General features: G+C 48.5%; 1 long non-coding RNA gene and 1 pseudogene across 1 annotated transcript; both read right to left on the bottom strand.

Moving 5' to 3' along the window:
• Positions 1 to 25,545: 25,545 nt before the first annotated feature.
• Positions 25,546 to 131,880, bottom strand: LOC146201306 (uncharacterized). The gene is made up of 3 exons (XR_014704874.1): positions 131,499 to 131,880; positions 30,012 to 30,056; positions 25,546 to 25,636 (listed from the first exon to the last, which is right to left on the bottom strand). It is a non-coding gene; the product is annotated as an uncharacterized LOC146201306 (long non-coding RNA).
• Positions 121,957 to 131,240, bottom strand: LOC146201307 (THAP domain-containing protein 1-like; annotated as a pseudogene).
• Positions 131,881 to 144,179: the final 12,299 nt, after the last annotated feature.

Genomic DNA, 144,179 nt, shown 5'->3' with positions numbered 1-144,179 from the left:
CAGCCTCGGGAAGGAACAGCAGTTTACATTAGGTAGCGAAATACTGGAAGTAGTAGGCGAATATGTCTACTTAGGACAGGTAGTAACCGCAGATCCGGACCATGAAAAGGAAATAACAAGAAGAATAAGATTGGGATGGAGCGCATTTGGCAAGCACTCGCAGATTATGACTAGCAGCTTACCGGTATCGCTCAAGAGGAAAGTATACAACAGTTGCATCTTGCCTGTACTCACCTATGGGGCTGAAACGTGGAGGCTAATCAAGAGAGTTCTACTTAAGTTGAGGACAACCCAGAGGGCTATGGAACGAAAAATGGTAGGGGTAACATTAAGAGATAGAAAGCGTGCAGAGTGGGTCAGAGAAATAACTCAAGTTACCGACATTCTAGTGGGAATTAAGAAGAAGAAATGGACATGGGCAGGACATGTAGTGCGAAGAGATGATAACCGATGGTCGCTGAGGGTAACAAACTGGATTCAAAGGGAAGGAAAGCGTAGCAGGGGGCGGCAGAAAATTAGGTGGGCGGATGAGATTAAGAAGTTCGCAGGGGTCAAGTGGATGCAGCTAGCACAGAACCGGGTTAAGGGGAGAAATATGGGAGAGGCCTTCGCCCTTCAGTGGGTATAATCAGGCTGATGATGATGATGATGATGCATGCTTCTACGAAAGCATAGAAGATGCCAGTACTGTACCCAATTATTGCTCCCCAAGTTCCTTCGCTTGGCTACGGAAGACAGACGTCATATGTGGACAGAGTCACTCGTGAGGGTGGTGAACACCTTCTCGCTTAGGCCGGAACATGCGGGGAGTATGCATGCTTCTGCGAAAGCATACACAGTACATAGGACATAGGAAGAGTACATAGGACAGACAGGCAGGTGCATGAACGAAAGACCTCTACAGCATAAAACAAATTTCGAGCAAGCGTCCAGGAAGCTGAAGATTCAATGCAGGGACTGTCCCTCAGAGACTTTTGAACCTCAGCTCAGCAAATGCAAAGTAATTTCAGGCACAAAGAACCGCTGGCCCGAGTGATTATCAAGGAAGCTTCGATAGCGAGGATCAGTGATTGTTGTGTTAGCACCGCGTTCGTTGCATTAATGGAAAAAAGAATTGAACTTGTTAAGAATATGGTTGGCTTCTTCGATTGCAGGACTGTGCTTGTCATTTTAGATAGCCTCTATAATATGGTTCTGACGCGTGTGATTAGATGTGTGGTGCGATGGTATAAGTCGTGTTTCTTCAAAATAAAGACAGTTGTATGCCAGCGTTTGTGTCTCGTCGCTTTGCTACGCGCTATTTTGTCACAAATGATTAAGATTGTTTGCCATTGCAGGGGGTGAAGGACCTGATATGTCAATAATTTTTGTATAGATAATAAGAATCCTATGGCATAGACGCCGATTTTCTGGAGTGATTTTTCTTTGCTGGCCTAGTATGATGTACTCAGTAATTTATCCAACTTCGCCTAGCTTCAAGCTATGTATAAAGAAACGGAGCTATAGCATGTGCATAGTCGTCCGCATTTTGTTTGACACATGAGCGCGTGGTATATGCTTTTCGAATTGTCATTGCCTGAATAGCAACCGCGCACTGTAAAGAAGAGGCAGACAGTGTGAAGCAGCAGCTACTGGTCCGTCTAAGCACAAGCCACTTTGCCTCGAAGGCGGCTGCGCACCGTAGCAGCGAAGACAATATTGCCGCAAAACCTTCAAAACAGTATTTGTTGTTTTTTAACAGCCGCCGGCATACAGGCTTATCACTCTGATTCTGGACCGCGTATCAGTTCCGTAATCTTTGTTTCTTAATGCTCGATGTCGCGAGTCACACCTTTATCAGTTTATTGTAGCGCAAGATGCACCGAGATCTGTCTCGAAGGTTTCGGCCACTCGGGTGTCTTTCCACAATGTTCCAGCGCGTGCTGGTAGCTGTTTGCGACGTTATCTAGATTCTTCTGTGCAGCCTTTAAATTGAGCGTTGACGAGTGTGACGAGCCTTCTTTGTTCGACGATCGACGAGCACGTTTGTTTCTATCGCCGCCGCCGAGTTGCTTAGTTCTTTTGCGGGCGCAAGTCAGCCCAACTAAAGAGTTTCTTTAGTGCAATCATCGACCCTTCATTTGTGTCGTCGACCTCGTCACCACTACGTGACATCTGGTGGAGGTGCTGCCTTTGAACTTTCAAGCGAAGACCCAAGCCGTGTTCCTGTCGCCCTGGAAGACCAGCCTACAGGTCACCGAGCCAGCCGCCGACTTCAAGGCCTACAACCCGAACACGGTCTGCTACCTGACCCCATTCGATCTCGGAAGGCATCGACGCTGACAATGGCCTAGCCTACAGCACCGGTTGTTTTCGTTCAACCCCGTGAGCCCCCCTGCTTCCATGGACGACCGGATGAAGATGCAGAAGACTGGGTGGACCTTTTCGACCGTGTGGCAGAATTCAATGGCTGGAACGACGCCGCGAAACTCAGGCAAGTCTACTTCGTTCTTCAAGGACATGCCCGAGTTTGGTTCGAAAATCATGAGGCAGCTATGAAGGATTGGGAAATTTTCAAGGAAGCGTTTTTGACTGCTTTTTCAAGCGTCGTCCGAAAAGAAAGAGCCCAGGACCTCCTTCGGTCAAGACTCCAACTTCCTAACGAGCCTGTCCTGGCGTACGTTGAAGAGATGAAGCGCCTCTTTCGCCGCGCTGACCCTAACATGACTGAAGGTGAGAGAGTCAAATTTTTAATGCGAGGCGTCAAAGAATCGCTTTTTGCATATCTTGTCCGAAATCCGCCAAAAACCGTGGCGGAATTTGAAACGGAAGCGTCTGCCATCGAGAAGACGTTATACACCCGGATGCGCCACTTCGAGCGACCATTTCAGCCGGACTACTCAAGCCACTACCCCAGCGCATCTGCAAGTGGAGAGAACCTTCGTGACCTCATCCGGGAGATCGTGCGAGAGGAGCTCCGCCGAATGCAGCCATCATCGCAACAACTCCAGGTGGCGACGCTTGCGGACGTCGTCCGTGAAGAAGTCCAGCAGGCGCTGGGCGTTCCTGAAGCGACGGCTGCGACTGTTCCAGCACAAGAGGCAACAGCGATGAACTACGCTGGTGCATTACGTTGCCCTCCGCCCCGACGTGATGACTTTCCGAGCCCTCGCCGCTACCGGCCTGTTCCTGAAAACCGCCCCTTGGCTCCCGCCCGCCAAGCCTACCAACGACCAACAAGCCCCAGGAAGTGCGACGCATGGAGGACAGCGAACAACCGGCCATTATGCTTCCACTGCGGTGAGGCCGGCCACATTCTGCGGCACTGCCCGTACCGACGAATCGGTCTCCGCGGATTCGCAGTCGACGCTCCACGACCACGCCCAGGTGAACGACCGCAAGAAATTGACAACTATCTGCGTAGCGGTGAAATTGCGCCACCAAGCCGTCGGTTCAGATCTCCATCGCCGTACAGGGCCCGCTTTGCGTCGCCAGGCCGTACCTATGATGAGAGTATGCGCGGAAGGTCCCCAAGCCCGCGCAGGGGAAACTGAACAGAGCAACCATTGGAGGTGAGGTTGCTCAACGGCGAAAAGACGAACATCCTCCGCCGCCGACGACCACTAACGACGACGCAGCCATTCCACCGCCGCTCCACACGACGTCATCGACGACATCACGACCATACTGCAAGCAGACCACGCCGCCCAGCGCAGTAACTACGGTATGCCCCGGCCATGACCTGAAGAAACGACGGAGCCGAGATCGGACACTAAGGCCCACGTGCAATGCGAGGACGCGAACAAGTGATCTTGAAGTTGATATCGACGGTCGCAGAGTCACTGCCCTAGTAGACACCGGAGCTGACTATTCAGTCATCAGCGGACCGTTAGCCTCTCAGCTCAGAAAAGTTACCACCGCTTGGGATGGCCCGCTGATTACACCATCGGGACGATGCACTGCAAGAATAACCGTAAATGGGCGTACTTACCCCACCAGCTTTGTGGTCTTGCAGCAGTGCTCCCGCGACGTGATTTTAGGCATGGACTTCCTAAATGAAAATAGGGCTATCATCGACCTCCGATCCAAGCTCATCAAGCTCTCTGCAGACAAAGCCATACCTGCTACGACGACTTCGACGCAACACGTCGCTCTAAACGTCCTCGACGGAGAATTGACCGTGCCGCCCCGATCAAGCGTCGCCGTCAGCGTAGGTAGCACAGACATTGAAACCGCTGAAGGCATCGTCGAAGGAAATATCCAATTGCTCTTGGAACGAGGTATCGGCATCGCAAGAGGCATCGCGAAATTCCGGCAAGGACAAGCTCAGGTGCTGGTAACAAACTTCACTGAAGAATACCGGCATCTAAACAAGGGCACGACCATCGCTTTTCTCGACGAATTAGCGGACCTCAAAGACGTATTCGCCCTCCACGACCAACCACTGGAAGACGCACCGGACCAATTCCGTCAGCCCACATTTGACATCAATCCAGTATTGACCCACAGCAGGAAAAACCAGATTCGCAGTCTTCTTCGAAACTACAGGGAGTGCTTCTCGTCATCATCGAAGGTACGACAAACACCACTGGCCAAGCACCGCATTATAACGGACGAACACGACCGACCTCTGCGCCAAAGCCCTTATCGTGTATCGCCGCGAGAACGGCAGGCCATTCGCGATCAAGTTGAGGAAATGCTGCGTGATGACGTAATCCAGCCATCGAACAGCCCCTGGGCGGCGCCAGTCGTTTTGGTCAAGAAGAAAGACAGCACACTTCGCTTCTGCGTTGATTACCGCCGCTTGAATAGCATAACGAAGAAGGATGTCTACCCGCTTCCTCGCATCGACGACACTCTCGACCGACTCTGCAATGCAAGGTACTTCTCATCGATGGACCTAAAGAGCGGATATTGGCAAATTGAGGTCGACGAAAGAGATCGCGAGAAGACCGCATTCATCACACCGGATGGCCTTTATGAGTTCAAGGTGATGCCATTTGGCCTCTGCTCCGCACCAGCCACGTTTCAACGAGTAATGGACACAGTCCTGGCAGGGTTGAAGTGGCAAATTTGTTTGGTATATTTGGACGACGTTGTTGTCTTCTCGTCCAACTTTGAAGACCACCTAAAACGACTACAGACAGTGTTGGAAGCCATCAAGTCATCGGGACTAACGCTAAAAGCAGAGAAGTGTCACTTCGCCTACGAAGAACTCCGGTTCCTAGGTCACATCGTTAGAAAGGACGGTATTCGCCCAGACCCGGAGAAAACTGCTGCAAGCGCACAATTCCCACCGCCTGCCGACAAGAAAGCTGTGCGCCGATTCCTTGGGCTGTGCGCTTATTATCGACGATTTGTCAGAAACTTTTCGCGGATCGCCGAACCGTTGACGCAGCTTACAAAGGCTGACGTACCTTTTAAATGGGAAGCGCCGCAAGGAGAAGCCTTCGACGAACTCAAGCGCCGCCTGCAATGCCCTCCCGTACTTGGTCACTGATGAAAACGCCGAGACCGAAATTCACACCGACGCGAGCAGTGTGGGCCTAGGAGCCGTTCTCGTCCAGAAGAGTGCCGGACAGGAGAAAGTAATCGCCTACGCTAGCAGGTCACTCACAAAAGCCGAAGTCAATTACTCGACGACCGAGAAGGAGTGCCTTGCAATCATCTGGGCCACTTCTAAGTTTCGTCCATACCTATACGGCCGACCATTCAAGGTGGTAAGCGACCATCACGCGCTCTGCTGGCTGGCTAATTTGAAAGATCCTTCCGGCCGCCTTGCCAGATGGAGCCTACGACTTCAAGAATTTGACATGACTGTAGTCTATAAGTCGGGCCGAAAGCATTCCGACGCAGACTGCTTATCCCGCGCTCCCGTCGATGCTCCCCCGAAGGACGATGACGACGACGCCTTTTTGGGACCGGTAAGCGCCAGCAGTTTCGCAGAACAACAGCGATCAGACCCTGAGCTGAAAGCGCTAGCCGATTACTTGGAAGGAAAGACCGCTTCCCCTCCTGGTGTGTTCAGGCGACATTTATCGTCCTTCACGTTAAGCAATGGCCTCCTCGTGAAGAAGAACTTCGCACCCAACAAGACCGCGCAGCTTCTCGTAGTGCCTAAAACCCTTCGGCAAGAAATTCTGCAGGCGTTGCACGATGAGCCCACAGCAGGCCACCTCGGATTTGCGCGCACGTTGCGTCGAATCCAAGAGAAGTATTACTGGCCGCGACTGCCTGCCGAAGTTGCCCACTACGTGAAGACGTGTCGTGAGTGCCAACGACGCAAGACGCCACCGACCAGACCAGCAGGACTACTAAACCCGATTCCGCCCCCAATCCTGCCCTTTCAGCAAATTGGGATGGATCTCCTCGGCCCCTTTCCATCTTCGTCTATGGGTAACAAGTGGATCATCGTGGCCACTGACTACCTTACCCGTTACGCCGAAGCAAGAGCACTACCAAATGGTACCGCGGCAGAAGTCGCCAAATTTTTTGTCGAACAAATTCTCTTGCGACACGGCGCCCCAGAAGTGCTCATCACGGACAGGGGAACGGCGTTTACGGCAGAGTTGACGCAAGCCATCCTGGAATACAGTCACACAAGCCATCGACGAACAACTGCGTACCATCCCCAGACCAATGGCCTCACGGAGCGCCTGAACAAAACGATCGCGGACATGATCGCTATGTACGTCGACGCTGAACACAAGACCTGGGACACCATCTTGCCGTACGTGATCTTCGCGTATAACACGGCAGTACAGGAGACGACCAGAGCGACCCCGTTTAAGCTTGTGTACGGCCGGGAGCCCACGACGACGCTCGACGCAATGCTGCCGCACGTAACCAGCGAAGACAACCTTGACGTCGCCGCCTACCTGCAGCGTGCAGAGGAAGCTCGACGACTCGCACGGCTGCGTATTAAAGACCAACAGCGCACCGACAGCCGACGATACAATTTACGACGACGCCACACAGAGTACAATCCAGGAGACCAAGTGTGGGTTTGGACACCAATTCGCCGTCGCGGATTAAGTGAAAAGTTGCTGCGTCGATACTTTGGGCCATACAAAATCCTTCGCCGCGTCGGACCACTGGACTATGAAGTCATTCCCGACGGAACGTCAGCATCACAACGGCGCCGCGCACGCCCTGAAATTGTACATGTTGTACGACTGAAGCCATATTACGCGCGTTAAAGAATCTGTGGTGTTTAAATTTTACAGTGTTTATGTTTAAGTTTCTTTGTTTTGGAACATCGAGGCGATGTCTTTTTAAGGGGGGAGTAATGCCGCAAAACCTTCAAAACAGTATTTGTTGTTTTTTAACAGCCGCCGGCATACAGGCTTATCACTCTGATTCTGGACCGCGTATCAGTTCCGTAATCTTTGTTTCTTAATGCTCGATGTCGCGAGTCACACCTTTATCAGTTTGTTGTAGCGCAAGATGCACCGAGATCTGTCTCGAAGGTTTCGGCCACTCGGGTGTCTTTCCACAATGTTCCAGCGCGTGCTGGTAGCTGTTTGCGACGTTATCTAGATTCTTCTGTGCAGCCTTTAAATTGAGCGTTGACGAGTGTGACGAGCCTTCTTTGTTCGACGATCGACGAGCACGTTTGTTTCTATCGCCGCCGCCGAGTTGCTTAGTTCTTTTGCGGGCGCGTCAGCCCAACTAAAGAGTTTCTTTAGTGCAATCATCGACCCTTCATTTGTGTCGTCGACCTCGTCACCACTACGTGACAATATGATAGCTTCAGGTTCCTCTATGTCCAAGCCAGCTTGCCTCAATGCGTGGCTCCGACAGATGCAATGGCATTTCGCAAATCGCATGCTACGTTCTCGCGCGTCCAAACCAAGAGTGGTCGGCTCTGTACACCACAAATACCAGCTATTCACTTCAAGGGTCAATAGCAAAAAGTAACATGAATTTGCTCTATAAGATTTCTTAAGTAGTACTACGTGTAAGGAAGCTAGAAAATCAAGGGAAGGCATGCGTGCCTGAATTTTTGTGGCACTCAAACAACAAACACAGCCATATTTTATTTAATATTTATATGAACTATAAAAATGATACACTACTAAATTTTAGTCATTCCAAAGAGATAAGAATGAAAATACGCGTTTTTTCTTTACCATGGGTGATTGTTAGCCAACATAACGTTTGCTCACATGCTCACAGTGCGGTTTCATGTTGTCCTATGAAACTGATTACTCTAAATGGCACTTAAAACAATTAAACGAAAAATGAGAAAAGCATTGCGATAAAGAAAACCAGAACAAAACACCTTCACAACACTCTATATGGCCCAACTGCACAGCTGCTGGTAGTATGATTGGGTTTAGGGTTTTTGCTGAAACCTGTATGATGTGGTCAGTTGCAATCACAAGCATTTCATGTCTGCATCAGAAGTATTATTGAATTGAGCATCAGAATTGAGTATTATTGTATGGACAAGCAAGAATTTAAACTACTTATTAGCATAATTAAGACCTTGATAACAGCTTGCAGTGTGAGACTTAAACTCAGCATCTTCTACTATAACGGACTGCATGACACTGTTGTACCTTTGGTATTGTCCCAACTATAGTGCCATTAGTGCAGAGGGGCACATTCCAAAGTGACGCAAGTTATGTAAGGCTTCTTAATGAAGTGTTCCAGAAACGTTGGACCATCTGGTGTTCCATAATATGCACTTATAACTCACACCAAGCCGGCGCCTTGATTTTCGCCTCTCCAGAAAGCGGCCACCGCGGCCGGAATTCGATCCCGTATGCAATCGGTATACTGTATCACCGTGGCAGGACTGCAGTGAAAAGCGAAGGCGGAACCTCTAAAATATCTTGGAGGAGCCTCTTTAGAGGAGGAGGAGGAGGAGGAGGAAGTTTGGAGAAGCCTCTAAAATATATAAAGACACATAAATAACAGTTTTCTTTTCCTCTCTTGTTTAGTTCACGTGTTTTAGATCCCATGTCTTGCTTCCTTTGACAGTACACGTGTTCCTAACAGCACATTGCCGTGCAGTCGCCAAAGCTCACAGGCCAAATGTTTCAAAGCGGTAGTACGTGCGTTTTGGGACAGAATAGCGTAGAACAATGGGTCAAGAAAGATACAAGCAGTGTTTTGGAATTTTTCATGTTTTTGGCGCTAATCTCATTTTTGTCGGGCTTCGGTCACAAATTCATAATCAAGATGCCCAAGCTTCTGACCTGAAGGACAACACTAGACCTTCTGTAATTTAGCAGTTACTGCATAGTGCATACAGCTGTTTTTTTTTGTAAACTGTAGTGGCAGTAAAGCTGAGAAGAAAAATCAGATTGGACATTACACATTCCGAGAGCTCTGTTGAATCTACACTGCAAAATTGCGAAAGGATGAGCGTCGCTGCTGCACAGAGTGAATCACATTTGTTCTTCCTATTATCAACTAAATGCACCGTCATTATCATCGCTACTGTCATCATTGTCATTATCACTAATATCGGCGTCATTGTCATCGCTACTAGAATCCTCACTGTAGACAAGTATATGTATGATATCCTTTTTCCGACCACGGCCGAGGCGTAGTTGGTTAAAGCGTTCGGCTGGGGACCCGAGGGATGAAGGTTTGATTACCGGTGGAGACATAGTTTATATTTCATTAGCTGCGCTGTACCCGATGACCGGTTGTGCCACTTCAGCTCGGTCTACAGGTCATACAACTGCCGTCCCTGCCAACACCCCCTCGTCGTCCCTCCTCCCTCCTGATCCCCTGATCCTGATCCGCCCTGATCGCCCCTGATCCGCTTAACAGCATGACTGCAGCTGATCTGAAACCTGAATTCGCCGCTGAGTTACACAAGCTTTTGTTTACCTACAGTGACCTTTTTGACTTCGGTACCTGCCCATTGGGTCACACGAGAGTTGTCACCCACCGCATTGACACGGGGGCCGCCAGTCCTATTCACAGGCGGCCCTATCGTGTTTCGCTTGCCGAGCGACGCGTCATTCAAAGGGAGCTCGAAACGATGTTAGCGAACGACATAATCGAGCCTTCCAGTAGCCCCTGGGCATCCCCTGTCGTGTTGGTCAAAAAGAAGGATAACAGTTGCAGATTCTGCGTTGACTACCGTCATTTGAATAAGATAACCAAAAAAAGATGTATATCCTCTTCCGCGCATCGACGACGCGCTTGATAGTTTGCACGGAGCCAGCTACTTTTCGTCCGTCGACCTTCGTTCCGGCTACTGGCAGATTTCCGTCCACGAGAGAGACCGTAAAAAAACAGCGTTATCACCCCTGACGGCCTCTATCAATTTAAAATCATGACTTTGGCCTTTGCAATGCCCCAGCTACCTTCGAACGCATGATGGTCTTTTTGCTCTGAGGCTTCAAGTAGACCACTTGTTTGTGTTATCTTGACGATGTATTTGCTTCCTCCTCTACATTTGACAGCCATCTCCTTGGCCTTTCTACAATCCTTTCGCTTTTTTGCCGTGCCGGACTTCAACTAAACTCCAAGAAGTGCAGCTTCGGTCACCGCGAAATCAGAGTTGTTGGTCACGTGGTTAATGCTTTCGGCGTTCAGCCTGACCCTGACAAGATTCGTGCCATCAAAGATTTTCCCACTCCGCGTTCATCCAGCGATATTCGAAGTTTTATTGGCCTATGTTCAAATTTCCGACGATTTGTCCCGAACTTCGCCGCCCTTGCTCGTCCTGTCACCCACCTCCTCAAGAAAGAAGGGGGCTTGAAAAAGTTGCAGCTTTCTCGAAGATTATTGCTGCCCTCACTACCACCCGTCTTAGCCCATTTCGACGCATCCGCCAATACTAAACTCCGCACCGACGCAAGCGGCCATGGCATAGGAGCTATACTCGCTCAGCGACAACACGGCCGTACAAGGGTGATTGCGTATGCCAGCCGCCTTCTCTCAACACCCGAACAAAATTATTCTATCACTGAGCGAGAGTGCCTGGCGCTTGTCTGGGCTATTACGAAATTCCGCTCTTATTTGTTTGGCCGCCCTTTTACGGTGATAACAGACCATCATGTCTTGTGCTGGCTTTCCTCTCTCAAAGGTTCTGCTGGCCGTTTGGGGCGCTCGGCGCTTCGATTACAAGAATACACCTTTTCCGTAGTCTACAAGTCCGGCCAACTTCACCAAGATGCAGACTGTTTGTCACGTCATCCCGTCGACTCCCCTAGTCCTACAGACTCTGACGATGATGCATATGTCTTGTCTGTCTCGGCCTTTTATAACATTGCAAACGAACAGCACTTAGATTCTTCTCTGCATTCCATTATCCTCCGTCTTACCTCTGACCGCCCTGACCCATCTCTCGCCTTATTTGTGCTTCACCGACGTAACATGCGACCAGATGGCCCAGACCTTTTGCTCGTAGCTCCCCAACAACTGCGTTCCACCATCCTTGAACAGTTCCGTGATGCTCCCACGGCTCGCCACCTGGGTGTGCCTCACACATACGACAACCTGCGCCGACGTTTATACTGGCAGGGGCTGTACCGCTCTGTTCAGCAGTACATTGCAGGATGTGAACTGTGTCAGCGTCGGAAGAAGCCCACAATTTTGCCTTCACGTCATATGTAGCCGATACCCATACCGACTGACCCGTTTTCCCGTATAGGCGTTGACCTCCTTGGCCCCTTTCCAGATTCCGCCTCGGGAAACAAATGGATCGCCGTCGCCACCGATTACGCTATTCGGTACGCTATTACCCGAGTCATCTCGACCAGCTGCGTCACCGACGTCACTGACTTCCTTCTAGAAAACGTGATTATTCATCATTGTGCTCCTCGTGAACTACTAACTTACCCTGGCCGCTATTTTCTGTCGCGAGTGGTTGACGAAATTCTCCGTCCGTGCTCCGTCTGCCACAAATTCACCACAGCCTATCACCCCCAGACCAACGGCCTCACGGAACGTCTAAACCGTACCCTCACAGACATTCTGGCCATGCATGTGCCTGACGACCATCGAGTTTGGGACGTTCATCTCCCCTTTGTGACATTCGCCTATAATTCATCTGTCCATTCTACCACTGGATTCTCCCCATTTTATTTATTATTTGGCCGACACCCGTTACTACTCTTCGACACCTCCCTACCCACGGGAGACGCCACCAGTACTTAAGCCAGTGATGCCGTAGCCCGCGCTCGTGATGCTCGCCGAATAGCTCATGCCAGGCTCTCTGCATCCCAAGACTCCCAAAAGTTCCGGTACGACAGTCGCCACCGGGATGTGCACTACACTCCTGGATCTCTTGTCTTGCTGTGGCTCCCGTGCCGTCGAGTGGGCTTGTGGGAAAAACTTTTGCCCCGTTACACTGGCCCTTACCGTGTTTGCGCCCCGTGACCGATGTCACCTACGAAGTTGAATTTGTGTCTCCGAAGTCCCCGCCCACAGCTCCAACCTCCGAAAATAGTGCATGTGTCGCGTCTAAAGCCCTATTATCAACATACTATTTCGCTAACATAGACCGCACCGGGACTGTGCTTTTCCCGCGGGGGGATGAAGCAGTGCAACAGATTCCGAGTAGACGACGACGCTGAGTGTTGTGAAATCGGGGGCCTCATTAACGTTAGTTGTGCGGACAGCTTTCGGACTGTAAATCTTCCACGAAACAAAAAAATATTTTTCTGATGACGTCATCACGACGTCATTTCATTGACACCTATAGTGTGACCGGCATCATCATCATCATCAGCCTGACTATACCCACTGCATGGCGACGGCCTCTCCCATATTTCTCCAGTTAACCCGGTTCTGAGCTAGCTGCATCCACGTGACCCCTGCGAACTTAACCTCATCCGCCCACCTAACTTTCTGCCGCTCCCTGCTACGCTTTCCTTCCCTTGGAATCCAGTTTGTTACCATAAGCGACCATCGGTTATCCTCTCTTCGCAATACATGTCCTGCCCATGCCCATTTCTTCTTGATTTCCACAAGAATTTAGGAGCCATTTAAAGGCTTTCGCTTTAAAAAACCTCGCGAAGTTTACACAAGTTAGGTACGTACGTCGCACGATGGACCCGAGTACAAAAGCTTTGCCCTGTAGTTTTAAAGCTCAGCACTCTTCACATGCTTTACAAGTTAACTGTGGACATAAAACTCAGGCACGCACTCCTCTCTCAGAGCCAGAGAAGTTACGCGACTAGTAGCGGCCGCACTACCAGCAGTCTGACTGGCTTACTGGAACGGCGTTCAGCAATGCCGAAAACGGTGGCCCTCAGGCATGGCGCTCTACTTTCGTTGGCCGAAGAGATTCATCTTTTCATTCTCGCCTAAAACGAACATTAGTTTACTCGAACGTTCAGAAGCTGCACAAAACTGTTCTTTATCGCCCGAAAGTGCAACAAGTTTAAGCAGCGCCATCCCGCAATGTGTCAGTGTCTCGAAACGTTCCGCTAAAGAGAAAAAACTTCAGAAAAAAACTTACTCTGGTATTGGCTGCGGCTGCACAAAGTGTGCTACACGCGCCCAACCGCAACAAAAATGATTCTGATGGTACATAAAAGCAGTAGTTTTCTGAAAATGCACAGAAAATGTAGTACACTCTTTACAGCTTGAACGCATTTTCAGTGAAAATTTCTTTTTCCGGAATCAATGTCTTTATTGTGAAGAGATTTAAGACTCGCCCTTCAGACAAGCCCTCCTTTATCTGAGGAGGTACTACTCAATGAACAAGCAGTATACTGCCAGGGTGCGCTCGCAGTGAAAGACGTTGACGTGAATCGGCTCCTCACTCGCAGGATGTACCTAGAACTCGGACCGTAGAATTTCACCTGTACCGGCTCTGTTAAGCTAACCCCAGTCACCAACATCGTGATAACTTTTATGGAGATGAGGCCTGATGTCCCGTACAATTCCGCTAAGCAAGAGTGCTAGTCATATATTCAATGAAAAGGAAACGCCTGTTCACCGCACCAGCCGCAGGCAACGAGGCCTACCACCTGAGGTTTACCCATCAGGCATGACTACCGGCAGCCACGACGTCGTCGCAATGCCTGGCGCGATCCCCACCTACGTGACGTTTCAGAACCCCCGCGTCCCAAAGACCCTTTAGGGGGACACCTATGAAGACGTCGACGACCGGTTGCAGCAATACGAAAGTGTGGCTGCCTTCAACCTCTGGGATGACGCCGCCCTGCTTCGCAACGTCTCCTTCAGCCTACAGGATGGTGCTCGGACGTGGTTCGAGAACCATGAAGCAGCTGTCTTCTTGGAGTGAGTTCAAGCATTATCTCGCGGCAACTTACGGCAGCTCAGATAGCCGCGAACGGGCCGAACGCGCTCTCCAATCTCGGGTCCAAATGCCTAACGAAACCGTCGCGGCGTATACGGAGGACATTTGTGGTATGCTGCCTTGTTATGAAAAGCTGCTCGCGTGACTTGATTCTGGGCGTCGATTTTCTTTGTGAATATGGCGCAATTATTGACCTCCGGGATTTTAAGGTCTCATTTTTTACTTAAAAAGCAGTGGCCCTCAGCAGTACAAAGCGACCACTCAATTTGATTCAAGTTTATGCGGACAGTGTCACGCTGCCACCCCAAACCAGTGCCTTCGTTAATGTCAAATGCAATGCACTTCACAATGGTGATGCAATAGCCGAAACTAACGTCTCGTTACTGTTGACGCAAGAAGTTTGCGTGGACCGCAGTTTGATCCATCTTTACCGTGGTCAGTCAAAGGTACTTGTTACCAATTTTTCGCACCAGTAATGGCACCTTTTTCGTGACACTTCCGTACCTTTTGCCGAACGCATTTCTGATGTCTCCGAGTGCTTGTCAACAGAAACCGTGGCACCGCCCACATCCCTCCACAATCTCAATGTTAGCTCAGACCTATCGGTCAGCCAGCGTGAACAGCTGTTTTCATGATTACTTTAATTCAGAGAGTTTTGCATCGTTGTCAAACGTGCATCAAACTCCCATCGCCAAGCACCAGAGCGTGACGTTCGATGATGTGCGCCCAATCCGCCAGCAACCCTACCGCGTCTCTTCGACCGTGCGCGAAGTTATTAGGTCACAAGTTAAGGAAATGCTCGAAGATGATGTTATCCAGCCTTCAAATCACCCCTGGTCCTCCTCGGTCATCCTAGTTTAAAAGGAAGACGGCACGTTACGTTTTTGCGTCGATTACCGCAAGTTAAATGCCGTAACCAAGAAGGATGTTTACCTCTTGCTGCGGATTGACGACTGTCTCGACCGCCTTCGGCGTGCGAAGCATTTTTCGTCTATCGATCTAAAACGTGGCTACTGGAAGATTGAGGTAAATGAGCGAGATCGTGAGAAGACGGCCTTTGTCCCACCCAACGGCCTTTACGAATTTAAAGATCTATTTTTCGGAGTTTGATCCGCGCCGGCAACATTTCAGCGGATGATAGACACTGTCCTCGCCGGCCTTAAATGGCAGTGTTGCCTAGTCTACCTAGATGATGTGGTGGTCTTCGCAGGATCGTTTGCACAAAATCTTAAGCGCCTGAGGTCAGTACTCGAAGCCCTTCGATCCGCTAACTTGACACCTAAGCCGCAGAAATGCCACTTTGGCTACCGAGAGCTTGAACTCCTCGGCCATGTCGTAAGTGCCGCCGGCGTGAAGCCCGACTCTGACAAGCTTGCTGCTATTGCGGAATTTCCAATTCCACGTGACGAGAAAGCTGTTCGCCGATTTTTCAGCTTGTGCAGTTACTACCGGCGTTTTATCGACAACTTCGCTAACCCGGCTAGACACCCCTTTTCTTTGGACTCACCAGCAAGAAGCTGCGTTTGCCGAGCTGCATCTCCGTCTCCAATCGCCGCCGGCTCTAGCCCATTTCGACGAGCAGGGTGAGACGGAAATGCGCACCAACGCCAGTAACATTGGCCTTGGGGCTGTTCTCGTGTAACGACAAGATGGTGTTGAACGAGCCATCTCCTATGCCAGCCGTACTTTATCCAACATCGAGATGAACTCGCCATTATTTGGCCTGCTGCGAAATTTCGCCCCTACCTAAAGTGGTCACTGATCACCATTCCGTGTGTTGGCCAACCTGCGTGACCCATGCGGCCGCCTGGCGCGATGGAGCCTTCGCCTACAAGAGTTCGACCTCACTATAGTCTGTAAGTCCGGACATAAACATAAAGATGCTGACGCACTCTCTCGTGCGCCTGTCGAGCTTGCTTCAGCAGACACGGGTGACACTGGGAGTATTCTCGGAGCTGTTGATGCCTCAGATATGTCTCATCAGCATGCAGGGTGCCGATCCAGAGTTACGAGCCCTGATCAAGTATTTAGAAGGTCAGCCAGCTACCATACCTAACTGCTTTTCTCGGAGCCTCTCAAGTTTCTGCCTGAGAAGTGGTGTGCTCTAAAAGCACAACTCTAGATCCGATTCTGGAACCTACCTACTCGTGGTACCCACAGCTCTGCGAGAGAAAATCCTTTCCGCGTGCCACAATGAACGAACTTCTGGCCACTTGGGCTATTCTCGCACACTTGCTAGAATACGACAGACATTTTACTGGCCCAACCTTGCCACTGTTGTTAAGCGCTATGTCAAGAGCTGTCGGCAATGTCAGCGTCGGAAGGTTTCGCAATCAAAGCCTGCAGGCCTCCTCATGTCCTTAATACCACCACGCGCACCGTTTGATCAAGTCGGCATGGACCTTCTCGATCTTTTCCCTCGGCCCTCCGGTGGCAACCTTTGGGTAATCATCGCCACAGAGTATCTAACTCGCTATGCCGAGACCAAAGCATTAACTGGAGGTACAGCATCTGAGGTTGCCCATTCCTTTGTACACCAGATCATAATGCGGCACGGCGCTCCGATCTGTATTATTACTGACAGAGAGACTGCTTTTCGCAAATGATGGCCGAAGTTTTTCGTCTCAGCTCTACGGCGCATCAAACACAACTGCTTACCATCACCAGACCAACGGGCTGATGGAAAGGCTTAAATAGACCATCGTGGACATGCTGGCGTTGTATGTTGACGCCCAGCACAATACTTGGGATGCGATCCTACCATATGTGATTAGGCGCGTGCAATACGGCAGTCCAAGAGACGACACGTTTCACACTGTTTCGCCTCGTTTATGGCAGGGGGTTCTGACAATGCTGGACGCAATGCTCCCTTGCAAAACAGATAGCGAGCTTTGTTCCGACGCCGAGCAGTTTGCCCAGGATGCTGAGCAAGCACGCCAGCTAGCACGCGTCCCCATCGCCCAGCAACAGGACACGGATTCACGCCGGTACAACCTCCGCCATAGACAAGCTTCCTACAACACCGGGGACCAGGTGTGGGTGTGGGCTCCTGTTCGACGCTGCGGCCTATCAGAAAAGCTAATTTGTCGCTACTTCGGACCATATGAAATCTTGCGGCGCCTCAGCAACATCAACTACGAGGTGCTCCCGGTTGGACCAGAGCACAGAGGCCGTCGGCTACCTCGTCCAGAGATAGATCATGTCTTGCGAATGAAGCCGTATTTTACACGGTAACTGAAAAATGCAACCTGCAAACCTTTTTTTGTTTACTTTTGTGTGCTTGTGTGCACGTGTGACTGTGTGCGTTACGTTTAAGGAGGGATGAATGTCAGGGGATGCTCGCAGCGAAAGACGTTGAAGGGAATCAGCTCCGCACTCGCAGGGTGTATCTAGAACTCGGACCGTGGAATTTCACCTGTACCGGCTCATTTAAGCTAGCCCCAGTCACCAGCATCTTGACAATATTTCCTACCTTGCCAACAGTCTCTCTGTTAGCTTCGCAAGTGATAAGAGCAAGCACGTAGATAGGCACCGGTGCTCCGGCCACTGCTCAGGAACTGATTACTGCCAACTCCATAGACTACATCTTGCACGTTGAAATGCTTGATATCCAGGTGAGGCTGACTACTGACCTTTTCGCCCAATCGCATGTTCATTCAGCAAGCTTCTCGCAGCTTATTTGTGGTCCAGAAATGGGAGGTTATGCCAGGTTCTGTATTGTACATCCAGAATTGTGGTCCAGCACACTAACAGATCACGTTAACTCAGCTTAAATGCGCTGTAACGATAGTAGTGATGACACAGATACAAAACTTGGCTTTCGCTAACAAGTCAAACTTAGCAAAACGCTAATCATCATCATCATCATCATCAGCCTGATTATACCCACTGCAGGGCGAAGGCCTCTCCCATATTTCTCCACTTAACCCGGTTCTGTGCTAGCTGCATCCACTTGACCCCTGCGAACTTTTTAATCTCATCCGCCCACCTAACTTTCTGCCTCCCCCTGCTACGCTTTCCTTCCCTTGGAATCCAGTTTGTTACCCTAAGCGACCATCGGTTATCCTCTCTTCGCACTACATGTCCTGCCCATGTCCATTTCTTCTTCTTAATTTCCACTAGAATGTCGGTAACTTGAGTTATTTCTCTGACCCACTCTGCACGCTTTCTATCTCTTAATGTTACCCCTACCATTTTTCGTTCCATAGCCCTCTGGGTTGTCCTCAACTTAAGTAGAACTCTCTTGGTTAGCCTCCACGTTTCAGCCCCATAGGTGAGTACAGGCAAGATGCAACTGTTGTATACTTTCCTCTTGAGCGATACCGGTAAGCTGCTAGTCATAATCTGCGAGTGCTTGCCAAATGCGCTCCATCCCAATCTTATTCTTCTTGATATTTCCTTTTCATGGTCCGGATCTGCGGTTACTATCTGTCCTAAGTAGACATATTCGCCTACTATTTCCAGTATTTCGCTACCTAATGTAAACTGCTGTTCCTTCCCGAGGCTGTTGAACATTACCTTAGTCTTCTGCATATTGATTTTCAAGCCTACCTTTCTACTTTTTCTGTCTAGGTCATCAATCATTATTTGCAGTTCATCCCCCGAGTTGCTTAGCAAGGCAATGTCATCAGCAAATCGCAGATTACTGAGGTATTCTCCATCTACCCTTATCCCTAACTGCTCCCATTCCAAGTCTCTGAATACTTCCTCTAAACAAGCTGTGAATAGCACTGGGGAGATTGTGTCTCCTTGCCTAACACCTTTCTTTATGGGAATTTTGTTGCTTTCTTTATGTAGAACTATGGTTGCTGTGCAGCCACTATATATATCTTCCAGCACTTTCACGTACGGCTCGTCTACCCCCTGATTTCGCAATGCCTGCATCACCGCCGAGGTCTCAACTGAGTCAAATGCTTTTTCGTAATCAATGAATGCTATGTATAAGGGCTGGTTATATTCCGAGCATTTTTCTATCACCTGATTGATGGTATGAATATGATCGATAGTAGAGTACCGTTTCCGAAACCCTGCTTGATCCTTTGCTTGATTGCAGTCTAAGGTTGTCCTGATTCTATTAGCGATTACCTTAGTAAATACCTTATACGTAACAGACAGTAAGCTGATTGGTCTGTAATTTTTAAGGTCCTTAGAGTCCCCTTTCTTGTGAATGAGGATAATGTTTGCATTCTTCCATGCTTCCGGTACCGTCGATGACACCAGGCACTGCGTATACAGGGTGGCCAGTTTTTCTAGCACGATATCCCCCCCGTCCTTTAGCAAATCTGTAGTTATCTGATCCTCTCCAGCTGATTTCCCCCTTTTCATAGTTTCTAGTGCTTTCTTGACCTCGTCCTTCGTCACTGGTGGAACGTCTGACTGTTTTTCCCTATCGCCAATCTCATTACGGTCCTGACTACTTTGGCTACTGTAGAGATCTGTATAGAACTCCTCGGCTACTTTGACTATCTTGTCCATATTAGTGATGACGTTGCCCGCCTTGTCCCTTATCGCATACATCTGGTTTTTGCCTATGCCCAATTTCTTCTTTACCGCTTTAAGGCTTCCCCCGTTCTTTACGGCATGCTCAATTTTCTCCATGTTATACTTCCTTATATCGGCCACCTTGCGCTTATTGATTAGCTTTGATATCTCGGCCAATTCGATCTGGTCTGTTGGATTGGAAGCTTTCATACTCTGGCGTTTCTTAATCAAATCTTTCGTCTCCTTAGACAGCTTACCGGTATCCTCTCTAACTATCCTACCGCCTACTTCTACCGCGCACTCAGTAATGATATCTCTGAAATTATTGTTCATTGCCTCTAGGGTAATGTCGCCATCCTCAGTTAGAGCTGAATACCTATTCTTTAGCGAGATCCTGAACTCTTCTGCCCTCCCCCTCCCCGCTAATTCGTTGATGGGTTTCTTTCTTACTAATCTATTGCGTTCCTTCTTCAGATTTAGGCTAATTCGGGACCTCACCATCCTGTGGTCACTACATCGAACTTTCCCGATTACCTCTACATCCTGCACAATGGCGGGGGTTGAACACATTATGAAGTCGATTTCATTTTTAGTCTCTCCTTTAGGACTTTTCCATGTCCATTTCCGGTTCTTCCGTTTGCTGAAGAAGGTATTCATGATTCGTAAGTTATTGCGCTCTGCAAACTCAACTAGTAACTCCCCCCTGCTATTCCTAGAACCAATGCCGTAGTCACCTACTGCCTTGTCTCCTGCCTGTTTTTTTCCTACCTTGGCATTGAAGTCGCCCATTAGTACAGTATACTGCGTCTTTACTTTTCGCATTGCCGATTCTACATCTTCATAGAAGCTTTCAACTGCCTGGTCATCATAACTACATGTAGGTGCATAGGCCTGTACAACCTTCAGTTTATACCGCTTGTTAAGCCTAATTACGATGCCTGCAACCCTCTCATTAATACTATAGAATTCATCTATATTGCCCGCTATATACTTATTGACAAGGAAACCTACCCCTAGTTGTCGCCTCTCTGGTAAACCTCGATAACACAGTACATGCCCATCCTTCAGTACAGTATATGCCTCATTCGGCCTCCTAACCTCACTAAGCCCTATGACATCCCATTTCATGCCCTCTAGTTCCTCTAACAGCACTGCTAAACTAGCTTCGCTAGCAAGGGTTCTAGCATTAAACGTTGCCAGGGTCAGTTTCCAATGGCGGCCTGTCCAGCGGAGCCAGGCTTTCTTAGCACCCCCTGCTGCGTCACAGGTCTGACCGCCGCCGTGGTCAGTTGTTCCGCAGCCGCTGGTGACTGAGGGCCGGGGTTTTATGGAGCTTATCATAGGAGGTTGTGGCCAATTACTGCACCAGGGTGGCCAACTCCTGTTCTGGTGAGGGAGTGCGTTGCCGGAGGTGTTTACCGGCATCAGGTCGCACCCCAAACCTGTATATGCAATTCCATCAACACGCGGATTTTTTTTTTTTTCTTTCATCCGGTGGAGAATTGCGCGGCACCGGGATTTGAACCCCGGTCCTCTTGCATGCGAGGCGGATGTTCTACCGCTACGCCACCGCTGCACAATCGCTAATGTTAGCTTTTAAATGGCACATAATAAATCGACACCTCCTGGTCCAGAAATAAGAGCAGTCACGTAATTCCACTTGGTTCTCTAAAGTCAATGCTTGCGCCCTTCCTTGAGGTGATGGAGCTCGCGCTGAATATTTACCGAATCTTCATTTTTTTGGGTAAGTTGGTCTTGCTTTATAGTGAAAAACAGCGCGGGATAACGGCATGCGCGAAGAAAAACACAAGTGTTGACTCACAACTGAATTTTATCCTTAGAAAACTGTCTTTAAACGGCTTACTTTCCAGAAGAACATAAAAAGTAAAAGAAGAAAATCAATACTAGTTATCATACATGACGCTGACAAGAAACACACATGATCGCAGTGGTGCATGGGCGAAAGAATTCTTTACCAGGATAGATTTCTTCATCGTTAAGGGCAATCTAAGGATCGCTGATGCCCCGGCCAGTATTATGATTATGAAATGTGTCCATATTTGATGTGTTAACTAGTTTTTATTTTTGGCGAGGATGACGGTGTTAGAAAAAAGAGTAGTACATGTGTCCTTTTTCCAGTGAGGGGCAAGATTACACGAAGAATCCTTGCACCGGAAATTGTAATGCTCACTCGTGCAAACGTTAATGCATTTGAAGCTTGTAACGTCAACAAGGCTTTCAGGGACATTTTCTTTATTAATAGCTCCATATTTTTATTGCGTAAGCAATACTACTCCAGGTTTCAGCCCGTCGCGTAAACCCGGCCGGTAGCCACGTTTGACGTTTAGAGCGACTGCAGTTGGGGCCCCTCTTCCAGCTGTCCCCCGGTCGGTAGCCACGCCGCGCCGCAGAAGAGGAAGAAGAAAGAACAGAAAGATAAGCTGCGTTGGCTTTGCTTATGCAACTTACCGGGTTTAACGGAAACTAAACCCCAGCTAATTTTTTCAACCTGTGTTTTGCTCCAGTCATGTTGCCTTTTTTTTCATTCCGACATCTGAGGAACTGTGTACAAATCTTGCGTTTTATGCCAGTTCTGGCCCGCAGCATCTTGCAATAATAAATCTGCCTCTTTCCTGGAGCGCCCACCCAGAACGGGTATTGAGTGGGCACCGGCTGAAAAGATTATCGAGCAGATGATTACGTGACAGGCTGCCTTTAAAGACGAGAATTAAACTGAATAAATGGTACCTTGTTGCAAACATTTCTTCTAGGTGTTTTCTACGAGGAGCGAACAATGCGGACAAACACTTCGTTTGTCTCAAGCCAATTATAAAATGTTTACTAGCTATCCTTGATAACTAAGTTTGGGTCTGGGAAAATGGCTAGGTCATCCGGCGCTTTACAGTCCTGGGCAGGTTTCACTGAACTTGCATTCTTCGAATTCTTGCAGCTTGGGCTCATTTATATAGGGCATCTCGTATCGTGGTTAAGCCTAATGAGACCTGAGTCGTTGTTGTAGCTGAATTCGCACAAACGGCTCTGTTCGCGACCTTCCAAGAAGACTGCCATCGAGGTCTGAGGCCTTACTCGGCAGCCTGCATTTACGTCAGCCACATAGGCTGCGCAGTTTGCGTTTTGACCCTGCAGTACCTGAAGCGGTTGAGCCACCTTTCGAGTTCTAATTATCTGTATGGGATCAAACTACTTGTTAAAGTCTTTTTATTCTTTGGGGTACCAAAGAGGTCTACTACCTACCTGAGAATCCCACCTTGCAGCCTGGCTACTTTTGGCAAGACGTCGCATAGGATAACTCCGCTGAGCCCGACCACAAAGTGTCACTGGTTGACAAGTGGCACATATGTTGCGATATGATGTGACATAAATCTAACACCCCAACGATGCACATAGGCTATGAGAGATACCGTAGTGGTGGAATTCAGATTTCGAGCAGTTATTTCACTGTACCAGAATGGCAGATTGTGCCAGTTGATGGTGATCCACAACGACAAGAATTCTAAACAGCGCTAGACGACAGGACAAACGGGGGACGGACGCGGCGCTGAACAGTGTTCGTTGCTTCTGTCTTCGTCTCGTCGTTTAGCGCGGTTTACGTTACTTTTCGTTATTTAAAGCGAACTGCCATCGTGCAGCATGCGAATGCGTTTTGCATTTCGCGTCCTTTGAAAGGTGACCAGACTAGGCGCCCGTTCCTGGATAACACCTAACCAGCTTTCTTGTCGACGTACTAATTGTCGTGACTGGTCACCTGCCAACCGCGGCAGGTAAGTGTGCTACGGGGCGTCCCCGAGCGGTAAGAGTCCGAGTTCACCGTCAGGAGCCCCTCCGGAACAGGAGAGCACACAAGAACACCTTCAGCTTCAGTGTTGTCTTCGCTAGAAACCCAACGTCAAAAACATCCTTTTCGTCTTCCGACATGTCAGCTACACATCTTAACACTAACTCCCCCCCACCCCCCTCCCCCAGTAGAGAAACTAGTAGAGAATCAAGGATATGGGGAAGGTTGTGGTGAAGTTATGGAAAGCGCATATGTGAGAAAAGTAGGGCTAGTCGGCTGGTCGGCTGATACTGAGAAATATTTTAATACTGGTGATGCTGAAACGACCGCCATAATATGAAGATATAAAACAAATGGCGTGATTCTGGATGGACTCAAGTTTGTTAATTAAGTATGACTGATGAGTGCATGGACCGAATCGTAGATGAGTATTTGAGCTTTGGGCGAATAAAAGTTTCTTCCGAAAGTTTACGAATGGATGGCGGCGATAGGGAAAGTGACGTTTTAAAGAAGCCCGAAGTTCTTAAGAGTCGGCAGCTAGTTTTGCGATATGCTCATCCGATAATACCTTATTGGAGATTAGGATGCCCACATACTTATAAGATTAAATGTGTGATATGATTGTGTCTTTAGTGCATATGCACTGGAAATGTTAGAAGGTTTACGTGAGACATGAATGAATTTGAATTTGGCTACGCTCAGTTCCCCATCCTGTGTCAGTACCTATTTTCAATTTTCGGTCAGTCGTTCTGAACGGTTACTTGGTCATCATGAAAAGTGCAACGGTATAGCACGCAGTGGTCGGCGAAGAGAAGATGGACGATGCTATGACAAAGGGGAGTTCACACATGATGATAAGGAATAGCAATGGCCCAGGCTCGGAGCCTTCGGCTTCCTCCAATGTGTGTGTATTGAATACATTTCATGGGAAAATAATTAATCCAGGATAGAATGAGTGGATCAATATGCAGGCTTGAAAGTTTAAATATCAGTCTTTGGTGGTGGACGCGATAGAATGCTTTGCAGAAGTCTAGAAATACGACGCCGGATTGAAAAGGTGAATAAAGGTTAAAGTGAAGGTCTGTAGTGAATTCAAAAAAATGAAAATGAAAAAAAGTAAATGAAAGGGCTAGACGGTCTCAGAGTGGATATATAGAAAAAAAACATTCTCTCCCAGGGTTGCCAACAGAGCTCACTTTTATAACTTGGGGCTACTTACCGTGCAACCGTTTTGCTCAGACCCAAACGCCATTTTGTGTCATGACATGAGCCGGGCTGCGACATGACATGGGGGGGGGGGTTGGGACAGTAGAAACCAGAATTTCATGACAGTTATTCAAGAGAAAGTTCCGCTTCTCCCTCTTGCGACTTCTCTCACTGCTGTAACCACTCCACGTAACTCATGCGCAGACCTTGAAGTGGCAGTTTCTGCGGTAAAACCTCTACCGGCACTAGTCTTAAAATTCTTTTTCAGCATATCGAAAAATCGAAATACCAGAGCATCTGTGCTCAAAATTCGTATTACCAAGCCTTGTAGGCATTCGCTTCCTTTTCATTTGTGTACTCGTTGGGTCTTATTATCCGCTTGCAACCCGGTTGTTCTCATTCAAATTAAAATCTCATTGCACCGAAAGCACCCAAAACGTCATGAGTAAAAGGGCAAGCTAGGCAGGATAAAATGGCTTCATAATGGAAGAAGCGCTAAAGGCAAGGACCATACGCAGAATGGCAAAAGAAGCACGAGAAGCACTCGTCTCTCGGTCGCACTTGTTCCTGCCGTCATTGTGAGCCACCGACGTTTCACGGACCAAAGCCGCGTACCGGATCCTTACCAACAAGTGTGACTGCAGACCATGTCTTAGCACAAGTTCTAATCAAACTGCCGTTTATTTACGCTGCAAATCCAGTTCTCGCCAACGTCTGCAACGAGGCCGAAACGGGACGCCTGACTGCGCCGCACCGTGGCAAGCATAGCCAGTGCGCGCAGACTCATCCCGGGATGAAAGGCGGCCGGACTGGGATGTGTGTGTCGCACATGCATCGGAATCCCTGGCAGTATCCCGTGCTTCCCGGATAAAGGCGCATGCACCGCCGCTGGCACATGAAGATCATGCCTCGCGCGCAGCCGAAGTCCCGACCTGCGACACGGGTAAAAAAGCACATACACGTTAGAATCGTGCACAGTTTCCCACATTCCCACCACTCCGGTGTCAAATCCTCCGACAGAACAGCGGTATTAGCAGAGCGCTTGGTGGCTCTGTACGCTGTTTGCCAACACTGCCCAATTTTGCCACAGAGTCTCAGAGCATTGATCATATGATGATATCCGGCTAAAAGTTACGCTGCAGAAACAGAAGGCTGCCTACAGGACCGTGCAGGCCGCTTTGGCCGCATGTCCCCTGAATTCGTCCTGGCGGCTAATTCGTCCAAATTAGCCGCCAGCCACTGCGGCGCTTCCCTTCACTTGGAATCTAGTCCATTTTCTTAAACTGGTATCGCATTAGGAACATCAATTGCGGGTAATGAAACTGCTGTAAGGCGAAACCACTGTAGCCCAGGCTGAACGGAACGAAGAAACAGCGTTAAGAGACGGTACGAGTGGAGAGACGAGGGGAGCACTGTTTCCTTGTTCTGTTCAAGATGAACTAACCAACCTGACAAATCCCTCTTCTTGTAACCCAGGTTATGTAGCGGACCAATCCCGGTGATTCCGCTAACTATAGGTTATCCGGAACCAAGCCTGGAGACCTCGTTGGCGCCTGTTGACTGAAGGAGCACGTCAGAGCCTCTGTGCGAAAAGCGCCCGCATTTCTGTCCCCTCAAATAGCATATCGTGTTCGGATAAAGTAACTATGTCTGCTTTCCAACAGTGCTGTAGAAGGTTCATGTCACCTCTCAAACGGTAAAAACCGTCATACCGTTTGGTGAGTCGATACTCCTCTTGCGATTCACAGTTTATAACTTCTCAGTTGATCTCTTCCAGTCGTAGAAAAAGTTCGAGGTTACCATTTCGCATGAAATGTATTGGCATTGCACGTGACTAACCAAATAATATTCGCCAATAAAACACTAGGTTTTTTAAAGCGCCAACTGCGGGAAGTCCCAGAACCCGTCAGATTAGAAGCATAAATTTCACTCAATATACACCGACCATCTGAGATGCTCAAGTATATTTAACAAACGCCATCGAAGCTCTTGAAAACTAAGCCACGAAATCCACTCACTCTTCATACTCGTACGACGTGAGCATATCACCTCTACAATATAAATCAGGCATTCTAATCTGTATACTGTCTTTCGCATTGTCAACCATGTCTTCTTTAAAGAGTTTTTATTCACCACTAAAACAGGACCCGTACACCTGCCCACTACGCAGATTCCATCGCATCTGTCACTCTCCGTATACCATTGCTTTTGTCCATTAATTTTTTCAAGAGCAGTGACTACCTCGTCTTTCTCCACCGTATTGCTTGTATAACATTTCATCGGCCTTTTCAGCCTCTTTACACGCCTGTATAATGTGAACCGCCGCCCCTATGCAACACCCACAAAAGGGGACTTTGAGGAAAACAAAGTGATGTGATGTGACTATGTTCTTAGCCCCTTAAGCCCATTCTATAGCGTAACTAAATTTAGACATCCTTTAGCGTACCTAAATAAGGGTCCCATAACACTGCTTGTTCCGTTTAGAAAAGACCGTACTGGTTTCGAACAAAGTAACAATTTAAAATGGGCGGACCGATCTATGACACAGCAATAGCACACTGCACAAGTATGTTGATCTTTTTGTAGTATGGTTTCAATGTGGGCACGGCGCTTTTGTAGAACCTTTGAGGACTGCTAGATGAGTGTTGTTAGAAAAACCTTAGGCGACGCTTAAGCTATGTCGTTAAAGGACCTAGTCGACGCCTTGTCCGCTTATGCTTTGCTGCTCATCATGCCACTGACTAAGAGAACTGACCTTTTTATTCTGCACAATGCTTTCTTTTTATTCGAAATGGGATTTGCATCACATGGCCTTTATATGGAATTGCTAACTGCTTTTTAGCATACTCGTAGCTACAGCTGAGATCTGTATATATATTCAAGACACTTGAATAAGTAAAAAACAACAGCGCATTGACTATCCCCTTCAAACAAGCCAAAATGAGCGATCCTTAATGGCCTCTGTTATCTGCCGATAGGCAGATTTATGCGCAGCACGTCCTTCGCCCTCTTGAAAGAGTTTTTCGTACTATAGCCACTCCAATTTACCTCCAATTTTACCCTGTCCTGTGCTACCTGCATCCACTTGACCCCTGTGAATTTTTTAATCTCATCCACCCACCCAATCAGCGGTCCCCACTACGTTTTCCTTCCCTGCGAACTCAACTGTTACTCTAAGAGACCATTGGTTATCCTGTCTTCGCAATACAGGTCCAGCCCGTGCCGCCTTCTTCGTCCTAATTTCGACTAGAATATCTGTAACTTCAGTTATTTCTGTTACCCGCTCTGCACGCTTCCTATCTCTAAATGTTACACCTGCCATTTCCCGTTCCATAGCCTTCTGCGTTGTCCTCAACTTAAGTAGAACCCTTTTCGCTAACATATATGTTTCAGCCTTATAGGTGAGTACAGGTAGGATGCAGGTATTATACGCTTTCCTCTTGAAAGATACGGGTAACCTGCTGGCCATAATGTTTGAGTACCTTACAAATGCGCTCCATTTCAATCTTATTCTCCTAGTTATTTTTCTTCTGTTGTCCGGATCTGCGGTCCTACCCCGAGCAGACGTTCGCCTACCGCTTCCAGCGTTCCACTACTTCTTTTTAATCTGCTGTCCCTTTTCCTTGCTGTTGAACATTACCTTAATCTTCTACATATTAACTTTTAGGCCTATCTTTCTACTCCTCCTTTCTCAATCATTAATACCCCCTTGCCTCTTTTCATATCTTCAAAGGCTTTCTTAACATCGACCTTCGTTATTGGCGGAATGCCTGATTGCTCTTCTCTGCAGGCAATTTCATTCTTGTCCTGACTACCATGGCTACTGTAGAGGTGCGCGTAGAACTCCTCGACTACCTTGATCATCTTGTCGATGTTAGCAATGACACTGCCCGCCTAGTTCCTCAGTGCATACATGTAAATTTTCCTATACCTTATTTCCGATTTACCGCTTTCAGGCTGCGACTATTCTTTAGAGCATGCTCAATTTTCCCCATGCTATACTTCCTTATGTCGGCCACCTTGTGCCTAATGATTAGCTTGGATATCTCTGCGAGTTCTACCCGGTCTGTTTGGTTAGAGGCTTTCATACCTTGACGTTTTTTAATCAAATCTTTTGTCTGCTTAAATAGTTCATCGGTATCGTCTCAAAAAACTGCCACCTATTCTACCGTGCACTGAATAATGATATGTCTGAAAATTTTGTTCATTGCTTTTAGGCTAAGCTCACTTAATTTACGTGACCTTAAGCAGTTGACTTAGCTAAGCCGACGTTCGCAGAGTGGCCATGTAGACGTGGCCGTCCACGAGACGAGCATTGAGAGTAAGAAGTAAACGGAAAGGGAAGCACAGTCCTTTCTGGCAAATTATATTCTACTAGTGAAGCATGTTATGAGGTTGCCCCGGATTTTTCGTTTCTGCGAAAGACCCACCCTTGTTCTGGCCTGACATAATATCGACGCCGAGAGCCCGTTTATATTGTCACGTGGTGGTGACAAGGTCGATGACACAAATGAAGAGTCGGTGATTGCTCTGAAGAAACTCTTCATTGAGCTCACTTGCGCCCGCAGAAGAACTAAGCAACTCGGCGGCGGCGATATCAACAAATGTGCTCGTGAATCGTCGAAGTAAGAATGCCCGTCGCATTCGTCCACGCTCAATTTAAAGGCGGCTCAGAACGATCTAGATAACGTCGCAAGCTGCTACTAGCACAACCTGGAAAATTGTAGAAACATACGCGAGTGATCGGAATCTTCGAGACAGATCTCGGTGCATCGTTCGCTACAAAGAAAATGATAACGCCTCCTATCGTGACAACGAGCATGAACAAACACGGGATACAGAATTGATAAACGCTCCAGAATTGCAATGATAAGACCGCATGCCAGCGGCTGTCGAACAGGAACAAATAAAGATTTAAACAGTTCGCGGCAATATACTGCGATGTTCCATTCTATGATACCATGGCTAATAATTAACGTCTATGCGTATGTTACAGCACCAAAGCTCAGAAATATTTTCGAAAGCATAGTTTTACTTGACTGTGTCCGCCATATTGTGCTAATGTGTGATTTTAACTGCGTGACATCACTGATCGTGGCTTTGATGATGCACTCAGGGACAAGTGCGGTAAAACACAGGGTCGTGTTACTGAACGTGCAGGGCTGGTCAAAACAGGAGCTACATGCGGGTGTCTCGATCCTTGACACACATTCATCAGGCGTTCCCAAATTAGACATCAGACTTCTCCATTGAATATTGCTTCTCTGTTCTTGCTTCTTATCTAGTCAGAGCAGCTAAAATACTCACGTGCTCGTTGGTGGCTTTCTTCCCCTGCGACGACCGTCAGAGATACTGCAACAGAGATCGGCGGCAAGCCACAATTATATTTTTAGGAAAGAAACGCTCGGGAAATTAGAGAACCAAACTAATAAATAGCGTGGAAAATATTACCTAAAGCTGAAAATGCAACCGAAGGTTCCGGAAGAGCGAGAGAGAGATCGCAATTTATGGACACCAACCAATTCCTCTAACTTCGTCCATGCTGCATGCATTAAACTCCCAATTTTAATCAGAGTATGTTTCACGAGCCCAGCTACATCGTCATTAGCTTGACTCTTACACATTAGGGCAGCAGCCTATTCAATATCTCTCCAATTAACCGCTGTAGCCCACAAATCTCCGCAAACTTCATAACCGCGCCTCACTTGCTGCTGTTCGAAAACGTTTGCTCGCGAATTCTGCCTTTGCGACCACCGAATTTCTTGACCTCGCACTACGTGCCCTTCCCATGCCCATTTATTCATGATTTCAACTAAAATGTCTAACGTTTCCTCCATGACCGACTTGAAATGGCCTCGCTTTTAACTAACCGTACATTTCTAAATAATGACGCCTTACGGCAATTCTTGAAGCGCGCACAATATGCACTCATGAGGTATAATGTTCTTTCCAAATTATTCACTGAGAGCAATAAAAAGTGGCCGGTCATTCTTTATTTCCAGGACTATGTAGAGAAGCAAAATGTATTTGCAAACGTGAGCAAATTAAAGGGGTCGAACTTTTTCATCACGAATGACTATTCCAAACAAACCTTAAGAAAGCGTTAGCTACTATGGGAATCTACCAAACAGAAAGAAAAAAATGGTCGCAAAGTAAACCTCGTAAATGACAAACTGACAGCTGATAATACGACTTACACGTGAAATGATGCTAGAAGTTACCGGATTCAGCTTTCTTCACGTCCTCAACCGGACACTGAGGCCTCTGGCTGACGCATTACCTCCAAAGGTCACCGTCCTTCTCACTTCATCATTGTAAATACCAATGCCCAAAGCATGGTTAATAAAACTGAAGCACTTGAAATAGCTTTATTACGCATAGTCCGCAAGTAGCCGCCATAATTGAGACCTGGGTGCACCATGATGTTAGTGATGGCTCCATCTTCCCTCCATTGCACTCGGTTTTCAGACGTGATCGAGGTTCACGAATGGGAGGTGTCGCAGTACTAATGAAACGGAACATTACGGCTACACTTCTAGACCAGATTGAAAACCATGAAAGCCTTTGTCTGAAGATAACATGACCACACTTTTATACTAGGCGCATTATATAGACCTTCAAATTCTGATACTTGTTACCTGCGCAAGCGGCACGACCATCTGTACTTGTTTGGCAAGAACATAATCCTTGCTGGTGACTTCAATATGCCTAGCATTGATTGGCACAATTAAAATTTTGGATCCACACGACTCGCACATTCTTTGTGATATAACGTTAGCCCATAATCTGAAACAAGTTGTCATGGAACAAACTAGGGCACGCGGGTCTGCTAGCTCCATTCTAGATGCGTGCTCATAAAAAAATTCTTTTTCTAATTCCTCAACCCCAGTGCACGGATGAATATCTAACCATAAAAGTTGTATCTTTCCCTCTGTCGAAAAGTCGTCAAAAGAACGCAATCAAACACAAAACCATGAAAAACTATTCAAATGTAAGGGATGCGTCTACGCTCGATTACTTAGAACTAGCGTACGAAACGTTTTCAGCACAAGATATTCCAGAATTGTAGGCAAAATTTGAGGAGCACTGTCAGCACTGTATTGTCAATTTTATCCAACACAAAAAGATACGCTTGAAGAAGATAAAGCAATCGATCAGCCGACATATTATCCACTTAAAAAGAAAAATCAAGTGCCTAAGAAGAAATAAGTCTCCAAAATCTGGTACCTTAGAAACGCTGAAGCAGGAATTATCAGCTAACATCCGGTCTGCCAGGCAGCGTTACTTTACTCAACCACAACCGGGAAAGCAGGGAACCTATCCAGCAAATAGTTGTGCATGGCAATGCCATCACATTTCCAGCAGAAATGGCGGTACATTTTAATTCCTATTTCCATTCTGTGTTTTCCATTAACTGTGATGAAATGTTAATAATGTGAACAATATATGCGATTCTTCAAGCGAAAATGTTGTGTTGTTCTCTTATGAGGGGGTTGTCGATATGCTCCTTAGACTCGACCCTAAGAGTTCATCTGGCCCTGATGATATACCCAATCAATTCTTAGGCCGTTATGCAGGATCCCTAGCTCATTTTCTTGTGAAATTATTTCATGAATCATTGTTGTCTCTTTCATTACTCCCTGACCGGCTCACGGTCAGAGTTGTACCTATTCACAAAAACGGAGACCGCTCAATCGTGGAGAACTACCGTCCAATCTCGTTAACTTCTAACTCCTGCAAGCTTATCGAGCATGTAATAGCGTATCATATAATGGATATTCTATAATCAAATTATCTCTTAGTTCATGTCAGCATAGCTTCAGAAAGAAATGTTTAACTGTCACGCAATTAATTACAGCCATTCACACCTTTAGCGCAATACTAGACAAATCCGGACAAATTGACGCCATATACCTCAATTTCAACAAAGCTTTCGATAAGGTTTCGCATTGAAGCTTCAATGCGAAGCCTTTGAAGCTTCATATAATTGGCATGAGCTCCTTACAACCAAGATGCCACAAATCCTAGAGAAAGGGAGGACTATGCCGGAAGCAATGTCTCTTTTTCACACGCCACAACCAGTGGTGGCAGTAGACAGCCATGGAGAAAAACACCTTCCAACAAAAGGATAAGCCAGACATTCATTTTTCTTTAGGAAAACGCCTAAACTACCCTACCATACAAAGCTGCACAATTTCACGCGCCCACGACTACTGCCCTAAACAGCAAAGGCATCTCATCTTCTGACAGATGTAGCCAGAAACCAGCAGACCCAGAGGAGGGCGCGGTCAGAAAAACAAGAGAAAAGGACTGTTGGTCGAAACCACTCCATTCTCCTCCATGCAACAAAGATGCGCAGCAAATGGATTTACAGTAAAGTGCACCTGCCGTTCACCTGTATGGAAAGCACACATCCGGATACAAAATGCAATTTCACCACCTTCCTCCACCCGGCTCTCTATTCGTGACCAAAAGGAAACAAAATGAACACGAAACTACCGTAGTGGGTTGCCACCAAAAGCGTGCACGATTTTCCCAGTGTGAGCGCGCAGAAGATTTCTCTGGCTAATTGCCAATGCTGTCAGTGCGAATAATGCAAACCAGTTGTGTCCAGATTAGTTTGAAGCAGCACTCACTCACTGAGTAAGGTCCGACGGGGAGGAGCATGATACCAGGGAACGCCAGTTCACCCCCAATTTCGACTCACAATGACTGGCACCCAAAAATGCGCGCCCCGAGCACTAACGGGGCCATCGCTAAACAGGAAGACGAGAGCGGTTGGCTCAGAGAAGCAAGCTAGCAACGAATTACGACCAAACCCCTACAAACGCAGTCACCACCAGCTACGTTAGCTAGCTAGCGCACAGTCACGAGTAGAAAGGCCTGCTTGGAACCCTTGGGCAGGCGTACAACACAGGAAAAACCCGGAACGCCGTTTCCTTTATGCTCACCATGCACACCAGCCTCGTAGCCAAGTGGAAAGTACAGGTATGCCTCACTGCTGGTCCTGGTTCATTAGAAGGCAGCACTTCGCAAGGACGCGGCCGTGGTGGCTGCTCAGTATCACATTGAGCCATTTCAAGCGCAGTACGAAGCCAAGCCTTCCCAAGGTGATCATCATAGGCATACCCAGACATTTATTACCCAGCACCAGCTAATGAGGATGCACCTGACAAGCATGTTAAGTGGCTTCAGAATGCAATGCAGCGATTGTGTACCTTCGGTTATAGTCAATGTTAGAACAACCATTACAATGCTCATGGCACCTGTAGTTAAAGCAAGACACACCAACCTACATGAAGTGGCTCCGTTCGTCTGGTGAAATTTACGTGGAAACCCAATCAAACACGCACCCGGTTGATCGATGCTGAGCTTCAAGTGCCATGCGCACTGTCAAAATCAAGGTGGCCCCTAGCCTTGACAGTCTAGCACAGACAGAAGAATCTCGCATACGCAGAGAACGGCTTGAGCCAGAAATGATACACATGTTATATGTACAGCAGAAAGGGGGAAAGAAAGAACAGCATCAGTGTGGCAAGAGAGAAGAGACTCCTCCAGACCCGCCCCATGCACGCCTTAAATACACGTGACATTCGCACGGGCTTTGTCCTCGCAGGCCCCATACACGTTTCTCCAGTGCCCAGGAGGAGGGAGGCCGGCGGAGGCCTACGCGAAGCACCAGGCATACCCACACGCACAGGCCAGACACACCACACGACACCCGGACGGAGCTGCTGGCGGCTGGGCCACCTCCCTCCTCCCAACCCGCACCCAACTCAGCAGCCGATTCCCCCGCTAGTACGAGGCAGTGCATTCTCAGAACAACCCTTCTCCACCTTCTTGGGGCGGCTGCACAGGTGCACGTGGGTGGCTGGGGAAAGACACGTAACGAACCAGTATTTCATCGCAACAATTACGTCGAATGCGTTCATTCAGCCCCTGGGTGACAAGGTCTGTCCACAGGCTCCCATCGTTTGTAACAACCAGACTGCATCACCAACTGAGACGCGTGGTGGCTTCCTGCGTCCACCCAGTGCACCAGTGCCACCAGACAGCGGCCAGACCAAACGGCCTCCAGGAGCGTCATGTCGCCGCTCAGGGGGAGATGGACATGCCAAAGCCCTGCTTACCCTCGCGCTGAGGCCAGGGCCCACCTTGGCCCATCCCGCCATCCCCGGAGCCGCCTGCCTGACCGGCCCCTCCCTGGCCCATCCAGCCCAAGAAGGAGCTTGACCCGCCGGCGCCCGAGTTGGGCGGTGGCGGCCCCCCTGGGCCCTGGTCCGCCACGCCCCCTGGAACGACTCCCCCAAAAGTCCGAAAGAAGTCGTGGCCCCAGGGCTGCCACCACGGCCGAGCTAATCAGGTTGCCACCTGCGGTGCGAATCGGCGGGCCATCCCAAGCGGTCGTAATTTTCCTCAGCTGGGAGGCTAACGGTCCACTGATGACTGAATAGTCAGCTCCGGAGTTTACTAGGGCAGTGACTCTGCGACCGTCGAAATCAAATTCAAGGTCACCTGTTCGCGTCCTCGCATTGCACGTGGGCCTTGATATTCGATCTCTGCTCCGTCGTTTCTTCGGGTCGTGGCCGGAGCATACCGTTGTTACTTCGCCGGGAGGCGGTGTCGGCTTGCACTCTCATCGTGTTGTCGCCGATGTCATCGTGTGGAGCGGCGGTGAAATGGCTGCTTGTCGTTAGTGGTCGTCGGCGGCGGAGGATATTCGTCTTTTCGCCGTAGAGCAACCTCAACTCCAAAGGTAGCTTTATTTAGTTTCCCCTGCGCGGGCTTGGGGACCTTCCGCGCACACTCTTCGTAGTTACTGCCTGGCGACGCAAAGCGAGCCCTGTACGGCGATAGAGACCTGAACCGACGGCTTGGTGGAGCAATCTCACCACTACACAGATAGTTGTCGATTTCTTGCGGTCGTTCACCTGGGCGTGGTCGTGGATCGTGGACTGCAAATCCGCGGAGACCGATTCGTCGGTACGGGCTGTGGCGCAGAATGGGGCCTGCCTCATCGCAGTGGAAGCATAATGGCCGGTTTGCTGTCCTCCAGGCGTCGCACTTTCTGTGGCGTGGGGGTCGGTGGTATGTTTGGCGGGCGGGGGCCAAGGGGCGGCTTTCAGGAACAGGACGGCAGCGGTGAGGGCTCGGAGAGTCATCACGTCGGGGCGCAGGGCGACGTAATGCAGCAGCGCAGTTCATTACTGCTGCTTCTTGAGCTGGAACAGCCGCAGCCGTCGCTTGCGGAACGCCCAGCGCCTGCTGGACTTCTTCAGTGACGAAGTCCGCGAGCGTCGCCACCAGGGATTGTTGCGTAGATGGCAGCAATTGGCGGAGCTCCTCTCGCACGTTCTCCTGGATGAGGTCCCGAAATTGCTCTCCGCTGCGGATGGGCTGGAATAGTGGCTTGAGTAGTCCGGCTGAAGTGGTCGCTCGTAGTGGCGCATCCGGGTGTCCAACGTCTTCGCGATGGTCCATGCTTCCCTGTCAAATTCATCCACAGTTTTCGGGGGCTTCCGGACAAGTCTGCAAAAAGTAGCTCTTTACGCTTCGCATTAACAATTTCACTCTCTCACGTTCGGTCATGCTAGGGTCGGCGCGGCGAAACAGTCGCTTCATTGATTCTACGTATACTAGGACGGGCTTGTTTGGGAGTTGAAGTCTTGATTTGTGGAGGGCCTGAGCTCTTTCCTTTCGAACAGAACTTGTAAAGGCCATCTACACTCTGCTTTGAATATTTCCCTATCCTTTAGAGAAGTCTCGTGATTTTCAAACCAAACTCGGGCATGTCCTTGAAGAACAAAGTAGACTTGCCTGAGTTTCGCAGCGTCGTTCCAGCCGTTGAATTCTACCACACGGTCAAAAAGGTCTATCCAGTCTTCTGCGTCTTCTTTCGGTCGTCCATGGAGGCAGGTGGGCTCACGGGGTTGGACGAAAGCAACTGGTGCTGTAGGCTGGACCATTGTCAGCGTCGATGACTTCCGAGATCGAATGGGGTCCGGCAGCAGACAGTGTTCAGGTTGGAGCCCTCGAAGCCGGCGACTGGTTCGTTGGCCTTTTGGCTGATCCTCCAAGGTAACAGGAACAAGGCTGGGGTCTTCGCTTGAAGGATCAAAGGCTGCACCTCCACCAGATGTCACGTAGTGGTGACAAGGTCGACGACACAAATGAAGGGTCGATGATTGCACGTAAGAAACTCTTTATTGGGGCTGACTTGCGCCCACAAAAGAACTAAGCAACTCGGCGGCGGCGATAGCAACAAACGTGCTCGTCGGTCGTCGAACAAAGAATGCCCGTCACACTCGTCAACGCTCAATTTAAAGGCTGCTCAGAACAATCTAGATAACGTCGCAAACTGCTACCAGCACAAGCTGGAACATTGTAGAAAGACACACGAGTGGCAGGAATCTTCGAGAAAGATCTCGGTGCATCTTGCGCTACAACGGAACTGATAAAGGTGCGACTCGCGGCATCGAGCATTAACAAGCAAAGAATACAGAACTGATACGCGATCCAGAATCAGAGTGATCAGGCCGTATGCCGGCGGCTGTTAAAAAACAACAAATATAGTTTTGAAGGTTTCGCGGCAGTATGCTATTTAAAGAGATTCGCTCTGGTTCAGATCAAGCCCTGCTTAATACAGCTCTAAATATTGTTGCGTGTTAGTGTAACCATTGGGGAATGTCACTGAACCTTGAGAAAACTGTATTTGTGCATATTACGAGAAAGAAGATGCCTCGGAACTTTGTCTACACCCTCAAAAATATACATGTGACTGAATTAAAGAAATAGAAGTATTTAGGCGTAATAATTATTGACCAGCTAACATGGAGTGATCACGTTTCTCATATAACTTCATCTGCAATAAAAAAAAACTAGGGTTTTTAAGAGGCAAGCTGAAAGGCGCACCAATCAGCTACAAAATTAGCTTATGAATCTATTATTCGGCCAAAACTCATGTACACTGCCATGGTGCAGAACCCTCACACGAAAAAAGACATCGTGTGGGTAGAAAAACTTCAAAGGCGGTCCGTACGCTTCATCTATAACAAATACCGAAATTCTGATTCTCAATCTCTCCTTATGGAAACAAACCGAGTAAAACAGCTCTGTATCCGACGAAACATAACAAGATTAGAATCTTTACACTCATGGAAACCTCGGAATCTCGGCAACACGTTTTGTAATATTATCCTTTACTTGAAAAACAACGCACACACTCAATTATAGCTTAACTCCCCATTTCGCCAGAACCAACATCCACAAATTCTCTCTTTTTCCAGAAACAATCAGAGACAGGAATGTACTGGTTGGGGAGGTTTTCATTTATGAAAATGTTAGGAATACCATTGGAAATATTTTTGACCACTGAGAGAGTTTTAACCTGGTTGTATTTTGAAATATTTGTAATGGTGACATAATCAAAATTACATATCTGCGCCAATTCATGCTTCCAGGTTATATGTAGAAGTAATGATGAGACACAGTCGCTCGTCCACCACCTCCATCAAGAGGGTTCCCCTCCTGTAGGGAACGATCTTTCATCGACTCCTTTAAGGTCGGCTTTCACCTGCGGTAGTTACGTTAGCTATCGCGGAATGGCGCCAACATTGGTGATTAACATTACCTATTGTAGGATGACGCCAGCGTCGCGGTAGCACAAGCGCACGCGGAATACTCTTTGGCTGGGGAACTCGACGCGAGCGGACACATCTTCGCGCGACTCCGTTGTTGCCGGCGAGGCGGAGGCCTCGCGGGACTTTTCCCGCCTTGTCGCTCTGTCCGGCCTTGGAGTTTATCCCTTGCCCTAGCGTGGGCGAACATTCACCTGTAGCCTTGCTGGTCAGTCCGACGACCTGTATTCATTACCGTGTTTTATTGCTAGCTGGCGTTTTTGTTACTGTGCAATAAATGCCTGTTTGTTGGCAGCACTTGTTGTTCCTTTGTTCCGAAGAGCACTGCCGGCAATGGTCGGTGTGAGCTCGGTAGCGCAAGAAATCACTGGGTGGGGTCGGCAGTTTTGACTGTCAGCTGCGACTAAACGGGGGAAACGTATTTATCTGCCTATTACAAGCCCACACTCCTTACAAAAGCAACAGGTGTAAAGTTCTACAGCCTGCAAAATGTGACGACCTGTGCACGTGCGTGAGGCGCGGACAGGTGCTAGTGCGCGATATGTCGGTCAGTGACTCATGGACGCTGCTGACCGCGCCACACCGGCGTTGAGTGGCGCAACTCTGGTGCATGTGCACGAGATGCCGGTCAGTGACTTATGGACAGTAATCGACTGCTCCCGGCCTGTGAAAGGACCGAAAGGTCTTAAAAACAGGAGGCGAACGGGAGAACGGAGACAGAGGATCGCAGGCAGCGAACAAGACGGTCGGACAGAAGACGAGCAGGGCAGAAGACTGGGGCTGCGCCACGACTTGCGGGCCGGGGTGTAGCCGCCGTTCAATGTTCGGCCCCTCTCATCCTGCCTCCACGCCTGGCAACTAATCCCCCCCGCCAGCTGGAAACAAGGAAGCAGCGGCATCCCTCGGCATTCCACCACCTGGCCGTGACGAACACCCAGCCCTTTTTCGGAACCCGTGCAGCACCCGCCAACGAAGCGACTCACCCCTGTGACGGCCAGTCGTAAGCGGACATGAGCCAGTTGTTTTAATTAAATTTTGTTACGACGGGGGTAAGACGTCGGAGCGCAGAACAACAAGACGATAGGGTAGGGAGCTCAGCTGGTCAACGGCAGCGCGTCCGGCACGGGAGTCGTTTTTCCAACGCCTTTCTCCTTCACTTGTGTTCTAAACTTCATCTTCTTCTGTGCTGTTACATTTTCCCCCTGGGCAGACGAAGCCTCCCGGGCGAGGTAGTTATTCGTCTCCACGAGAGTGACACGGCTTCATCCGGGCGACATGGGCAACTTCGGTTCTGGCTGAACGACGACCACTTGCTGTCATACGTGCTATTTGGTAGTTCACTGTCGCGTTCAAGCACAACGTAAGGGCCAGCGTAATGCGCCAACATTTTCTGGGCTAAACCACGCTTTCGGAGAGGTCGCTAAAGCCACACTAAATCTCCAGGGGCGTAAGACACATGGTTATGCCGGCTGTCGTACCGAGCTTTTGAACGCTCTTGCGAAGCGAGAATTCGCAAACGGGCGAAACGGCGAGCTTCTTCGGCTCGACAAAGAGTTTCCGCGATGCACGGTTCGTCATGGACGGAGTAAGGAAGAATGGTGTCTAGACAATACCGAGGAGGACGGGCATATAGCAGGAAGAACGGGCTGTAGCCAGTCGTCTCATGTGTACAAGAATGGGTACATGATTTACAGCGGTCTGTTGCTCGGCACTTCTGGGGCGAAATGCTTGGGAAAGATAATGCCTCAAATAATGCCTTTAGTCCAGTGAACAGGTCTGGGTTCGACTCCACAAGGTGCGTGCTACAGTTTTAGTGAAGGCACAGCGCTCGGGGTTCTTTGTCGTCAAAACGGAGCGAGGAACGATTCTGCAGCTGAATCGTCGATACCTTGTTCCCTTTGTGTTGACGGCAGCAGATCCCGCACTTCTGCAACCTCATCGCCTAAAAAAAAGTGGCAGCAGCACCTGATCCGACACCTGTAACAGCAGGACCTCCTTCACGTCATGGTGAAGGTGTGTTTATCCGTAGCGACCGCCGCGTAGTACCGCCGAATGGCTTGAACTTGTGACTGAGGGGAAGATGTTGGAGTCGCCACCTACTAACTTACCAGTACCTCCCTCTAAGTTGAATCTCAGCCGAGGGTGCTCTGAATAAAGCAGCTTGTGTTCCGTTTTAGAGCGGCGAGGTGTTCTCTATTTCGGCCTTCTTGGCTGGTGGTTGCCTGCCTCACGACAGCATGGGAACGCCCATACAACAGATTGCGCCATGCACAATTTGCAAGCGTTTTTTGTGACTCAGCTTCTGAAAGAAGTGAGAAGTATCCTTGTTTTTTTCTTTCGCAATAATCCTACTGGCACCTTCCGCATTCGCTTAAACGGTTGTATATTATATTTATTACGATTGTTATGAAGCCTTTTATGATACCATTTGTCTTTGTCTTTAATAAGTTCTAAAATTTTATGGTAATGCAGGGGCAAACTTGCTATTCATATCTTTTCCCTGTTTTTAGTGAACTCTCGTTCTCCGCCTGTTAATACATTTTTCATAAGATATAATAATGTCATGGTCATAGGTAGTATAAATATCGTTTGCGTTGTACTTCGTACGGGCCGCAGTAGCGGCGCAGAAGCTTCTCGGAGTAACCCCTCTGGCGAACAGGTGTCCACACCCAAACCTGATCGCCAGGGTTGTAAATTACCTCCCTGTGACGAAGGTTATAACGTCGAGCATCTTTACCTTGCTGAGTCCGGACTCTCAGTCTAGCCAGCTGGCGGGCGGCCTCGGCATGCTGCACGAATTGGTCGGCACCGGCACTCGATGGGTGGGCAACATCTGGCAGTAGCACTGCGTCCAGCATGGTGACAGCCTCGCGACCGTACACCAAGCGAAACGGTGTGAAGCGGGTCGTTTCCTGGACTGCGGTGTTACACGAAATTGTTGCATACGGTAGTATCTGGTCCCAGTTCTTATGGTCTTCGTCGACGTACATAGAACGCATATCGGCGATGGTGTTATTGAGTCGCTCAGTAAGGCCATTCGTCTGAGGGTGGTAAGCTGTTGTTCTGCGATGACAAGTGCCACTGAGCCGTATCACTTCTTGAGTTAGAGCAGAAGTAAATGCCGTGTCTCTGTCAGTTAAAACGATCGCAGGGGCACCATGACGAAGGACTAGATTAAAGATTAAAAAGTTCGCAATATCAGTAGACGTGCCGCTGGGAAGAGCTTTTGTCTCACAATAGCGGGTTAGATAATCTGTGGCGACTATAATGTACCGGTTGCCCAATGATGACGTAGGCAATGGGCCGAGCAAGTCCATACCGACTTGGTGAAAAGGTTTTCACGGATGAACAATAGGCTGCAGCAGGCCGGTCGGCTTGACAGGTGACATCTTCCGACGTTGGCAATCACAGCACGTCCTAACATAGCGCTGAACCATAGCGGCAAGCTTGGGCCAGTAGTGCATTTGTCGTACTCGTGCCAATGTGCGAGAAAAACCGAGATGTCCGGCAGAAAGCTCGTCGTGGCATGCCTGCAAAACGTCGGTACGGAGCGGCGTTGGGACAACCAGCATATACTGAATGTCTATGGAAGCGTAGTTTTTCTTGTAGAGGACGCCGTCACGCAAGCAGAACGACGACAGGCCACGCGTGAAAAAGCGAGGTGGAGATGAGGCGGTTCCTTAGAGGTAATCGATGAGGGGCCGCAGTTCGGTCTCGTCTCGCTGCTGTTGAGCGAGATATGGCGTCGTGACAGCGCCGAGAAAAACGGAGTCATATGCTTCAAATGAGGAACACGGGATAGTCTCGGCATAGGCAGTCAGGGTCACTGTGCTTCTTGCCGGACTTGTACACAATAGTGACGTTGAACTCCTGTAAGCGCAGTCTCCAGCGGGCTAACCGGCAAGGTTCGAAACCAACAAAGTGAGTGGTGGTCGCTGACCCCTCCTAATGGCCCACCATATAAATACGGCCGAATATTTGTTACCGCCCACACAATTGCAAGGCACTCCTTTTCGGTAGTAGTATAATTCGCTTTGTAACGAGACAGGGTGCGGCTGGCGTAGGCAATTACCCGCTCAACGCCTTTTTGTCACTGAACGAGTACTGCACCGAGGCCGACGTTACTGGCGTCGGTATGCAATTCTGTGTCGGCCTCCTCGTTGCAGTGGCGAAGTACGGGCGTTGTTTGAAGGCGCTTGCGAAGCTCCTCGAAGGCCCTTTGCTGCTCGTCGGCCCAGATGAAAGGCTGGCCGTCCTTTGTTAGACGAGTCAATGGTTCCGCTATTCGGGAGAAATCGTGTACAAATCTCCTGTAATATGCACAGAGGCCCAAAATCCGCCGCACGGAACATTTATCAGTGGGGGTCGGGAAAGCAGCTAAGGCAGCCGTCTTTTCTGAATCAGGGCTAATTCCCTCAGCACTCACGACCTGACCCAGAAACTTGAGCTGTTGGAATGCAAAGTGGCATTTTTCTGGTTTATTGAGAGTCCGGCCCCGCGGATGGCATTTAGCACGGCCGTCAATCGTTTGAGGTGCTCCTCGTAAGTCGCGGAGAAAATGACAACGTCGTCAAGGTAGAGGAGGCACGTCTGCCATTTCAGGCCGGCTAGAGCAATGTCCATCATTCTTTGAAAGGTTGCGGGAGCGGAACACAAACCGAAGGGAAGCACCTTAAATTCGTACAGTCCGTCAAGAGTGATGAATGAGGTCTTCTCTCGATCACGTTCGTCGACTTCGATCTGCCAGTACCCACTGCGTAGATCGAGTGATGAAAAGTATCGGGCGTGGCGGAGTCGGTCAACGAGTCATCGATTCGAGGCAATGGGCAGACGTCCTTTTTCGTATTTTGTTAAGCCTCCTATAGTCGACGCAAAATCTGAGTGCTCCGTCCTTTTTAGCGACCAGCACGACTGGTGAGGCCCATGGGCTTGTAGACGGCTGGATCACATCATCGCGGAGCATTTCATCAACCTGCGCCCGAATAGCCTCTCGTTCTTTCGCCGATGCTCGGTAGAGGTGCAGGCGGATAGGGCGCTCGTTGGGATGAACGATAATTCGACGTTTGGCTACTGAAAATCCGTCCTTTTGCAAAATTCGAGACAGCCGTCTTGCTGTCGCTGATTATAGTTTTGGCCTATGTGCCAGTGCATGCGAGCGCTGTTGCGACCTCTTCAGTTGTTCTAATGTCACGCGTGCGTGTTGAGGCCGCAATATTAGGTGCACCTTCTCCATTTACTAATGCCGAGACAGCTGCTCCGTGTCGTCCGCATGATGCGTCTACATAAGCAACTTCATCGACTGCTTTGCGTTTCATTCTTTTAGCGATGGCTTTGGCTCTGTGTTCTCTGCTTTCTTTGGTGTAGTCTGGGTGCATGTTTCGAGGTAAGTGTGGTACCAGTATGTGTTCGTTTATGTTGGGTGGGATAGGTGTTTTCATCTGTGGGCCTCCGTCTGATTGGAGCCCGACCCAGTCTAGGATGGCTCTGTCTGTCTCCGTCTGACTTAGGCTTTGCAGTTGAGAGATCCTGACTGCTTCAGTGAGCTCTGGCCATGTATAATGAATTCCCATTTTCTCCAGCTTCTTTGTTGGCATAGTGGTTGTTTGGCGCATTTTCGAATAATGACGTCGAATCTTTCACGTTCTGTCCTTTTGAGATTGAGAAAAGGTGTGGCATAACATATGCGACTAATAATGTAGGCCTGTGTCATTTTGAGTAGACTATGCTCCTAGAGAGGATGTCCTCTAAGCGCTACTCTTCTGAATATGCACGTAACTTGGGCTGCATAGTTCTCGAACTTTTTGATGGTGTTTGTGATCTGCCCTCATGCTTAGAGGACCATTCCTAAGGTTCTAATTTCCTCTACTTTTGGGACCGGGTAGATTTCGACATTGATCTTTATGTCTGCTTTAACTTTCTTATTTTTGGGGATGTAGATGAATAGTTCTGACGTTTGCGGTGAGCAGGATAGACTGCGTTCCGCAGCGTACATAACCACCTTATTTGCGGCAGCCTGGAGTTTGTTCTCTATCTCTGCGTCGCTACCTTTATTTATCTAGAGATTTATGTCATCTGCGTACATGCTAAATTTTAAGTACGGTAAATTTTAAGTCCGGCCCCCTCATAGCAATGTTAAATAGAAAGGGAGACAAGACAGAGCCTTATGGCGTTCCCTTTCTACCCAAGATGACTGTGGGTGATTTGGCGCTTTGAACGTTCATGGTGACTTCTCTGTTTTTGAGAGTGTTTGATATATTTATATGTTCTGATTCCAACCCCAATCGCTCCGAGCACTGCCTTATGCTTGACATTGTCGAAGGCTTTGGTTCGATCTAGTCCGTGAATAGTCTTTGTGTCCGAAGATTCATGTGTTATGATATTGTATCTAAGTCTGAGCATGACGTCCTGTGTGCTTAGCCCCGGCCTGAAGCCCACCATTTCGTGTGGCCAGAGGATCTCTTGCTTCATGTATTCGGTAAGTCTCGTCTGAATAACGTCTTCCATTACCTTTCTTACGCACGAGGTCAGCGATTTGGGTCGTAGGTTTCTTACTTTCTTGCAGTTTTGGCGGCTTTCCCGGTTTGGGTATGAGAACAACATTGGCATTTTTCCATGCCTGCGGTAGTTGTCCAGTTTCCCATACCTTATTCATGTATTCTGTCAGGGTTGTGATTGACTCGTCGTCTAGATTTCTCATAATCGTGTTCATGATTCAGTCAGGTCCTGGGGCCGATCTTGTCTTTAATCCAATAATCTCAACTCGGACTTAAGCCCTAGTGATGGGGGCGTCTAAGTCTAGGTTAGGTTTCCCCTCATATGCTGGTAGCGTTTCGGTTCCCGTTTGTCCGATGTAGATTTCGATTAATTTACTCAACAATTGTTCGTTCGAGCCTACGAAGGCATGCTTAACTTTAGTTTGATTTGTGTTGGCTTGTACTTTAGACTTGTCCGGATTGAGCATTTGTCGTAGAATGTTTCATGTTTTGGACAGGCTCATGCCTTGTTCCATTTCTTCACATCTCCTACACCAGTTCTGTTCATTTAGTTTAATGGCGTATGCCTCTTTCTCTTTATTATGCCGAGCTAGTTCCTAATTACGGTCCATCTTCGTGTTTTTAGGCTTTTCTCTAGGTCCTGTTTCTTGTTCCACATGTTTAGGAGTTTGCTATCGTTACTGGGCGGTGCATCTTCGTCTTCTAGTGTGACTGTTGCTTTCTCCACGTGTTTCTTTAGCGTTTCTGACCACTTGTCGATATCGTCAATTTTCTGAATTTCTCGACATCCCGGGACACGAGCCAGGAACGAGGACATGGCTTGCCTCCCAGAGATCCCAAAATCCATGGGCCCAACCCAAGTCAGCAGAGAACAAGATGGTAAGCTTCGCTATGAAAACTTCCCAGGCTGAAAATAGAGAGATGGAAAAACTTATAGCGGAGAACGCAGAACTTAGAGATATGATCAAAAGAATGAGTCGCGAGATTCAGGAATTTAAATCCGAATTCACTGAAAAGCCCACGGCTAAGAGCCCGCCGGCATTTCAATCAAATGAGGTACCAAAAACCACAAACTCAATGAATTCTAATTCTACTTCAGAGGAATCAGACGGTATGAACTTGGAATTCACCCGGCCGCCACCCCAGAAGTGTAGAGGGGGAGAGACCGATCCGTTTATAACCCTAAATAGAAAATTTGAACAAAGTAATGAAAAATTTGATAAGCAACTCGAGAATATTAACACAGCGTGAGCTCTGCTGTGTATGGCCACCCAAGATAGACAGGTCACGGCAGAGAGTTCTGACAAAATGTGATTCACTGGAGAAGGTAATGGCAACCCACTCCAGTATTTCCTGCCAAGAAAACCCTATGGCCAGTCACAATACCATTATCGATATGGCGCCGGAAGATGAGCCCCTCAGGTTGGAAGGCGTCCCACATGTTACTGGGGAGGAACAAAGGGCGATTCCTAGTAGCTCCAGGACGAATGAAGCGGCTGGGCTAAAGCCAAAAGGACGCTCAGTTGTGGGTGTGTCGGGAAGCGACCGGAAAGTCCGATGTTGCAAGGAGATATATCACATAGCAACATGGAATGTAAGATCTATGACGCAAGGTAAACTGGATATCGTCAAGCGAGAAATGGACAGATTGAACATTGATATCTTGGGTATCAGCGAGCTCAAGTGGACCGGAATGGGAGAATTTAACTCCGGCGACCATTATGTCTTTTATTGTGGGCACGAATCCAAGAGAAGGAATGGGGTCGCTCTCATAGTAAACAGAAGAATGGGCAAAGCAGTGATAGGGTACAACCCCAAAAACGATCGAATGATTTCACTTCGGATCCAAGGTCACCCTTTCAACATAACAGTTATCCAAGTCTATGCACCGACCACTGCTGCTGAAGAAGCTGATGTTGAGAGATTTTATGCGGACCTACAATGCCTTTTAGACCGCACCCCATCATCAGACATCGTTTTTCTCATAGGAGACTGGAATGCTAAGGTCGGGATTGAAGAAATATCCGGAATTACAGGCAAGTTCGGTCTTGGTGAGCCAAATGAAGCTGGGAAGAGGCTAGTAGAGTTCCGTCAAGAAAACAACCTGACCATAGCGAATACTCATTTTCAACAGCACAAGAGGCGCCTGTACACATGGATTTCACCGGACGGTCTGTGCAGGAATCAGATCGATTATATTATTTGCCGGCAGAGATGGAGAAGCGCTATACAAGCAGTAAAAACAAGGCCTGGGGCCGATTGTGGCACCGATCATCAGCTTCTTGTTGCCAAAATTAAGCTTCGATTGAGGAAAACGCAGAAAACTAGAAGGCCTTTCAGGTATGATCTGGATCAGATTCCATTAGAATATGCTGTGGAAGTGAGGAATCGATTTCAAGAATTAGATCTAGAGGACAAAGAGCCCGAAGAGATGTGGACTGATGTTCGTGATATAATACAAGAAGTTGCTACTAAGGTAGTTAAAAAGCAAAAGAAATGCAAAAAAGCAAACTGGTTATCTGAAGAGGCTTTGCAAATTGCTGAGGAAAGGAGGATGGCAAAATGTATGGGGGAAAGAGAAAGATACAAGGTTCTCAATGCGGATTTTCAGAAAATAGCAAGGAGAGATAAGAATGCCTTCCTGAACATACAGTGTCAAGCAGTTGAGGAAAACAGCCAATTAAGGAACACAAGAGCTCTGTATAAGACAATCAAAGATATCAAAGGAAGCTTCTGTGCTAAGCTGGGCGTGATAAAGGACAAACGAGGCAAGGACCTCACTGAAGCCTCAGAGATAAAGAAGAGGTGGCAGGAATACACAGAAGAACTGTACAAGAAGGACCCGGATGTGCAAACCCATCATAGGACGGTTGTGATTACTGATCTCGAGCCGGGCATCCTGAAGAGTGAAGTTGAATGGGCCTTAGCCAGCCTTGCTAAGAACAAAGCTAGCGGAACTGATGGTATTCCAGCTGAGTTGCTTCAAAACCTCAACCACGACGCTGTTAACACCCTGCATACATTATGTCAAAAGATTTGGACAACCCTGCAGTGGCCACAGGATTGGAGGAGGTCAGTTTACATCCCCATTCCAAAGAAAGGCAGTGCCAAAGATTGTTCCAACTACCGCACGATCGCGCTTATTTCGCATGCTAGCAAGGTGATGTTAAAAATCCTGCAAGGTAGGCTGCAGCAGTATGTGGATCGGGAGCTTCCGGACGTGCAAGCTGGGTTTCGCAAGGGCAGAGGAACTAGAGACCAAATTGCCAACCTTCGCTGGATCATGGAGAAAGAAAGAGAGTTCCAGAAACCCATTTACTTCTGCTTTATTGATTATGCGAAAGCGTTTGACTGCGTAGATCACAGCAGATTGTGGCAAGCTCTCCAAGAGATGGGAGTTCCAATTCACCTCATCTGTCTCCTCAGGAACCTTTATGAACGGCAAGAGGCCACAGTCAGAACTGGGCATGGTTTTACTGATTGGTTTCCGATTGAAAAAGGGTTGAGGCAAGGCTGCATACTGTCGCCCTGCCTATTTAACCTATATGCAGAGTGCATCATGAGGAAGGCCGGTCTGGACGAGTCTTAAGCTGGAGTGAAGATTGCTGGAAAACGTATCAACAACCTTAGATATGCGGATGATACCACTTTAATGGCAGAAAGTGAAGCGGAACTCAAGAGACTTCTGATGCGCGTACAAGAAGAGAGTGAGAAGTTCGGGCTTAAACTGAACATTAAAAAGACGAAGACCACGGCGTCTTGCCCTATCAAGTCCTGGAGCATCAATGGACAAGAAGTGGAAGCTGTGACAGATTTTCTGTTCTTGGGCGCCAAGATTACCTCGGAAGGAGACCGCAGCCATGAAATTAGGAGACGCCTGCTTCTGGGAAAGAGAGCAATGGTTAGCCTTGACCGCCTAGTAAAGAGCAGAGACATTAGTCTGCCAACCAAGATCCGTATAACCCGTGCTATGGTCTTTCCAGTTGTGATGTATGGATGCGAGAGTTGGACTGTGAAAAAGGCTGACCGCCGAAGAATTGACGCGTTTGAATTGTGGTGCTGGCGAAGACTCTTAAGAGTTCCTTGGACTGCCAGAAGATCAAATCAGTCGATATTGTCGACCATAAACCCTGACTGCTCATTGGAGGGTCAAATTCTAAAGTTAAAGCTCAGCTACTTTGGTCATCTGAAGAGAAGAGAGGAGTCGCTGGAGAAAGATTTGATGTTGGGAAAGGTTGAGGGTCACCGGAGAAGGGGTAGGCAGCGAACGCGATGGTTAGATGGCATTCTCGAGGCATTGCAGATGAAGCTATGTGATGTTAAGAAAATAGTGAGAGACCGGAAAGCGTGGCGTGACATGGTCCATAGGGTCACGAAGAGTCGGACACGACTGAACGCCTGAACTGAACTGAATCCAGCAACTTCTAGGGGCTCAAATACAGATGCAAGTGCAGATTAAAAATTTCCCTAAACAAATGCAAGAAGCATCACTGGCCTTCTCTGAATCCAGTATCAGAATCGTAAAACTAGAAGAAACAATGGGTAACAATCATGAACAAAAGCCAAAATCAGAAAGACAACTCCACGATCCGGCAGTGGAACTGCCCAGGTACCAGAGAAAGCGAGCGCTATTGCAACAATACATAGACCAAACTGCAGACAAACCCATAGCTATCATGATACAGGAGACTGGGAAAAGCCCAACGAAGTTGTTTGGATATCAAAGCCACAACAACGATAGGGGCGAAAAATCTAAAGTCATGACTTTTATCCAGAGAAACATAGCCGCTACTTATCACGAGACCACATCTCGGGATATAAAAGCAGTTTTAACTGAAATCATTCCTGGGAGAAAAGACCGAAAGAGTATCTTTCTCTTGAATATATGCAGAGCTCCGAAGCAAAGGAAAGTTAGGTTTCCAGCCCTATTCTGGAAAGCCCTAAAGATCGCAGGAAATAACCCGCTGATCATAGCGGGGGACTTTATTCCAGTCCATCAGGAATATGGGTATAATCGACAGGATCCTAGGGGCAGACAATTATGGGAATACATGCAAACACTAGGACGCACCCTACTCACAGATCCAAATGCATCCACACGCGCACACGGGTAATAGCGTCAGCAGGGACACCACCCCCGACCTGACCATAAGCAAGAATGTAACTACAGCGGACTGGATAACACTGAGCAAAACCTGGGTAGTGACCACTTCATTATCACACTCACAGTAGGAAAAGGAATCAAAATTATAAGACCCAAAAACCCAAAATCACGGAATGAGGAAGGCTTCTGGGGTGCTCAGGCCGTGACAACACTCACTCCTGGCTCATGCGCAGCTGGCGCGGCGGCGGCGGCACCCCTAGGTCACCCACGCAGCGGAGGAGTCGGTGGCGGCTCCGACAGTCCGTGCGATGTCATTCGCTCCTCGCGCATGCGCAGCTTGGCTCACCGGGGCTCGCTCAGTGACTAGCGTAATGTTGCTTCCGCAACAAAACAATTTCAAGGCGATTCACGCTTAGCGTCGCCGTGGTGGTGCAGTGGCAAGACGCCCGACTACTGGGTCGGAGTTCCCGGCTTCGATCACGAACGCCAGCAGCTGCGTTTCGATGGAGGCAAAATTAATTAATTAATTAAACTGGTTCACAGGAAGGGAAAGGCGCAGTAACTGTCATACTTTCTCTGTGGACACCCGAACCGCGCCGTAAGGGAAGGGAGGAAGTGGGAATGAAAGTGGAAAGAGAGAAAGAGGAGCCGTAGTGAAGGGCTAAGGAGTAATTTCGACCACCTGGGGATCGCACAGCACACGGACGCCACTTCGTTTCGCCTCCATCGAAACGCAGCCGCCGCGGTCGGGTTCGAACCCGGGAACTCCGGCACAGTAGTCGGGCGTCTTACCACTGCACCACCCCGGCGGGGCAGGGAGGCGAAACGAAGAGTTCGTTTCTGCGCACGTTAAAGATCCCCACTCCCGCCTTCCTCCCTTCCCTTACGGCGCGGTTCAGGTGACCACAGAAACAAGCGCGACAGATGCTGTGTCTTTTCCTTCCTGTCAACCAATGATCATTATTACTGTTATTCACGCTTATACAAAACTGACCCCGCCGGGTGTTCTATCCAGGCGTCCGCGGCGCCTTTCATTTGGAGCTTCCTCGAACGCCGCACAACACAGCAGATGAAGTACAATCATTGGCATTTCAAATTGGTTTACAGGAAAGAAAAGGCACAGTATCTGCCTTAATCCTCCGCGGATACCTTACGCGAGCCGTAAGGAAAATGTAGAAGTGAAAAAAATAGTCTGTGGCTTAGCTCGGCTATGCCAGGACATACGTAGCGAAAGCTAAGGCATAGCTTGGTTAGCCTTGCTTAATCTTCATTGTACGTCCAGGTTAGTGGGGTTGCCCGGCTAGGTCTCTTCGGCTCGTCGCCTTCGCCTGTTTTTATTCCAACGCATAAGCCTTTTTAAGCCTTACGTAATAGCTTTCCATGGCTCCAAACACGGTGGCGCCGACAAACCAACCGCTTTTTTACAGCGCCGCTACGCGCGCCAGCTGCTACTTCCCCTACTACCTCCCTGCAGGCTGCACGCTAAACAGCGCGGCGCACGGATTCTCTCGAGCGTCTCCGCTGCAATCTTCGCCTTCTTACGTTCGGTTATGGCGCTCGACTACTGTGCCCAAGGAAGCGGGATCGAATGCCGGCCTCGACGGCTGCGTTTCCATAGCGGCGAAACGGGGTGGCGTCCGTGTGCGGTTCGATGTCAGTGCACGTTAAAGAACCCCAGGTGGTCTAAATTTCCGAAGTCCACCGCTACGGCGTCTCTCATAGCCTACAACAAGAACTGGTGGGCGAGTTGGTCTGATATATCTAGTGAAGCAGCGCAACGGCACAAGGCTAGAGGAAGAAAGGGACAAACACAGCGCTGTTTGTCCCTTTCTTGCTCTGGCCTTGTGCCGTTGCGTTGCTTCTGTGGACACCTCAACCGCGCCGTAAGGGAAGGAAGGAAAGTGGGTGTCAAAGTGGAAAGAGAGAAAGAGGAGCCATAGTAGAGGGCTACGGAGTAATTTCGACCACCTGGGGATCTTTAACATGCACTGACATCGTGTGCTGTGCGATGTCAGCACACGTTAAAGATCCCCAGGTGGACGAAATTACTCCGTAGCCCTCTACTACGGCTCCTCTTTCTCTCTTTCCACTTTCACTCCCACCTTCCCTTCTTCCCTTACGGCGCGGTTGAGGTGTCCACAGAAAACAAGTGAGATAGCCTGAGTCGCTTTGGGACGCTAAATCCCGCAAACCAAACCAAACCATTCTATGCTGCTGCTATGCATTCTGATGTCATGCGCAGCACACCTGTTGCTCCTCTACAGTTTCGCGCATGCGCACTAGTGGCTTGTCTTACGGGGCTGGGACTGTTATGTCAATGCCGCTTGCGGTGGAGGCAAGCCTGCCACAGACTTTTTATCTGCTGTAGCCCTCATTGCACCCAACACCGATGAGCTGGTGGACGGCGGCTGTTGCGGCGCACGTTTCAACGCGGTAGCGTTAAGGAACTCGTGTCGCAGAAAAGCTGTTGTCGTCGGCGGCGTTGGCCGTGAGCGATAAATCCCGGCATGCACTTCATAAATAAAAAGCAACTTCCAAGATGGGCTGGGTGGAATTGAACCAGGGTCTCCGGAGTGTGAGACGGAGACGCTACCACTCAGCCACGAGTTCGATGCTTGAAAGCGGTACAAAAGCGCTTCTAGTGAATGCGGTGTTGCCTTAGAAACGTGCCGTAGAACGTTATACTGCGGTGTATATCGGTAATTATGAGCATGTTACTTACAGAAGTCGCAGTTACACGAGTAGCGAAGTACATTTCCGCTACATTTCTTCTGCGCTCTGCGCACATGCAGAGCCATCTTGCGGCAAACACAGAAGAACCCCTCCTCGCAATGTGCGGCGCTGCCCCGACACGTGGCGCGCCACTCGACCCTGACGTTTCGCCGTGCACCCTAACGGGTTGTAGAATCAAGCGTCTTTCCTTTCTTTAGATCACTATCTTCGCTCACCCGCTTCTCCCCTTCGGGCCATAACGCAATAACGCTATCGCGTTCCACTCTTGAAGGCGAAGCTTAAGCGTCCTCCAAATTTTATTTCTCTTCCTCTTCTTTTTATTCCTTCTCTACTTTCTCATGTCTGCACGAGGCAGCGGAGGTGGCTCAGCTACAGAGCCAGTAGCAGGCCTGTGCATTTTCTTTTCATTCTTCCTACAGCCACAACTACACACGGCGAAATGCTCCGGTCGTATAGAGCTTATTCACGTGACGTCATTGCTTCTTTTACGGGCAGCCATGGCAAGCACAAGGCAACGTGAGAAAGGGAGAAAGAAAGAGAGAGAGAGAGGGCCTTCGGCGAATCAGTGTATGGCGTTGGTGAAATCTGAGCTCTGGTTGGACGGCGTTCAAACGGCGTCTCAAGTGCCCGACAAATGAGTGGCGCGCAGCAGGGAGGACGCAGGGAGGGAGGAGGAGGAGTTTCGAACCACCCAATGTTGTGGCGTCTCCGCGATACAGGGTTGCCACAGTGGCCGCCTGCTAAACCTGATAGTGTATAGGGTCTATACACGCTAGATAGTGAGGAGGTGGTTTCTAGGCTGCGGTGGTGAGAGCGTGCAACAATGATGGAAACTGGTGTCATGGCGAAATCGAGGAAAGAGCTGTAGCGGAAGGCTTCGGACAACCGCGCAACAGATTCTTTGGGCTCATCGCACCTTAAGGCCCGTTTACACTAGGCCGATCTACGTCGGCCGACCATCGCCAGACGCGTTTTTTGCGTGGTCGTCGTGCTTGTCACACGGCGCCGACGCCGACAGCGCGCCGATGGCCGACCGACGGGGATGTTGGTCGGCCGACGCCGAGAGCGAAGTGATCGGGCTGCCGTCAGCCGATTTCCTAGTCACACTACGACGACGCGATGCCTCACTACCCGCGCCGACCAATAGCATTCGCTGCCTTCACCTCGCCCCGCCCACAGCCGCGTCTCTCGTCTGCTGCAGACACCGAGGTTACTGATTTCCATACCTGCTTCTCGCTTTTTACTACTTGTTCACCAAACAGCGCACGCATTCGCTAAATGAATACTTCATGATAATAGTATACGCTTTGCCATTTCCCGTGCGAGCTAGAAATTTTAACGGGAATGCGCCGATGACGACGAGTGCATGCCATCGCTGCTGCAGTTTACATATGTGTGCATGCACACACGCTGCTCGTTTTCATTTCAATACAACAGCCTGCCGGGCTATACTTTACTCGGGTATTTTCTCTTCCCGTGCTACGGCTGCACATTACGCATTTACGCAATGCGATAACTCCGCAAGAACCACCGATGAGGCGATATACCGCATGAGAAATGTTTGAGATTTGGTTGTTGACATCGCACGAGAGCGGCGCTTCCTGCTAATTGGATTTGCTTTCTTCGATGTCATCAGTTCTTGATTCTGATTCCTTTTAACCGGAAGTATGCTCGGCAACCATTTGCATGAATTAAAATGGTGTTATTTCTGTCCCGCGAGTGCCGCCGACTACTACCAGCCGCCCTTAACTTTGCTCGGCAGACCGGATTACACCAGCGCTTTACGCTTTCTGTACCGGCGTCCCGTGATAAAAGCAAGCGTCAGTCTTAGGTCACTATAACCAAACCTACCCTCGATGATCATTTGGACTCGTTAAAACATTATAGTTTGCTCCCCACGATCGTCGAAATCACACACACGATTCCTGCGGGCCTACTTGCCTTCGACGGGGCCGGCGTCGACTCATGTTCAACGAAAAAAGCACACCCGCGAGCGACGAAGTGTGATAATATGAACAGCCATCCTTCCTTGCCTATATTTTAGAATGTATATGACACAGGGAAGAGCAGCCGCGTCGTTCGTCGGCCTTTCATTTTCGCTTGCTCGACGATCTGCCGAGGACTGATCGGGCGACCGTCGGCCGATGCGTTTCGTCGGCGTCGCTGGTCTGGGACCTTGTCACACTACGACGACAGGCGGTCGTTGGTCGTGCTGGCGTCGTTGTCCGCTTAGTGGGACTGACCGGTGCATCAACGACGGGATCGGCCGACCGACCCGTGAAATCAATATTACGCCCACGTACGGCCTTTCGCGTAATCTCGGTCCGTGCCACGTTTGACTTTAAACCGTCAACCGTGGACGATCTATGACGTCATATCAGCCGCGAGAGATGAGCTACCAAGTTGAGTCGTCGGGCGATCCCCGATCGTGCCACGCCGGCCGGAGGCTCTCCCGCTAGAGGCGCCGCGCTTGCTGTGACGTCATACCAGACGGTAAACTAGATGTCGTCAAGCGAGAAATGGACCGACTGAACATTGATATCTTGGGTATCAGCGAGCTCAATTGGACCGCAATGGGAAAATTCAATTCCAGCGACCATTACGTCTTTTATTGTGGGCACAAATCCAGGAGAAGGAACGGTAAACATAGTAAACAGAACAATGGGCAGAGCAGTGCTAGGGTACAACCCCGAAAACGACGGAATGATTTCACTTCGAATCCAAGGTCCCCTTTCAACATAAAAGTTATCCAATTGTGTCTATGCACCAACCACTACTGCTGAAGAAGCTCACGTTGAGAGATTTTATGCTGACCTGCAATGCCTTTTAGACCGCGCACCATCATCAGACGTCCTTTTTCTCATAGGAGCCTGGAATGCTGAGGTGAGGAGTGAAGAAATATCCGGAATTACAGGCAAGTTCGGTCTTGGTGAGCCAGATGAAGCTGGGCAGAGGCTAGTATAAGTTTTGTCAAGAAAACAACCTGACCATAGCGAATACTCATTTTCAACTGCACAATAGGCGCCTGTACACATGGACTTCAACGGACGGTCTGCACAGGAATCAGATTGATTATATTCTTTGCCGGCAGAGATGGAGAAGTGGTATACAAGCAGTAAAAACGAGGCCTGAGGCCGATTGTGGCACCGATCATCAGCTTCTTGTTGCAAATTTAAGCTTTCATTGAGGAAAATGCAGGAAACTAGAAGGCCTTTCAGATATGATCTGGATCAAATTCTATCAGAATATCCTGTGGAAGTGAGGAATAGATTTCAAGAATTAGGTTTAGAAGACCAAGCCTGAAGAGATGTGGACTGATGTTCGTGATATAATAGAAGTTGCTACTAAGGTAGTTCCAAAGGAAAAGAAACGCAAGAAAGCAAACTTGTTATCTGAAGAGGCTTTGCAAATAGCCGAGGAAAGGAGGATGGCAAAAGGTATGAGGAAAAGAGACAGATACAAGGTTCTTAATGCGGATTTTCAGAAAATAGCAAGAAGAGATAAGAATGCCTTCCTGAACATACAGTGCCAAACAGTTGAGGACAACAGCCAATTGAGGAACACAAGAGCTCTGCATAAGACAATCAAAGATATCAAACGAAGCTTCTGTGCTATAAAAAGCTTCTGTGATAAAGGACAAACAAGGCAGGGACCTCACTGAAGCCGAAGAGATAAAGAAGAAGTGGCAGGAATACACAGAACTGTACAAGAAGGAGCCGGATGTGAAAACCCAACATAAGATGGTTGTGATTACTGATCTCGAGCCGGGAATCCTGAAGAGTGAAGTTGAATGGGCCTTAGCCAGCCTTGAAAGAACAAAGCTAGCGGAATTGGTGGCATTCCAGCTGAGTTGCTTCAAAACCTTAACCATGACGATGCTGTTAACGTTATGTATACATAATGTCAACAAATTTGGACAGCCCTGCAGTGGCCACAGAATTGTAGGAGGCCAGTTTACATTCCCATTCCAAAGAAAGGCAGTGCCAAAGCTTGTTTCAACTACCGCACGATCGCGCTTATTTCGCACTCTAGCAAGGTGATGTTGAAATTCCTCCAAGGTAAGCTGCAGCAGTATGTGGATCGGGAGCTTCCGGACGTGTAATCTGGGTTTCACAAGGGCAGAGGAACTAGAGGCCAGATTGCCAACCTTCGCTGGATCATGGAAAAAGCAAGAGAGTTCCAGAAACCCATCTACTTCTCCTTTATTGATTATGCGAAAGCGTTTGACTGCGTAGATCACAGCAGATTGTAGCAAGCTCTCCAAGAGATGGGAGTTCCAATTCACCTCATCTGTCTCCTCAGGAACCTGCATGAAGGGCAAGAGGCCACAGTCAAAACTGGGCATGGCCTTACTGATTAGTTTCCGATTGAGAAAGGAGTGAGAGAAGGCTGCATACTGTCTCCCTGCCCATTTAACCTATATGCTGAGTGCATCATGAGGAAGGCCGGTCTGGACGAGTCTTCAGCTGGAGTGAAGATTTCTGGAAAAAGTATCAACAACCTCAGATATGCGGACGATACCACTTTAATGGCAGAAAGTGAAGTGGAACTCAAGAGACTTCTGATGCGCGTACATTAGGAGAGTGAGAAGTTTGGGTTAAACTGGACATTAAAAAGACAAAGATCATGGCATCTTGCCCTATCAAGTCCTGGAGCATCAAGGGGCAAGAAGTGGTAGCGGTGACAGACTTTCTCTTCTTGGGCTCCAAGATTACCCTGGAAGGAGACTTCAGCCATGAAATTAGGAGACCCCTGCCTCTGGGAAAGAGAGTTATGGCTAGCCTTGACCACCTAGTAAAGAGCAGACATTCCACTGCCAACCAAGATCCGTATAACTCGTGCTATGGTCTTTCCATTTGTGATGTATGGATGCGAGAGTTCAACTGCGAAGAAGGCTGACCGCCGAAGAATTGACGCGTTTGAATTCTGGTGCTGGCGGAGACTCTTGAGAGTTCCTTGCGCGGCTAGAAGATCAAATCAGTCGATATTGTCGACCATAAACCCTGACTGCTCATTGGAGGGTCAAACTCTAAAGTTAAAGCTCAGCTACTTTGGTCATCTGATGAGAAAAGAGGAGTTGCTGGAGAAAGATTTGATGTTGGGAAAGGTTAAGGGTCACCGGAGAAGGGGTAGGCAGCGAACGCGATGGTTAGATGGCATCCTCGAGGCGCTGCAGATGAAGTTATGTGATGTTAGGAAGATAGTGAGAGACCGGAAAGCGTGGCGAGATATGGTCCTTAGAGTCACGAAGAGTTAGGCACGACTAAACGACTGAACTGAACTGATAAACGAGGCGCTCTGCTCCTCTTTAGACAAGAGGTTGGGGGGAGGTGGTGAAGGGTGGCAGTTCCTGGCCCTGCGAGGCTTTGACGGTAGGTCAACACCGCTTGCGGCGGGGGCTAACCAGCGACCGAATTTTGTCGGTTGTAGGCCATCATTGCACCCGCCACTGCTTCGGTGGTGAACGACGGCTGTTCTTGCTGCGTGCGTCTTTCTGTCCTTTGTTCTCTTTTTTCTCATCTGTCCACACGAGGCAGCGGAGGTGGCTCAGCTACAGAGCCAGCAGCAGGCCCGTGCATTTTCTTTTCCTTCTCCCTACAGCCACAACAGCTCAGCTACAGAGCAGTGCTCCCCTGATGGGGATGGGGCAGGTAGGTCCCCGCCGCTTACGGTGGGGGGCTAGCCTGTCACCGAATTTTTATCTGTTGCAGGCCGTCATTGCATCCGCCACCGCTTCGGTGGTGGTGGTGGACGACGGCTGTTGTTGCTGCTCGCGGGCTTTCGGCTCTCTGGCACGGACGCTAGCGGTCGCATTCTACATGCGTTCCGCGTTCTTCCAGCAATTTCGCCCGTTTTTTGCCACCGACTACCCCCGAATTTGCGCCAGACACTTCGCTACCTATCCGGCGTGGACTGTGCAAATTTCAACGATTTTAAGTGAGATGTATTGTCTCTGCGATCAATTTCCTGCGGCTAAACCTGACCAAGGGAGGTAGGCCTAATGGCTGCGCACGCTTAGGGCGTGCCCGCTCCCAGCTGTGGCGGCTGTGACCGCCTCACCTCGACTCGCCTCCACACCCCCAAGCTCAGAGATGCCGTATTCCGTCACCGGCACGGACATTTTGCTTGCGGACCTAGCCGATGGCGGATGGACCGCGCTTGAAATGCAACGCCGATACCGTCGACCGACACCAGCGGATACGCCGCCGGCCAACGCTCCAGCGTCTGATGCTACTACAGCTCACTCAAGCCAGAGCCTCCGCAGCCGCCACCGCCACCTGCGAAGAAACGACCACTCTCTCGCCCGCCGACGGATGACTACAAAATCGTCCTTCGCCCTCAAGGTACAGTCGACCTGAACACCGTTGGCACCGCCAAACTGGCCATATCTATTTATGACGCTGCTCAGATCGACGGCCGCGTGGCCATCACCGCCGACCAAGTTAGAATCCACCCGAGCAACAAAACCGTCACGGTCAGTACTCCGGACAAGGAACGCGCTCTCCTCTACACCAAGGTCCAAACAATCACCCTAGACAAGGTCGCCATCCCGGTCGCCACGTCCGCCCCAGCCCCCGACAACTCGGTGAAGGGGATAATCTACAGAGCCCACGGCCACGAGACCGACGCAGAGATTCAGGCTGAGCTCAAAGCCAGGAATCTGGACCTCACAGTGGTAGCCGTGCGCCGCATGGGCCGAACACCCCACTTCGTGGTCACAATCGCCGGTGCCAAGTTACCCCGATACATGCGGTACCTTGGCTTTACTTTCGAAGTTTTTCCGTACAAAAGCCGCCCGGAGGCGTGCTTTAACTGCCGAAAGCTGGGCCACAAAGCGGATGTATGCCCCCATCCAAGAAAGCCAACCTGCCGCCGCTGCGGCACTGCGCACGAACCTCCCCCGGACGGCCAACCACCGACATGCCAGGCGTCGTGTATTGTCTGTAAGGGAGGCCACCCTACAGGCAGCAGAAGCTGTAAATACCGCTTCATACAATCCATTCCAGCCAAGTCCTCTTCACCAACCACCGACAATGACAGCGACGCGGACGAGACAAACCCTGGACGCCAGTCTCGGCCCCGCGACCGTACCCAGAGTCGCCACCAGCCTCCTCGGGATCAATCCTTCCCCCCACTCGGCAGTGACAGCCGTTCCAGCCGGAGCCGTTCCGTCTCCGCCTCACGAAGCCCCCGGGGCTGACCCCAGACTGAACAGGCCAAGACAGCGAAGCAGGTCGCCTGGAAACCCCCCACACAACTCACCGCCACGTCTCCCGACTCGCAGGTAAGGGAGCTGGCAGACATGGTAAAGAAACTCCAACTCCAACTAGCTCAAGCGAATGCGAAAATTCAAACTTTAGAGTCTGCGCAAATGAACCCTAAGTTGCAACCGCAGCAGGTGGCTCGCGCTCCTACCTCTGACACAGTCAGTGATCCAAACATGGATACCAACGAACCTAAGTGCCCAAAACGTAAAGCGTCTCCTCCCTCTTCATTAGCAGACATCGACGCCAATTTTGAGGCCTCCGCTGCGCGTATGTCCAAATTTGAGGACACCCTACTGGAACTCACTCGCATGATCGACCGGCTCGCAGGGAGCTACGCTACAATGGCAGCAAATATTCAAGCCCTTACGGCCCGCCTCGATGCCATCACCAGCCCACTACAGCCCACCACCCCTCCGAAATCTGTAACCCCTCCAAATCCCGCTACCTATCCACCATCCGTTATTGTCGCCACGTCGGAAAGTGCAGCCTCGTGCACCCGTGAAGGAGGTATTTTAAAATCACCTATGGCGCTCTCGCAGCGCCCCGAACCATACGCCAAACGCGATGGCTAATTCCCCCATCATAGTCTGGCAAAGGAACTGCAGGAGCTTCAAGGCAAATCGACGGGCCTTGGTGCACTCCCTGCAGGCCCAGCCGCGTACCCCTCACATAATAGCACTCCAAGAAACATACACAGACACTAAACTTGTCAGTTACGCCGCATACAACCAGCAAAAAACCCAAAGCCAATGACCCAACACCGCGATACTGGTCCATAGAAATCTAACCGCTAATCAACTGGATTTGAACTACGCTGAAGTCCCGAACACCTTCATACAGGTCCTCCCGAATACCCGATCACAAGCCCCTATTCATATCCTAAATGTTTGCAGCTCCCCCAGCCACAAGACCACACGAGAAGCCACCCTTATCCGCAAGGCCTGCATGGTCGCAAGCACAGGAATGCTCCTCATACTTGGTGACTTTAACGCGCCGCACGAGCAGTGGGGCTATGCCCACAGATCATGCGGCCGTAAGGGAGCTAAAGTATGGGAAACCGCCCACCCTGGGACTTACACTACTCACCGAACCCGACAGACCCACCCGCATAGGTAACAGCATCATACGGGACAGCTGTCCTGACATCACTTTTGCTTGAAACATCACAGATGCGCGATGGGAAAATCTCGGCATGAACATAGGCAGCGACCATTATGTTCTCAGCACGACATTCACAGCCACACACAGCAAAGCCCCTCGCCGCACAGTCAAGCACACCAACTGGGACGCGTTTAGATACGTACGTACTAAACGTGCACCCATCCCCAGCGAGGACCTGGACACCTGGACAGCCTCACTACTCCAGGATGCCGAAAATGCCACCTCCACGACTACACAAGAGGAGGATGGCCCCAAACCTGATGCCAAACTCATCCACATGTGGGAAGCAGAGCGTAGTCTTCTCGCTCGCTGGCTCCGACGCAAACATAACCGCCCTCTCAAACTTCGCCTCGCACGCCTTGAGCGAGAACTCGGAAACTTACTTCGCCAAGCTTAGCCGGGAACAATGGCATCAAACATGCGACCGCCTAAACGGGCAGCTAGGCTGTAAAAACTTGTGGTACCTGCTTAAACATCTCCTTGATCCGACCCACACTAAGGCCACATCCCACAAGAACCTCGCCTGAGTAATACACGCTTTTCAGGGCACAAATGAGGAACTGCTTGACACTCTGACAGACAAGTAATTTAACACCTCGACCGAAATCCCCATCCCCGCGGCATGCACGGGACTTCCAAACACCGACATGGACAGGGACAGGGACATCACAACAGCCAAAGTTCATGCTGCCCTCAATCACATCAAGACCACTGCCGCCGCAGGTAACGATCATATAACTAACAAAATGCTCCGCAACCTCGATGACCAGTCCATCGAAGCACTCACGAAACTTTTCAACACTTATTGGCATGATGGTCGCCTTCCGGATACCTGGAAGCATGCCAAAGTGATCTTTATACATAAACCGGGCAAAAAACTTGAGCTGGGCAATTTCCGACCTATTTCCCTTGTCTCGGTAAGGTGATGGAACACGTTATCCTTAACAGGCTTAAAAACCACACAGATAAAGATCTTCCGCCCACTATGATTGGGATCAGAGCCGGACTCTCCGCTCAAGACATCATGTGGCAAATACAACATGACATACTCGACCCAGGTCCCATCCGGGCCACACGGACGATTCTCGGCCTCGATATTAAGAAGGCGTTTGACAACGTATCACAAGCCTCTATTTTCAGAAATCTCGCTCAGATGAATGTAGGCACCCATACCTACAATTACATCGCAAACTTCCTACACAACCGCACCGCAGAACTCCACATTGGCGACCTCATCAGTGATGAGATTACCAGAGGAACCCCACAAGGTGCAGTCCTCTCCCCTTTCCACTTTAATGTCACCATGAGGGGCCTTCCCTCAATTTTAAATGCCATACCTCACGTAAAACACTTCCTATACGCCGACGATATCACCCTCTGGACCAAATCTGGTTCAGACGGGGACATCCAGAGTTCCCTCCAGACAGCCATTGACACTGTACACACCTATGTACAGGCGAACGGCCTCACATGCTCCCCAACAAAATCGGAGCTGCTTGTCATCCGCGACAGGAGAGTGCGCAGACCGGCTCCCGCAGCGCTTGAGCTCATCACGCTCCACATCGACACACACCCTATACCTTCCGTCCAGACCATTCGTGTCCTGGGAATGCTAATACAGAACAATACACAGAACTCCGAAACAATACAACGCCTCCGCACCACAGCTCACCAAATAATCGGCCTTATTCGCCGCATCTCCACACGTCGTAGAGGCATGATGGAGGATGACCTCTGCCGGCTAACACAGGCATTGCTCGTTAGCAGAATAGTATACTCCTATCGCTACTATCACCTTCGCCGAAAAGATGAGGAGGCAGTTAACAGCATCATCCCTCGGTGTACAAGGCTGCCCTAGGGTTGCCACAAAGTGCTAGCACACGACACCTCCTCCAACTGGGGATTTACAACTCTTTCCGAACTTATAGAGGCACACAAGACAGCCCAAATTCATCGCCTCTCCAGGACAAATCACGGCCGTCTCATCCTTGACCGGTTAAACGTCAACCCAATAGGCGATCCCCATCCCACAGCCCCCCTCCCGACATGTGTACACAGCCGCCTCGTTGCCAAACCACTACCAAAAAAACATGCTCCCTGGTCGACACGACGCGCGCCGTCAACACAAAGCCAGAGCACTCGATGAAACCTACCATATCGACGAACACGCAACATACGTGGACGCGGCAAGGCAAGATGCAACAACATATGTGGCCTGTGCTACCACGCCGCAATCTACACTTATCTCCGCCACCATGGTGCGTGCTTCCTCCCCCACCGCAGCGGAAGAAACAGCTATAGCGCTGGCCATCGCTGATCCGCGTACGCGTACAGTCCTTAGTGACTCAAAAAGAGCAATTCTAAATTTCTCGGCAGGCTACATCTGCCTTCCTGCTGCACGCATCCTGCGCGGCTGCACTCCCGACCACAAAATTAACCTAGTCTGGGTACCCGCCCACGCGGGCAAATCTGGAAACGATGGGGCCGACCAACTTGCACGAGGATTAACAATCCTGGCGGTCGGTCTCACGCATCTAGACGCACTCGCTGAAGCCCCCCAGACTTTCGCCGAAATTACCAATTTACACAAAGAGACGCGACGCCTTTTCCCGCCTCCCCACCCCGACCTCGGCCGAGCACAAGCCACCTTGCGGCGCAGATTACAGACACACTCATTTCTTAGTCACTCCAGGCTTTCACTAATTACTAACGGGGAATACGACACCGCATGTCCAAATTGTAACAACGAAGAACCCGCCACTCAGGCCCACATCCTCTGGGGATGCGTAAATAATCCGCCCCCAAGGGCCCTCCTTGCCAGCTCCCTCTGCGGAAAGCTGGCACCAACTCCTTACCAAGCCAGACAGGAACACACAACTTTCACTCATTTCGTGGGCCCAGGATGTCGGCCCCACCTGGGGGCCACACAGGACCCATCTGCCCTAATTCACGACATCTGGGGCAAATAAAGTTATTTCTCTCTCTCTCTTGCTGCGCGCGTCTCTTTCCCTCCTCCTTTTCTTTCTTCTCTATTTTCTCTTCTGTCCGCACGAGGTAGCGGAGGTGGCTCAGCTACAGAGTCAATAGCAGGCCCGTGCATTTTCTTTTCCTTCTTCCTACAGCCACAACAACATTGTTAGACAAGGAGATGGGGTGGTGAAGAGTGGCTGTTTCTGGCGCTACTGGGCTGGGACTGGTAGGTCAATGCCGCTAGCGGCGCGGGCTAGCCTGCCACCGAATTTTTTGTTTGTTGTAGGCTGTCATTGCACCCGCCACCGCTTAGGTGGTGGACGATGGCTGTTGCGGCGTGCGTCTTTGTCTCCCTCTTCTTTTTCTTTCTTCTGTACTTTCTCTCTTCTGTCTGGACGAGGCGGTGGAGGTGGCTCAGCTGCAGAGCCAGTAGCAGTCCCGCGTATTTTCTTTTCCTTCTTCCTACAGCCACAACAAGAACGTTAGACATACGTTATGGACAAAAAGAAAGAAAGATTGCGCAAGTTCGTCGCATTGCTTTCGCAACCTACCAGGCTCAACCAAAGCTAACCCCAGCTAATTATGTTGTTTTGAAGCGAAAAACTTCACTACGAGGGTCGGGGCCGATCTTCGCGTATGCCGTATGCGGTATGCCACGACCGAGAACGTCACAGCCGAGACCAGCTGCAGAGCTCCCTCGCCAAGCTCTGCCGGCGTTGCAGATGCCCATCGGAACCCAACATTCGGAGGTCATCGTAACTATTACTAACCATCACTTACTGCTTAAGTGGTGTTAAACTAACACTAATCACATTAACTAGTACTCAAAACGTGCAAGTCATAGTTAACTATCACTAATCAATAGTAATGGTTAGACATTTCGAGACGTCCATAGCCATCACATGGTGACGTCATCTGCAGTGACGTCATGACCGGATGTGACGTCATCACGACGTCCCACCCGATCATGTATAATGACCAAAAAGGATAATAACATCACATCTGGTCACGATGCCATGATTGGTGGGGACGTCACCAGGAGGTTGACGCGTACACGAAGCTGACCCCGCCGAGCGTTCCATCCCTGTGTCTGTGCGGCGCCTTTCATTTGGCGCTTCCTCGAACGCAGCATATATAGAAATAGACTAAAAAATAGTTAAGTCACTCAATTATGGGGATGTCAAGGATGTGACGTCACCCATTTGCCATCAGCTATGAGGAACAAGCGGGAACGAGTGTGCTCCAACGCCGCCAGGCGGCGCTTCTTGCCTTTCGCGAGCGACAAATGCAGCACCTTTCCTTTCCTGTAAACGAATTATAGAACGCCGGTAACTTAGACGCGCTCGACATGGAAACCAAGGAGAGTTCAGCTGTTGGCGAATGGCGCACAAGACTGGAGAAATTAACTTCTGATCCTGAGGTGGTCACTGCTTTTCGCTACGTATATCCAGGCATAGCAGAGCTAAGCCATCTTTTTTGAAAGGAAAACATTTGAACGAGAGCATCTTCGAACGAGACGTGCCTAGTTAGGTTCTTGAAACAAAAGTTTGAGAAACATGGCAACAAAAATTATTTTAACTGAATGGAAAATATTCATTCTTGCTGAACATTATCAGCGAGTGATAAGGTGAGAGTTTCTGTACTTAATGTGCTTGGGTGCAAAAGACGAAGTTCGGCTCCTTGTCATCTACAGTATATAAAACCAATAATTAAGGAGTCTGTTTACAAAATGAGCCAAAGTTCGTGCTGTGACGCAAATAAAAATTCACTATATTTAAAGCAAATGCCATTGACCTTTGAAAAAATTGAACTGATTTGTCCGTAACGCCTAGAAGGCCAACAAACATTTTATGAGAAATATAAATAATGCAATTTTAACTCATTTAAGGAACAATGTACGGATAGGAGAGCGTTTTGTTGTGTGTAGCTTCAAACGATCTTCTCATGATCCCATTCTAAAAAAAAAATTGTAATCAGCTTTGCGAGCGAAACATGCTTGAAGAGCAATGACCAGCAATAATTGGTTGTGTGACGTCACAAGAATTTCTAGCATGGCATAAAGCAAGGGTGGTTAATTGGAGACGGCAACCGAAGCCACGGGTAACCATCATCCCGGCACGCCATCCACATGATCAAAGATATGTCGGGTGGCCTTTCACAAAACGTGCTAGCTTATGAATGCATGCTAAGGAGTATTCGTCATGTAATGGAGGCACCAGTTAAGGGATTATTGATAATCTGAGCAGCATGTGGTGGGAAGAAAATACGCAGACAAGTGCCATTAGCGCTGCCGCCCTTCAGTGTTAATCCCCCCCCCCCCCCCCCCCCCCCCCCCCCCCCCCACCGCCCACGATTACTCTGAGCCACCTAGATTATTTGCGCTGTGTCCAGCGTGCCTTCATTTGTGTCTCCTCTAGCTCTGCTGTAAGATCGGCAGCACAAGGTGCTGACCTGAACCAAAAAGACGCGACACCGAGGAAGCAGGCATGCTCCTCTGGTGCAGTGTTGGTTCTTGGTTCTTACAATCAGTTAGCACTGACGCGAACCATATAAGACATCATTGGTTATAAAAGCAGGCGGCCTTATAACTGTGCCACTCGGTGTGGTCGCATTGTTGTCGCAACATTCTTTGTAGCACGACATAAGCCGAAATATTTCTCGAGTGATCGCAAAACTGTTTCCTTATCGTCGATCCTTTGCAGCCGGTTGGATCGAAATCGCAGACAGGGCTGTCCTTTACTGTACGGTCCCAGTGCGCGCTTGTTTCCTCTCTTTGTGCGGTCGTCGTTGCGCCGATGTGCTTAGGTTGCAGGAATTAGCCCACAAAAAGGCGCAGCACACGATGAGAGGAGTGACACGAAGAAGTTGCCACTTGAAAACTTTGCTGTCTTTTTTTTCAGCGGTTATGTTACGTGTTGAGTGCACATGTTTTTATGTTCAATAACACATGTTGCTGGGCTAGTTGGTCACACATTTTTAGATAAAAAGATAGCGCAAAGGGACGAGGACACAGGAAGGGACCACAAAGAAGAACGTCACTAACAACTGGTTTTAGCAGTTAACAATATTGACCTTGTCGGGGTGGCGCAGTAATTACGGCGCTCGGCTACTGTGCCCAAGGACGCGGAATCGAATCCCGGCCACGGCGGCAGCTTTTCTATGGAGGCGAAAAGCCAGGCGCTCGTTTGCTGTGCGATGTTAATGCACGTTAGAGAACCCCAGGGGGTCGACTCCTCCACTACGGCGTCTCTCATAGCCTGAGTCGCTTTGGGACGTTACACCCCAAAACCAAACCAAACCAGTTAACAATATGTAGGGCTGCATATCGCATGCGCACATGACAATTCGGCAACCGCAGCCTTCCTAACAGAAAAGGAAATCTCATAAAATGTCTAATAATAGCTGAAAGAACTGGTAATAATATAATCAGCCGAGAAAGAGCATCAAAAACAGACACCGAAGAAACGTAAAGAAAACCAAGCACCCGCGTAAAAGACGATACACATTTTACTGATAGCGCTCTAGGAAGGCGCTTTCGGAGGAGTACAAATTATAGAAGCATCGCTAGCACAGTGATTTGTTTTTGTTATGTGTGCATGTGAAAAGCCTCCAGCAAAACTCTGGTTTTCGGCGCCAAATAAGTTGGTCAAAGGTGCGGGGATGTGTAGCACTGTTACAAGAAAGAAGCCTTCATCAAATTGGATACTTAATTGCCCTGCGGAAGATGTTACATAGGGCAGACGGAACTCTGTCATAATGACCGCATAAGGAAGCATGCCCTAAACATGGAACAAAAAGATAAGTTGGCGAATGTGGTTTCGCATGCTCTGACGTGCAAATGCGAGCCTCGCTTTAAAGGAGCAAAGGTTCTGGTAGAAGTTCGCGCACGAAAGCAAGTTTTGCTGTAGGCTTTTCACACCCACAAAACAGCGAATTACTGTATGAGCAATGGTTCAATCAATTTGTACATCTCCGAGCGCAGCTTCCTGGAGAGCTATATGTAAAATGTGTACCGTATTTTACGCGCGTGCTCACTCTTGTTTAGGTTGATTCGGTCGTTTTTTTTATGTCCTTACTAGGCTGATTATCTTCTTACATGTACTTTCTGCCATTATTAGATATGTCACAAGATTTCCTTTCTTTTTTTTTTTAAAAAAAGGCTGTGGTTCCCCTATTGTCATGTGCACGTGTGATGTGTTCAGTTCAGTTCAGTTCAGTTCAGTCGTATCCGAATCTTCGTGATCCTATGCACCATGTCACGCCACGCTTTCCGGTCTCTCACTATCTTCCTAACATCAATAACATGTGATGTGTAGCCCCATATATTTTTCACTCCTGCGGGGAATAAAACCAGTTGTTAGCATCGTTTGTGTTTGTGGTCCCATCCTTTGTCCTTGTCCTTTTGCGCTAACTTCTTTATTCAATGAAGTTCCTGCGTTCATTTTCATCGTGCAATTTATTTGTTGTTGCCATTTCGATGGGCTGCCCACTCTAGAAATTTTGTATAATTCAGACTGTAAATATATGCAACACAAAATTGTAAATTAGCATGTACTAGAATTGGGCGGCAGTTAGAAAGGAAAATAGCCAACAATATGCTGAAAGCCAGTGAGTGGACTATTGCCGCGAAACCTTCAAAACAGTATTTGTTTTTTTACAGCCGCCGGCATACAGGCTTATCACTCTGATTCTGGACCGCGTATCAGTTCTGTAATCTTTGTTTGTTACTGCTCGGTGTCGCGAGTCACACCTTTATCAGTATTGTTGTAGCGCAAGACGCACCGAGATCTGTCTCGAAGGTTCCGGCCACTCGGGTGTCTTTCCACAATGTTCCAGCCCGTGCTGGTAGCTGTTTGCGACATTATCTAGATTGTTCTGTGCAGCCTTTAAATTGAGCGTTGCCGAGTGTGACGGGCATTCTTTGTTCGACGATCGACGAGCACGTTTGTTTCTATCGCCGCCGCCGAGTTGCTTAGTTATTTTGCGGGCGCAAGTCAGCCCAAATAAAGAGTTTCTTTAGTGCAATCATCGACCCCTTCATTTGTGTCGCCAACCTCGTCACCACTACGTGACATCTGGTGGAGGTGCTGCCTTTGATCCTTCAAGCGAAGACCCAAGCCGTGTTCCTGTCACCCTGGAAGACCAGCCTACAGGTCACCGAGCCAGCCGCCGACTTCAAGGCCTACAACCCGAACACGGTCTGCTGCCTGACCCCACTCGATCTCGGAAGACTTCGACGCTCACAATGGCCCAGCCTACAGCACCGGTTGTTTTCGTTCAACCCCGTGAGCCCCCCTGCTTCCATGGACGACCGGATGAAGATGCAGAAGACTGGGTGGACCTTTTCGACCGTGTGGCAGAATTCAATGGCTGGAACGACGCCACGAAACTCAGGCAAGTCTACTTCGTTCTTCAAGGACATGCCCGAGTTTGGTTCGAAAATCATGAGGCAGCTATGAAGGATTGGGACATTTTCAAGGAAGCGTTTTTGACTGCCTTTTCAAGCGTCGTCCGAAAAGAAAGAGCCCAGGACCTCCTTCAGTCAAGACTTCAACTTCCTAACGAACCTGTGCTGGCGTACGTTGAAGAGATGAAGCGCCTCTTTCGCCGCGCTGACCCTGACATGACTGAAGGTGAGAGAGTCAAATTTTTAATGCGAGGCGTCAAAGAATCGCTTTTTGCAAATCTTGTCCGAAATCCGCCAAAAACAGTGGCGGAATTTGAAACGGAAGCGTCTGCCATCGAGAAGACGTTGTACACCCGGATGCGCCACTACGAGCGACCACTCCAGGCAGACTACTCAATCCACTACCCCCAGCGCATCTGCAAGCGGAGAGAACCTTCGGGACCTCATCCGGGAGATCGTGCGAGAGGAGCTCCGCCGACTGATGCCATCATCGCAACAACCGCAGGTGGCGACGCTCGCGGACGTCGTCCGTGAAGAAGTCCAACAGGCGCTGGGCGTTCCTCAAGCGACGGCTGCGACTGTTCCAGCACAAGAGGCAACAGCGATGAACTACGCTGGTGCATTACGTCGCCCTCCGCCCCGACGTGATGACTTTCCGAGCCCTCGCCGCTACCGGCCTGTTCCTGAAAACCGCCCCTTGGCTCCCGCCCGCCAAGCCTACCAACGACCAACAAGCCCCAGGAAGTGCGACGCATGGAGGACAGCGAACAACCGGCCATTATGCTTCCACTGCGGTGAGGCCGGCCACATTCTGCGGCACTGCCCGTACCGACGAATCGGTTTCCGAGGATTTGCAGTCGACGCTCCACGACCACGCCCAGGTGAACGACCGAAAGAAATCCACAACTATCTGCGTAGCGGTGAGATTGCGCCACCAAGCCGTCGATTCAGGTCTCCATCGCCGTACAGGGAACGCTTTGCGTCGCCAGGACGTAACTATGATGATAGTGTGCGCGGAAGGTCCCCAAGCCCCCGTAGGGGAAACTAAAGGAAGCAACCTTTGGAGGTGAGGTTGCTCAACGGCGAAAAGACGAAGATCCTCCGCCGCCGACAACCACTAACGACGACGCAACCATTTCATCGCCGCTCCATACGACGACATCGACGACAATACGACCAGAGTGCAAGCAGACACCGCCGCCCAGCGAAGTAACAACGGTATGCCCCGGCCATGACCGGAAGAAACGACGGAGCCGAGATCGGACACTAAGGCCCACGTGCAATGCGAGAACGCGAACAAGTGACCTTGAAGTTGATATCGACGGTCGCAGAGTCACTGCCCTAGTAGACACCGGAGCTGACTATTCAGTCATCGGCGGACCGTTAGCCTTTCAGCTCAGAAAAGTTACCACCGCTTGGGATGGCCCGCTGATTCGCACCGCAGGTGGCAACCTGATTACTCCATCGGGACGATGCACTGCAAGAATAACCGTAAATGGGCGTACTTACCCCACCAGCTTTGTGGTCTTGCAGCAGTGCTCCCGCGACGTGATTTTAGGCATGGACTTCCTAAATGAACATAGGGCTATCATCGACCTGCGATCCAAGCTCATCAAGCTCTCTGCAGACAAAGCTATTCCTGCTACGACGACGTCGATGCAACACATCCCTCTAAACGTCCTCGATGAAGAATTGACCGTCCCGCCCCGATCAAACATCGCAGTCTGCGTAGGTAGGGCAAACATCGAAACCGCTGAAGGCATCGTCGAAGGAAATATCCAATTGCTCTTAGAACGAGGTGTCGGTATCGCAAGAGGCATCGCGAAATTCCGGAGAGGTCAAACTCAGGTGCTGGTAACAAACTTCACCGAAGAATACCGGCATCTCAACAAGGGCACGATGATCGCTTTTCTCGACGAATTAGCCGACCTCAAAGATGTATTCGCCCTCCACGACCAAACGCTGGAAGACTCACCGGACCAATTCCGTCAGCCCAAATTTGACATCAACCCGGCATTGACCCACAGCAGGAAAGACCAGATTCTTAGTCTTCTTCGAAGCTACGGGGAGTGCTTCTCTTCATCATCGATGGTACGACAAACACCACTGGCCAAGCACCGCATTATAACGGACGAACACGCCCGACCTCTGCGCCAAAGCCCTTATCGTGTATCGCCGCGAGAACGCCAGGCCATTCGCGATCAAGTTGAGGAAATGCTTCGTGATGACGTAATCCAGCCATCGAACAGCCCCTGGGCAGCACCAGTCGTTTTGGTCAAGAAGAAAGACAGCACACTTCGCTTCTGCGTTGATTACCGCCGCTTGAATAGCATAACGAAGAAGGATGTCTACCCGCTTCCCCGCATCGACGACACTCTCGACCGGCTCTGCAATGCAAGGTACTTTTCATCGATGGACCTGAAGAGCGGATATTGGCAAATTGAGGTCGACGAAAGAGATCGCGAGAGGACCGCATTCATTACACCGGACGGCCTTTATGAATTTAAGGTGATGCCATTTGGCCTCTGCTCCGCCCCAGCCACGTTTCAACGAGTAATGGACACAGTCCTGGCAGGCTTGAAGTGGCAAATTTGTTTGGCGTATTTGGACGACGTTGTTGTCTTCTCGTCAAACTTTGAAGACCACCTAAAACGACTGCAGACAGTGCTGGAAGCCATCAAGTCATCGGGACTAACGCTAAAAGCAGAGAAGTGTCACTTCGCCTACGAAGAACTCCGGTTCCTAGGTCACATCGTTAGCAAGGACGGTATTCGCCCAGACCCGGAGAAAACAGCTGCAATCGCACAATTCCCACCGCCTGCCGACAAGAAAGCTGTGCGCCGATTCCTTGGGCTGTGCGCTTATTATCGACGATTTGTCAGAAACTTTTCGCGGATCGCCGAACCGTTGACGCAGCTTACAAAGGCTGACGTAACTTTTAAATGGGAAGCGCCGCAAGGAGAAGCCTTCGGCGAACTTAAGCGCCGCCTGCAATGCCCTCCTGTACTTGGCCACTTTGATGAAAACGCCGAGACCGAAATTCACACCGACGCGAGCAGTGTGGGCCTAGGAGCCGTTCTTGTCCAGAAGAGTGCCGGACAGGAGAAAGTAATCGCCTACGCTAGCAGATCCCTCACAAAAGCCGAAGTCAATTACTCGACGACCGAGAAGGAGTGCCTTGCAATCATCTGGGCCACTTCTAAGTTTCGTCCATACCTATACGGCCGACCATTCAAGGTGGTAAGCGACCATCACGCGCTCTGCTGGCTGGCTAATTTGAAAGATCCTTCCGGCCGCCTTGCCAGATGGAGCCTACGACTTCAAGAATTTGACATGACTGTAGTCTATAAGTCGGGCCGGAAGCATTCAGACGCAGACTGCTTATCCCGCGCTCCGGTCGATGCTCCCCCGAAGGACGATGACGACGACGCCTTTTTGGGACCGGTAAGCGCCAGCAGTTTCGCAGAACAACAGCGATCAGACCCTGAGCTGAAAGCGCTAGCCGATTACTTGGAAGGAAAGACCGCTTCCCCTCCTGGTGTGTTCAGGCGACATTTATCATCCTTCACGTTAAGCAATGGCCTCCTCGTGAAGAAGAACTTCTCACCTAACAAGACCGCGCAGCTTCTCGTAGTGCCTAAAACCCTTCGGCAAGAAATTCTGCAGGCGTTGCACGATGAGCCCACAGCAGGCCACCTCGGATTTGCGCGCACGTTGCGTCGAATCCAGGAGAAGTATTACTGGCCGCGACTGCCTGCCGAAGTTGCCCACTACGTGAAGACGTGTCGTGAGTGCCAACGACGCAAGACGCCGCCGAACAGACCAGCAGGACTACTAAACCCGATTCCGCCCCCAATCCTGCCCTTTCAAGAAATTGGGATGGATCTCCTCGGCCCCTTTCCATCTTCGTCTATGGGTAACAAGTGGATCATCGTGGCCACTGACTACCTTAACCGTTACGCCGAAGCAAGAGCACTACCAAATGGTACCGCGGCAGAAGTCGCCAAATTTTTGGTCGAACAAATTCTCTTGCGACACGGCGCCCCAGAAGTGCTCATCACGGACAGGGGAACGGCGTTTACGGCAGAGTTGACGCAAGCCATCCTGGAATACAGTCACACAAGCCATCGACGAACAACTGCGTACCATCCCCAGACCAATGGCCTTACGGAGCGCCTGAACAAAACGATCGCGGACATGATCGCTATGTACGTCGACGCTGAACACAAGACCTGGGACGCCATCTTGCCGTACGTGATCTTCGCGTATAACACGGCAGTCCAGGAGACGACTAGAGCGACCCCGTTTAAGCTTGTGTACGGCAGGGAGCCCACGACGACGCTTGACGCAATGCTGCCGCACGTAACCAACGAGGACAACCTTGACGTCGCCGCCTACCTGCAGCGTGCAGAGGAAGCTCGACGACTCGCACGGCTGCGTATTAAAGACCAACAGCGCACCGACAGCCGACGATACAATTTACGACGACGCCATGCAGAGTACAATCCAGGAGACCAAGTGTGGGTTTGGACACCAATTCGCCGTCGCGGATTAAGTGAAAAGTTGTTGCGTCGATACTTTGGCCCATACAAAATCCTTCGCCGCGTCGGACCCCTGGACTATGAAGTCATTCCCGACGGAACATCAGCATCACAACGGCGACGCGCACGCCCAGAAATTGTACATGTTGTACGACTGAAGCCATATTACGCGCGTTAAAGAATCTGTGGTGTTTAAACTTTGCAGTGTTTATGTTTAAGTTTCTTTGTTTTGAAACATCGAGGCGATGTTTTTTTTAAGGGGTGAGTAATGCCGCGAAACCTTCAAAACAGTATTTGTTTTTTTACAGCCGCCGGCATACAGGCTTATCACTCTGATTCTGGACCGCGTATCAGTTCTGTAATCTTTGTTTGTTACTGCTCGGTGTCGCGAGTCACACCTTTATCAGTTTTGTTGTAGCGCAAGACGCACCGAGATCTGTCTCGAAGGTTCCGGCCACTCGGGTGTCTTTCCACAATGTTCCAGCCCGTGCTGGTAGCTGTTTGCGACATTATCTAGATTGTTCTGTGCAGCCTTTAAATTGAGCGTTGCCGAGTGTGACGGGCATTCTTTGTTCGACGATCGACGAGCACGTTTGTTTCTATCGCCGCCGCCGAGATGCTTAGTTATTTTGCGGGCGCAAGTCAACCCAAATAAAGAGTTTCTTTAGTGCAATCATCGACCCCTTCATTTGTGTCGCCAACCTCGTCACCACTACGTGACACTATTAAACGATTGTTAAACAAACTTATAAATTAGCATGTAGTAGAATTGAGCGGCCGTTATAAAGGAAATTAACCACGAAAATGCTGAACGGCTGTGAGTGGACTATTAAATGGATGTTAAACAAGCTTTTAAAATAGCATGTAGTAGAATTTGGCGGCAGCTAGAAAGGAAATTAACCACCAAAATGATGAATGGCTGTGAGTGGACTATTAAATGGATGTTAAACAAACTTATAAATTAGAATGTAGTAGAATTTGACGGCAGTTAGAAAGGAAATTAACCACCAAAATGTTGAACGGCAGTGATTGGACTATTCAACGGATGTTAAACAAACTTATAAATTAGAATGTAGTAGAATTGGGCGGCAGTTAGAAAGAAAATTAACCACCAAAATGCTGAACGGCGGTGAGTGGACTATTCAACGGATGTTAAACAAACTTATAAATTAGAATGTAGTAGAATTGGGCGGCAGTTAGAAAGAAAATTAACCACCAAAATGCTGAACGGCGGTGAGTGGACTATTCAACGGATGTTAAACAAACTTATAAATTAGCATGTAGTAGAATTGGGCGGCAGTTAGAAAGGAAATTAACCACCAAAATGATGAATGGCTGTGCGTGGACTATTAAATGGATGTTAAACAAACTTATAAATTAGAATGTAGTAGAATTTGACGGCAGTTAGAAAGGAAATTAACCACCAAAATGTTGAACGGCAGTGATTGGACTATTCAACGGATGTTAAACAAACTTATAAATTAGAATGTAGTAGAATTGGGCGGCAGTTAGAAAGAAAATTAACCACCAAAATGCTGAACGGCGGTGAGTGGACTATTCAACGGATGTTAAACAAACTTATAAATTAGCATGTAGTAGAATTGGGCGGCAGTTATAAAGGAAATTAACCACCAAAATGATGAATGGCTGTGAGTGGACTATTAAATGGATGTTAAACAAACTTATAAATTAGAATGTAGTAGAATTTGACGGCAGTTAGAAAGGAAATTAACCACCAAAATGTTGAACGGCAGTGATTGGACTATTCAACGGATGTTAAACAAACTTATAAATTAGAATGTAGTAGAATTGGGCGGCAGTTAGAAAGAAAATTAACCACCAAAATGCTGAACGGCGGTGAGTGGACTATTCAACGGATGTTAAACAAACTTTTAAATTAGCATGTAGTAGAATTGGGCGGCAGTTAGAATGGAAATTAACCACCAAAATGCTGAACGGCTGTGAGTGGACTATTAAATGGATGTTAAACAAGCTTTTAAATTAGCGTGTAGTAGAATTTGGCTGCAGTTAGAAAGGAAATTAACCACAAAAATGCTGAACGGCTCTGAGTGGACTATTAAATGGATGTTAAACATGCTTATAAATTAGCATGTAGTAGAATTTGATGGCAGTTAGAAAGGATATTAACCACCAAAATGTTGAACGGCAGTGAGTGGACTATTAAATGGATGTTAAACAAGCTTTTAAATTAGCATGTAGAAGAATTTGGCTGCAGTTAGAAAGGAAATTAACCACCAAAATGCTGAACGGCTGTGAGTGGACTATTAAATGGATGTTAAACATGCTTATAAATTAGCATGTAGTAGAATTTGACGGCAGTTAGAAAGGATATTACCCACCAAAATGTTGAACGGCAGTGAGTGGACTATTAAATGGATGTTAAACAAGCTTTCAAATTAGCATGTAGAAGAATTTGGCTGCAGTTAGAAAGGAAATTAACCACAAAAATGCTGTACGGCTGTGAGTGGACTATTAAATGGATGTTAAACAAGCTTTTAAATTAGCATGTAGTAGAATTTGGCTGCAGTTAGAAAGAAAATTAACCACAAAAATGCTGAACGGCTGTGAGTGGACTATTAAATGGATGTTAAACATGCTTATAAATTAGCATGTAGTAGAATTTGACGGCAGTTAGAAAGGACATTAACCACAAAATGTTGAACGGCAGTGAGTGGACTATTAAATGGATGTTAAACAAACTTATAAATTAGCATGTAGTAGAATTGGGCGGCAGTTAGAAAGAAAATTAATCACCAAAATGCTGAACGGCTGTGAGTGGACTAATAAATGGATGTTAAACAAGCTTTTAAATTAGCATGTAGTAGAATTTGGCTGAAGTTAGAAAGGAAATTAACCACCAAAATGCTGAACGGCTGTGAGTGGACTATTAAATGGATGTTAAACATGCTTATAAATTAGCATGTAGTAGAATTTGACGGCAGTTAGAAAGGATATTAACCACCAAAATGTTGAACGGCAGTGAGTGGACTATTAAATGGATGTTAAACAAGCTTTTAAATTAGCATGTAGAAGAATTTGGCTGCAGTTAGAAAGGAAATTAACCACAAAAATGCTGAACGTCTGTGAGTGGACTATTAAACATATTGTGAGCCTTCTGTGGACCTCCTTTCATTTGTACATGCCATGATCTTCTTCTTTCATTTGTACATACCATCATCATCGTCCCGGGGCGCCGGCTCCGGCGCGCGCCTGGGTTCGTGTTCGGATTAAAACGCTAGACAAGGCTTCGCTCTAATTGCCGTCACGACCTCGCTGTCTCGACCAAGCCTTCTTTTACAAGTGGTGGAGGTGAAATTTGATCCCCTTGCTGCCTTGGGCCCTGCCTCTCGCTGGAGCTACATTACGGTCGCCGTTTGGCAACTGCTACCATCGCTATGTCTACCGACAGTACCCTCGAACAGGCCGGACCCTCTACCTTGGCTGCACCACCCGCTCCGACTGTGCCCACACGACAGCGCGACCCGCCGCTGTTCGCTGGTCGTCGCGATGAAGACGTCGATGACTGGCTTGACACCTATGAACGCTGCAGTGCCTACAACCGGTGGGACGATGCTCTGAAATTTCTCAACATCTCTTTCTACCTTATTGAGGCCGCTAGGACATGGTTCACCAACCGCGAGCCCCACATAACTAACTGGACCACCTTCAAACAGCAGTTCCGACAGTACTTCGCCGACCCGGCAGTTTGGACTGAGATCGCGAAGACCAAGCTCGCTTCACGCCTTCAAGGTCCTGATGAGTCATATGAGTCCTACATAGAGGCCATACTTGCACTCTGCCGGCATATTCGTCCCACCATGGCGGAACCTGAACGAGTACACCACGTCTTGAAAGGAATCAATTCTACGGCGTATAACATCCTAGTTGCTCAGAATCCTTCAAAAATTGATTCCATTATTACGACTTGCCAACGCATCGACCAGCTGCAGTCCTCCCGATTGCAGCCCGCCAACGCTACTGGCCCGACCTATGCTGATCTCGACCTGCGGGCACTTATTCGAGCCATCATCCGCGAGGAGCTCCAGGCCCTCAAGCCTGTCTGTCGACACGGGTGCGATCACTCTTCCGCAACATCTAATGACGCCGGTCTACGCATCCAAAAAAACAGCGCAAACAAACGGGGACGACAGGAAGAAACAACAGGAACAGGCGCTGTCTACGCAGCATCATCAACGAAGAGCTGGCAACAATCACCGAACCTATGACATCTGGCCCTCCGGCACCCCGCTCAGTACCGACTTACGCGCACGTCGCAGCATCCCCCCCCCCCTCCTCTAGTTCCCCCGCCTCGACCGGCACCAACCTACAATCACGTCAATGCAATAGCGACGGCTCAACCTGCACCACCCTATTACGCACCTTGGCGCCCCTCCCGACCAATTTGCTATTACTGTGGCATTAGAGGACATATATCCCGCGTCTGTCGTCGCCGCCTCGAGAACGAGCGCCGTGGTTACGATACCTTTGAAAGTGAAATCTCTTCAACATCATATTATCAACGCCGGTTTATTCTAAGCCCACCTCGAAGATCATCCCCACCTCCAGAATCCTCGTCTGAGCCTCGTGGAACCCATACATCCCGACGTCGGTCCCTATCCTCATACCGCCGCTCAGTTTCCCCTCTCCGACCCGCAACAACTATCCCTGTCCGCCATCCGGAAAACTAAGCGTTGCAGTTTCCGGAGGTCAAACTGCACTCTACGAACTTACCAAAAGTCCTCCAAATCGCCCGTTTAATGTGATTTCTGTTTTCGCTGAAGGATTACCGGTCGAAGCATTGATTGATACAGGAGCTGCAATTTCTGTCATTCACGCTGATTTGTGCTACCGTTTGCGAAAAGTGACCACACCATATGATGGGCCTGAACTCCGTGGAGCCAATGACGTCCCTTTGCGCCCTTTAGCAAAGTGCACCGTACGAATTGTTATTGACGGCGTTCGCCATCATGTGCAGTTTGCTGTGCTCTCACCATGTGCGCATCTGATCATTTTAGGATGGGATTTTTGTCAACCGCTTCCGCGTTAATTTCTTGTGGCGACCGTGTTATTCATATGACAGACAGCGATTTTTCATCTGAAGTTTCTGAACGACAACATCCCCTCGTTGCCGCCGCTGATACTGTTTTGCCTCCTTAGTGCGAAAAACTGCTTACCGTTGTTTCTGACCACATCACTGACGGAGACTTACTCATCGCACCATCTTATCGTCATCTTGCACGCGGTATCGCCTTCCCGCCTAGTCTTGTGAGGTTCTGCAACGGCTCAGCGACAGTAGCGGCCACTAACACTTCACGTGAATTCCTCGTGCTCCCAAAAGGAACTTCTCTCCCCTGCATGGTGGATGTTCAACCTTTGTCCTTGATGGTGCTCACCGCCCCTCTGCCTGAGCGCCGTGTTTCGCCAGACGTCTCTCTTTCTGTTCTCACAAAGACTATTAATCCTAACCTCACGCCGAACCAACGCCAAGAACTGCTGACATTGCTTAGACACCACCAAGCCATTTTTGATGCCACTTCCCCACCACTGGGACGGACTAGTGTTGCGCACCATCGCATCATTACTGAAGGTAACTCTATCGTTCGCCGACGGGCTTATCGGGTTTCCCTCTCTGAACAAAAAGTAATTGAAGAAAATGTAAATGACATGCTCCATCGCAATATTATTCGTCCCTCGACAAGCCCATGGTCCTCCCCAGTAGTGTTAGTTAAAAAAAGGACGGCTCGGTACGCTTTTGTGTTGATTACCGGGCACTCAACAAAAAATTACCCGCAAAGATGTATACCCAATGCCAAGAATTGATGACGCCCTTGACTCCCTCCAAGGCGCCGAATATTTCTCGACTTTGGACCTCCGCTCAGGTTATTGGCAAATACCTATGCACGAGGACGATAAAGAAAAAACCGCTTTCTCAACTCCCGATGGCCTTTACGAATTTAATGTTATGCCTTTCGGACTTTGTAACACACCAGCGACATTTGAAAGAATGATCGATACTGTGCTTCGTGGCCTAAAATGGAGAACCTGTTTATGTTACTTGGATGACATTGTCATCTTTTCGTCAACTTTTAACGACCATCTCACGCGCCTGAATGAGGTCCTCACGTGTCTTGCTTCAGCGGGCCTTCAGCTCAACACCAAGAAGTGCCACTTTGCACAGAAGGAAATTAAAATATTGGGACATCTAGTCAGCCATGACGGCATTCGTCCAGACCCTGAAAAAATCATTGCGGTCTTGAACTTTTCTCGTCCACAACGGATTACAGAATTGCGCAGTTTTCTCGGCCTGGCGTCTTATTTTCGGCGTTTTATAAGGCATTTTGCAAGTATTGCTGCTCCACTTCATAAACTACTTAAAGCACGCAGCCCTTTCGTGTGGACTGAACAGTGCGAAGCCGCTTTTAATAATCTGAAGCACGCCCTCGCATCAGACCCTACTCTTGGCCACTTCAGTGACAGCGCTCCAACCATCCTGCACACTGATGCCAGCGGTCTCGGTCTTGGTGCTGTACTCCTGCAGCGCGATGAAACTTCGCGTGAGAAAGTGATTGCCTTCGCCAGTCGGACTATGACTCCAGCTGAAAAAAACTACACCATTACCGAACAGGAGTGCCTTGCCGTCGTCTGGGCTGTCCAAAAATTCGCCCTTACCTATATGGACGGCATTTCACAGTTGTGACCGATCACCATGCTCTTTGCTGGTTGTCTTCGCTCAAAAATTTGACAGGCCGACTTGGCCGTTGGATTCTACGCCTACAAGAATACAATTTTGACGTCACTTATAAATCGGGTCGCCAACACCAAGACGCCGACGCTCTTTCTCGCTGTCCACTGTCGGAATCGGCTTGCTGTTTTTCTTCCAAATGCATTTCCACCTATGACCACAGCCGACCATCTCTTTCCCCGACGTATATCACAACAGTTTCATACGGAAAGTTGAGCTAGTTGGTACATGATTGGAAATTACGAGCGCTGCGACGGAGAACAACAACGAGAGAGTAAAGACCTTGTCTTTACTCTCTCGTTGTTGTTCTCCGTCGCAGCGCTCGTAATTTCCAACAGTTTCATTTGATGACTCTGAAAACAAACACGCTCTCCGCTCGCAGCAATTAGCCGATGCCTACTGCCGACTCATCACCGACCGCTTTATTGGCGCTTCGGACCCACCCAATGCTCGGCTTCGCCGACAACTTCGCAATTTTAAGCTCGAAGATGGCATCCTACTCCGCTTCGTGTGTTGCCCTGATGGAACTCGCTGGATCCCAGTCGTGCCACGTGTGCTTCTCCCACGTATACTGGCGGCTCTCCACGATGACGCTACTGCAGGTCACCTTGGTGTTGACAAAACCTACGACCGCGTGAAAAAACGATTCTTTTGGCCTGGCTTATCTTCCTGCGTTGCCAAATACGTCGCATCCTGCCCTCTGTGCCAACGTCGCAAATGGCCGACGTCTTCGCCCGCTGGCCTTCTACAACCTGTTCCCTGTCCCGCCACGCCATTCGACGTAGTCGACATAGACCTATATGGTCCCCTACCTCTCTCCGATGGGGGTAACTATTGGATTATAACAGCTGTCGACCACCTTACACGCTACGCTGCGACAGCATCTGTACCGACCGGTTCCGCTCAAGATGTAGCAAATTTCTTTTTGCGATCAATTGCATTGCTTCATGGCGCTCCTCGGGTGCTCCTAAGTGACCGCGGGACGGCCTTCTTATCGGCAGTCGCTGCCGAAGTTCTTCACGCGTCATCCACCCTTCATAGGACAACCTCAAGCTACCATCCCCAGACTAACGGGCTGACTGAGCGATCACCCCTCACCTTATCGGATATGATCTCCATGTACATCACACCGGATCATCGAAATTGGGACATTATTCTACCATTCGTCACTGTCGCCTATAACACAGCAGTACAGCGGACTACCGGTTACTCTCCATTTTTCCTCGTTTTTGGCCGTCCTCCCAATTCAATTCTCGACGCTTCCTTCTTCTCTACGCCCGGCTACTCCACATCAGTACCTACCCAGTTCTTATCTCGTGTGGTCAGATGCCGTCATCTTGCCCGCCTCAACACAGCAGCGTGCCAGGAAGACCGCAAGAGTCGCTACGATTTTACGCATCGCGTGGTCTCTTATCGTCCCGGTGACGAAGTATTGCTTTATACACCACTGCGCACCCCTGGCCTTAGTGACAAATTCCACCACCGCTACCTTGGTCCCTACGAGATCATCAGCCGAACTTCCCCAGTTAACTACAAAGTCACGCCTGTTGATCCCCCAGCCGATCGACGCCACCGTGGAACTGAAATTGTTCATGTTTCTCGCGTGAAACCGTTTGTGCGCCGCGGTACATCGGTTAGTTAGGAGCGGCCAGGCTGGCCGCTTCCGACCCCCCGGGCAGATTGTGTGAGCCTTCTGTGGACCTTCTTTCATTTGTACATGCCATGATCTTCTTCTTTCATTTGTACATACCATCATCATCGTCCCGCGGCGCCGGCTCCGACGCGCGCCTGGGTTCGTGTTCGGATTAAAACGTTAGACAAGGCTTCGCTGTCCTTGCCGTCACGACCTCGCCGTCTCGACCAAGCCTTCTTTTACAATATGTTAAACAAGCTTAAAAATTAGCACGTAGTAGAATTGGGCGGCAGTTAGAACAGACGTTAACCACCACAATGCTGAACGGAAGTGAGTGGACTATTAAATTGATGTTAAACAAGCTTTTAAATTAGCATGCACTAGAATTGGCCGGCAGTTAGAAAGGAAATTAGCCAACAATATGCTGAACGGCACTGAGTGGACTATTAAACGGATGATAAAGACACTTATAAATTAGCATGTAGTAGAATTTGGCGGCAGTTAGAAACGAAATTAACCAACAAAATGCTGAAAGCCAGTAAGTGGACTATTAAACGATTGTTAAACAAACTTATAAATTAGCATGTAGTAGAATTTGGCGGCAGTTAGAAACGAAATTAACCAACAAAATGCTGAAAGCCAGTGAGTGGACTATTAAACGATTGTTAAACAAACTTATAAATTAGCATGTATAGAATTTGGCTGCAGTTGGAAAGGAAATTAATCACCAAAATGCTGAATGGCTGTGAGTGGACTACTAAAAGGATGTTAAGCAAGCTTATAAATTAGCATGTAGTAGAATTGGGCGGCAGTTAGAAAGGAAATTTTCCACAAAAATGCTGAACGGCAGTGAGTGGACTATTAAACGGATGTTAAACCAACTAATAAATAAGCATGTGTAGTAAAATTTGACGGCAGTTAGAAGGGAAGTTAACCACAAAGATGCTGAACCGCAGTTAGTGAACAATTAAACGGATGTTAAACAAACTAATAAATTAGCATGTAGTAAAATTTGACGGCAGTTAGAAGGGATGTTAACCACAAAATTGCTGAACGGCAGTGAGTGAACAATTAAACGGATGTTAAACAAACTTGCAAATTAGCATGTAGCAGAATTTGATGACAGAAAAGAAATTAGCCACCAAAATTTTGAACGGCTGTGAGTGGACTATTAAATGGACGTTAAACAAGCTTTCAAATTAGCATGTAGAAGAATTTGGCTGCAATTGGAAAGGAAATTAATCACCAAAATGTTGAACAGCAGTGAGTGGACTATTAAACGGATGTTAAACAAGCTTATAAATTAGCATGTAGTAGAACTGGGCGGCAGTTAGAAACGAAATTAACCACCAAAATGCATAACGGCTGTGAGTGGACTATTAAACGGATGTTAAACAAGCTTATAAATTAGCATGTAGTAGAACTGGGCGGCAGTTAGAAACGAAATTAACCACCAAAATGCATAACGGCTGTGAGTGGACTATTAAACGGATGCTAAGCAAGCTTACAAATTAGCATGTAGTAGAACTGGGCGGCAGTTAGAACAGAAGTTAACCACCACAATGCTGAACGGAAGTGACTGGAGTATTAAATGGATGTTAAGCAAGCTTATAAATTAGTATGAAGTAGAATTGGGTGGCAGTTAGAAAGGAATATAACCACCAAAATGCTGAAAGGCAGTGAGTGGACTATTAAACGGATGTTAAACAAACATAGATTAGCATGTAGTAGAAATTGGCGGCAATTAGAAAGGAAATTAACCACCAAAATGCTGAACGGCTATGAGTGTACTATTAAAAGGATGTTAAACTAGCTTATAAATGAGCATGTAGTAGAATTTGACGGCAGTGAAATTAACCACCACAATGCTGAACGGCTGTCAGTGGACTATTAAATGGATGTTAAAGAAACTTATAAATTAGCATGTAGTAGAATTTGACAGCAGTTAGAAAGGAAATTAACCACCAAAATACTGAACGGATGCGAGTGGACTATTAAATGGATGTTAAACAAGCTTTTAAATTAGCTTGTAGTAGAATTTGGTGCAGTTAGAAAGGAAACTAAATACCAAAATGCTGAACGGCTGTGAGTGGACTAATAAACAGATGTTAGACAAATTTATAAATTAACTTGTTGTAGAATTTGGCGGCTATTAGAAAGGAAATTAACCACCAAAATGCTGAACGGCAGTTATGTTTCGAAGCCGCTCTCCAAGCTGTCACCCGCCGTGCTCGTCCAGAGGGCCACGGTCTGTTCAGCTGCTGGCCTTCGAAAGGGTTCTCCTCTCACCCGCTGTGCTCGGTTGCGCTGACCGGCGGTCTGTTGAGGTGTACCTGCTGAGCACCTTGGAGAACTACTCGGAGTCGAACCAAGTTCACAGCATGTTTATTGCAACTGGTCTCTAGCCCCCTAAAGTCACCCCTGACACCTCGTTAAATAGGCTCGCTAAACAAAGACCATATCGCTAAGCCAATAGGGACGAAGTAAACTCTCTGGGCGTTGCCAATAGGCTCCAGCATAGTTCCTCCTCACGCCCGTAGTGCTGTACGCACAACGTCACGCGTGCACATTCCATGGAGTTAAAATCAGCAGCCGTTGTCACGTGCGCCGGTGCCGGACAGCCCGCGTCCCGTGGGAACGAGCTTCCTGGCATCCGCTGCTCCTGAGCCCTTACACAAGAGCCCAGCGCGCACGCACACACACACACACACACACACACACACACACACACACACACACACACACACACACACACACACACACACACACACACACACACACACACACACACACACACACACACACACACACACACACACACACACACACACACACACACACACACACACACACACACACACACACACACACACACACACACCTCCACACACCGTGGATGATCTGCGGTTCGGAATACTGCTGCTCGCCTTGCCGATGCGCAGACATTCGGAGTCGTCTTGCTGGCGGCGTTGCGTCGGCGACTTGAAATCCGCGCCAGCCAGGCATTCTGCGATCCAGGGTTACGAGATATGAACGAAAAGTCCCGCACCATGCGCCGGCTTTCAAGTGCGAGCGCCGCAGCTGCGCTCTCGACGAGCAGGCGTCAGTCCAGAAGCCGGCGGTGTGGTATGTCGCGTTGACGAGCGCAACACCTCCCCACAAAGTGTGCTGCATAAGTCTTTATACTGCAGCCACACACAACACACAAGCGAACGACAAGGCGCGGCTGGCGTCAGGTTCAATACCTCCCGCCATCCGCGCCCACACGCAATGACAAAGCCCAATACGTTCCTAAGCCATTTACCTTTGCATCGATGCTCTAAGCTCCATTTAATTGGCCGCCACCAGCCTTGACATAGCATCTGCGTTGGTATTTTGAGTGCCCCTTTTATGTTCGATCGTAAGATTGAACCTTTGGAGACCGAGAGCCTAGCGAGTTAGCTTGGCACTATGCGGGCTGGTAAGGTACTTGAGGGGATTGTGATCCGTTACCATACGCACCTGTGCACCAAATAGCCAAGCCTCGAGCTTACTCAGTGCCGATATGATCTCGTAGGCTTCCTTCTCGATTGTGGCCCACCGAGTCTAGGTCGGACTGAGCTTCTTGCCTAGAAATGCGATCGGGCGTTCGTTCTTCTCCTCGTTGCACTGTACGAGACATGCTCCTACGGCGTAGTCGGAGGCATCGGTGGATATTATAAACTCCTTACTAGGATCTGGTGCATACAGCGATGTCGCGGGTCCTAAACACTCTTTAATGCTCTCGAACGCATTCTGTGCCTAGCTGTCCCAAGGTAGCAGATGTGGGGTCCGCCTTTTCGTCAGATTAGTCAGCGGGAGAACAATACGGAAGTAGTCAGGGACATACTGTCTATAGTAGTTTGCCAACCCGAGAAAACTCCTCAGCTGACGTTTCGTCTGTGGCGGGGGAATCTCCTGGATAGCGCTGACCTTTGCAGGATTCACGCTTTGCTTACCCGATCCTACTATGCGGCCAAGAAACTTTATCTCCCCTCTTGCGAATCGGCATTTAGCTGCATTCACAGTGAATCCCGCAGCTGCTACGGAACTTAGAACATTGTCGATGTGCCTCAGATGATCCTCCCACGTCTCGGAGAATATGGCGAGATCATCAATGTAAGCGCAGGAATACTCTCTGTGTGGTGCTAATACCTCGTTTATAATTCGCTGGAACGTGGAGCTAGCGTTCCGAAGCCTGAAAGGTATCACTTTCCAAGCGTATTGCCCGACCGGCGTTACGAACGCCGTCAATGCTTGAGACTGCTCATCTAAAGGTATTTGCCAATATCCCCTTAGCATGTCAATGAGGGTGATGTAACGCGCCTTTGCCACCAGAAGCAGAAGCTCCGAAGGTATGCTCATGGGGAATGCGTCCGGTTCCGTAATGCTGTTGAGCCTGCGATAGTCGCAATCGAGCCTTATGCCGCCTTTCTTAGATACACAGACTATGAGATGGGCATGGGCGCTCTCTACCGGGAAAATCAGACCCCACTCACACAGTTAGTTAATCAGCTTTTCCACTTCCTTCCGAAACACGATTGGTACCTTGTCCGCATGTCCGGCTACTACTTCAGATCCTGCCTTCAGCCTTATTATGTGCATGCCAGAGGTGCACTTGCCCGGTTTACTACCAAATACTTGTCCGTGCCTAGCGAGCACCGCGGTCAGCTCTTCCCGTTGCGATGGGGTAAGGTGGCTCAAAGCTTCGCCCGAAACGCTACTTCCTTCGTCAGACGGTGTTGGGAATGTGGGCACGTCGCCGAAGTCACTGTTCCCTTCGAAAACTGTTCCCACAGCATTAACGCGTGCGTGGTAAGCTCAGAGTTTGTTGGCGTGCAGAGCTCGACGTGTGCCGCCTTCCAACTCGATTAGGTAACTATAGGGCCGCCCCCTTTTGTACAACTATGACCGGTCCTATTTACTTTCCTATCAATTTGCCTTGTTCTTCCTTCTCCAGCCACAACACTTCGTCCCCTTCCGCGAACTATCTGTCGCGCGGAGATTGTAGCGACTCGCGTACTTTCTCTGAGCATCTGTGCAATTACCTTCAGCTCTTGCAAGTGCCTCAGCTAACTCTTTGCGCAGCTCCGAAAGACATTCCTCGGCTAGAATTGTTAGAGAGTCTGGAACGGACCAGTCCCCACTCCACGACTTCTGCAAGATTGAAAGAGGCTCCACTGGCACCCTCCCGTACATCAGCTCAAACGGAGAGCGGCCCGTCGTTTCGTTAGGTACCTCTCTGTATGCCCACAGCAGAAATGGAACAAATCTGTCCCAATCCCTGCCATGCTCTTCCACAATACGGAATTACGTGGATTTGAAGGTACCGTTCCAGCGCTCAACCAATCCATTGCTTTGCGGGTGGTCGGGCGTGGAGAACCTTGAGCATGTTTCAAGCCTTGACAGCATCTCTCTAGTTAACTGAGCCGTGAAATTTGTGCCTTGATCACAGCACACCGTTTCCGGTATACCCATGCGTGCAAAGATCTGTAGCAACGCCTCGCACGTTGCCTTCGCTGTCAGCGCGCGCATGCATACGACCTCTGGCCACCGAGTGTTGACATCAACAACGCACAACGCGAAACGGTGCCCTCGCGCAGACGGCTGTTCAATTGGCCCTATGCAATCGACGTTGATGACTTGAAACGGGCTGTCTGGCCTAGAGAGGAGTGTGATCGGCACACGATCGAGAGTGCTCGCAGGGGCCTTTACCTGGCATGAATGGCACGTACGGCAGTGTTGCTTGACATCTCTGGCTAAGCCTGGCCAGTAAAATGACCACTTTATTCTCTGGAGCGTTTTACGTTCGCCCAGGTGCCCTGCCCACACCTAATCATGCGCCAACCTTAAAACCTCTGAGCGCCGTTCCGAAGGTAGTACCAATTGACAACACTCGTGTTCGGCAACTGGCTCTCGATTGAAGAGCAGCTCGTCCCGTATAAGCATGCCATGCGAGCCCTCTTTAGCCTGTGCCCATGCTTCTTTTAGCGATTCCTCGGCAAGCGGAGCGTTCCGGAACAGCTGCCTTGCTGTCTGGTTCGTTTCGGTTTGGCTGGCAGCAGGCTCCGCCTTGACGACGCACGCCACAGCATCCGCGTTAGTGTGTCTCGTATCCGGCCCATCTGTTTCATCTATGTCTGATTCCAGAGCTGCTAACTCATCTGCTTGTGTTAGTGCTCTCTCCCCGAGAAGCTCATTGTAGTCATCTGGCGTAATCAGTGCATCTACGCCTGCGACTAGCTCATCGGTAATCGCACACAGCACTCCTCGTTCGGACGGGTTGAACGACACTAGGGGAGCACCCCTCGTTACCTTTAATGGCACGCAAGCCAGCTCGGCGACTACCTGACTCCCAAACGCTTCTCTCAGCTTCAGCGTTGATCCCGCGCCTTCATACTCGCGGCAAAGTGACTTACGAAGGACTGTCACATCGGCACCCGAATCAACCAAGGCTCTGAGCTGCTGACCCGTGCTCTCTATTGTGACAATCCGTTTGTCGCCTGCCTCGTTCTGTCGCCAAACGCTCCGTATCGCCATCTCCTCGCTAATTGGAATTTCCACTCGAGCAACAACCTGCCTCTCGCCTCTGCGACTGCTACTTCCATCTTTTGTTAAGGCCGTTTCTTTTCTCGGGGATTCTCTTGCAAAGTGGCCTCTGACGCCTCTCAGCCGTGCTGCCTCCCAATTGAGATACCGTAGCGGTTCGCTTCTGGGCGTGGTGGTTTGCCGTTGCGGACGCAGCTAGTCCTACCGCTGACCTACCCCTCCGACTCTCTTCGAAGTTCTCTGCGAGCTCTATACAAGATCACTAGGTTTGAAAAAACCGCCTTTCTCACTGAAGGCAACGTGTGCTCTTGCATCGGCGCTTAAGCATTCCTTCATTCGTTCTGTCACCGTCAGCTCTTTGAACTCCTCGATGGTGAGCACTTTGCAGCTGTCTAGGTAGTAGTCGAGATAATTCTCCAGCCGTACGGAGAACTGTTCCCAGGTTTCTCTTGTGCTTTGCTGCTTGACGAGAATAATCTCTTGTATTCTGCGGCTGACAGTCGCAGCCCGCGAAGAATTTTGTCATTCAAAGAAGCGAAGTTTTCCTCGTCTGCTGATACCTGTACGAGGAGCCCTCGCGCCCTTTCGCTCAACCTCGGTAACACCAGCCCGGCCCACCACTTGGTGGGGACGTCGTACGAGCATAAGGTCGCCTCCACCTCCTCAAATCATCCAGGCACTAATTGCTCTTGCTTCGGCATAGGTGCTAGGACGCCTTTCAATAGGATCGCGTATTTTAGCCTTCTATCTTCATCTGTTCCAGCATTCGCACGCCGGTGCTGCCGCTATCGCTAAGCTCCGCGATCTGTCCATAGCGAAACCGCTCTGTTTCTAGAATCAATTTTTGATTCTCTTTCTGGGCCTCTACAATCTTTAGTTGCAATTGCAGTAGTGTCAACTGCTCTGACGTAGCTTTCAGTGTGGAGTCTACCTCTTCTTCGCCAGCCTTGCCGGCGGCTGCCAACGCCTCCCTCTGATCCCCCTCTGCAATTTTTCCGCCTTCCTTAGAGCAATCGCTAATTCAAAACCCAGGGCTTTGACATAGCATGCACCCACAGATGCCAAAGGGGTACTCGCCTGACTGCCACTGGTGTCCCTTGGGCTAGGTCCCCTTGTGCCGGATTCAAGAAGCTGGGAGCGTGTTCACGAATTGGCTTTCCAAGCAGTTGTAACGGTGAGGCGTCGTCGTTGACGAGGCTCGTAGTGTCGCCATCTTCGTTCCCGTTGACTCCAGTTCAGCCACAGCAGATCCTGTCGACTGCGCCAGTTATGTTTCGAAGCCGTTCTCCAAGCTGTAGCCCGCTGTGCTCGTCCAGAGGGCGGCGGTCTGTTCAGCTGCAGGCATTCGAAAGGGTTCTCTCACCCGCTGTGCTCGGTTGCGCTGACCGGCGGTCTGTTGAGGTGTACCTGCTGAGCACCTTGGAGAACTACTCGGAGTCGAACCAAGTTCACAGCATGTTTATTGCAACTGGTCTCTAGCCCCCTAAAGTCACCCCTGACACCTCGTTAAACAGACTCGCTAAACAAAGGCCATATCGTTAAGCCAATAAGGACGAAGTAAACTCTCTGGGCGTTGCCAATAGGCTCCAGCATAGTTCCTTCTCACAGCCGTAGTCCTGTACGCACAACATCACGCGTGTACATTCCATGAAGTTAGAATCCGCAGCCGTCGTCACGTGCGTCCTTGCCGGACAGCCCGAGTCCCATGGGAATGAGCTTCCTGGCCTCCGCTCCTTTTCACAAGAGCCCAGCGCGCACGTACACACACAAACACACACCTCCACACACCGTGGATGATCTGCGGTTCGGAATACTGCTGCTCTCCTTGCCGATGCGCGGACATCCGGAGTTGTCTTGCGAGTGGCGTTGCGTCGGCGACTTGAAATCCGCGCCAGCCAGGCATTCCGCGATTCAGGGTCACGGGAAATGAACGAAAAGTCCCGCACCGCGCGCCGGCTCTCAAGTGCAAGCACGGCAGCTGCGCTCTCGACGAGCAGGCGCCAGTCCAGAAGCCGGTGGTGTGGTATGTCGCGTTGACGAGCGCAACAACGGCAGTGAGTGGACTATTAAGTGGATGTTAAACAAACTTTTAAATTAGCATGTAGTGGAATTGGGCGGCAGTTAGAAAGGAAATTAACCACAAAAATGCTGAACGGCAGTGAGTGGACTATTAATCGGATGTTAAACAAACTTATAAATCAGCATGTAGTAGAATTGGGCGGCAGTAAGAACAGAAATTAACCACCAAAATGCTGAACGGACGTGAGTGGACAATTAAATGGATGTTAAATACGTTTATTGGGCGGCAGTTAGAAAGAAAATTACACTCACAAATTCTGAACGGCAGTGAGTGGACTATTAAACGGAGGGTAAAAAAACATAAATTAGCATGTTCCAGAATTTTTCGGCCTTTATAAAGGAAATTAACCACCAATATGCTGAACGGCAGTGACTGGACTATTAAACGGATGTTAAAGAAGCTTATAAATTAGCATGTACTAGAATTGGGCGGCCTTTATAAAGGAATTTAACCACCAAAATGCTGAACGGCAGTGAGTGGACTATTAAACGGATGTTAAAGAAGCTTATAAATTAGCATGTACTAGAATTGGGCGGCCTTTATAAAGGAAATTAACCACCAAAATGCTGAACGGCAGTGAGTGGACTATTAAACGGATGTTAAACAACCATAAATTAGCATGTAGTAGAATTTGCAGCAGTTATAAAGGAAATTAGCCACCAAAATGCTTAACGGCAGTGAGTGGACTATTATACGGATGTTAGAAAAGCTTATAAATTAGCACGCAGTAGAATTGGGCGGCAGTTAGAACAGAAATTCACAACCAAAATGCTGAACGGAAGTGAGTGGACTATTAAATAGATGTTAAACAAGCTTATTGGGCGGCAGTTAGAAAGGAAATTAACCACCAAAATGCTGAACGCGGTGAGTGGACTAATAAACTGATGGTAAAAAACTTATAAATTAGCATGTAGTAGAATTTGGCGGCAGTTAGAAAGGAAAAAACCACCAAAATGCTGAATGGCAGTGAGTGGACTGTTAAACGGTTTTAAAAAATTTTGAATTAGCATGTAGTTGAATTGGGTGGCAGATAGAAAGGAATCTAAGCACCAAAACGCTGAACGGCAGTGAGTGGTCTATTTAACAGATGTTAAATAAACTTATAAATTAGCATGTATTAGAACTGGGCGGCAGTTATAAAGGAAATAAACCACCAAAATGCTTAAAGGCAGTGAATGGACTATTAAGCGGATGTTAAACAAACTTATAAATCAGCATGTAGCAGAATTGGGCGGCAGTTAGGAGGTAAATAACCACCAGAATGCTGAACGACAGTGAATGGACTATTAAGCGGATGTTAAACAGAGTTTTAAATTAGCATGTAGTAGAATTTGGCGGCAGTTAGAAAGAAAATTAACCACCAAAATGCTGAACGACACTGAGTGGACTGTTCAACGGATCTTAAACAAGCTTATATATTGTCTTGTAGTAGAATTGGGCGGCAGTTAGAACGGACATTAGCCACCAAAATGCTTAACGGCTGTGAGTGGACTAATAAACGGATGTTAAACAAGCTTATAAACTGGCATGTAGTTGAATTGGGTGGCAGTTAGAAAGGAAATTAACCACCAAAATGCTGTACGGCTGTGAGTGGACTATTAAACGGAGGTTGTTGAAAGGAATTAGCGCTCGGCGAATGTGGATTTAGGACAAATCGGTTCACGTTGCGCTAGCCTACGCGTCACATCACCATCAAAATTCTCTTTCGCCATGTAGTAACGAGCTGTCTGCTAAGTACATGACGATGAACAGAAAGAAAAAAATCTTTTGATTGCTGTTTTCATTATGTACCACTTGCGCCATAAATAACGTTTTTTTGTGGTTGTTTTTTAGTGACAATTGCAACCGCGTGCCTTTACGGACATTTCTCGTAATGTAGTTTAATGCTCTGCTGATGACATTTTGCGCGGTTTTATGCTGAGCAAGATTAACTGCCAGGAAAAATCACACTTAGCGCTCACATAAATTTTTGTCTTTGCTGTAGTTTTACAATAGCCGTGATCATCAAAAATTTGACATAATAACTTGCTTTGTTCCCAGTAGATATATGAAAGTCACATGAAGTGGGATACACGACTAGTCGCTGGCGGAGTAATATTCTGTGCATCTCGTTAGTAAAACATTATGCATATCGAAGAATGTCAGGGCGGCATCTGACGTGACTGCCTTTTTCCTTCTCATTAATATGGATGGCGTTAATTGAGCTGTCCGAAAATGTACGGGAAGACCTGCTTTACGTCCAAGATCGACGAAGCAAGGTTCGCAGGCAAGAGAAGAAAAAAGGATGAAATGAAGGCGGGCGAGAAAAGCGTAGTTTACTGTCCCCTTCTGTGGAACACATGAGGGAAGAACGCTGTAAGACCGACGGCTATCGTGCGACGCTCCTGTCAAGTGCTAGGGGATCACGTTTCGTAGTGGTGCCAGTTTCTATCCTTTTTCATTGGAGGGTTGTCAGGTTAACGAAGAGAAGCAGGTGCGCCGTAAAAGTCTTCCACCGCGCCTCTCTTACGCGGGCGCTGCAGCTGCACACGTTGGCATAAGGGAGCAGCGACGGATGACGAGTCACCGACGCTTGAGCAAACAGCTACAAAATATCACTCAGTTTGGACCTTGCGAACGCAGGTAAAACGTCACTTCATTTAAACGTTTAGAAAAGAAAAGGAAGAAATGTTGCTGCCCAAAGTACACGACTTGAGAATGTCTGAAGATGATAAGCTACACCAACTACTCCTTTTGTGTCAGAGCTTCTGTCTCGCCTAGATCACATCAGTTACAGGCTCCGGCATAAGTTTCTTGAACAAATGGCCTGAGGCAAAAAAAAACGTTATTAAAAAAAAGAATTCCGCTTTTCCTTTCCATTGGGACGCGTTGTGAATTCATCATCGTGCGCGAGAACATTTTTATCGGTTCATTCAATACTTGGCTGCATAGAGTTTATGCGAGAAATGAAGACTTCTCCACGTCCGACTGTACCACACGCACTTAAAGAGGAACAAAAAAACCGCGAAAGATGATTTAGTTATTGATTTATTTTTTTATTTTGTAACCTGAAGGCTCCGCCATCTAGAATACGGGTCTGCGAGCGATGGTCTCGCCCGACGAGTGGAAAACCAAGTCTTTCTTGAAAACACCGGTTTATTCTGGATCAACAGAAAAGTATTGAATAAAATAGAAACAGAAGTGGTCAAAACCGCGCTGAAAACATGCCGTCAAAATGCGCGACAATGGACTATGCAAAATAAAACGGAACATGGGTCAGGGCTTCACCGCGGCAACACAAAACACACTGCGGCGCGGATAGGGTGAGTAATAGGGCCAAAGCGTTGACGACGATACAAAAGCATTGCTTCTCGCGTGGCAGCACTCACGCTAATACTCCTAAGGCATTCTTTTAGGCATCGCTTTCGTCTTCGTCTCGCTGGACCCCGCTCCGTCGTCCGTGTACATCCCGCCTGCCTGGGACCCTGTCTGGCCGCCATTCGCTGGTCGGCCGCCCGGCGAAAAATCCCCGCGCCATGCTACCGATGCGCTTATCTACCCTCGGTCTCGCGACGATAACAGGCCGCCCCCGCTCCAGGCTGTTCGCTCATGCGTACTCGCGCTGCCCGGGTCCGACACAAACAACACAAACAAGAAAAAGCGCGCTCGGTTTAAAACACTAAAACGGACTATGGGGCCCCACATACCTCAAATCCTCATCATCATCATCAGCCTGACTATAACCACTGCACGGCGAACACCTCCCCCATATTTCTCCAATTAACCCTGTTCTGTGCTAGCTGCATCCACTTCACCCCTGCGAACTTCTCAACCTCATCCGCCCACCTAACTTTCTGCCGCCCCCTGCTACGCTTTCCTTCCCATGAAGTCCAGTTTGTTACCGTAAGCTACCATCGGTTATCCTCTCTTTGCACTACATGTCATGCCGATGCCCATTTCTTCTTCTTAATTTCCACTAGAATGTCAGAAACTTGAGTTATTTCTCTGACCCACTCTGCCCGCTTCCTACCTCTTAATGTTACCCCTACCATTTTTCGTTCCATGGCCCCCTGAGTTGTGCTCAACTTAAGTAGACCCCTCTTGGTTAGCCTCCACGTTTCAGCCCCATAGGTGAGTGCAGGTAGATGCAACTATTGTATACTTTCTTCTTGAGCGATACCGGTAAGCTGCTAGTCATAATCTGCGAGTGCTTACCAAATGCGCACCATCCCAATCTTACTCTTCTTGTTATTTCCTTTTCATGGTCCGGATCAGCGGTTACTACCTGTACTAAGTAGACATATTCGCCTACTACTTCCAGTATTTCGCTACCTAATGTAAACTGCTGTTCCTTCCCGAGGCTGTTGAACATTATCTTAGTCTTCTGCATATTGATTTTCAAGCCTACCTTTCTACTTTTCCTGTCTAGGTCATCAATCATTATTTGCAGTTCATCCCCCGATTTACTTAGCAAGGCAATGGCATCAGCAAATCGCAAATTACTGAGGTATTCTTCATCTTCCCTTATCCCTAACTGCTCCCATTCCAAGTCTCTGAATACTTCCTCTAAGCAAGCTGTGAATATACTGGGGAGATCGTATCTCCTTGGAATTTTGTTACTTTCTTTATGCAAAACTATGGTTGCTGTGCAGCCACTGTATATCTTCCAGCAATTTCACGTACGGCTCGTCTACCCCCTGATTTCGTAATGTCTGCATCACCGCCGAGGTTTCAACTGAGTCAAATGCTTTTTCGTAATCAATGAATGCTACGTATATAGCATTATATACTGGTTATATTCCGAGCATTTTTCTATCCCCTGATTGATGCTATGGATATGATCGATAGTAGAATACCGTTTCCGAAAACCTGCTTGATCCTTTGCTTGATTGCAGTCTAAGGTTGTCCTTTTATTAGCGATTACCTTAGTAAATACCTTATACTTAACAGACCGTAAGCTGATTGGTCTTTAATGTTTAAGATCCTCACAGACCCCATTCTTATGAATGAGGATAATGTTTGCATTCTTCCATGGTTCCGGTACCATCGATGACACCAGGCACTGCGTATCTAGGGTGGCCAGTTTTTCTAGCACGATATCCCCCCCCCCCCCCGTCTTTTAACAAATCTGTAGTTATGTGATCCGCTCCAACTGATTTCCCCATTTTCATAGTTTCTAATGCTTTCTCGACCTCGTCCTTCGTCACTGGTTTAATGTCTGACTGTATTTCCCTACCGCCAATCTCATTGCGCTCCTGACTACTTTGGCTACTGTAGAGATCTGTATAGAACTCCTCGGCTACTTTGACTATATTGGCCCTATTCATGATGACGTTGCCCGCCTTGTTTCTTATCGCATATATCTGGTTTTTGCCTATGCCCATTTCTTTTTTCCGCTTTAGGGCTTCTCCCGTTCTTTACAGCATGCTCAATTTTCTCCATGTTATACTTCCTTATATCGGCCACCTTGCGCTTATTGATTAGCTTTGATATCTCGGCCAATTCTATCTGGTCTGCTGGATTGCAAGCTTTCGTACTCTAGCGTTTCTCAATCAAATCTTTTGTCTCCTTAGACAGCTTACTGGTGTCCTCTCTAACTATCCTACCACCTACTTCTACAGCACGTTCTGTAATGATATCTCGGAAATTATTGTCCATTGCTTCTAGAGTAATGTCGCCATCCTTGGTTAGAGCTGAATATCTATTCTGTAGCGAGATCCTGAACTCTTCTGCCCTTCCCCTCACCGCTAATTCGTTGATGGGTTTCTTTCTTACTAATCTGTTGCGTTCCTTCTTCAAATTTACGATAATTCAGGACCTCACCATCCTGTGGTCACTGCATCGCACTTTCCCGATTACCTCTACATCTGGAATAATGGCGGGGGTTGAACACAGTATGCAGTCTATTTCATTTTTAGTCTCCCCGTTCGGACTTTTCCATGTCCATTTCCGGTTCTTCCGTTTGCTGAAGAAGTTATTTGTGATTCCTAAGTTATTGCGCTCTGCAAACTCAACTAGTAGCTCCCCCCTGCTATTCCTAGAGCCAATGCCATAGTCACCTACTGCCTGGTATTCTGCCTGCTTTTTCCCTATCTTGGCATTGAAGTCGCCCATTAGTACAGTATCCTCGTCTTTACTTTTCGCATTACAAATTCTACATCTTCGTAGAAGCTTTTAACTGCCTGGTCATCATAACTACATGTGGGTGCAGAGGCCTGTACAACCTTCAGTTTATACCGCTTATTAGTCCTAATTGCGATGTCTGCCACCCTCTCTATAATACTATAGAATTCATCTATATTACCCGCTATGTACTTATTGACAAGGAAAGCTACTCCTAGTTCTCGCCTCACCGGTAAACCTTGATACCACAGTACATGCCCATCCTTCAGTACAGTATATGCCTCATTCGGCCTCCTAACCTCACTAAGCCCTATGACATCCCATTTAACACCCTCTTGTTCCTCTAACAGTACTGCTAAACTAGCTTCACTAGCTAGGGTACCAACGTTAAACGTTGCCAGGGTCAGTTTCCAATGGCGACCTGTCCAGCGGAGCCAGAAATTCTTAGCACCCCCTGCTGCATCACAGGTCTGACCGCCGCCGTGGTCATTTGTTCCGCAGCCGCTGGTGACTGAGGGCCGAGGTTTTATGGAGCTAATCATGAGAGGTTGTGGCCAAGTGCTGTGCCAGGGTGGCCAACTCCTGTTCTGTTGAGGGAGTGCGTTGCCGGAGGTGTTCACCGGCATCAGGTCGCACCCCAAACCTTGTTTATGCAATTCCATTGACACGCGGGTTTTTTTTTCTCCGTTGTAGAATCGCGCAGCACCGGGATTTGAGCCCCGGTCCTCTTGCATGCGAGGCAGATGTTCTACAGCTACGCCAGCGCTGCACCTCAAATACGAAGATTATTTATTCACTTAATTATTTATGTAACCTCAAATGCCATAGAATGGGCATTAAATGAGGGGTGGGCATTCAGAGCTAAAACAACGATAAAACGAGGTCCATAATCTGCGCAATGACTACACAGAGGGTCTAAATAAAAATATCATATATGTGCACAGCTGCAATGGTTACAAAAGCGTAAACTGACGAAAGATAAACAAGTGACGAACAGTGGATGGAAATCTGGGTCATGTATTGGAAAACAAGGAAAAACTGGAAACTGAAAGCACAGTACAAAAGAACAATGTTTGAGATGCCGGTAACTAAGGTGCCTAAATAGATTTCAGCACCTTTGAATTTAGTCAATCCTTCAACAGCGATGTTGGAAAGGCCAATCGTTTGCTGTGCGTATGGAGAAATACTGCGCTCAAAGTTTTCTGTTTTTGGTCAAGGGTTGACTCTTTTTGTGGCGAGCTCAAAATCGGGAGTGTTCTCGATGTAGGTGCTTGATAGGAGTGAATAGTAGCATGAATGAAAGTGAGCTACAATGGCTAAATGTCGGCGGTGCTTAAGTAGGGGTAACCCCGCATGGTTGTGTAAATCGGCACTAGTGTACGATGAAAGATCGGAATAGACGAATCTAGCGGCGCGTGTGCTGGAGAGGGCTTCACGGAACGTTGAAGGTAGCTCAGGGATCGGCACGATGCTCATGTGATGGGCTTAATATGGGTTGACCACGCAGGAGCGTCATAAAATGTACTGCTAGATATTTATATGTTTTAGCACCCTGTAAGATCCACAGGCAATGTTCAGTAAAATTGAAGCGCCCATGAAAGGGCCTCACTTTACATTTAGCACTGTTTGATGACATTTGCCATTTTTTTTCACCAACTTGCTACAGCTTGCTACGCGTTGCAAGCTAAGACTATCTTCAGAATTAGTTTCAGTGGAAATAATGCAGTCATCTGAAAAAAGGAGAATGTTATTGTTTATGCACTCAAGGCGATCGTTTATGAAAATAGGAAAGAGGAAGGGTCCGAGCACCGACCCCTGGGTGACTCCGGAAAGAACATGGGAAGGTTTAGATACTGTGTAATTAAATACTACAAACTGTTTTCTCTCGTTAAGGAAATTTTCGGGGTCGAGATTCTAAAGTAGCAATTCGTATATTAGCCGGCCATAGAGAACTGTGTCAATCGAAGTCAAGAGAAATAGCGTCGGCTACTAGGTTCTTATCTACGTTTGCGTGTAAGTGATGAAGAAATTCAGCTGTGTCTTACAGGAAAGGCTTTACGGAATGCGTGTTGAGATTGGTGAATAAAGTTATGACACTTGAGGTGTTCAATTAATAGTATTGAATGTGCTCTATAATATTAGATGCTACACTAGTTTACGAAATGACCCTGTAATTTTAAAAGGACGACTTACTTCCTTACTTAAAGATTTGCACGACTTTCCCCGCCTTCCATTCACATAGCCGTAATAAAGGGACTGCGTAAATAACTCACTTAATATGAGCTTCGTGTTTCTCAATGTCTTGCAATTTATGTTATCGGTATACGGCAGCTGCCCACAGCTTAAATTGTTTATTACATGAACTGCCTGCCTAAAGCCATATCTCAATCGGTACGTGCTGTGCTTTACATACAGTATAAAGGAACCCCTCAACACAATTAATGAACTGAAAGTCAAATAATTTGATGAATATCAGGATATATACTGATATTTTGCTATTTCGATGGAAACACTATCGATGTAACCAGAATTCACTCTGCAGACTTTATTTCTACATGATTTTACGAAAATCCTTAAAGGTAACTTTTGATGGATGTAGTACGTGCAGCCTTGTCTTTTTAAATTTCCACTTCGGAGGACAAGGAATAGATTAGTTAAAATGTATAGGATCTAAAATTTATTTCCATTAACTGTACAATCGCAAACTAATGGTTTATTGGGAAATGCTAGGTATAGACAGCACAGTTAAGGATCGGGCGGAAATATGCCCTGGATGTAAGAGCCAGGAACCAACACTGCACCAGGGTGAATCGTCTTTTTGGTTCAGGTCAGCCCCTTGTGCAGCCGATCTTAAAGCTGAGCTACAGGAGACACAAATGAAGGCGCGCTGGACACAGTGCAAATAATCTAGGTGGCTCAGAGTAATCGTAACACGAGGCGACAGCGCTAATGGCACCTGTCTGCGTATTATCGTCCCACCGTATGCTGCTCAGATTATCACTAATCACTTGATTGGCGCTTCTGTTATGTTACGAATACTTATTAGCATGCAGTCGTAAGCTAGCACGTTGTGAGAAAGACCACCCGGCACATGTATACGAGCCGTGCTTCAACCACGCTGCAAATGGGAGCTTGCGTGTCCTAGGAGTAGCGTGCATGACGCCATACAGGCGACCCAAATTCCCATCTCTAAGAGGGACAGTTTTTATCCGTTCTCTCAAATTCACGTGGTCTCGAAAGTCGCAAAACTGTCAGTACCAGGTCATGTCACCGTCCACCGATCATCCACAACGCGATGCGGGATTTACTGGGGGCTTTACCGCTCACGCAATGAAATTTTTTGGGGAGCCTGAGACAAACAAATGGCAGAAGTGCTCCGAGAATACTGAAGGCTGTCAGGGTGCACCGAACAATGTAATGGTTATTGGAGAACAGTGGTGAAAATGTCTTGAGCTTTACCAAGGGTTATCAGTAAGAGGGACAAAAACCCCAGTCAAATTTGAGCACTCGGTGAGTGAAGCGCTGTGCAGAGCAAGAAGTAAAATGCCAAACCGAATCTGCTTCGGAGATGCGCCGGTGAAATTAGTATCTACTGTGTTAGCACAGTTTGAATGGAGAGACGAGAAGAATCAAATGAAGTGAAATCAAGCCTCTCACACATTCTTCCAATTGACGCGGTCCTGTGCTATCTGCATCCAGTGCACCACTGCAACCTTCTTAAACAGATGCTAATATTTACCATGTGGTTAAGGTATGCATAATGCGTCACAAGTTCTTTTACCTAGGCTGCATCCGCTTCCGCCTTCCAATTATAGCAGCAATTTATTTCAAGGTCTACCATACCTAACAACATTTAACAGTCGACCTTCACAACTATACAGCCAGAGAGATGATTCACTAATACATTTTGAACCAAGTCTTTTTATATACGAGGCTTCTAGCAGCTCACGGGCAAGATTATTCCTTCTCCTTCCTAAAATCTTAATTTCTTTGAACTTCGGTTGTCATTTTGTCTTGAAATCGCACGATTTGCAATGAACATGTAGATGTATATTCATATTGTTTTTTAGAGAGCGCTTATGTTCTGCAGCCCTATCGTTGACACATAGCCCAGTTTGCCCGATGTACACCTTTCCACAGGTTAAGGGGATTTGGCAAATAACTCCTGTGGCGCATTTGACATAGGGCTTGCCATGATTTTTAGTGCAGCCTTATCTTCGACCGGCATCGCCCATGACTTGTCCGCACATGCCAGCCAACTTTTTGGGGGCGGATAAGACCATCCGGACACCGTGTTTGTTGGCGACCTTCTTCATATTATGTGCCACCTTATGCATATAAGGGGCAACAATAGGTCTGGATCCAATCTTCCAGTTTTGGTGTCTCTTTTGCAAACGTTTGTGTCCCTTTATATTCTGCAACAGGGACTTCGTAATGGCTATCGCTAGGTGTTCAGGATATCCCGCTGATAGAAGCCTCGTTATCTGGTTATCGAAGCTGGTTATCGAAGCTCTGTTTCATGAAGTGACAGCAGGATCTTTGTAAAGCACACTTTAACCCTTATATCGTGATCGCTAGCTTAATAATCTTGGAGTGTGAAGAATCATAAGGCTATAAATTCTTACAAACTCTTGGCAGATGGCACCAGCATACACCTTTTTGTGTTAACTTGAGATTTAGGTCTAAAAACTGCAGTCATGCACAGGTATTTGTGCCGTAAAGCTTAAAGGGATACTGCAGCACTTTTTGCAAAAATTGGACTTTCAGCAGCAACCCACAGCTTGTCATGCTGCGAACTCGAATATCCCGAATCAAACTAGGCAGAAAAAAGCAGAAATGGCCTTTTTTTTCCACAGAAATATGCAGCTCGCTCGACGGGGCTCACCGAGGGTCTCGCCGCCGCCTGTGATTGGCCCAGACGTCGGGTGACGACATCGTGAGGACCGGGGAAGCTGCCGATGGGGCTCAACGGATACATGCGGTTAAAATCCAGATGGTCATTCGTCGTTCACTGCGCTGTGTGCTGATCGCCAATCTCTGCGGCTTTGTGAATGTCATTATGGCACGCCATTTCCACACGAATGACCATCGGGATTTTCACCCCATGTATCCGTACCAGATGTGCCCACAAACGATACAGTCATTCCGTTGTGGAGAGCTTGGATTTGGCATGAAAACTTGCTTTGGTCATAGTAAGGCATTTTAAAAAGTGGTGTGTGTCATTATTTGCAGAAGCTATACTTCGTCTCACAAGATGTTTGCAGCCCAGCAAAAGGTAGAGGCACTCCGGTCCAATCAGGATCACGCGCACTACAATATGCAATTGTGCTCCTACGCACCTCTCGCCCCCCAAGAGGGTGGGGGTGCCAGTAGAAACACATTTCTCTATAATTGTGCGCAGGGGCGAGAGGAATGTAGGAGCACAATTGCAAGGGCTTCTCTGCCTTCCCCAGTGCTGCAGATATATTTTGTGAGGCAAGTTATACATGGACCTCCGCGCGCATATTCCTGGGAAGGAAGGGCAGCGAACAATGCCTTATCTACTACCTCCGTCTCAGGCTTCCCGTCCCGCCCAAAAAAGTCATTGTTGTGAAAAAAAGCACCCAAGGCTAGGTGTACCAAATCCTGCTTTGAGTGCCAGTTGTCCTATTTTGTGGAAACGAAGAATCTTATAGAAAGGATGAAGCAGTACACAGCTGCCACCAAACAAATGAACAATAAGCGAAGCACGGTTGCCGAGTTCTGCAATGCATGCGAGACTTTGATGAAGCCATTGTGTTGGAGACCAAGTCATATGCGCGCAAAATGAGGCTTGAGCCATTGGACATTGAGCGAGACTTAGAGAGCCTTTCCCTTTTATCGTACGATCATATACGTTTCGTGAATAGACGGATGACGTGCGTTGAAAGCCAAGGGACAAATCCGATGCACCCATACATTTATGAGAAAACGATTTTGTGAAATGTGTTTTCTTATTTGCGTTTTCTTATTTGTGTTGTCTTATTTATTTGCATCACCAAACAAGACAGAACTATGTAAAATGACGAGGCAGCAGCGGGTGCAACATCAGAAGGCCATATATAAACAACTTCGATGATTGCTTTGCTTGGACGCATCGAAGGAAACCTCGCTCTGTCGCTCCTTACCTGAATGCGCCTTCTAATAACGCTCCCGTAAGGGAACCACGAACATATCAGGCATGTGCTGGGCTGGAAAGGATCTCGCAAAGCCTTTACAACCTAGTTGCGACACAATAGTGGGCTCTTCTAAATCACCTGCTTGTTCACAAAGATCACCATCACGTGCTGCTGATGAGTTGTCCATGTTTAGCACAGATGCCGTTGAGCGGAGGTTTTGCGCAAAAAAAAAAAAAAAAAGAGACACGCGAATGTAACCATGCGCTGATGCTGTCTGCCCGTCTCATCGCGAGATTGCACTTCATGAACGGATCGCAATCAACGCTAAACGCAACGGTCCACATACAAATGAAACCTGAGTAGTCAGGAACTAATGTAACCACGAAATGTAAGCCTTACCTCCCTTTTCTTCCTTTAATAACCGCGGTTCTAGGAAGTGGTGACTGGCACGGGTCGTTTGTGCAAGGAAATAGAAGTAACCGCTTAATGGTTCAGCCATGACTTTTTGACAAAGCCCTGTAGAAATCGCATTAGAAACAAACTACAATAGTAATAGTCACTAAAATGCTTTGAAAAGAATGTTTCCTTTGGTCCGCTTGAGTTTATCTCTCTTCTCAGCAGCACCGCATTGCGCCGCGAGCTTTTCACTCGATGGAAGACTACATTGTCGCGCCCACAGATGTTGCATCAGGTCCACAACACTAAGTTGACGTGTTTTGAACATCCGCAACGCACGCAAGACGAGGAACAGCGCTCACCGAAAGCTCGTTCTGTTTGCTCTGAATGCGTGCGGCTCCTCACAGTGACGTCACGACGGGCAGAGAAGCAAGTTTTGTTTCTCCGCTTTCCTCCTCTGTAGCAGTCGCGCGGGGCGCGGGAAATTTGAACTGCGCTCTTTCATTCAGCAATTGCGCAGGTGTTTTATGCATAGTCGAAAAAATAACTTCCCAGAGATGATCAACAAATAATCTACTTCAACAAATGGCACATTTAAAAATCGCTGCAGTGTCCTTTTAATCCCACGCCGTAATCTTGAAAAATATCTAGTATTTGTGCCACGGTTTCCTTATAAAACTCGTCGTTCTCTATTTTTAAAATGACTAAAAATTCGTCAACGTATCTAAAAACCTTGAGAACCATCCCAGAGTCAAATGTAAAGACAAGGACCGGTCAATACACGCAAGAAAAATGCTACACAATACGGGAGCAACACATGAACCAATACAGATACCCTTGCGCTGTAAATACAACCGGTCGTTAAAACCTATAAACGTCGAATTCAGATAAAACTTCAATAAGGTCATGAAATTGTCAACGTTCAAAACGGAATTATTCTGGAACAGGAAGATGCCATTCAGTTCAATGAATTCTTTGACAGACACAAAGAGTTCTTGATGAGGGATAGAATAGTAAAGATCTACCACATCCACCGAAAAAAGCCTAACCTATATCTAATGCATTGAACTGAATGGCATCATACCGTTCCAGAATAATGCCGGCCGTTATGAACGTTGACAATTTCTTGACCCTATTGGAGTTTTATCTGAATTCTACGTTTATAGTTTTTAACGTCCGGTTATATTTACAACGCAAGGGTGTCTGTATTGGTTCATGTGTTCCTCCCGAACGTGTTATGTGGCATTTTTCTTGCGTGTATTGACCGGTCCTTGTTTGTATCCTTGGACTCTGAGATAGTTCTCAAGGTTTTTAGATATGTTGACGACTTTTTAGTCATTTCGAAGAGACGGAACGACGGGTTTTATAAGGAAACTGTGGCACAAATACTAGATGTTTTCCAAGATTACGGCGTGGGCTTAAGGTTCACGTCGCAAATACCTGTGCATGACTGCAGTTTTTAGACCTTAATCTTAAGTGAACACAAAAAGGTGTATGCTGGCGCTATCGGCCAAGCGTTTGTAAGGATTAATTGCGTAATGATTTTGCGCGCTACAAGATTATTAAGTGAGCAATCACGATACAAGGGTTAAAGTGTGCTTTACAAAGATCCTGCTGTCACTTGATGAAACAGAGCTGCGATAACCAGATAACGAGGCTTCTATCAGCGGGATATCCTGAACACCTAGCGATAGCCGTTACGAAGTCCCTGTTGCAGAATATAAAGGGACACAAACGTTTGCAAAAGAGACACCAAAACAGGAAGATTGGATCCAGACCTATTGTTGCCCCTTATATGCATAAGGTGGCACATAATATGAAGAAGGTCGCCAACAGACACGGTGTCCGGATGGTCTTATCCGCCCCCAAAAAGTTGGCTGGCATGTGCGGACAAGTCATGGGCGATGCCGGTCGAAGATAAGGCTGAACTAAAAAGCATGGCAAGCCCTATGTCAAATGCGCCACAGGAGTTATTTGCCAAATCCCCTTAACCTGTGGAAAGGTGTACATCGGGCAAACTGGGCGATGTGTCAACGATAGGGCTGCAGAACATAAGCGCTCTCTAAAAAACAATTAGAATTTACATTTACAAGTTCATTGCAAATCGTGCGATTTCAAGACAAAATTACAACCGAAGTTCAAAGAAATTAAGATTTTAGGCAGGAGCAGGGATAATCTTGCCCGTGAGCTGCTAGAATCCTCGTATATAAAAAGACTTGGTTCAAAATGTATTAGTGAATCATCTCTCTGGCTGTATAGTTGTGAAGGTCGACTGTTAAATGTTGTTAGGTAGGGTACATCTAAATTGCTATGCATATGTTGCTGACTTTGTGGGAGCATTTGGATGTTGAAGAAGTTTGTATGCGGTGCTCAGAGAAAGAAGTTGGAGTCAGCGCCTGACCTGGGTGTCTTTTTGTTGCGCTATTAACCTTTCCTTTGTGCGACTACGCACCAACTAGCCCAGCAATCAGTTTTAGTTTTCCTTAAATTTTATGTATTGCTTTACAAATCCTGCTGCTCTGTCTCATGACGGCGTAATTGCGAGTGCATAGCACACTGAGTGAACTTTGTGAAAAAAAGAGCATGATCTGTCACCTGCTGGGTTGAAGCTTGTTTTTATATATTCTAAAGAGTGAACTTCATCTTCATCTGAGCGTAATCATCACCTGTCATCGGGTGGTGGGAAGAAGACGAAGTGTTGGTGAGCTGTGGCTAGTCGGTATCTGAAATAGAAAGGTGAATTTGCTGGTGCGCCCTCTGTCTCACAATATATATATATATATATATATATATATATATATATATATATATATATATATATATATTGTTAAGCCCTTAGCGTCGCGACGGAGACGTTCTAGTCGGTTCAGTACGCTAGGTACACACGGCTAGCGGGAACGACACAAGTGCCACAAGACAAAGGTCGAACGGGCGCGCACACTTCTTCTTCCTCTTCCTTCTTTCTTCCTCCGTGCTCTGTTTGAGAACAAGTCCGTAACACTTCCCCCGTCGCAGGCGAAGCCCTCCGTGCGAGTCAATCGTCAGCACGAGGATGACAGGGTTTCAGACGCGCGACGTGGGCAAGCTCAGTTCGTGAAGAACGTCGGCCACTTTTGGTAAGGCGCGCAATCCGATAGGTAAGGTCACTAATTGTCTCGAGGATAACATAGGGACCGATATAGTGCGCGAGCAGTTTCTGACTTAAGCCACGCTTCCTTAGTGGACGCCAAAGCCAGACCATATCTCCAGGGAGGTAGGTGACGTGGCGATGGTGGTCGTCGTAGCGGGATTTCGAGCGCTTTTGTGAGGCGAGAGTTCTCAGGCGGGCTATCCGGCGGGCTTCTTCAGCCCGGCACAGGATCTCAGCAATCTCAGGTTCGTCATCTGTGGAGAACGGGAGGATGGTGTCGAGGATGTGTCGAGGAGACCGGGCATAGAGCAGAAAGAATGGACTGTAACTTGTTGTTTCCTGTTGGGCGGTGTTGTATGCGTATGTTATAAATGGTAGCACAGTGTCCCAGTCCTTGTGGTCGGCGGCGACGTACATTGAAAGCATGTTGGTGAGTGTCCGGTTGGTTCGCTCGGTCAACCCATTTGTTTGCGGATGATACGGGGTAGAATGTCGGAAATGCGTTTGGCACAAACAAAGGAGTTCTTCGACAACATCAGCGGTGAACTGACGCCCTCGGACGCTGATCAACACTCGGGGAGGCCCATGGCGCAGTATAACAAAGTGCAGCAGGAAGAGGGAGACTTGGTGTGCAGTAGCCGATGGAAGGGCTGCCGTCTCACAGTAACGAGTGTGGTAATCAGTGCAAATGACGATCCAGCGGTTGCAAGAATGAGACTTGGGAAAGGGTCCCAAGAGGTCTACGCCGACTTTCTCAAAAGGGGATCTTGGAGGCGTCACCGGATGAAGAAGACCAGGAAGAGTGCCGGCGGGGCGTTTGTGACTCGCACATTGAGCACAGCTAGCCACATACTTCTCAGTGGTTTCACGCATCCGGGGCCAGTAGAAACGTTCTTGGATGCGATAGAGCGTCCGCGCAGATCCCAGTTGTCCCGAAGTGGTGTCGTCGTGCATAACGCGCACAACAGAGGAGCGTAGGCTGACGGGCACCACCAGAAGGTAGCGGAGACCAGTGGCAGAATAGTCCTTTTTGTACAAAAGACCACTCCGTATACAATTGGGAGTGGAAGCTGTAGGGTCCCTTGCAGCGTTAAAGAATGGTTGGAGATTCTCATCTTTCCTCTGCTCAGTGCGGAACGTACGGGTATCGGGGAATGGAGGTAAAACCGCAGCGATGTAATGATCAAAATTGTCGGCGTCACATTCCGTTGTGGGAAGCGGTAAACGTGAGAGACAGTCCGCGTCAGCGTGCCGGCGTCCACTCTTGTACGAAACTGTATAATCAAACTCTTGTAAACGAATTGCCCACCGTGCAAGACGGCCAGATGGGTCACGGAGGTTTATCAGCCAGCACAGGGAATGATGATCAGTGACCACTGTGAAGGTTCGCCCGTATAGATAACAGCGAAACCGCTGAACGGCGAAAACTACCGCGAGGCATTCTTGCTCAGTGATTGTGTAATTGCGTTCAGGTTTGCTTAAGGAACGACTGGCGTAAGCAATAACGTGTTCCTTGTTGCCGTAACGCTGAATCAGCAGAGCACCAATGCCAACACCACTGGCGCCCGTGTGCAGTTCCGTTGGAGCAGAAGGGTTGAAATGCCGGAGAATCGGATGTGACGTTAGTAAAAACTTGAGCTGGCAAAAAGAAGAGTCGCACTCTGATGTCCACTCGAAGGGAGCGTCTTTGTGGAGAAGGCACGTGAGCGGGTTAGCAATGTCAGCAAAACGGGGAATGAAGCGGCGGAAATATGAGCACAGTCCTAGGAAACTTCGGAGTTCCTTCACGTTCTGAGGTGTTGGAAACGATGCAACGGCCGCGGTCTTTTGAGGGTCAGGTCGGACGCCTTCACGATCGACGAGGTGTCCTAGTACCAAAATCTGACGCTCACCGTAGCGACACTTCTTCGAATTAAGTACTAGACTGGCTTTTTTGAAGCAGTCAAGCACGAGAGCGAGGCGTTCGTTGTGCTCTTCGAATGCCCGGCCAAAAATGACGACATCATCGAGGTAGCACATACATATTTGCCATTTTAGTCCCCGTAGGATAGCGTCCATAAATCTCTCGAAAGTTGCAGGAGCATTGCAGAGCCCGAAAGGCAGTACATTAAATTCAAACAGGCCATCGGATGTGATAAACGCCGTTTTTTCCTTGTCGTCAGGGTGCATAGGGATCTGCCAATATCCCGATCGCAGATCGACGGATGAAAAATATGATGCCGAGAACAGCCAATCTATGGCGTCATCGATCCGCGGAAGGGGATACACATCCTTCTTTGTTGCAGCATTCAGACGGCGATAGTCGACGCAAAAGCGCCATGTACCATCTTTCTTCTTCACCAGAATTACAGAGGCGGCCCAGGGACTGCATGACTCTTGAATAACACCCTTTTTTAGCATATCCCGAACCTGCTCACTGATGACCTGGCGTTCTGTTGGTGACACTCTGTACGGCTTCTGTCGATTTGGGTGTGAGTAGCCTGTGTCAATGCGATGTCGGGTACGTGTCACGGGAATGCACCGTGAGCCGCTAGGCTCGGAAAAATCAAATATGGAGGAATACTTGACCAGTAAGGCCTCCAAAGCGTCACGCTGGTCCCTGGTTAGAGAGCGGCTGATCATCCGATGTAGTTGCGAGTCAGGGGCTGGAGCGGCAGCACTTTCGCCAGGTGCATCAGTAACCAAAGCCACCGACGGGGCGTCGTCTTGGCTACAGGTCGCAATCTTCATATTCACAGGCAAAACTACTGGTTGCGAAGAACAATTAATGGCCCGCAGCCATGAGCAGCCCTAGACCACCGACAGTAGGCATTGAGGAACCAGAATGTATTTCTTTGCGCAGTTAGAATGAAGCGGTGCCACTGTAGCGTCCAAGGTGTCGGAAGCACCGCTGGGGCACAAAACTGGGACGCACACCATAGACAAGGCTGGCACATTGGTATCCTCTGTTACTCAGAACACATCTTCACGGACGTGCGGCTTCTCTAAGAGTCCAGAAGGAAGGGAACCATCAACGCAGAGTTCCCCAGAGCGGCAGTCGACTGTAGCGCCACACATTCTCAAAAAGTCAATACCTAGAATTATGTCATGCGTGCATCGCGAAAGCACTGCAAACTCCGCTGCGAATACCGTTCCACCCAGGGACACCGAAGCACTACACATTCCCAGGGGGACACAACACCTCACCACCCGCGCCATGAAAATTCACATTTCTGTCCCAAACAAACATAACTTTGCGTCCTAACCGCTTCTTAAACGATAAACTGATTATTGAAATGGTTGCCCCGGTATCCACTAAAGCCATCGTCGCCACACCATCCACAAGCACATAGACCGTGTTCTTTAACATAACAACAGATGGAGGAATTTCTTCAGGCAGCGCACGTAACAATATATATATATATATATATATATATGTTAATATATGTTAATAATTCGATGTTAGAATATCAGTGACTTGAGTTATTTCTCTGACGTGCAGAGTGGGTCAGAGAAATAACTCAAGTTACCGACATTCAAGTGGAAATTAAAAAGAAATGGGCATGGGCAGGACATGTAGTGCGAAGAGAGGATAACCGATGGTCGCTTAGGGTAACAAACTGGATTCCAAGGGAAGGAAAGCGTAGCAGGGGCGACAGAAAGTTAGGTGGGCGGATGAGGTTAAGGAGTTCGCAGGGGTCAAGTGGATGCAGCTAGCACAGAACCGAGTTAAGTGGAGAAATATGGGAGAGGCCTTCGCCGTGCAGTGGATATAGTCAGACTGATGATGATGATAATGATTGTTGCTAATAGTTGCTTAATGCACTTCTTGTTTATCCATTTTAGTCTTTGGTAATTTAAAACTGCGCGTCAATCCCTTCCTATGCCCTTTTTCGGCTCTACTTCCGGTTGCGTGACGTCACATCCTCTACGTCACATTATTTTACTTCTTGTTTATCCTTTTGAGTCTTTGGTACTTTCAAACTGCGTGCCAATCCCTTCCTATGGCCTTTTTCGGCTCTATTTTCGGTTGAGTGACGTCACATCTTTGACGTCACCCTAATAGACTGATGAAAAAGATAAGATAGGCGCACTCATCAGGCGTTGCATCAAGAGGGTGCTGGGTCTACCCATCTCCTCTTCTACGGAACGCCTGATAGAAATGGGAGTGCATAATAGCTAGACGGAACTTGCTGAAGCGGTGAGAATCGCCCAACATGAGAGATTAAGTAGGTCGAGCACGGGTCGAAGCATCTTAGAATGGGTGGTTCGAAAAATAGATAGGGGCAAAGCCGACAAGGTTGCCCTGCCACCACAATGTCGCGAGAACATCATTGTCCGTCTTCTCCCCTCAACATGTACCCAAAATACCACAAGGAGAGACGGGAGAAGAGAGCAGAAGCACTGATTAAAAGAGCAAAAGAATTCAGAGTAAAAGAAGTTGCCTACGTAGACGCTGCAAGCGGTCGATCAGGGGCGGCAGTCGCCACGGTAGTCGATGGTAGCGGCGCACCAGTCGTCTCCGCCCCCATCCGAAGCAGAAACATAGATACGGCTGAAGAGGTCGCAATAGCGCTCGCTTGCGTCGGAACGAAGGCTATATTGATCTTTAGCGACAGTAAAACTGATCTCTGGAATATCGGAAAAGGCAGGGTCTCGCAAGAAGCCGCCCGAATTCTAACAGCTGCAGCTACAATCGATCGCAAAATCACCCTAATTTGGGTCCCAGCACACACGTCCGTCCCCGGCAACGAGGCGGCCCATGATTTAGCCCGAGATCTTTACTTCCGGGCAAACGCGGAGCCGCCCGACTGCCAGGCGAATGACGAACGTTTGCAAACCTATAAAGAAATAATCGAAAATTATAGATTAGGAAGACGTCTGATGCCGCCACCGGATCCTAGCTTAAATAATAAAGAGGCCATAGCCTGGCAGCGATTACAAGCCGGAAATTTCCGAACCCTGTCTGGTTGTTTCACACCCAGATAGATGAGAGAAAAAAATGATAAATGTAAAGCCTGCGAAGCGAGGGGGACCCTCGACCATATACTCTGGGAATACACTAAGTCTCCGGGCGCTAGGGACAACATTAAAAGTAGGGAAGCCTGGGTAACCCTGCTGCGAAGCGACGTCCCCGCTGACCAGCAAAACGCCGTCCGCCTGGCGGCTGAGGCCGCGAATAACCAATGTATATTCGCCAGTCCTTAGTCGTGGAGGTTCCAGCCTCCGTTCCTCAGGCCTGCGTGCCAGGAGCGGGAAGTAGGGGGCCTCCTAAATCGGTGGAAATTAAAGTTTTAATCAATCAATCAATCCGACTTAATTAAATATTTTAGTCCTTGGTACTTTCAAATTGCGCGCCCATCCCCTCTTATGCCCTCAGCCTAATTGACTGATTTAATTAACTATTTAAAATTTGGAGGAAGCTTAAGCTTCGCCTTTAAGAATGGAACGCTATAGCACGAGAGACACCGTAGTGCGCCCGACACTGGTAGACGCTTATGACGTCAGCCTAATTGACTGATTTAATTAACTATTTAAAATTTGGAGAAAGCTTAAGCTTCGCCTTTAAGAATGGAACGCTATAGCACGAGAGACACCGTAGTGCGCCCGACACTGGTAGACGCAATCGCTTTCATTACACGTCTCTCAAGAGCGAGCTCATATTCCGACGCTTCATGCCCTAGCGGTGACGTCATCACTTCCCTTGGCAGTTTCTGCGAGAAAACCTTTCGGCTCCAGTTCTCGCGTACAAGCGTTCCTTCGCTTACAATGCCGCTGAGGTAGCTGAGGCGTGCACTGAGAAGGAAGGCTCTGTTTCGAATTCCTACATAGAGCAACTTGCTATATTCATTTTTATTTATTAATCCTTCCGGGACGTAGAAGCGCTGCCAGCCACCTTGCTGAAACACGCGGGCCTCAAGTTGCAGTCGTAGTTAGTCGGCAACATCGTCGGCAACATCGTTGCCGATCCGAGCCGGCGCGATGAAGATCTCGGAGGCCATGCCCTGTCTATCTTATTCCGTGCGCCACACGCATAATGGCGCTACGTGCACGCCAAGCGAAGAGGAAGTACAGCGGAAAAGTAATTTGCCACTTGCTTAACTGCGTGTTCTGTAATTCTGTAAATTACATGCTCACAATTATTATTATACGCCACAATACACTTCTCTAAGGGACATTTCTGCGACAATACCGCAATCAATAGACGCGCCTTTATCAATTTCAAACCATCTAGCTGGCGTGGTGGAGTGCAAACTGAGATGTTTTTTAATGCTTTCAAAAAACGCTGCCCTTTCCTCTGTTTGATTTGGTGCATACAAACATACAATGCGCCACTCAGCGTTGCCGAGAGTGAAATCAACAAAAACACACCTGCCTGACAAACATGAAAAATGGGCCTTCACTGCAAGACCTGGCAGAAGTGCCTATTGCGTGACTCACTACAGCATAAAACCTAGACGTGAAACGCCGCACCATGCTCCCGGTCTCTTCTTCACCCTCAATTTTCGTTTCCTGTACAGCCAAGAGATCGATCCCCTCCTCCGTTAAAAGTCGGTGCACTTGGCTCTGCTTTTTCTTTCCTGCCAGACCTCTGACATTAGGTGTGGCCACCTTCAACGGGGTGCAGGAGCCATTTTCGCGAAGTGTAAGTAGGCCGAGAGCATGGTGCTTACCCTTCTCGTCTAGCGTTCTGCTAGACGTCATCCATGACACCGGAGTCATCCGATGGGAGGGCCTCCGCCTGCTGCCGTAGGACCTTGTCGACGGCCCGCCTTTCCGACCGCCGCGGCTTGAACATTGAGTGCCGCACATGGGGCGTTTTTGCTGGCGGCTCTCCATCGCTGCAGGCTGATGCATTGTTGACCTCGGTGTCGGTCTTGGCGTGTGGTCGCTTAGCCGGAGCGGTCACGCTGGTGTTGTGGTCGCCGGTATTAGTCTGCTGCACTTCCCATCTCAACGAAATGTCAGCATTGACGTCCGTAGAGGTGGTTTCTTCATTAGTATTTCCACCGTCTGTCTGGAAAGGTAGTGTCGCTTCAGGTGCCCTTCCTCCGCTGGCAGACGTGCTGGTGTCCTTGCTCACTACAGAAAACACCTTTCTTATGGGCGACTTCAACTGCGTCCTTAGTAGTCGTGACAAGACCAGTGCGCACGGATTCAGAGACGTAAGTACTGAGGTACTGTCCAAAATTGTGGGGGAGTGGAACCTTGAGGATGTGGCGGAATGTCTTGACGGCGCGTGCGGTGTAAAATACACACATTTTCAGCGTGCAAGCCACGCTCGTCTTGACCGCATATATGTTTCGCTTGATGTGATTTCAAAATGTAGTAGCTACCATGTTGATCCCGACTTTTTCTGACTACTGTTTAGTAATATCTTTGATAGGATCACAAAAACGGGGCAGTGCTTTTAATTTGGACCAATGAAATTTACACAAAGCAAGAAGTGTATTAGGATGTTGTGATGGGGGGGGGGGGGTCATAAATGGCCGTGTGGCCATTGTTGACCTTGACCTTGAAAAGGCGTTCGACTGTGTTGCCCATGAAATTCTACTTTGTATAATAGACCATATAAATGTTGGTTTTGTTATTCGTGAGGGCGTGGCCCTGGCGTACCGATATTGAACTACGAGATTAGTCGTAAATAAAAATCTGGGGGCCCCCATTAGCGTGCAGCGTTCTGTGTGGCAGGGCTGTCCACTCAGCCCTCTTTTATTCTGCATTTACATTGAAACCCTTTGCTTAAATATCTGGGGCAATGAGAATATTAGTGGTTTTCGTTTGCAAGCCGTGGAAGTGAAGCTGCTGGCATACGCCGATGACGTAGCGGTTTTTACGGTTAACCAGGAGGGTATAACCGAAGTTGTTGATTCTGTAAAAACCTTTAGCGAAGTTACAGACAGTAGGGTAAACTGGTCCAAGTCCCTGGGACTCTGACGTGGTAGATGGCAAAGTGCTTCTGATAATTTTGCAAACGTGTCCTGGATGACGACTCCGCCAAAGTACTTTGGCGTGCCACTAGAATGCTATCGTGATAGCGAGACATATTGGAGAGCATGCTCAGATGACATGCGGGAAAGGGCAGATAAGTGGAAAGGAACTGCTTTATCAATTTTTGCAAGAGCCACAGTGTGCAACCTCTTCTTCATTTCTAGGCTGTGGTATGTGACGCAAGTGTTTTACACTGTGCAAGATTGAGTGTGCAGAAGCTGCATAGGATATTCGCGGTTTTTGCGTGGGCTTCAGAAAGGGAAAGATGCAGCCGCACGAATTTATTTAAAAGTATCAAGGATGGCGGCGTGGGGCTTAGGGCATCTTTTTATGCGGCAGATTGTCAGCAGATTTCCGTTCCTGCGTGACGTTCATGATTCGTTTTTGTTCACTGTCTGCCAAATTAGGCTTGGACGTGCACTGCCACATTTTGTTGTGCAAGTGTGCGATTTCTTTCTGCAAGGTTTTCAAAAAAGTATTTATCAACTGCGAAAAGAAAATGTTGTACAAAGATTTGTGCGACGTTGTTCTTTGGAGCTCATCTATAAGGCCTTATAGAGGGGAGGCCCTGGCAGGAATGTACTGAAGAGGGTAAAGAGAATGAAAGTGCCGGCAGCTGCTAAAAGTTTCTTTTTTAAGTTGCACACTGGAACTTTGCCAGTAAAGGTGTTTTTGCAAGAAAAAGGGTTATTTCTTCCGTGGGGTGCACATTGCTTAATTTGTAAACAGCCAGAAACGATAGATCATGTATTTCTTCACTGTTGGGAAGGGGTTTATTTTTGGGACGTACTTCAAAGAACCATAAAGAAAGATTTACCTATTAATCCTTACGGAATACGGTACTTACCAACGCAAAATGAGGAGGGGGTTCCATATGATTCAATCATGCTAATGGGCCGCCACAATATATGGCGTTCATGCATGGCAGGATATCACTGTGATCCTGATGCGCGTCCTGCACGAATTTTTTACCCCAAGGCTCTCCATTGGTTTATCGAGATTGTGAAGTTTGACGATGATAATCCTGAGTGGTTGCCAAAGGTAGAACCTTTGATGGATCTAAAGGAATTCTAGAACGACGAAGCCAGCCCCTGGCTGGCTTATTATATCAATGTCTTGTGTGTGTTTGTGTTGTCTTGAAAAAGTCAGGCAATAAAGAAAAAGAAAGCTGGTGTGGTGGAGTGGTTAGCGTGCTCTTCTCGCACCCCGGAGGCCCACGTTGGAATCCTTAGGTCGGCGATTTTTCCTACTCGCTTTTATTTACAATGCTTCTGGGATTTTTCGCTCACGGCCAACGCCAGATGACGTGGGATGGCGGCCGTCGACGACGACACCAACTTTTCTGCGAGACGGGGCCCTTAACGCCACCGCGTTAAAATTTGATACATCTCGACGCCACCCTAATTGACTGACTGGTATTTGATACACTCAAATGTGGCGCCAAGCTATTGGCTCACGGAAGACAAGCGGAATTATGAGGAGCGTTTACCGATCCGGGGCGTGACGCATTTGCGAGTGCCGTCTAGGATATGCTGGGGATGGAGGTTCGATTCCCGGTGGAGGCTAATTTTTTTTAAAGAGGAGGAGTCGCACACCTGCAACGCTGGCAGAGCTTGGCGAGGGAGCTCCGCAGCTACCCTTGGCTGTGACGTCACGCGCATGCGCAGAACTAAGCTATGTGGAGCCACGTGAAGCTGCAGTCTGACACGGGTAGTTGTGGCTGTAGGAAGAAGGAAAAGAAAATGCACGGGCCTACTACTGGCTCTGTAGCTGAGCCACCTCCGCTGCCTCGTGCGATCAGAGGAGAAAAAGCAAAAGAGAGAAAAAAAATGGCTGTGGCTTGGTTAAGCCTGGTAATTGCGAAGCAATACGTGGGTTCTGCTATTGTACCGCTTGTGGTGATGCTCTGGTTATGCTTATGCTAGTATGGCAATGGTGATACTCTTGGCTGTGCTATGTTTCTGCTGTTTGGCATGGGTAAACACGCACAGACAAGAATGACGACACACACATGTTACACCCAATCAGAACGCTACAAAAGCGGGACGCATTTTGTCCATACAGCATGAGCCATTAAAGGCTTTCGCCTTAAAACACAAAGTAGCTAAACGCCACAGCCCGCCGGTGAGCCGAGTCTCGACCAAAGAATTCGCGCGTCTTGTGCACGTCGCTCCCGTTTGGTTGCGTTCCGGTATTCCGAACTAGTAGTGCTGGAACGAGATGCACATTCCACACTGTCGGCCAAACTTGTAACTTCCTCACTTGCTTCTGCCGTTGATTCTGCTGCCGAAGACACTGAGCGTTTTTTTCGCCTGTCTGCATCTTGAGCTCGTCGCTTGGAAAGCCGTTTTTCTCGTTCTTCTTCTGTCTCCGTAGCTCGCTGATGCTTTCTCTTTGCAACCTGCCGATGCGTATAGGCTCCCAAAGCATTGCTGGCCGGCGCTGCGGCTCCTGATGGGCAACGCCGTCTGTGGCAGAAAAACACACACTGGGACGCCGCCGGCTCGGCTCGCTGCCTTCGCGACGTGCGCCGCGCGCTTTCTCTCGAACACGGTAGAAGAAAGAGAGGTGCTCCGACGGCGCCGAGAGGAGCGGCCGCTTAGTGTGACTTTTACGCATGACGCAGCCGCCAGGGGCAGTACCGGTACTAGGGGCCTAGGAAACTAGGAAACTAACTAGTAAGTATGCTAGTAACAAGGACGGAGAAATAAAGAGCATTAAGCAACAGGTGAAAAACACAGAAGGTAAAAATTCGATAAATTCGATGGAAAAGAAACAGAGTGTGGAATTATACCGTAAGAGGAAAATGCAGATCAGGAAGGAAGATTTCTTCTTTGATAACTCAAGAGGCAGTGCCCTACTTTTTGAAGCTAGATCAGGGTGCCTTAGAACACGCAGCTACAAAATGAAATTTAACAATGGAGATGACGCATGTGCTGTATGTGGAAACCATGTGGAAACTCTAGTGAAACAATTGACCATATTATACTCGAATTAATGGTATCCATCCGGAAGTTGATGCAGGCGCAATCACTGTTCCTGAAGCTCTGGGGTTTAGAGATAATAATGGCCGGGTGAATAAACCGGCGGTGGAAACTAGCAAATTACGGCTGGAAGATTGGTGGCTTAAAAGCAGAGAAGTGACATAATGTTAGTAATGTAGGAACAAAATTTAATAAATACAATGGTGGTCTAGTTGACCATTCTAAATCAATAATTAAGACATAGGGAGAAAAATGAGCATGATAGCTACTGCTACCACCCCGTTTCAAAGGGGACGCTCCTATATTCCATCCATCCTTCCATCCATCCATCCACCTTCCAGCCTATCTCGTCGCTCATTTCGCTTGCATTTCTATGGGCGCGCCTCGGACGGGCGCTTGATTTTGACACATAGGGGCGTTTGCCGGCTTTAAGCCATTTTTTTTTTTGTTGAATGTATGTACCTTTATATGTATAGAAAACTGGGCGAGTTGGATTGGATTCATCTTAAAGCAGCGCGAAAGCACAAGACAGATATTTCTGCCAATTTGCTGGGTTACAATTCGACTCGGGGCAGCATGAATGATTGGTTAACTGATATATGCAGCTTTGTCGTTTACGACAAACACGAGTAAAAAAATATTCCCTGAAAGCACTCCTGTGAGCGGCGTGTAAAAATCATCCAAAGGAGTACAAGACGACCATGTGAGCCTTCACAGCTGCCAACATGTGCAAAGTTCCAGGTACTGTCGCACCGGAAAAAAAAAAAAAACGAAGGAAAACAGTTACGTTCGCGCACTCCGATGTTTGAATTTCTTCTCGCCGTTCTTTTTTCCGGTTGATAACAAAAAACGCTAATGTCCCGATTTATTGCATTACGGACAATTGTAGTAGGCCTTTGCTGTAACCCGAATGCAAACATGATGCAAGAAATTTAAGCAGCGGAACCCGTAGGAGCGCCTTTGCTCGCATTTCTTTTTATTACCATGCCCATGTGCGTGTCGTGCATTACAGTGCGATTTGAAAGTACGATGCTATAGTGCGATTCCATGTAAGATCAAACAAAGGATGGTCGGCCGACCTTATAAATTGATTTTAAAATTTGATATCTGCAATTTGTTTTGCTGCCAATTTTTTTTTCGGGGCACAGGAATTTAATAATAATGAAGTGGAGTGACACGGTTGTTCCCTGCTGTTTTTGAGAACTTTCGTTATTTATTACAGAAAGTATAATAAAGTTAGGTAGCTGGAGATGGTCTAAAAGTAAGCTAGGTTTTGTTCGTATTCATTTTTTTTTTGTGAAGTGTAGGTTCTTTTCATTTGCATGAACAATAAGGAGAGGTTGGTGCCGCATAGGGGTTACGGCTACTGCTTCCCACCAAATTTATAAGAAACACCTGGCCTGTTTTTATATTATTTCTTAAAGTATAATAATTGGTTCACAGGAAAGGAAAGGCGCAGTACCTGTCATAAATGTTCTGTGGACACCTGACCCGCGCCTTAAGGGAAGGGAAGAAGGTGGGAGTGAAAGAGGAAAGAGAGGAAGGGGTGCCGTAGTGGAGGGCTAAGGAGTAATTTAAACCACCGGGGGATCTTTAACGTGCACTAACATTGCACAGCACACGGATGCCTCTTTTTCTCGCGTCCATCGAAACGCAGCCGCCGGCGGTCGGGATCGAACCCTGGTACTCGGGCACAGTAGTCGGGCATCTTAACCACTGTTCCACCGCGGCGGGGCGAAATCAGCCCAGGAAATGAAATTTTGTCTATTTTCCAGTCCTTTGTCTCAAAAAAAAAAAGTCTGTGGTAGAGCGGCAATATTTCCACACTATGTTCTCAGCATATTTATCTATCAAGCTGCGAAAGCTTATATTTATATATCGTTTTAATAAGAACGTATGATCGCACTAATTTCAAGAAAACAGCGAACAATGAAAATTTTTGAAGACAACTAATTTTTTTTATATCTTAAACTTTGTCCGCCTATTCTCCTTTACTTCAGCTTTCAAATTCATTGAAAGCATATTGCATAATTTCGTAATGCCCTTGCGCAAGTCTCAGCGCACGACGCATGTTTCAAGATTCTACGACATTTGTGAATCGCACACTATTTTCCAACTGTGGCATAACATTGTATTTAGTTATTTATATCTTGACGTTGCAAATTAGCTGGCAGACACCGTAGTGAATGATTCGGAAATTTGTACGCGTGGCGTTCCTGATGCGCTCGTGGCATCGGGCAGCACAGAGATGTTTGTCGAATTTTACCGTCACCAAAACACGGATTGCGCAAAAATACGATAAAGTTCAATGAGCAAGCAACGTATTATAAATATTATTAGTGAAATGAAGAAATTGTAGAGGTCATGGAGAACTGCCTGATTAAAACAATGTTCTTGGCTGCAACCGTTTACTTTAATCATTCGACGACGCACATTCCCTTCATTCCTGTGCACAGTTTCTTTGTTTCGTTCATGCAGTCCAGGCTATGCGTGCCGGCATGAAGTGTGAACTGCTGATCGAACGCACGGCAAAAGACACAGTCTGACCGTGTGGATGCCGTCATCTGAGATAGGCACGCGCATCCGGCTACATATAGCTTTCATTTTTTCTTTGTGTTCGATACTGTGGTTTGCACTGGAGCGTCACGTTCATCCTGATACCATCTGGCGCAGCGCAGTTTCTCATGTGGCAACGGCTGTCGCACCCGCGAGGGTGAAGTGGGCGCTCAAACCTCTCCGACAGCGCTTTGATCTTGTTTCCTTCACCGCCGTGTTATCGGCGTCTGGTTGCCGTGCGAACAAGGGGCGGATAGAATAGCGAAGCTTCATTGCACATGCGTCGAACAGCTACCAAAGAGGCATTGGACCGGTCATGAAGCTGCTCTTTAATTGGCCAGACGAGGCAACAATCCGCTAGAAGCGTGCTCGGTGCCCGCTCCGGAGCGGCCAGCGCAGCGTGTCGTCTGCCCGAGCAGGCGACGCGTCTCTGTTTGCTCGGAAATGGAGTTATTGTTTAGTCAGCGTTACTCAAGTTTCTGCCCACTCAGAAGTCGGGGTGTATATATCGAAAAATAAATATCTAAGTGTTGGGGCCTTTTAATACTAATTTCTGTGGGAAAATATCTGGGCGCGCGTCTGTGCTCCATAGGCACGCCAGCAGAACCGGCGGAGAGGATGGCCCAAGGAGGTATAAAAAAAACTGCTGGAGCGGAGGTCGTCTATACCTAAAAATGGGCGACGGTGAAGCCGCGCCGCGCGCGCGGCGGCCATGTTGCCATAGGCAAGAAACAGGCGGGTGCCGCAGCGCGCGCTGGCTGCGTTTCCCCGCCGTGGTTTTTACGAATTATCGCGAGCACTGAGGGGGAAGTAATGAACAATAAGAGGCGAAATGACAGACAACAATGCAATAAACTTCATTTTATTACTTTCGGCGTTCTCTTTGAAAGTACGAGCACTGATGGAAGGCCCGGCTCACTGGTTTTTAAAAATAATGAGCCTCGTAAGAGCAGACCTCAATTTTTCGGCACTCATTTCCCTGTTGCCCAGCCGCAGCCCTTCTTTTGGTTCGAGTGCTTCAAGGGCTTTTATGTGCGCCCACTTCACGTAGTTTCCATCACCATCAAACAAATGACCGACGGTTGCCAATGAATTGCGGATGAGCTTGACCATGTGACAAGCATCCAAGATTATATATACTTTTTTGTTAGAGTCACAAGGATTCTCAAAGCACGTGTAAAAGTTCTCAGAGTATGGTCGGAGGTCTGCACCGAGCAACTTCGCCATGGTGATGTTTGATGCAGTGCCATCGATTGTCAGTGAAACAACCTCGACGCCTATTAGCGTTAGCTTTTCGGTGTACTGTTTCGTTAGCTCGGCCCTCTCTGCTCCTGTCAATGAATCAATTAAAAAATACCCAACTGGCAACTTCAATCGCAAGTTCAAGCCAACAAGCATGTACACACACGCATTCTTGACTTCAGGCAGGCTGTCATCGTGCATTCCAGTCCCAAAGTCCACGTATCCAACAACTTTGTCACCCACAAGCTCAACACGTTTCCGGATTGACATCGACAATAAAAGTGCAGTACAGTGTCTCCGTGCGGCTTCGCACATGCTTTTCTAAGAAAGACAGTGATTCAGCTGTGAAGCCAGGATCCCCGTTGATGGAACTGTGCTACTCTCGTATAGTGCTCTCTGCTGGCAGTGTTCCATTAAACTTCGAGCGTACATACTCATAAGCTGACGGAGAATAGAAGTGCAGCGTTAACGCAAACGCTCTCAGTTCGGAGGGGTACGTGCCTTACTGGTCTTTTCCCGCCCTGTTAAGGAGTTGTTGAATATCCGGAGAAAAGGCTGCACTGAAAACCTCCATGCCCTCCTCAGACATGAGCTTTTGGTCTTTGATAGCCCTAATTATCTCTTGAGCAGTCTCGTTCTTTTTCGTCAATCTCCGCTTGCTTTGCTGCAGCGTTTTGATCTTCTTCTTGAGCTGTGCTATTTTCTCTTCAGAAGCATGTAGCCTTTCTTTGTAATGTTGCCTTGTAGGTGATGCAACAGTCATATCTTCAACAGCACAGGTAACTGCAATGCCTTCGTCGGCCGAAGGGCTCCGGGGCTTCGGTGGTGGTCGCTTTCTTTTCAGCTGGAACGAAAGTTGCAGACCGTTTTAAACCACCTCCTTTTACTCGCTGCATTTGCGTAAAGCAAGCACAAATATAAGAGCAAAAAGCACACATGTAAGACAGAACAGCTGCTCTTATGCTGCTGAAACATACGCCAGTTAACAGCTTGTAGTTGCGAGAAAAGGTTTTGGACAACACAGCAATCTACGGCGGAAGCTAGGAAGTCAAATCAATTTTATTCCAGTGAATAACAAACTGTGGTTTCTTTTCCTACTTGCTCTTCGCACCCGCGACATCATTGAACACTAGAAGGTCGAGTACTCACCAGCTTTTGCAGGTGCTGTGGAAATGCGGCAAACACGCTCGGACAACTTCTCGGTCGCAGCCGCGTTGTTTGCCCGGTCCGGTCGAAACAATCCGGCGTGAAGTGCGCCGAACATAAGTGATCCCCGTCTTTTGGTTGCCAGCCTTCCAGCCGAACGGCCCGCTCCCACATGCTTCGCACATTTGGGTCCTTGGGAAACCTGATTAGAAAACAATTGTGCCCGTCAGACATGAAATATGTGCCGTAATGCGAGCTGTCGGCATGCCCTGCAACATGCAGATATGGTTTTAATGCGCTCAAAATGTGCTACTTACAAGTGAAACGATATCCCAGAATCCTTTTTCGCTCGGTGTTTGCAGCCGTACGCAACGCACGATGACAACATTCTCGTTTACAACGCCCGGACGACACCACGCTGACTACGCTTCGCGGCGGAAGGCAAGCGCGTTCTGCCTATGGCAAGATGGCGGCGCGCGGATGGATGGATGGAATATAGGAGCGTCCCCTTTGAAACGGGGTGGTAGCAGTAGCTATCATGCTCATTTTTCTCCATATATCTTAATTATTGATTTAGAATGGTTAACTACACCATCATTCTATTTATTAAATTTTGCTCCTACATTACTAACATTATGTCACTTCTTTGCTTTTAAGCCACCAATCTTCCAGCCGTTTTTTGCTAGTTTCCACCGCCGGTTTATTCACCCGGCCACTGTTATCTCTAAACCCCAGAGCTTCAGGAACAGTGATTGCGCCTGCATCAACTTCCGGATGGATACCATTGCATTCGAGTATAATATGGTCAATTGTTTCACTAGAGTTTCCACATACAGCACATGCGTCATCTCCATTGTTAAATTTCTTTTTATAGCTGCGTGTTCTAAGGCACCCTGATCTAGCTTCAAAAAGTAGGGCACTGCCTCTTGAGTTATCAAAGAAATCTTCCTTCCTGATCCGCATTTTCCACTTTCGGTATAATTCCACTCTGTTTTTTTTTCCATCGAATTTATCCAATTTTTACCTTCTGTGCTTTTCACCTGTTGCTTAATGCTCTTTATTTCTCCGTCCTTGTTACTAGCATACTTACTAGTTAGTTTCCTAGTTCTTTTCCTCCATTGTGAGTCAACGCTTTTTAGGTACAGGTACTTAAATACCTTAGCTGCCCATCTGTTACTTTCCAATTTCCTCAGGCGTTCCTCATATAATATTTTACTCTGAGCTTCCCGTACTTCGAAAGATGCCCAGCCCATATCTCCCTGTACCGCCTCATTTGTAGTTTTGCCGTGGGCACCTAGTGCTAATCGTCCAACGGATCTCTGATTTGTTTCTAATGTCGACTGTAACTCTGATTTTAGGCACAAAACCGCATTTCCGAAAGTAAGTCCGGGCACCATAATTCCTTTCCAAATACCCCTCAATACCTCATACCTATTGTAACCCCACAATGCCTTATGCTTCATTATCCCGGCATTCCTTCGCCCTTTGGCCTTAAGTGATTGCTCATGCTTTCCAATGTATGCCAATCCTTCGTTTATCCATACCCCTAAATATTTATATTCTGCTACTCTAGGTATTTCAAGGCCTTGAATTTTAAGACCCTGATCAGTTGAGCCGTTGAAACTCATCAGACCCGACTTAACTGCGCTGAAACTGAAGCCTAGAGCGTCCCCTTCGTCTCCGCAATACTTAACTAGAGTTTGCAATTCTTCCAGACTCTCAGCTAGCAGCACAATATCGTCTGCATACATCAAACCGGGGAGGCGCTGCTCTACCGCCTTTTCACCTAATCTGTATGAAAGGTTAAAACCTAGGTTACTGTCTTGTATCCTCCATTCCAGGTTTATCATATAAAGCATGACCAGCACCGGTGATAGAGGATAGCCTTGTCTTAATCCTTTGCATACTTTGACATCCTCCATACTTCTTATCCCTTCCCACGTAATTTCTACTTTGTTATCCCGGTATATTTCCTGTAGGAACTCTATTATCTCATAACCGCTACCTTCTTCTTTTTATATGTTCCACAGGAGTTCCCGGCTTACGTTGTCGTACGCCCCGTTTATGTCCAGGAAGGCCAAATACAAAGGTCTATTTTCCACTCTAGATATTTCGATGCATTGGGTAAGCACGAACAGGCTATCATCTAAGCGCCTACCATTTCTAAAGCCGTTCTGAAGTTCTCCGAGTATCTTGTTACTTTCAACCCATGCTTGCACCTTTAATTTCACCGCCTGCATGGCTAACCTGTACATTACAGATGTTATGGTAATCGGCCTGTAGGATTTTATGTGCATCCTTTCTCCTTTCCCTTTATAAATCAAATTCATTTTACTCTGCCGCCAGCTGTCCGGAATTTGCTTATTCGCTATGACTGTATCCAAAGCTTTTAACAACGTTTCCTTACTTTTTGGACCGAGTTCATTAATCAGCTTGATCGGAATTCCATCTATTCCTGTATTCGCGGCTTCAGCTCAGGGGCGCCCCCTCCGCTCCAGCAAGTTTTATTTGGACCTCCTTGGGATGGCCCCCAGAACACGTGCTGCCCATAGTGGCTGCCCTTTCTGCCGGTCACACTAAGCGGCCGCGCGCTCGCTGCAGCGCGGCCGCGCCGTCGGAGCACCTCTCTTTCTTCCACCATGCTCTCGAACGAGCACGCGCCCTGACGCGCCCCCGCAGGCGCATCGCGACATGCCGCCTGCATTTCGTCTTGATTATTGGACAACCTGCCGCGTATTTCCATGGAGGAAACGTAATTATAGGCAAGAAAATTTTTATTCACGTGTGCACTGTAGAGCAGACGACAGACGGCGATGAGTAAATATTGATTTTGAATGCGTTTCCCACGTTAGCGAAAACGTAGAAAGTTTATCTCGAGGTAAGTCAGCTATGTTACAATATTGTCGTATATAATATGTTTAAAAACTGCGGAAGTATTATCAGTACTCTGAAATAAAGTTGCTCGCTTGTTGATCATCGTTTTGGCCTGTAGCATGAGATCTATATACGGTTTTGTTTTTATTATTACGACGTTACTAAAGCAAATCTTGCAGTAGAAGAATAAGCTATAGTCCAAAGGAGATGTTTCTTAAAAGGCACGAACGCTAGCAGTCTCAAAAGCACATGCGTGCTCCGCGCGCTGCACGCGACATAACTGGCTCGCTGGCTCGGAAGGAAGGTGAAATCCAAGCTTGTACTACAATCGTGCTTTATTTCGGTTCTGACTAAATGGTTGTGCTTCATTTATATTTGTTTTGCATTTACGAAACCTGTGACGCCAATAGGGTGCTCCTTGCGAGTAGTGTCAATCGAGCCATAACTAGGATCGCTTTTGTATTGCACTTCAAACATATTTTTGTTATGAATAATAATAATGTTGGTTCATTTATTGGCCAATTTGCGGAAATCTGTAAACGCGGCTCAGCCAAGCATGTATTCCACCCCCCCCCCCCCCCCCCACACACACACACACAAAAAAAAAAGGCCTCGTTCCTAGATATTTTCTTGGTCGTAGGGCACATTCACACATCATTGTCGATCGCAGACGTCGCACGCTGGATATCTGTTGATTTGGTTGCTTTCAGGGCACTCCCAAAGCAGGGAGAGAGCACAGAAAATCGGCAAAGCAAGACACGCCCGGAGCGAAGAGCAGGATAATCATCCACCCCCTTCACTTCGTATACATGGTGTTAAATCATTGTACTCTTTTGATGCCTCTCTAAGACGTCTTTGTCAACTGTCGAACATTTCTGAGTTTATGGAGAAGGGGAAAATTGGCCCTTCTCGTTTCCACAAAGAACGCGAGACTTCTCAAAATGCTGTCATGCGGTTGGAAAACAGGTCTTGTGGAAACGCTTCCAATGAAATCTGCAAAGTTCCCCCCGTGATCCTCGTCTTTTGGCGCTTCGCCTACTATTGTGGCTACCCATGACACAATGCTACTTAGTACCTCCGTTTCGCATCAGCGGAAGCGTTTTTGTATCGCCAAATAACCGCCAGGCGCAACTCGATCGCCGCACGTGCACAGGAAGCTAGCAGAGCGTCTGCTCCGGCGACGTCCCATTGTTTCACATTTCGCCACCATGCCAGGATTGCGGCGCTGCCATCGCGCGGCGAAACTTGAGCTTAGGTTCCCTATAGGCTGGAGGCGGAATCTCATGGGCTTGACGAGAAGAGCGGGAGTCAGGCCGCGGCCGTGGCTATGCGCCGCGCAAGGCGAGGGCATGAGATGGGTCCCCGTTTTTAAGCAGATGGTATGACGTCACATAGCGCGCAGCGCCCCTGGTGAGAGGAGCGGGAGTCAGGCCGCGGCCGTGGCTATGCGCCGCGCAAGGCGACGGCGTGAGATGGGGCCCCGTTTTTACACAGATGGTATCACGTCACGCAGTGAGGTCACGCGAAAGGTCAAGCGTGGCTATGCAGCCGCGGCATGACACGGGCTGAGGTGGTAGCTAAAGTAGTATTGCTTCGAAATAAAAGAAGAGCGAGAGAAAACGCGCGCCGCAACAGCCGTCGTGCACCACATAAGCGGTGGCTTAGGTGGTGGACAGATAAACATTCGGTGGCAGGCTATCCCCCACCGCAAGCGGTGTTGACCTGCCCATCCCAGCCCCATCAGAGCCAGGACCAGCAACCCTCCTCCCTCGTCTGACACGGGTAGTGAAGCTTTCGCTTCAAAAGAAGATGGAGAGAAAGACGCGCGTCACAAGATCCGTCGTCCCCCACCGAAGTGGTGGCGGGTGCAACGACCGCCTACAACAGATACAAATCCGGTGACAGGCTAGCCCGCACTGCAATTAAGCGGCGGTGACTTACCAGTCCCTGCCCCATTGGCCCAGGATCAGCCACCCCTCCCCTTCCCCGCTGGCGCTTCCTCGGTAGTGGTGGTGAAAGCGCTTATTGTTTCTTGAGCCTTATTGTCTGTACTGATGGGTCGGCTCGATATCGCGTAGGGTGGCCGGGAGCTTGTGGCTCTTCGAACGCCGCAACACACAGCATATAGAACCAGGCGCGGTACAGCAGGCATCAGCGGCGTTTCATATTGGTTTACAGGAAAGAAAAGGAGCAGTATCGGCCACGATTCTCCGCGAACATCCCGAACGAGAAGGCTCACGAATATGACCGATGTTTCGTCGACCGGGCGGTGAGTACCTCGTTTCCCGCGGGCGCGAGGCTTGCTCTCGTTCCATGATATAACTCGCCATTTTAGCCTCGGAAGGCGCATCTTTCCTCTCCCACATAATTCATTAAGTAAGGCCCAGTAGATACTCTGGCGTAAGCTACAAACCCGATCCTTCCCCTGCCCCAAAGTATATTCACATATATTCAAAGAACAGGTTGACCATTAATGCAAAGTGTGTGGCGTCGACGCCACTTTAAAACACATTACTTGGGGGTGCGCGGCATATCCGCCAAACGACGATTTGAGTGGGAGGCCATGCTGTGCTGCTCGGACCCGGCCATCCAGGCTCGGGTCATTGAGTGGGCCGAAGAGATTGCCGACAGGACGCAACTGGCGGTCATCTGGCGCGGACAATAATCAAACAGAACACCCACCTCTTAAAGCCGACGGTAATAAATGCTTTCTCATCCATCCAGCCTGAAGCAAACCGTAAGGAAAAGGAGAAAGTTAGGATTGAAAGAAAAATGAAGATATCGTAGTGGAGGGCTTTGAACCACCCAACTATAGAGGCTTTTGCCTCATAGCACCTTAGTGGTCTAAAATGCCCCCCTGAATATTCAACTAAGCCATTGGCGGTGCCTAAAATGGCACCGCCAATCTCAAACAGCAACTAATTTACGATCTGTGCGCTGCCTTCTATTAGGACGAAAGCCTTTATTGCCTCATCGTTGTCGCCATAAGGTTGTGCGCAAAAGGTGGTCAGCAGACGTGCCACGCTTTCGAGAGCGAGAGTAAAGAAAATCGGCTAGAGTTTAGCGTTAGTTAAACCCGGTAGATCAGCCTGTTCTTCCGGCATCTCTTCTTCATGCCGTTTTCTATTGTCCTCATTATTTTTCAACCTCCTGGCAGCCTCTCGTATTCGCTCCTTTTCAAGTCGTTTCTCCCGCTCTTCAGCAGTGTCCTGGGCACGTCGTTTTCGCTTGGTCACATTGCGTCACTCTTGGTAAACTATCTGAACACGTCGATATGGAGTCTTCGCTCTGTAAGGAAGATAGAGGATCCCATTGGGTATCATGAGCGGCCGTCGACGATTCGGTTTCGAGAGAATCACGATGCGCTCGTCAAGCAGCGTCTTGAGCGCACCGTTTGGCATGGTGTCGCTCGCTTTCTTCGTCCATCTCTTGAGCCCGTTGTTGCTTCCTGGCTGCAGCAAGTCGACGTAGCTTGAAGTAAAACTTGTTGCTGGGCTAGTTGGTTCATGATTGTACGGGGAAAAGTAAGCGCAAAAACAGACAAACACAAGAGAGGAGACAAGACGCGTTGTCCTGTCTCCTCTCTTGTGTTTGTCTGTTTTTGCGCTTACTTTTCCCCGTACGACGTAGCTTCTCTTTCTGTTTATGTCGAATGGTCGGGCAAAGCTGTTGTTGTGGCTGTAGGAAGAAGGAAAAGAAAATGCACGGGCCTGCTACTGGCTCTGTAGCTGAGCCACCTCCGCTGCCTCGTGCGGACAGAAGAGAAAATAGAGAAGAAAGAAAAAGAAGAGGGAGAGAAAGACGCGCGCCGCAACAGCCGCCATCCACCACCGAAAAGATGGCCGGTGCAATGACGGCCTACGGCCTAGCACTCGCAGCAAGTGGTGATGACCTACCTGTCCCAGCCCCATCAGGGCCAGGAACCGCCACCCACACGCATTTTTATTGCGAAAGGAATACTACTCTAGGTTTCGAGCCTTCAGCGTAGCGCGGCTGGTAGCTACGTCTTACCCACGTGACGCTGTGACGTCACACCCCACGTGAGACTAGGGTGTGGTATAGTGCCTAGAACAAGGCGGCCTAGCATATACTTCTAGGCACTATAGGTGTGGGCTGGCAGGAGCTGCCAACTTGGGTCTCTCGTTTCACATGGGACGCCTATGTCAGAATCAGCCTGCTAGGACCCTGGCATTCATGTTACCCCTTGGTTAAAGCGGAGCTTTATATATGGGCGGAGGAAGGAGAAAAAGAGAAGAATGCTCGGTCACCCGCAGATAATGCTTTCGCTCAATACCTGGTTCAGCAACGTTGAACCCTTGTAATTCCTTATACTGTTTCCACCTCCTCTCCACACTCCGAAACATCTGGCGTCAGTGCAGTGCCTCCCCCTCAGCGACGCCAGCGCTTCCAGTCGGCAGCGACGCAGCTGTAGCTACGGCGCGGCGTGGCAACCGACCGAGTTTACTGGACGGCTTGAAGAGGGGCCCCATCTGCAGTCGCTCTAAAGGTCAAACGTGCCTACTGGCGGGTTTACGCCACAGGCTCAAACCTGGCGTTTTATTGCTTATGCAATAAAAGATAAATGATTAAATTTTGCCATCGCCTGGAACCGAGCCTCCATCCCTTGGATCCCCAGCCCAGCGCTTTATCAACTGCGCCAAGGTCCGGATTAGGAAACGCTCTTCATAATTGCCCTTGTGTACCGTGAAGATGATAGCGGGACCTCGCGAGTGACAGATACTGCGTCCTTCCTTTCCTGTAAACAAATTATAGAACGCCGGTGAACTTTGATGTCTTCAATGAAATGCTTGTTGTGTTCGCAAGGGGCGCGCGATGTATCGTCACGGTAACGTGATGGCAGGTCATGACATCGCCAGGCGATTCATGCACATGCGAAGTCCTTGCGACGGCTTTTATTTGCCGCTTCTTCGAACGCTGAACCACGCAAACAGAAGCAGACCCAGATGTCTATAGTGCATTTCACACATCAGGTGTAAAGCAGCGAAAGCTACACAAATAGTCCGCAAGAAAAAAAAGGAGGCGTATTACTTTACTACGCGCTCGTTTCCTGGCCGAATGGTTTCTGCGGAAACGGGCTCTATTTCGAGCATACACGTTTGTAATAACTTGCTTCGCGTGCCAGGACATCTTAACGACAAACAAAACATAAAAATTCACCGAATCCGATCTTTTTTCTATAAAAAAGGTGCTTTTTATGGAGTTGATGGCAAACGTAAGATGTATTAAGCTTGCAGACATAGCAACTATTATTTCTTCTCGTCAAGAGCAGGCACTATTTTTCATTTCGGATGCGGGGACCACAAACAAGAGCTCAAACTTTTGCAGTGTTGCACTTGATGTATCAAACGAAGTATAGGAAGCGTTAGTTCAGCAGGCATCAGCGGCGTTTGAAATTGATTTACAGCATAGAAAAGACGCAGTATCTGTCACAATTCTCCGCGGACACATGTACCACTCCGTAAAGAAAAGGAGGAAGTTGGGAGCCAAAGAAGAGAAGGATATAGAAGTGGCGTAGTGGAGGGCTATAATATACCGCGCTATAATGAATTTCGCCTCATCGCACTTCAGCAGGGTGCCTCGATGAACGTCACCGTTGAAGGGTGGAGACACCACGGCCATGTTGGATCATATCGTACGTAATCCCTTCCTATGCCCTTTTTTGGCTCGGACGTGGTCTGCAGACGCGGCCTGCGGACGCGGTCTACGGACAGAATCTGTGAACATAGCGAAGTAATGTTTTCGCATTACTAAAAAGAAACCCTGAGTAATGCCTTGCATTCAAAGCAGATGTTGTCATGTACTCAGTGAAACGGCCGCGCAGCGGAAGCATTTTACATGGGCCTCCGAAGTAATATGCAGGACATTGTCAACACTTACCTCACAGATTTTGTAGCTGTCAATAGCGTTCCATTGATCACACTTTACTTGCATCTCGCAGCAACCGAAAGCATCGCTGTCCTTTACGAGTCGAGCCAGTGCACTACGGAACGCAACAGCCAGTCATGCTGTTTGCTTTCAGCCATCATGCCGTGTGCGCAACACAATAGCAACACACTGCACACAGCAAGCGCACAGCACGCTACACACCGTAAACACACTGCACACAACAAGCGCACAGCATCGCTGCACACTGTAAACGCACTGCAAGCGCACAAATCAGCTCCACGCAGCAGATACACGCCAAACACGCTACCTAGCACATTCAGCCGTTCAGCTAGCGTGATACAACATGGCGCAGTGGCGGCACAGGACCAGTCAAAGGCTGTCCCCACCCTGTACGGCGGCGCTAGTACCGAGACACCCTACACTTTAGTGGCCCAAAGTGCCCTCTAGAATTCGTTTTTAACAACTTCTATTTCAGAGCAAGTCCGACTAAAGGAAAGAGCACGCAGGCGATGAACGTGCAAGAGGGAACATGTGCTGCATCCTTTGCTGTGTCGTACCTGTCCGCGCTAACGACTTTTTGGCCTGTTCTGCGTCATTGCTTTGAGAAAGCCCAGGGGTAGAGAGCACTCCCAGCTTAGACTAGGAGCCTTTCCGCTCCACACATTTTAGCGGTAAATAAGTTGACGCTGATTGATGAGCTCAGTCGCTAAGCTTAGCTCTTCCATCCCTCTCCCTCTCATTACGTTTACTTTCTCCCTCCTTCGCTGTCACTGTTGAAGCCTCTTAAGGACACCTGAAATGGAAGTTGCTGAAAAATTCTAATGCAAGGAATCTGTAGAGATGATCTTTGTGAGTATTCAAGCCAAAGTAGAGAACTTTGCGTGCAGTCGACAACCTGCAAATAATTTAAAAAAAGCGCTCCTGGCGACACAAATGGACATGGCGACAATTGGGCTCATTGTACGGTCCCACAGTACGCCATCGCGACTTGTTTTCTTTTTCTTGCACGCCTGCATGGATAGAATTGAGTGAGGAGGTGCATCATTTTCGATCCCTCATATGTTCGGTGCTAATAAAGCTAGCGGAACTATTTTTGTGCCGGACAGACGATTGATAGTATGCCAATTACTTACGTGCGTCTTATAATTTTCGTAAATAACTTTTTATAGGCAATTTAAGAAGATGCCTGGGCGCAATGTACGATAATTCTTGAAACAATATTGTGCAATATGGTCGAACCAATTATAATTTAGTTAATGTTTTTTCATCGTGACTTTCAGATCTTGCATAAACATATACTCTTTTTGTGTGTTCGTTTTCTTCGTACCATAGTGGCTGGTATACAGGATTTGAAAATTTCGCTGCACTGTGTCGGCGACTGCCTACAAGCCTATTACAAAGGCTCGAGTTCGTGACTTGGATGGAGATTAGAGGCTGGGGTTGAGCTTGAAATCCTTGGCAAGGCTTCTTACGGTGTTTTTTCGCCGGCTACAGACTACGGCGGTTTGCTTGCAGCCATCCTGACACGATCTCGGACCCGCCGGCGTCCAAAGTTCCGTGCGGTTAATGTCAGTCTGACTCACATGCTCAGCGTTTACGTTTTCGGGTAGATCTTCTGTCTTTCAATGAAATATGAAACGTAAATAAAAACTGCTGCTAACATGCATGCGCAGGAAAAGTGCATATGTTTTCCAAAAGTTTGATGATTGCCATAAATTGTGCCACCCAACTTGGGGGCACGTAGGTGTGGAGCTCCACCCAACTATGAGGGCACATAGGTCTGGAGCTCGAAAGGAAAAAAACATATTATGGTGTAGGATGATGGCACTAAATAAACAGACACAGACACTGGCGCAGGCACACCACCAACCTCATCGCCTTTCTCTTTTGCATTCTCTCCTCCACACGCCCGCGCCGCGCGCTAGCACTGCGCTTCCTTCTTTTCCGCGCCGTTACATCTTTCCAACGAGGGGGGGGGGGAATGAAGAGGGACAGAAAACGCACTGGATATGTCCTAGCAGTTTACATTAGGTAGCGAAGTACTGGAAGTAGTAGGCGATTATGTCTACTTAGGACAGGTTGTAACCGCAAATCCGGACCATGAAAAGGAAATAACAAGAAGAATAAGATTGCGATGGAGCGCATTTGGCAAGCACTCGCAGATTATCACTATCAGCTTACCGGTATCGCTCAAGAGGAAAGTATACAACAGTTGCATCTTGCCTGTACTCACCTATGGGGTTGAAACGTGGAGGCTAACCAAGAGAGTTCTATTTAAGTTGAGGACAACCCAGAGGGCTATGGAACGAAAAATGGTAGGGGTAACATTAAGAGATAGGAAGCCTGCAGTGTGGGTCACAGAAATAACTCAAGTTACCGACATTCTAGTGGAAATTAAGAAGAAGAAATGGACATGGGCAGGGCATGTAGTGCGAAGAGAGGATAACCGATGGTCGCTGATGGTAACAAACTGGATTCCAAGGGAAGGAAATCGTAGCAGGTGGCGGCAGAAAGTTAGGTGGGCGGATGAGATTAAGAAGTTCGCAGGGGTCAAGTGGATGCAGCTAGCACAGAACCGGGTTAAGTGGAGAAATATGGGAGAGGCCTTCGCCCTGCAGTGGGTATAATCAGGCTGATGATGATGATGATGTCCCAGCAAACACACACACAAACGAAAACACAAAACACAAGGGATGGGCGATAACACACGAGGCCACACCAACACACCAACCGGGAAATGTCCAAATGAAGTCCCAGTCCACGTCAAAGTCTGAGAAGGCCATTCGGTGCTCACCATGTCCTCAAGCTATACCATCCCACGGCAACGGCCGCTCACTGCAGTGCAGCGGGGCGTAGACACTGCATTCAGGGCGCCATTTGTGATTGGTGGCGTCCAGCTTGCCCAGCAGCATATGCAGGACCCGGCGCTGGAACGTGGTGGCCACGCGTGAGTACCCACATTCCAGCATCGCGTATTGCTCACTCCGCGGCGGGTTGAAGTTGATGAGCAGGTAGCGTGTGTTCTGTCCACTTGGTCGAAGTTCAACGGATTGGGCTTGAAGACGTTCGGCTGGACAATGATACGCATGGCCTTGCTTTCTCTTCGGTCAGCGTAGACGTCGTGTTTGGCTCACATTTTGGTTCATTGGGCTTATCCTCATCCTCTCTTTTGTCATCCACGCACGACGAGGAGTTATCAGCCTAGGTCGTTTTATTCACGCACTCATCTGCCTGCTCATCTTCGCCGCTGCTACCCTCCGCAGCCTTGGTATCATTCTTGGTATTTCAGTCCACACCGCCCGTGATCGTGGGTTCCTTTAGCTCAGGCGCAAGATTGTACTTGCTTATGTTCAGTTTGGTCCGCATATGAAACCTTCCCTGCAACCACGATGGCGAAAACCAAAACCGATATCCTAGCTTGAGCACCTCGGATTTTTTGGCGCTTCGCTCTGCAGACACATCTTTGTCCAGCCGAGTGTTCGTCTTGGTGAGGTGTTGCAGGCGTTTCACATCCGCAGCAGTGGAACCATTCTCCTTTGCGAGATGGCCGCCCACATCATGCTGCAGCTGTTGCTTCTTTAGCCATTCTCGCGGCTTCCACTCAAAGCACACCAGCTACTCCGAGTGAGCAAGACCACCATCCATCTTGACTGCAGGTATCAAACGCCCCAGCAGCTCCCGCTCACACTTAGTTAACAATCTCTGTTCCAGCCTCTAGATTCTTTCGCATGCCTGGTCATCAATGTCTTCAGCTCCGTGCTCAACGCCTTGGCTTGGCCTTCGGCTTTTCGTTTGTAAGCCCATATGATCTCTTTCACCTCCCTGTTCCTGATGCGCAGGTCGTCATTCTTGGCCAGTTCGTCGTATAACTCGCGACGCAGCTGCCAGACAGCAGCTTCATGTGTCTGGGTAAGCAGCTCTCGGCATCCTCAGCCTCTGCCTTTTTTCGTGAAAGCGCGCTTACCTCACGGTCTCGACGATCTCGGACAGCTGGGCACGCAACTCCTCGAACAGGCAGGTCTTCTACGCGCAGCGCCGCTCCCGAGTGTCCAGGTGGCGCTGGTGCTCCGTCCGCTCCTCCTCCTGCTCCATCTAGTGCATCTTGCTCAGCTCTTTCACTTTGTCCTCGGAGGCAGCAAGTTGGACAAAGAGTTTCTTGGTCTCCTGGTCTAGCCGCTGCCGCAGCTGAGCGCACACAGCTTTCAGGTTTTGATTCAGGTAATCGAAAGCACAGTCATTAAAAGAAGACGCTCAGAATCCGTGCGTTGCCATTGTCGATGACGTACAAGTCTGTTGCCAATATTCATTTGAGAGATGTGGCCGTTAAAATATGTGCAGTTCGGCCTATTCTTGCCAGTTTGTCGAATCACAGTGGCCGCAACGATTGTGAATTCAAGTATGTTCTATTCGTTTTGCTGCTATTTTGGAGTGCCCTCTGCGGCAGTGGTTCCAGATATGCACGAATAAAGATTCTTAATAAAGAAAACGCTTCGAGCACATTGTTACATCGTTCTTGCTTACGGTTGAGAGAGATATTGTTGGGAACGAAGTACGCTCTACCCCGACCTGCCTGTGTACTTGCTGGGAATTGACACCTGGGTAGCTCCTGTCTGCTGCCTGTGACATACGTGGCAATGAATATGGTAGCTGCAGTTCGAGTACCGAGATCGAGGTCACCGTTCCCTTCGTTTCATGCACAAAATTGCAGATTCTGACGAATGTTTAATGCGTCTTGTGAGATTTTCGACATCGTTTATATTTTAAGCATTAAGGATGGAGCCTCAGGGAGAGCGAACTCGTCTCGTGAAATTTCGGTTTGTCCCCGTGTGCTCATGTTTCGGTACCTGGATGAAGCGAAATCAATATCCGGATGAAGAAGAACCTGGGACTGGATGCTGGCTTTCGGTTATATTCCGATGTCCCCTCAAAGTAGCCGTCGCCGGGACCTCAAATCTATTTAAGGATTACGCCAAACACACGTGCCTAGAACGCCCCTCGACGCTGGTGGTCGAGACGGCAGAGCATTAAGGTATTTGAAATCAAATCGGTCACTTTTGAAGAAGGGAATAAAGCAGCACGAGGCAAGATGAGGACCGAAAAAGATCAAGTGCCTCTATATTTGTCCCGTCTTACAACGCGCTGTTTTATTCCTTTTTTCAACATAGCCTTCTTCTGTGTCGCGTCGTCAGCTCATACGTCTCTCTGTTTAGCAGGTGGTTGTATATGGCTCGGGCAGCACTCGAAGGCGCTGCTTCTCTTACATTCCGGTAAGGCCAGCGTATCTTCGTTGCCACATGCGCATCGCGCTGTTCTACATTCCACCATCGTCAGACCTGCTTAAACTTAGCAATAGAGCCTAATGAAAGAATAGGTAGAGGAAAACAATTGTTGTGCGACTTATACGCCGCGGCAGAAGACTGCCCTGCCGACAAAGCCATGATTATTCGGAAGCTCACGAAGGTTAAAATCGCAACTGCCTAGCTGCACAAGTGCAGACGATCGCCATGAGACCGACTTAGTACGTCGCCTTGTTGGCAGAAGAAAAGCACATAGTGTGGTTTAGTTTTTGGGGTTTTAAAGTCCGAAAGCGACTCAGGCTATGAGAGTGGAGGGCTCCAGAAATTTCGACCACCTGGGGTTCTCTAACCTGCACTGACCGCACAAAACACGGGCGCCTTGCTTTTCGCCTCCATCGAAAAGCGGCCAGGACTCAATCCCGCATCCTTGGGCACAGTAGGCGAACGTTTTAACCACTGCATCATCACGGCGGGTGACGTAGTATGGTGCTGTGAACTAGGCCGATTTCAGGATTGTGGCTAATACCATCTTACAATCAAAGTGCTATGCCTGTACCCATTTCATGCTTACGTCTACTCTCAATTGTGAATGAGGCAGTAGTTTTTCTTTTGGTCTTTGGTCATCTGTATATTCAAAGCTGAGAAGGAAAGTTTGAAATAAAGCGCAAAGCGTTACTGCATGTTCCTACATTTCCTGTTTTGGTCTGCGTTTCGTGTGAATGCGGGAACCTACGAGCTCGTAAAGAACACAAGGGTTTTCTCGCACTCCACGTACCTTTCTTGTGCTCTCAAATCGTTTTTAATTACAATACAATCTACTAGCCAATAAAAGGCACGGGGACCATTTATCCCAATTTTGTGCCCAAAGGGTTCGATTTTTGAACCACACCATGAAGCTCACAATTCCTAGTGTTGCACGCTAAGATTTTTTGTTCCCCGACGGGCACGAATTCCACAGTTGTCGCTGGATCCTCGCTACGGAGCTTATAAGCACACCTCTTGGGCTTCAAACGTTTAACAAAGAGTGTGCCTAATTCACGCAGTAATTATCAATAACCCTAAGAGTCAACCAGCTTTCATTAAGACTTTCCTAACCCTTTCCGGTGTTTCCCAAGAGCAAACTTATGACGCGCACCGCCTTGTTGCCGGGCGGGTTTACATCAGGGAAGCCCAATGAGCTCTAGCGAATCCGGAGCAAAGGGCACCTACCTGCCACGAGTAGCAGGAGCAGCAGCACAAGCAGAGGGCAGAGCGTAGTGCGGCAGCCCATGGCGGTAGCACTTCAGCTGCAGGTCGACGCCGGTAGATTTTTGTGCGACGTGTTGGGCCGAGAGTAACTCTGCGTGTGTCTCAGTAACTACCGCGGAAGCGTCAGCCAGTCACGCGCGTTTTCAGGGGCGCCTTTTTATTGCCACTCAAGCTGCGGTCCTGTCTGGCTCCCAAAAAGGAAGACGCCTCATCAACGTCAACGCGCTTTCTCGCTAGCCGAAGGCGCTGCCGCGGCCACGCAGAGCTATTGCGTCTTGTGAGGGCGGTAAACGTTCCGAAGAATAAAATGTCTAACTACCCCGAGGCACGGCTTTCAATGAGCGTGAAATGCTTGCCTACACCCTAATCTGTCCACACTCAGGGTTTTGACAGTGTGGCGCTAGGTTTCTTTTCACAAAAACTGTGGACCCTCCGGGATTCAATGCATTGCTCACCATACATTACGGTTCATGTCCATAATGGCGTCTTCTCTGCGTGTTCATGCATATCAAAATCAGTGTATCTTTTTTATTAAATTGTGCTTCACAAAATTGATAGGAATGTTTATATATTTATATATTTAAAAATACTTCAGGGCAATGCTCTTGCCTTAGCAGAAGCGGCATCCGAACAAAAAAGTTGATCTGTATAAAGCGATTATATAACCAAAAAAACAATAACTGAGGACACGATTTCAACTTTGATGATATTAACAATGGAGACAAAATTCAGGAACACAGTACAACTGAGAAACTTTTGATTGAATGAAACGCTATTCCAGTGCATTTAGGAAATCACCGAAAAACAATTGTTGCCACTTTGTTCTACTCGTTTGCTGTTTTAGGGGAAAAGGGTCATAGTATAGGACGAAGGTAAAAAGTGGTTAGGTTGCCTCAGTGTGCTTCACTTTCATTGTGGAGTGTTACGCAATCTCCATGGCAGTAGAAACAGCGATAAATGGGAATGCGAAGAACAGTAGCAGTTACACCGATTACCGGACTGTGCTCATTGCCCTTCACCCTAGAAATGGGGTTATGTCATTGATTAGTAACATCATAAACAATATAACGTAAGCCACAATACCAGGACGCCACATAAAATTCTGCCAAGTTCCGAGTCAGTCAGTATTAATGGGAATGATGGAGCCGATGTGCGTCTTCCACACTCACAACTCAAGGAAACTAAGAAACTATGCATTCCATTCAACGAAATTTTGAAGCTAGTATACTGCAAGTTTAAAGAAAACTGGCAGTCATAATGAAACAATGCAGTAGAAAGCAGGCTGCACCTAATGAAACCCATCACAGGAGAATGGAAGTAGTGCTCTCATCAAGAACGTTACATTGAGGTCATTTTATGTCGCCTATGCCTTGAAAACACACACACACACACACACACACACACACACACACACACACACACACACACACACACACACACACACACACACACACACACACACACACACACACACACACACACACACACACACACACACACACACACACACACACACACACACACACACACACACACACACACACACACACACACACACACACACACACACACACACACACACACACACACACACACACACACACACACACACACACACACACACACACACACACACACACACACACACACACACACACACACACACACACACACACACACACACACACACACACACACACACACACACACACACACACACACACACACACACACACACACCTTACACGCAGCTGTATTCTTGGGAAACAGAACAGACCGACATTCGGGTTGTGTGTAGACGAGGGGATATTTTATGCTCATAATAAACGTTGAAAAATAAAAAACTCGGGAAAAACACCAAATTCTTTGATCAACACATTCTTTTTCATCCCCGTCTACCCTTAGCACAAGATTCACTCGTCAGCACTTCAACTTTAATTTCATTCCTAAAAGAAGCAAATATCTCAAATCAGTCATAAAATGTTAGAGCGGTTTTTAGGCGTTTTTGACTAATATGAAATTGTGAACATTGTTTGACACATGGTGTATTTAGTAGCTTACCTGCAATTAAAGCCAACTAAAGCGAAAAAAAAAAACATGCACCTGTGACAAACTCTTTAGAGAGTTCAGTAGGATATGTTGCTCGATGAGCTGCTTGGTTTTTTATGTGCTTTGTTTGTTTTAACCATAAAATCTTCATTGAAAGCTGTGGCAACGCTTTGTGCACAATGTCGCCAAAATTAAGCGACCCTTCTGCTTGAAAAACATGGAGGAATCGGCGAAATAATTGCTTTTACCAGAAATTTAATAATGTTTTGAAATGAGCCCTTTTACTAAGTGAATGCTGCTTCACATACTGAAATATTTTCCTATGTCTTCTGTCTCCACTCCAACTGGCCTCGTTATTGGCTTAAGAGCAGCATGTTTTGATTTCATCAACACATGCAATGAACACTGCGTCTGGGCATCCAACTTCCTGGCGTTCACTTTGTCGGACACACAAGGGATCCGCCGGTCAGTGCATATCGAGTGAAGTCTAGCGCACAGTACTCCACCTAGCCTACCTCTTACCCGTGCCTACCTAGCCTACCCGTGCGTAAGTGTCCTGCATAAATGTCAAACGCCGGAGAGTAATGCACACAAACTTGGTGTCGTAGATCTCGGTTTAACCAACTCCGGCTCGACGCTATGGGCGCACGTAGTAAGAGATGTATGCGAACCGACACAAGCCAGCGCTACATAATAGAAAACGAACGTTCGAGGCGGAATGCTTCTTCGGAACAAAGACACATTAAGACTGAAAAACGAGTACAAACCTCAACCCTCAGACGTTTGGGCACCATTGCGCAGCTTGCACCAGGAGCGGCGCTCTGCAGGGAATGCACCAGGCTTCAGCAGCATACGTCACTCCAAGCTTAACTTCGCCTGTCATGCCGGGCTCCGTATGTAACAGTCGTGTTTTCACTGGCAGCCAATCACTCCGGCTAGCACGGCGTACGAAATCAAACCGCCGCCTGTCGTTGATATCACTGAGGATGAAGTGCTACACCGCTTCCTGCTCGGCCTTCTTCGCTGGTCAGCTACGCATTAGAGCGCATGGCTAATGGTACAGCACGAGTAGAACCCCAAGGATAGCGCAGTAAGCTACTCAACGGACGGAAGTACTGCGCTTGAGTAAAGAACTGTGTGGCTGAAACTTTGTAGGCGGCGTGCAAGTTGCAGTGAATGGAGCGAAATCGAACGATGATATGCGTCCATGCAACAAGAGGCGACGAACATGTTGCACCGTCGCCGGGCTGAAGAGGGTCTCGCTGCGACACTGCCGCGCAGTCATACGCGCTATGCCGCGTCACATCGCTTTGCACGCGTCATGATCATGTCTGTGGTGCGGCAGACTAAGCATTTCTTTAGGGATATTAATAAAGTCAAATTGAAATATGTTAATTGCAAAGCCTGAAAATTGCTGCAAGAAACCTCGGTTCATTCAGAAGTCGCGTCACATGGTCATTTCGGCTCCACCGCTTGGTGTCTCTAACTCTTTAGGCTTCGCCGTCAAGTGAATGATGAGACAGCATGAGTGGCACCCGTCTGCCGGCTTCGCTGATGGTTATTCGGTGACGAACATACGTTTTTCCCTCAAAATAGCAGGGACACTTAAGGCGCGCTATGGCGTCTACTGTTAAGGCAAGGAGTTCTAATTTTCCTGCTGCCCTTCAGTCACTCCTGTGTCCACACGAGACAGTATAGGTTGCTCAACCAAAACCATATGGCAGCTCCGTGTATTTTCTTTTACGCGCTAGCCTATACAAATGCAAATGCCTTCATTTCAACACCTGAGTGTTGATATAAAGCTGGTTTCGCAAGAAACCAGACGCTGCCGCCGTAGATGGAGTTCGGAAGAATACCGTCGAGCCTGCAGCTCCGTCTTTAAGTGCGTGGTGGTGTGCCGGCTCCCTGTGCGGTTCCTCGGTGGCGTGCCTACACTTTCCTTTAACACAAATTGGGCAAATCAAGGCGCCGTAAAGATAATTTCTTTTATTTGCGGGAACCCCTTATAAGCTTCGAATTATTGCCCTGTGTGGTGAATTCTACTTTTTATATATAAGAAAACGTCCCAGCCTCCGCCTTTTTTGAGAACTTAATGTAGAGAGTAGGTTCAGCCAAACGCGTGGCGGCCCTGCCGTCGGCCGGATTTTAATCATCTTGTGAATATAGTGCTCTTGCTTCAGGCTTGTTGTTTCCGTGACATGCTCTTTGATCTCTTAACTGCAAATATGTTGTGGTTCTGTCAAAGTATTATTGGTATTTTATCCAAAAACAGCAATAAAAATACATTTGGTGGTATTTACAGAATACAATGTTTTCATTGGTGATCGCAAAGTCACGAAGTTGAGTCTGGCGTAACCACAGTACGGGAGTATTTTAGTGCAGTCGGCTTAATATACGACTGCGTTCTCTGCGACTAAAGTTATTTACTCACGGAAACCCAGAAACAGAAAACAAAAAGGCTCGAGAGAGAGAGAGAGAAGACACCTTTAATTAGCCGGATAGTTATATAGGGCCGAGTTACATTGTCTTACTAGATGGCCAGCAGGTCAAGTCTGTTGGCGACCTCATAGGCGCGCTTGAGGATCCGGTTGTATGCCCGGATCCGAGCTACGCAGCAGGGTCTCCCAGTCATCTGGATGCAGGATTTCTCCTAATTCGGGAGGCGGGGGGGGGGGGGGGGGGAGTCCTCCTTGCATCCCCAGAGTACATGGTTGATTGTAGCTCTCCTATCGCACAGTGTGCAGTCAGGAGAAAATTGGCTGCGGAAAACGTTTCAGAGAACTACCGGGTTTGGAAAGGAGGTTGTTTGGAGTCGCCTCCAGGCAATTTCGTGTTCTTTACTAAGCCGCTTGCGCGGGGGGTGAAAACTTCCTTTGTTCGAGGCGGAAGTGGTGGGTAAGTCATGAAATGATATCAGGTTATCCTTGGCTGTCCCCAGAGTGGAGGGGGTCGCCGACCGGCCGACTAAACCCCGGGCTGTCTGGTGAGCCGCCTCGTTTCCAGGTTCCCAGAATGTGCTGGTACCCAAATCAATTCCATGTCCCTATGTGGGAAGGGAATCATATTGTTACGATGAAATAAGAAGGGTTGTTTATTTACAGTGCTGATGTATCGGAACAAGATGAAGCCTACTAGCGCCCCGAGACCAACGCTTCTTCCTCCTCTTCTGTCACACCATCACCATCCTTCATCGTCGTCATTAGCGTGACATTTCCCCCCTACTCAGACGAAGCCCTCTGGGCGTGTTCGTGAGTCGTGCGAGGCTGACACGGCTTCAAGCGGGCAACATGACACAGTTCGGTTTTGGCAGACCGGCGACCCGATGCTGTCAGGCGGGCTATTCCATAAGTTAAATCACTAATGCGTTTGATAACCACATATGGGCCGTCATAATGGGCCAAGAGTTTTTGATGTAGGCCACGGCGCCGAATTGGACGCCATAGCCAGACTAAATCACCTACAGAGTACGTGACCCGCCGGTGACTGGCATCGTATCGCACTTTAGAACGTTCTTGTGAAGCACCAGACCGTAATCGGGCGATTCTCCGAGCTTCTTCGGCGAGACAGAGGGTCTGAGCCAGGCAGGGGTCTTCACGGCTTGTGAAGGGCAGGATAGTATCCAGAGAGTAGCGTGGTGGTCTGGCATAGAGCAGAAAAAATGGACTGTACCCAGTCGTCTCATGCGTGGCGGTATTAAACGCATACGTGATGAAGGGCAGTATGGTGTCCCAGTTCTTATGCCCTGCGTCCACATACATGGCTAGCATGTTGATAAGCGTTCTGTTGACGCGCTCAGTCAAGCCATTTGACTGGGGATGGTATGGCGTCGAGTGTCGGAAAGTTACGGCGCATAAACGCATGAGCTCTTCAACAACATCAGCAGTGAATTGTCGGCCCCGGTCAGTGATGACAATTCGTGGCGGCCCGTGTCGTAAGATGACTGAGTGCAGCAAGAAAAGCGATACCTGGTGCGCCGTAGCAGATGGAAGAGCGGCGGTTTCACAGTAACGTGTGAGATAGTCCACGCAGATTACAATCCAGCGATTTCCATCCACGGACTTCGGAAACGGACCTACGA

The sequence above is a fragment of the Amblyomma maculatum genome, chromosome 2 (genome assembly GCF_055883805.1).
Source record: "Amblyomma maculatum isolate TAMU_Amacu chromosome 2, ASM5588380v1, whole genome shotgun sequence".
NCBI classification, from domain to species: Eukaryota; Metazoa; Arthropoda; class Arachnida; order Ixodida; family Ixodidae; genus Amblyomma; species Amblyomma maculatum.
This window is presented reverse-complemented; position numbering and strand designations above follow the sequence as displayed.